We start from the raw sequence: 144179 nt of genomic DNA, 5'->3' as shown, positions 1-144179 counted from the left end.
AATGGACCTTTTCCCAGGCCTGGGAAGCCTGTGTTGTTTCGTATGATTTATTTGTATTATGGAAGTGCCTGGAGTGCTCAGTCAGGGATCAGGGTTCTATTACACCAGGCGCTGTACACATATATATTAAAAAAGACAGTCCCTGCCTCATATAACTTCACATCTGAACTTATGATGAGAGACACACAAGTGGAGATAATCAGACATTGGGGAGAGACAAAGTAACTAGTTCCTGCCCGATCGTCAGCCAGATTTTATTATTCGTATCAGAGTAGGGCCTAGAAGCCCCAACCCAGATAAGGGCCCTATTGTGCTAGGTGCTGTACAAACAGAGAGCAAGAGAAAATCCTGCCCCAAGAATTTATAATCCAAATGTGAAGTGAGTTTCCCAAAGCCACAAAGCAGTGCAGAGAGAGGGTGAGAATCCAGATCTCTAGTGGCCAGTGATTGAGGAAATATCTGAGCACATAACAACTCTCTCAATAAGGACTTCAATGAACTCGGTGCTTCCTCTTAAACTTTTAGCTGTCCGTTGGCTGGACCTGCCATTCTGTCTGCGTTGCGAGCGGTGGGGTTTTTTGTCTCAGTCATCATTTCCATTGTTATCGGCACCCTATCTGATCCTCTCCCCAGCCAGACCAGGAAATGTACTTCTGTCTCTGTCTTCGACGGCTTTCCATCCTCTTCCTCCTTCAGGAAGACAAAACCAAAGCAAACTCTTAACAAATCGGATGTTTCCCTTTCCCCTTTGCCTCTCATTTCCCCCTCTCATTTTTTATTTGGACTAATTTTCTCTTTTCCTTCTTGTTTATTGAGAACAGGTCCACAGAAGCCTGAACTGGCCTCCTTAATTCAGCAGTCAGTGGACCCATCCCTGCTTTGTCACCTTGTACTAGATCCTCAGTTGCTAGAAATTGGCATAACTCCAGTGGCTTCAACAGATCTTCACCATTTTGCACTTGCTAAAGATCCGGCCCCCTGCAACTTTAATGGGGAGCAGAATCAAGCCCAATATTTCGCTCTCCAAGATCTTAGTTTTTGTATGTCAAGCAGAGCTGTGCTAAAGGTTCTCTGGGGAACCCATCACTTGGGAAAACTCACCTGCTTTGTGGCTACATTACAAGGCTTGTCCGAAACAGAACGAGTAATTAACCATTGGAACAATCTGTCAGGCGTCACAGTGGATTCTCCATCACCGGCAATTTTAAAATCAAGATTGGATGTTTTTCTAGAAGATCTGCGCTGGGAATTATTGTGGGGGAAGTTCCTTGGCCTCTGCTATCCGGGAGGTCAGACTAGATAATCACAATATTCCTTTCCGGACTTGGAATCTATAGTTTGTTGACTGATGGGATCCAGTTTTGAATGAACCTGCGGGCTTTGCACCACTTTCGGCCTTATATGCCCTGTAATTCGAGCAAAATACACCTCCAGTTTTGCCTTGGTCTGAACACTGCTTGGAAGTTCCATCATTCCACTGCAGCACGGAAGCGAAAGCCAGCCACAGCAGTGAAAGGGTTAAAGGTCTTTTCTGCTGATGGATTATATTGCTTGGGGAAGCAGGCAGACCTCAGTGCTGCCTTGGACAGACAAAGATGGCGGATGCTTGCATGACGCCCTGACCCCCAGTTGATGGGATAACAGGAAAAAGAAACAGACACTGCTGTGGATAGGGAATACATGATCTTACCAGCTATATGTGATTTGGTGGTAAAAGGAAACTTTTAAAACTCATCACTGTCCTTCCCTCTAAGAATTTTTTTTTTTAAGTACGGAAATGCAGCTCATTTGTCATCTGTTTGACTGAAGTGCGAGATTCCACCAGAGAACAACATGGTCATGATCTTGTGAAATCCAGTTATCTGACTCACTAAAGGACAAATGGTTTATCTTGATGGGGCTGAACAGGACAGAGAGAAACTGTTTCAGCAATAAACAAAACAAAAAATAACCACTTGGATGGGGGTTGGTGTGGCCAGTGATGCTGAAGATCTCGCTGTGCTGTGTGAGGGATGGTGAGCGGCAGCTAGAGATGAACCGGCAGGGTCCAGACCTGGATCGTTATACACATTTTACAAAGATCAGGTCTGTTTGGATGCAGGGATTCAGAGCCTACTCCAGAGCCCGATAACATCAATGGAAAAACTCACCTGTGGGTGTTAGATCAGATCCATAGCTCGGTCCATACCACAGAGAGTTTGGGAATCCTGGGTCCCACGACAGCATTTTAGGTTCTGCTCTTGGAGGGTGCCATGTATGGACCAGGCCAGCGTTTTGCATTTGAAAATATTTTTGATGAAAAATGGCTTTTTACTTAAATGGAATTTTTTTGTGGAAAATGTTCATTTCTTTTGAATTTTTCCACAATAAAACAAAAAGCGAGGACCCTTCCCCTCCTCCCTCCCCCCCCCCCAAAAAAAAAGAGTTCTGTTTTCAAAAACAACTAAAAACAGATTTTTTTGAGGAGAGAGAGGGGGAAGGTTTTTTTAAAAAAAAAACAAAATTTGTCCTGCTTTTGATTTTGCGAGGAAAAAAAAACAGGGAAAAATATAGGGAAAAAAACCCTGACAAAATTTCATATCTTTAGAAACTTTTCATGGAAAAATACTATTTTCCGACCAACTCTCACTATGTAGAATGGGAACGTGGGAGTTCTAGACTCTCTAGTTCCTCAGCTAGTGAACCAGGTTTCTGTAAAGCATGTCAACTACAAATGTTTTCGTAAACTTTAATGGTGAGTAGGAAGGGCATAGTTTGAGTAGGGAGATGATGTTACTGCTGTATATGGCAGTGGGGAGCCCAATACTGGAATACTGAGTACAGTTCTGGGTCCACATTTTAAAAAGGATGTTAAAAAATTGGAGAAGGTGGGGGAAAGAGCCACAAACATGATTATAGGCTTGAGAAAATGCCTTACGGTGTCAAGAGCTCAGTCAGTTTAGTTTATCAAAAAGATTGAGAGGTGACTTAATTACAGTGGATAAATATCTTCATAGGGAGAAAATACCAGGTACTAAAGGGCTCTTTAATATAGTGGAGAAAGGCAGAACAAGGGCCAATGGCTGGAAGCTGAAGTCAGTCAAATTTAAAACAGAAATAAGGCACCAATTTTAACAGTGACAGTGATTAGCCATTGGAACAAACGACTCAAGGATGTGGTGGATTCACCATCTCTTGGTGTCTTCAGCTGAATGTGAATTCCCAGTGTGACACTGTGGCCAAAAGAGCTAATGTGATCCTGGGATGCATAAACGGGATTCTCGAGTAAGAGTAGAGAGCTTCTTTCGCCTCCTTATTTGGCACTGGTGCGACTGCTGCTGCAACACCGTGTCCAGTGCTGGTGCCCACCGTTCAAGGCTCTCGATAAATTGGAGAGGGTCCAAAGAAGCACTGTGAGAATGATTAAAGGACTAGAAAACAGGCCTTAGAGAGATAGATTCAAAGAGTTCAATCAATTTAGCTTAACAAAACAAAAAAATTAAAGGGTGACTTGATTACTGTCTCTAGGTATTTACATGGAGAATAAATATTTATTAACAGGGTCTTCAATCTAGTAGAGAAAGGTACAACATGATCCCAAGACTTGACTTTGAAGCTGGACAAATTCAGATTAGAAAGAAGGTGCACATTTTTAACAGTGAGAGTAATTAACCATTGGAGCAACTTACCGAGGGTCATGGTGAATTCTCCATCACTGACCATTTTAAAATCAAGATTGGATGTTTTTTCTAAAAGATCTGCTCTAGGAATTGTTTTGGAGAAGTTCTCTAGCCTGTGTTATACAGGAGGTCAGACTAGATGATGTCCATAGTTTCTTTCGGCCTTGCAAACTATGAATCTATGAAGTCAAGTTTCCTTCTGGAAGATTTGCCTTAGTCAAACGCAAGTTATGCTACTGGGCTCATTACAGGGGTAATTGGGTGACATTTAATAGCCGGTGAGACACAGGAGATCAGACTAACTGGTTTAATTATCCCTTCTGGCCTTAAATTATATGAATCTATGAAAAATGGGTGTGGTATGGCAAGGGAGAGGTTATGGGCAGGCCAAGACCTTTTATTTTTGCCTACCTGAAAAATGGGGACTTTAGATGGCTTTCCCTCAGCAAGAAAGGATGGATGGAAGACATTCCTTAAATAGCAGAGTTAACAGAAACATTGGAGATTGTACGCTGAGCAGAATTCTAGCCTCTTGCAATTTCAGAACATTGATCATATGAGATATGCCCACTTGATTTGAAGAGGAGGTTGCCTATTCATTGCTCTGGAGGAAGGTGAACAGGTTTGTTTTACACTTTAGAGAAACTTTAACAACTTAGAAAATCAGGGAGATGAAGACACACAAGAGGGATTTTTTTACCAGAAGCAAAGAGAAGCATTCTGAGCCAGATGTATCATTGCAATTTTATTACTAAAGCCAGACTTTCAATATCATTGGTCTCATTAACTGTAACTCACAATCACATTGAAGGCAGCTCATCAGTGCAGATTCTTCCTTTTATTTTCCTTGCTGGAAGCTGGAAAGGATAATGATTTAAAACCCACAGGACGACAGGATTCTGTCCTCCATGAGCAATAAGTGATGTGGCAGGCAGAGTTGTAGACAAGAGATCTTTACTGATCTTCATTTATGCATAGAGGCCAGTGTTACGTGCCGAGAAGCCTGTCTTTGTCTAGTGGCACCCTGGCCATCAGTGTACATCTCTAAGTAGGTCCCTGGTGCCACACCGAAGTATGTGCCTCCTGAAACCTGAGCCTCTTTCTTTAGTCCCACTTACCATACTGTACTTTGGACCGCGTCTTTCAATCACAGAAAGAATCTGCTGCAAAAAATGAAATCGTGTCCCGGGACACTATTTATAAGACAGGGAGTGCTCTGTTCTCCTGCAGCAGGACACTCCCAATGGGCGTCTCTCCTAGCCTTCAGCATGAGACTCGAGTCCTGTATTTACACAGCCAGATGTGAGTGATTTGGAATCCGCTTTCTGCGCTCCTAAGGAGGTGGTGTGCTCCAGACCCTGATCCTGCACCATAAAAGTCTGTGGAAGCTTTGCCACTAACTTTTATGAGCATAGGGTCAAGTCTCTCTGGGTTATATCAGGGGGCTAAAAGTCAGAATTAGTGGGTCCTTTTCCCAGCTCATGTGTGCACTTGCAATGTAACTGTAAGTCACTTCGCCTTCTGGTGTCTTTTGTTCTTTACAGTAGGATCCAAATAACTGTGTTGACTGAATATACACAGCATACAAGGCCTAACTCCATATACAGACTGCTGCCCTGGTTGGGTTCTGGAGACTTCGAAAACACAGTACCATGCAAGGGTTCACAAATTATTTAAAGGGATACATCTCAATTCCTATACACAACACTTCTGTAAATGGACCTCTGTTTCCATTCTGTAAAATGGGCATAATGCATTCTCCCTCACCGAGGCATGGTTGGTATTTGAGATCCTTGAATGACTGGTGCACTTGTTATAAGCGGAAGGGCCGTCTTGTGAAGGAGGTGCTAAACTAGAGGTCAGGCACTTGGACTCAGTGCCTAGCACTGCCACAGATGACTTTGGGCAAGTTGAGTCTGGTCCCATGTTCAGAAAGTTGTGCACCCGAGAAGCCTTCTGTAATGCCAACAGCCACCTGTCGACAGCAGGGTGGGGATCAAAGGTGGGACTTCTAAAGCTCAGTATGGGAGTTGCTGCTGCATGAGCTAAAGGCCACATGCCTTTTAGCTAAGGATGCAGCAGACTCATCGATCTCTGGCTGGGCGAGGTACCGGTCCAGGGAGACAGCACACCACACCAAGCACGCCTGGGTTACATTTGCACACCAGGCCATTGTTCTCTCTGCATCTTACTTCCCTATTGGTGAAATAGGGATAAACAACGCGTCCTTTGTCTGTCTTGTCTATTTAGACTGTTGCTCTTTGCACAGAAAGGGTCTCTTATTCTGTGTCTGCAGAGCACCTGCCAATCTGAGTCGGGGTCTCTAGACACTACGGTAAAGTAAATAATATTAATAATCCCTATCATAACGACCCCGAGTACCAAATGATTTACAAAAGAAAGTCCCACCATTCAGCCCTTCTGAATGCATTTTCCAGCCCCTCCTGCCTTGACCCCAGTCAGCTGGGATATGTTTATCCCTCATCTTTCCCTCTCCCCCCTTCTCTTTTCTTTCTTCTTCCCTGCTTTCTCTCGCCCTGTTTCTTTTGCCTGGACCAGCCCACATACACTCCCTGTCTCCAAGGCCGGGGCTCGACGTGCAGAGGAGTCACAGGAGTGGAATTTCAGACTAAACTTTCCTTTTGAACACCACAGTTTCAAGGGCATGAGACTTTCTTGGCGGTTGTTGTGCTGCACAATAGAACTAGAAGGTTCTGGTTTCTGCCACTGTCGATTCAGGCAGAACCAATGCAGATACAGGACTCTCTACCCCCCGGGGAATTTAATAAAGAAGGGGCTCCCTTGACAGCGCTAGCAGACTCCGAAAGAAGGCTACAGCATGCCTGAGACACTGTAGAATTCTACAGGGCCTGGCAGAGGTGTTACATCGCTGTAACATGGCGCTCAGGGGAGCGGCCCCTGGTTTATACAGGCATGAGGGGAGAATCAGGCCCTACTGAGCAATTTCTAGAGAACCGTACTGGTTTCCGTAGGGCTTTCCCATAAAGGTATATTCACAGCTCTGCTTTAGGTGGATATGCCCTGCTCTTGTCTGCATTCTTCACCAGTCTCAGAACCCACACAAAGACTCTTACCACGGAGGACTGGATAGCCCAGGAGTTGTTTCTGTACTACCGCTATTCAGTGGCTCCTGTGAAATAGTAATAATAATACGCAGCTCTTTTCACAGGAGATCAGTGTCTCTATTTTACAGAAGGGGTCTATACCCAGGAGCCTTGTAGAGTGTGTGTGTGTGTGTGTGTGTGTGGGAGGGGGGCAGACTCCCCTTTTTCCAGGCAGTGCAGACAGGAGTTTGGGGTTATTAGACCCATCTGGGAAGGATTAAGGCTGACTGGGCAGATGACTCAAAAGGTCCATCAGGAAAAGAAGGCCACCAGTGTCCTAGCCCCAGGAAGGAGGGCTATGGAACCCCTCAACTTGGGGGGTGAGTTATAGACTGGGAAGCCACAGTCCCAGGAGGGAGGAGGTGAAGTTGAGGGGTGAGCTACAGGCTGGGGTGACCAGGACTGGAAGCAGAAGGTGCAGTCCCAGGAGGGAAGGCTCTGAAACCCCTGAACCTAGGGTGGGCTGAATCTACCGGCCAGAGAGGCCCAGACTAGGAGCACACAGGCCCCAAGAAGGAGGGTCGCGCAATCCTTGAACTTAAGGCGAGAATAGTTTGCAAGCCAGGGAAGTCGGGATTTGAAGCACAGCCCCTAGAAGGAGGGCTGTGAGACCCTGAACCTAAGGTAGGCTGTGCAAAATGGGCTCTTTAGGGAGCTGGATGGTGTTTAATAAGCTAGACCCCAGAAGAGGGGAATATTATTTTAAAGAATCTGGGCCTGGAGTTATTTTAGAATCTCAGGGAAAGTGAGGCCTGGTGGGACAGTGCCTGTCTACACCATGGCAGTGTCACTGGAGTCCAGAGGTAAACACTGGGATTCGGGCCTCTTGGGATGTGTTTCTAGCTTATTTGCACTGTTTGTTTTATAAACGCAAGCAAGTCACTTAACTCTTCTGTGGTTGAAAGGTGCTGCATAAATTCAAGGTATTGCAACCTGAACCAAAACCCCAGAGCCCCAAATATTCTGGGGTCTTGAGAGTCAAAATCTGCCTCCGAAATTTTGCTGCTTGTGATTCTCACTATTCCTCTTGCCTAGAGAATCCCCATGCAGAAATGCCTGTGAATGCCTCATCTTATTGGGCCCAGGACAGTGCGGTATCTTTAATAAGCCCGAACTTCCTGAAAATAGACTGGTTGCCGTAGACCCTTCTTTCTGTGTCCTGCCATGTATTCAAACTCCTCTTGGTGCAGCGATGGAACTCCGGTTTGCAACACACGGGAAATGTAGCAACTGACAGCTGTGAAAAACAGACAGGAAAATACTTGAGCGACTTTTGCTCTGATTGTTTCACACTGTCGTGTAGGAGGCTACAAAGATCGCAGGGTTGCGGGGAGTTGTTCGTTCGTATAACTATATCGCCTTGATTTTTACATGAAAGGGCTTTTTCCCCTTCCCCCGCATTTCGACTCCCCGGGGCTGTCGGAAGCGTAATGGACGCGAGAGAGCCTCCATCCATCACAGACCTTGAAGAGTTCAGCGAGGTGCAGCAATCCAAGAGGAGAAACATTCCTCCGAGAACTGTCTCTCGGGTGGGAAGGGGGGAGGAGGAGGAAAAGATAAGGCTGCCCTAATTTGTCTTTTTTAATTGGCTCAGAATAGTTGAACGAAAGCTGGTTTGTTATCCTTGGCTCTGCTCTGGCAAGCGTCCAAGATCCAGGGCAGCGACGCAGGCTTCTGAAGAGTAAACCTCTTATGAATAGCCTATTAAGATGCACTCCAGTTCTTGAGAGGAAGATGTACGGGGGAACGGAGGTGAGGACTTCTTTAAAGCTGGGCATAAAGGACACCCAGGGCCGTGCTTTCGTTTTCGTAGCCTCTGCCCCCCGGTTGGCTGAGTTTCTCAGATGCTGAAACATGCCCTGGCATTTCGCTGGTTCCTTAGTTTCCCGCTGCAGCCAAGGGGCCCTATCCTGCCAACTTGACTCCTGGATGGTAATACCCTGCTCCAGAAAGAGGCCCATTTGTTTTAAAGGGCCAGTTCATGGCCTGCCCTATGCCGCCACACAGAGGGAGGAGGGGAACTAAGACACCCCCCACCTCTATACCTCGTATCCTACTGCACAACCTCTCAGAATATCTGCTGCAGGCCTGGTGGGGTGCAGCACGTCTTGAACTCCTCCCCTGTACAGGTGGGTGAAACTTTGGCTGGAAGACTGTAAGCTCCTTCAGGCAGGGACCAGCTCTTCATCCATGTCTGGAAAGCACCAAGCACACTTTTGACACTCATAATAGTACGAGGCCTGGCTCCTGTAGCCTGTCCTTGTAATCGGAGCATGTATGTTGGTTAAAAAAGGCCAGTCCAGTGGCTAGGCACCAGCCTGGAACTCCACAGACCTAGATTCAGTTCTCTGCTCTGCTACACCATTTCTTGTGGGGTCTTTAGCACGTCACTTAGTATCCTGGGCCTTTGTCCCCCATCTGTAAACTGGAGATAATAGCACTTCCCTCCATCAAAGAGGTATTGCAAGATGCTCAGATATTAGAGTAACAGGGACCAGCTAGATACCATAGACTGTGCCTATTACTGTCTGATCCGTCCATGCTTGCATCCAGAGGTTTCTTCCGTCTTTGGCTCTACCAGGGAAGCCATTTAAGTCTGTGAATATCCGAGTCTTTAGATGTCCCTTGGATCTACTGGCCAATCTAAAACATGAAGGATGAAGGAGCATAAATATCTATCAGATTATTTGGCTCACCTACTATTTCACCTGGTAAAAAACTGTCTTTCTCTCTGAAGGATCTGGATAGTCCGGGGAGAGGGAAGAAAAATCTTCACATGAAATTAAATTATAAAGGAAGCTGGGGCAGTGTGTACTGGTAATGGGATATAGTCTCTCTGTGTTGTGGGATAAACTAGAGCCATTGCCTTCCAATTACTAGGCCATTGCCTTCCAGTAACTATATAAGGATTCTACTTGAAATTATTGGTGATCAGACGCGATGATCACAAGTTCCCTTCTGCTTTAAAATCAATGGAATGAGTTTAAAGGTCTTACTGGAGAATTGACCACAGCACAAACACGCCCCATTCCCCATCCAACTGGCATCTTTGCGGGCAGTCAGAGCAGAGGTCAAGCGAGGAGACTGAACCATGGCTGAGACAACGCGGTGGCTGGGATCTTGCACTGCCGCTGTCCATGCTCTTTTGGAGATAAGTGGAAGCCTTCATTCTCCAGGGTTACCAGCCTCACGCCTCTGAGAGGCACCTGGTTTACATGAGCAATTCAACAATGATTTGAAGCTAGCCGTCATGAGAATGTTGTCACAGATTATAAAGGACCATACGCCCCTGCCCCCATCCCTGCCCCAGTGCACCACTCAGAGCGCTTGTGCTAAGTTTCTGGAGGGCGGGAGGGTCTTTCAATGCTCAGTTTTAGGATGTACAGAACTCTTCCAATCCAAGCAAAAACGAAACCCTTGAAACCTGCAGGCGTTCCAGAATGCCAGCCTCAGGACATAGGCCTGGGTCAGCCCCCAGGTCCGTCTGGACAGGGACCCACCTCTGACAATGGGCAGCACCAGATGCTTCAGAGGAAGGTGTAAGAACCCCACAGTTAGCGGCTGTGGGATAATCTGCCCCCACGCATTAGGTCTTCTCCTGATCTCTGGTGGTTAGAGACTGGTTTACACCATGAGGCTCAGTGTCCCTTCCCAAATGTTGATCATTAATTATGCCGACTCCAGAAATTCTGGTTAGCCATAGAAGTGGCCCGTCCCTTTTTTTTTTTATCTCGTTTTTTTTCTGTTGGATCTCACTGAGCACAGCATCTAGCTGTTGTTTCTCTTTTAGAAAAGGGTTGTCTTCAAACAGCTTGGGGCGTTTCCTGAAGTCCTGAGGCCTGCAAACTGCGAGTGACACGTACAGAGCTAGAAAGGGAAAAGATCTCAGACAAACACTGTGAACATCCGGATGTGACATCACAGCTCACCCGCTGTGGGCCCCATCCAAAGGCCATTGAGGTCCACAGAAAGACTCCCCTTGATTGGGCTTTGGAGTATGCCCTGGCCCCCCGCCTCAAACTGAGCAATTGGATAGCTTTACAGCTTTCTTTTAAAGATGCGGAAGTGAAGTCTTATGGCTAAGCACCAGCCTGGGAATTGGGAGACCTGGGTCCAGTTCCCAGCTGTGCCACAGAGTTCCTGAGAAACCTTGGGCAAGTTCCTTAATCTCACCGTGCCTCAGTTTCCCGCTGTGCAAAATGGGGACAATGTGACGTATCTGCTCATCGGGGGTTTTGTAAGAAAGGAATGAGATCCTCAGATGGAAGCTGCTAGGTGCAAGAAAAGGTTTGCTGCACAAAAGCTGCCAGAATCCTAGCCAGCCAGAGATGGCTTCAAAGACCTGCCTCTGGCTGAAATTTTCCAAGCTCCCTATGGAATTCAGATGCCCCAGTCCCACTAGAAATAAATGGGAATGGAGAGTCCAACTCTTCGAGGCAGCTCCGCAGGTTTCCCTCCCACTAGTCCTCTTTCCAATGTAGCCTTTCCGCTTCCCTGTGAGCACAAGACTGAGGCCCCGATCCTGCAAACTCCAGCCGCTGTGCTTCACTTTACTCAGCTGAGCTGTGCCATTGAGGGCATCAAGCTAATATGAGACTGTAGAATAGATCTGCCTCGGGTGCTGATGCGACAGCCCCCATCACCGTAACTGCCGAGCACCTCCCAGCCTTCGACATATTTACGCTCCCAACACCCCTGGGAGGCTGGGAAGTGTTGTTATTCCCATTTTGCAGATGGGGAATTTGAGCCACAGAGAGCCCCTCCAAGATATGCAGGCACCTCACTTCCACTTGTTTGACATACCTTTGGGGATCTGGGCCTAAGTGACTTGCCTGAGGTCACACAGGAAGTCTGTGGCAGATCAAGGGAACCACACATCCCCTGACTCCTGAGTCCCTAGCCAGATCCCTAACCACTAGACATCCTTCCCTTATGACCTAAGTACCTGTGTACCTATTTGCAGAATCAAGCCCTGAGCGAGCTCCTTTTGTGAAGGCCAGAGAGCCATGTGGCCACCTCAGCTAAAAATACCACCCCCCCTCCCCCTCACGTGCCCCTGACAGTAACCATGCCACGACATGCTGTCAGTCAAAGCAAACTTGGCCAATGTCAGCCACAGTTCGCCGTAATCTCCATGGGGGTACGGCGGTGCCAGAAGTGACAGCTACCTTTATCCACATCTCTGGGATGTAAACAATATCGTGAAATACTGACAGGGGAAAGCATTAGCATCCAATATCCGTTAGCCACTTCACTCCAAGTTACTGCAAAGTCTAGTTTCTTAATACCCAGGGTTTCTGCACTTATTACCCTTATCTGTTGTAGCAACGTACCTCAGTGAAAGACATTTTTTGCTGTTGGTTTTGGAATGTTTTTGTAATCCTCGCATTTATAGGCAAAGACAAGGAGATCAAAGCTCCCTGGGGTTTATAAAGCATGTCAGGCTGAAAGTTTGACATCAATTACAGTGATATAACCGTTGTCCAGATTTATGAGCACACTAATATCCTCCCCCCCCCCCAAAAAAAATTAGTGAGTCTTTCAGATGAATTACTTTTCAAGGCATGCTGGGGATGGGAGAGATGGGGACCAGAGAACAGGGTAGGAATCAGGGGGTCTGATCATCCTTCCGTTTGAGTCCCTGCACTGCATGAGCTGAGTGTGAAGGGCTCAGCTACATCTACCCTGGATGACTGCTTCCACACAGGCCATTCTGTATGTCAGTCAAAGCTGAAATGAGGGCTGGCTGAAAATTTTAATGCTTTTGGACAGAAAATGGAAGTTTCCACTAAACACTTATTTTTCGCTGGAAATTTTTTCTGCAGAAAATTTTGATTTTTTTGTCATTGAAAACTGAAGAATTTTCAGCTTTTGACTGAAAACCAAAGGTGTAGGCTGAAAATGGCAATACTTTGCTTCTGAAATAGTGCCTTATGGGACTAGTGTTAGGGTGCCTCATGTCCCCACTGTCTATGAACTGAACGCTTCAGCTGGACTACATCTCCCATTATGGACGGGGGCCAATGATTCCTATGACATACCACCTCCTCTCATCAAGGAGGAGACTAAGGTGCATCATGGGACATGTAGTCAGGCTTACAGTGGAGAATGGGAGCAAAAGGCAGGGAAGCAGGATTTCCCAATCAAACTGCTTCCCTTCTTGGCTGAATTATTTTGTGGGGTTTTTTTTGTTTTGTTTTTGTTGTTTCCAAAAAGTCAAAAATTTCCAAGGTCCCTGTTTTCAGGGTCTGGTCTGCAACCACGAGGTCTGGAAACTTATTTCTTCTTGAGATTCTTGTGTGATCGCATGACTCTAGAACCCTTGCAGAAAAACACCAAATATTGGGAGAATCAATAAACCAATGAGAGTTGGCACTACCCTCACAGCGGTGATAGCAGGTGTGTTTGCATGTGTAGTAATTAAAGTGCTCTCAGTCGTCACCGTTGTTCATGCACCGCCGGGGGCATTTCTGGAGCTGAATGGAAAGTGGATTTTTTGTCCGGTGGGGAATGCCACAAGTTCAGAAGAAAAAGGTCTTCCATAACAGAATGATTCAACCAAAACCCCAAAACCGACCCCAACCTTCCCTCAAAATTAAATTAAAAAAAAAAAAAGTTAAACAAGCCCAAAACGCAATTTGTTTCAGGTAATTTGCAACATTTCGTTTCAATAAAATAGGACTGTTTCATTCGGTTTTTTTACTTTTAAAAATGTTGTATTCTGAAATTTAAAAAGTGTAATGAAAAGTTGTTAGTTGTTTTGAACTAGAAAAGCAGAATGCTTTTTTCCACACCCTCCTCCCCCCATGGACTTTCATCAAAATCAACATGTTTATAGGAAATGTTTCTGTTTCATTGCATTGGAATTTTCCAATGGAAAAATGTTCTGGCTGAAAATTTCTGATCAGCTTTAGTAATGTCTACATGTAGTAATCTAGCCCCTGTTGATACTGCAATCATCCCTGAAGTATCCGCGTGCCCGGCTGTGCAATTTGTCCAGACACCCACAGTAGCTAAATCACCAACTGTGTGTCTCACTTGTAGGCGAAACTTAACTTATTGAGCCCAATTTTCTTGGGATAAAGGAATTTAATTTCTGTGCCATTGCCTCCCAAAATGATTGGTTAAACCCCACTCCCTTTGTCACACACTGTGCTATCTCTGTGGTGCCACTCTCCCCCAAACCTGTTCATTTCACAGTCCTATCAAAGCAAACTCCAGTCAAGTAATGCAAACTGTGACCTGCTGTGTGAACCTCCTTCTAGTATCAGGAAGCAGTGGGTGTTTTTCTTTAATTTGATGCAGCTGCCATATGTTATACCACATGCCTAGTGCATATAAACATATGATATAGTCTCATCCATGGGGATCCCTTCTGGCATCAGTTGTTTTATCCATTGGGTGTTCGTTAATTCCAACATCCAGTCAAAGCAGCTCTGTTCACACAGAGTTCAAGCAGTAATGCTGAGCATGAAAATCTTACTACACCATTATGTAAATGCTAAAAATGTAGTGGTAGCTTTACTTGCAGCCATTGGATGTCCCTGAGTGTTGTACAGACAGTTCTAGATAGCATGTGTTCCACGGTAAACAGCAGAGACAATGCTGGAACTCAAGCTATGTAGAAGCCTGTTGGTTTGTGTCTGTATTATGTAGTTATTTTCTTTAACAAAGACCTCCCATTTAAGGACTCTAATTCCATCTATCATGCAAAGGTATCAGAAATAGAGCGGGGGAAAACATTTTCAGCAAATGAACTATTAGCCAAAAAAATGACGTTTCAGCCAACTTTTCACAAATTCATGTCTCGTTCACGAATAGTTTCAGTCAAATTGAAACTTTTTCACTTTTTCAGAGTTGCCAGCGAACTGAAAAATCCATTATTTGCCCAGCTCTAGTCCGAAGAGAACCTGAGAGAAACTGAGTGTCCTTGACTGCAAATGAAATGCCGCCATGTCGCTCCATAGCATTTCAACTATAACTGGTTAGAAAACATTTTTCCCTCATGGAAAATTTTGACACATATCCATGGAGGTTGAAGCCTGGGCCGGGCCCCCCAGGGCCTCCGGGCCCCGGTAAAGTGTACCCTCCCCCCATGTGGGGCCCTGGTCGTAAGCAGAGTTGGTGTCTTTAGAATCACACCAGTGTCCTTTACCCCTGGAGCTCACAGAGGGAGGGGTAGCTGCAGAAGTCTGTTATCTTCTGTGTGATTCTGCCACTAGAGACAAACACTTTGCTAGTGGATTTCACGGCTATTTTATAGACAGCAGAGGCATGATGAGATTCAGGAATAATGCTCTGGAGAGTTCACAGACCCTTCTGCCCCCACCTCCCCAGCCTCTCTTTGTCCCCTTCTGCTCCTATCTCCACCTTCCCAGCTCCTGGTCCTTTCCCTCACCTGCTGGGATCTTTCCCCCACCTGAATCCTGCCCATGCCCTCTGTCCCGGCACCATAGGAGACCCGTGATGGACCCGTGATGGATGGAGCATACTCAGTCACTCTGTGTGGATGGTGTCTGTGCGGTCCTAGTAGTACAAAGCCGCTGTGCGGGGCTCTGTTGGGCCAGTGCTCAGTGCAGATGGACTCCTCGGATAATTTCGCTGCTACTCTCACGCGATCTCTCCTGAGCACGTGCGAACGGAGATCTTTCAGAGGCTTCTAACTTGGCCAAATGTGAGCAGATTTACACCGACATTGCAAAAGGTACATTCCCTGACACTAGAGTGACCCCACTGCCAAATTTTGTGGCCCCCCCCTCCAAAACACAGCCGGACCAGAGCTTCTCAGTGAAACAATGGTAAGAATTTTTTTTTTTGTGCAGAACAATGTGTTTTTCCTGAACCTGCTTGTTGGAAACGGCTGAAGTATTTTAAAGGAAACTTCCTAGAAAAATTCAGCCTGAGGCAAACACGCGGCGTGGAAAATTTAAGCCCCAAAAGTTAGAATTTGGCAAAACAGCTGAAGCCAAGGTCTTACAATGGGAAACATCAGGCAACCTTAATTACAGGCTACCCTTTGCCAATGAGACTATATTTCTAAACCCATTGTACTGCTGGGAATACAGATACTCCACTTAAACCTCAGGGCACCAGAAAGTGTAATTATATTGCAGTAAATGAACTGCAGAGCCCTTAGGTAGACAATGTGCCATAATCTATTAGTGCCACAGGCACAGTGGGTGAGGATTTACCAAAGGAAAAAGTCCCTTTTTTAACGACGTCCACCAAGCCGGCCTATATTCCCTCCCAACCTTCCCTTCCTACTCTGTCTCGGATGGCCAGATTTCCAAAGGGATTTAAATACCTAGTGGGATTTTCAAAAGCACCTAAATCCCCTTGATTTCAATGGAAGCTGGGTGCCTAACCTGCTTACTCATTTTTGAAAATCCCGCCAAGCACCTCGCTGCATTTTTAGGCACCTAAATGCCTTTGAAAAACTGGTCCAAAGTGATGATTTCAATGGCAGCTGCAACTAAAAAAACCAGGCTCGAAACTGCCTGGAGAACCAGTTTTCTCCCAGGTTTCTGAGATCTAACTGTCTAAGCACAGCACCGGGAGCCAGAACTCCACGCTCAGCGCTAGCACCAGCTCCCCGGAGCCTCGGGCAAGTCCCAGCCGATTCATTTGTGAGCTACGCAGCTGCTTCACAGGGATTTTGCGTGGCTCATTTATTCGAAGCACTGCATAAGTGCTAACTGTTGTTGTCATCATTTAATGCTCCGCTGGGTCCTGGCAGGGCTGTAAATTCCCTGAGATCCTTTTCCCTCTTGGTGTTCGGACTAAATATAAAACAACCCTAAAGATGTGAGAACCTAAAAAAAGGTCCCAGGTCTAAAAACAGACAGAGGTTCACTGGGAATGCAAGGGCAATGATAATGTATCCCAGCCTTAACATAGGGCCTGATTTCATCTTATGTCCCCCTCTGGGACTAGGTCAGATACCCCCAGCCGGTTTATTGGCATCCCCTCTGCATTTCTGCCTTCATCATTCTATTCAGTGACTCCAGAGTTCAGTGCTCTTCCTGTGCCTGACTGTGGACTGGAGTGTAAATTAGTCTGCCAGGATCTAAATGGGAGCCAAGAGCTTCTTTCACCCTCCGGAGCCAATCGCATCTGAAAAAAAAAATGCCCAAAAATGTCCCCATCAGAGGCACCTGAGTTCAGTAGGGCTGGAGATGCTGGTCACTACAAGGTACAATCAGGAAAGGACCGGGAATGGGTTTGTTAAATGGTACCTTACTCCAGAAAGGCTTCCACTGAAGTCATTGGGGCCAGGTGTAGAGTTAAGGTGCTACCCAGCAGAGACTCATAGGGATGTATGGCTGGAAGAGATTTCAAGAGGTCACCCAGTCTGCTTTTTGAGATGAACCAGGGATATCAGAATCTGGCCCTTTGTGAAGACATGGTCTTGTGACCCCACCTCTGCTTGCATTCACCAGCGGACAGCACCCTCTCCCATTGGCAATTATCTAACGTCCCAGTGGCAACCTGAGCCTGTGCTTGGTTGCCAATGCTCATGATTTTATCTCACAGTTTGGGGTATTTTTGTTAAAGCCCCAATGCCTGGAGTGATATGATTGCTCGAAAGGCTCCGATTGCAGTACAAAATAAAAGTTTCTACCCCCCATTGATTGTGGAGAATCATGAATTCTAAACACGCAAATCCCAAAAGGAAATTAAACAGAACCCCCAAATATTTCATTTTAAAATGTCCTGATTTTTAAGACAATTGTAATTTTGGGGTGGGGTGAAGGGAGTTTTCTGATGATTTTTGAAAGCTGGGGGTTGGTTATGGTGCACATATAAGTGACCATATGGCCTACCTTTACCTGGACACTCTGAGATTTTTTTTCTATGATGTCCCAGGAACTTCTCAGGATATCTGAAATTTCCCTTTTTTTTTTCATTTTTTTCAATTAAAAAAATAGAATAAAAACAGTCTGTCTTTTCAGGATGTATTGCTATACCAAGCAGAAGTTGCTTGTGTCCCGCAGAACTGCATTTGGAGCTAAAAAAAAACCATCATGTGGGTGTATTATTTGTATTATCATAGAATCTAGAAGCCTCACTCATGGACCAGGATCCAGCTGTGACACAGAACGAAAAAACAGTCCCTGCCCCAAAGAGCTTACAATAGACACTATCAAAGCTGTTCTTTTGCTCAAAATGAATGTTCATGACAGTGGATCAGTATTTCACCAGAAAAATCATTCCAACATTAAGTTACTAGATAAAATCCTCTGCTCTGAGCAATATGCATGCATTGCTGTTAAATAGCGAGCTGGCAGTACTGAGATCAGCAAGCACGATAAAATGTGCACTTTTCCCTTTTGTGGCCCATTTTGCATCCCTAAGAAATGTTCCCACAAAAGTCCCAGGTTTTTATTTTGAAAATATGATCCCCTTTCTTTACCTGGAGACGTAACTTTGGGAAAGAACACAGATTTTGCCTATGCCACGGACTGTCTTTGTGACCTGGGGCAAGTCTCTTCATCGCTCTGTGCCTCAGTTTCCTACCCCTACCGTGGGATAGGAAATACTTCCTCACCTCCCCAGGAGGTTATGGGAACAGATGCACTCCTGTATGTGTGCTGTGGGGGTTGGCAGGAATGGCAGAATGGATGGGCTCAGTGCCAAAGGGTGGTGGCATCTATTCTACAGTGTGGATGCCTAGCCTAATCTTCAGATTACGTCCACTGGGCTGCAGATAGCCTGATGAATTTCCCACCACCGCTGAAGTAGCCTACCCTACTTGAGCCAACCGGAGAGGTCAAATCTGCACCTATCAGTGGTAGGAGCACGAAACTTTGCTGCACGTTAGCCAAAGACTTAAATCCCCCACCTGGCAGTTGTAGCAGGTTTAATCTGCTGGGAGCAGACAGTAGAGGGAGCCAAAGACACACGCTTTCCCAGCGGGGAGGACATATGCGCCGCTCGGCTGGTGGACATACCAATGTAGACAAGCTCCAGGCATTTGGACGGTGGACGGTGACCTTCCTGTGGATGGCACGCCCCAGTTAACGTGTATTTCTGCTCCTCTGGGAAGCGACACTTTGAGACCCATGCTACGTGAGGTGCAATATATTGCTATACGTTTTAAACAGCAGATTATTTAAACAGCCGGATTATTCAGCCTCTAGAATGATTCACTTTCCCTGGGGTTTTTGTTTTGCTTAATTTAGGGCATAGGGGAAGGACTCTTTCGGCTCCGCCTTTATTCCCCCCATGCATTAATTCTAGGACAGCTGGATTCAGCTCAAGCGGGACCATGTCAGTGCCCAAGAGTGATCGGAGGAAGAAGCCAACAGGGGAGAAAATGGGGAGGCAGGTGCCCCCCAAAAGTATATTTCAGCATTGCCTAAACTGAACAGAGCAACTTAATTCCATGGTGGGATTTTGTGTACTCCCTGATGGATTGGTCTCTGCCAGCAGGCCAGGGAGCCAGGAGTTCCTGTGTTCCAAGCCCACTTCTAACACTAGTTCCCTTGTCACCTAAGCCAAGTCACATAGCAGCCAGATTTTCAGAATTTGTTTTGGGGTGCCCAACCTGGAACACCGGGGGCGTGATTTTTCAGAAGTGTTGAGCACCCACAGGTCCCAGAGATTTCGGTGGGGAGCAGATGGTCCAGGCAGCCTCTTTCAATTGCAACCATCTCAGGAGTATCCTCAGGGGATTTTGGGGAGGACAGGGAACTAGCCCTTTAAGGCAGGACCCCCGCGACTTTAATGAGAGCTGAGGACTCTGCGTCTCAGAAGGATCTCAGCAGTTGAGAGGATTGAGCCTTCAGGCTGAAATAGTTGTGTTTTCTTTTCATCATCTTACAGTGCAGGACAGAACAACTCTGTGTTACATTCATAGACTGGCAATGGAAAAGACAGGCCTGGTCCTACTCTCTTGTACTTCATTGTAAATCAGAACCAGTTCAGGTGGGATCAATGAAATTCCTGTGGGAGTAAGTAAAAGAAAATACTATTTTCACACCATGCACTATTAGCCAATGGAACTCATTGCCACAGGATATCATGGAGTCTGGATCTTCGAGGGTTTTTAAAAAAAGACTGGACATTGATATGGATAACAAGACTATCCAGAGTTATAACAATAAGGATTAAAAATAATGGGTCAAAGCGTTGAAAGGGATATTAACCCTCATGCTCCAAGGCATGCACCAACCTCTAACTAATGGTGGTCAGAAAGAAACAGGGGCATTTATTCCAGAACTGCCCAGTAGGGGGAGTCTGAAGCAGCTGGTTCTAGTTACGGCTGGATACAGGGTGCCAGACCTGACCCAGTATGGCAATTGCTGCATGTCTCAGAATTACAGCAGCATGTAGCAAGAGGAGAATCAGGTCAGAGCGTTTTGTGTCTGAATGTTGTTGTTTGTGACTCATATATTAGCTTTAACGCACTGCCGCCGCCTGTCCTTCTCACTCCCGCAGAAGTCAAGGCCCCTCAGCCGGTGCCGTCTGACGCAGGTTGTATCCCTCCTGGCATTCCTGCCGGCCGGGTACAGAACATTCTCGCCAGAGGGGAGGGGAGGGCAGAGACTGGAACCCAGCACAGCTGCTCTCCGCTGTTACCTTGAGCTCTCGGAAACTTTAAAAAAAAATTGTTTTGGATGGAGTCAGCTTGTTTTGTGTCGGAGACACACAGGAGTGTTCCAAGAGCAGGAGGGGGAGGAGAGCCCCGGGGCGGGATCGGTTGGGAGAATTCTTTGGTAACGCCATGCACAGATGCCTCCATCCCATGACCTTCCCCTTGCACATGTGCTAGGGGAAGAGCCTTCAGATTTCTTCTGCGTTCATTTCCCGGTCTCGGCCCAGGTGAAACTGAACCAGCTTCTGAACCAAAGCACAAGGAGAGTCTCACACCTGTCTAAGCCCTGATTCTGCCCTCACGTTGGTGGAAACTAGGAGTTACTCCAGCAATAGGATCACACCAACATACAGGAAAGGAGAGCCAGGCCATTAGCCTCCACTCAGGAGCCTTATGTTATCAATAGTACTGCAGTAGCACTTAAACGTCCCAAGCAAAAGCAGGGCCCTGTTGAGTTGGTTATAGCACTTGACCTACGTCATAAAGCAGAGTTCACAATAGATCCCAGGCTACCTGCGTCCCACGCCAGTGCCTAACCCACTAACCGCCCTGCCTCTCTCGTGGCTAATCACCGCCATGGGCAGGTAAGTCAGCGGCGTTTGTTAGCTCTGTCTCCGCAGCGAGCCAAAGGCAGCTAAGGATGCTCAGGGCTGCAGAGAATCAGGCCGCGAGTTGTTGCATCAAAAGGAGACGGTGCCACGGGCAGCGCACCATCCTGGTCCTGAGCAGTCAAACATCGTCCAGCGTGGCGCTTTTGTTTCCTTCGCTCGTCTCTGGGGAGCCGAGGCTGGGAACGGGAGCAGTCACTGCCCGTTAGCCCGACAAGTTGCTATGTTACATGTGGCGCCACTGCTTTGCGCCGCACTCTGGCGGTGAACGTAATGTGGCCGATTTTTCTGCGAGGGGCTTGCCATCGTAGCCCCAGGGCTGGCAGGAGGGACCAATGACAGGCTGCCCATAGAGAAAGCGTGTGAGGACAGAGGTGAACACACGGCCCTGCCTTCTTCAGGGGCCGTTCCAAAGCTCACTGAAGCCCTGGGAATGGTCCCATTGACTGCAGTGGGCTCAGGCTGAGAGACAGTCTCGGGCAGCGAAGGAAGCCGCATTCTACTCCCCGAAGCAACCGGAGCGACGAGCTGCCTCCTTCACTGAACGCGGTCCAGGCGCTCACTAACGGGGCTGGGGTCAGAAGAGGGACCATCTGCGATCACCTATTGCAGAGCTCCACTTTGCAGCTGTCATGTTCTTTTTTGGGTCGTTCTTTTTCATCTGTGCGTGTGTAAAACGCGTGATTTAAAATAAAGCTCTTGTCCCGCGCACACGCGTGTGCATGCATGCCTGGGCGCAGGGGATCTTTTAATTCTTTCAGGCCGTCCTGACTACCCCATTTTAACCCCCCCACCCACCTGAGCTCACTCCTCTGCCACAGATCAGTGGGTACCTCTGGAAATCTGTGTCCATATCGCCACCGTGCAGCTTCTTCTTAGGAACCTGATCTCATGGGGATGCTAATGGGGGGGTCATAAATTATGCTCCGAAGACGCTATCTCATCAAGCCCAGTGTTTACAAGCCACTGCCAGGTTATTGAAGATCAGAGCGTAACTACCGCTAAACATAGCTACTCCTGGAGCGGAGCATGTCTAGGCTGGGTGATACATACTCAGCCGCTGATCTGAAGCTGACCTTTAAGACCCTGGAGTTATCAGGGGGAAGCGGCCATGTGGTGGGTCTGAGGACCACCTTGAGTGCAACCTGAAGGGCACAATGATTGAATGCCACTTGGCGAAGGAGATATATATGCTGGGGTAGGGACCTAGCTATAGATCCTCAGCTGGTGTCAGTCAACATAGGTCCACAGACTGCAACAGAGTTTTGTCAATATCTATGGAGCTCTGCCGCTTGACATCAGTGGAGGCTCTAGCCTATAAAATGTTGCGGGCCAGATTCTGCTCTGCTGTAAGAGAGCACAAATGCCATTGGTTTTAGGCGGAGTTGTGCCCAGCTAAGCCAGGGCAGAATCTGGCCCAACATGCCCATAAATATTCACTTGCAAAGCCGGCTGCGATTTCAGGTCGTTCTTTCAGCTTTGCCATGGCTCATCAGGAAGTGTTAGGGCTGCTGAGATCCTCAGAGTCCCAGGTCAATAGGCAGGCGTTCGTCTAGCTGCAGGCGGCTGAAAAATGGGCTTTTGACGGAGAAAACTCTGGCTGCAGGTTGGAAGTCCTAGACTCATGGCAGAGAGCGTCAGGACCATCTGGACTGACCTCCTGCAAAACACAGCTCGGAGAATCCACCCAGCACCCTCTGGCCACAGCTGCTGTTTGGGGCCGATTAGTGTGGTGGGCAAACTCGTGCCTAGCAGTTCCTGGGCGAGGGGGGCCGTTATCCTCATGCGGAGACGGGGATACAGCCACCTCGTCTCTCTTCTCTAATAAAAGTGGGTCTGCTGAGCAATCTGTATTAAAATGTGACACCCGGGATCTAGGCCAGGACGTAGAAAGTTACAGGCTAGGGCTTTGCTCTGAACAGTGCCTGGTAGAGCCGGATAATGGCATAGCTGGGGCCGTCGAGTTGGCCGGCCAGTGCAGGGCCGGGGCATTAAGGACAGTGCTCCAAAAAGCGTCAGCTGATGGCAGCATCCTTGCCGGCGTGGGAGGGAGGGCTCTGGTCACCTGCCCATCCCAGCCGTTTGCTGGGGCTGCGGAGAACAGCCAGCTGCGTGTTTCCTGTCTCGGGCGAGGAATGGCTGCTGTCGATTCCCCTGCGTGTCGAATCTCTGGCCAAAGCACCCAACATCGGCGCTTCCTTGTACGTCGACGTTATCAATCTACCCTGGTGAGCGCAGCCAAGCCAAGCATGCTGGGGCGTGTGAAGCTGGGTACCTGTGCGGGTGGGGAATGGGCCGGCTTGTGGCGGGACAGGCCCTTGCACCGTTTCCTCTGTCCAGCGATCCCGCCCTGGACTGATGCCACCCAATGGCACATCAGCACCGCCAGCTGCAGCGTTTGGGGTTTGCCTGGGGGGGCTCCCTGTTAGGTCTGAGCAGGCCTGTCCCTGCTGTGATTGGGGCGTGATGATGGGCATTGAACAAACACACACGGACAGCACCAGCCATTCGCACAGCTGGACTCACATTCCTCCCTCCCTCACACTGCCCCACATGCCCAGTTGCCCCGTTGCTCCCAGTGTGGATGTCGCTGGTGTACGTAAGGGGACAGACTGGCCCGTAGGGCCTGGGCCTCAGAAGTTCTGAGCATCGTGGTGAGTGGGGAGGCGCGATCAACACGCCTTGCTGAGAAGCACCCTGATGAGCCACGCTCCCACCTGCGATAGGATTGCAGCCTGGGGATGTGTGGCTGCAGGATTTAGAGCTGTGCATACGTAGGCCAGGCACGGTGAAATGATGGGTGGACTTAGTGTCAGCAAAGGGCTCTGAGGGTCAATCTACACTGCAATCACGGCTGGCCCCGGCCAGCTGACTCGGGGCTGCTTAATTGCAGTGAAGACACTCAGGCTTGGGCTGGAGCCTGGGCTCTAGGACCCTGCGAGGTGGGAAAGTCTCAGGGCTCCGGCTGCAGCCCACCTGAACATCTACCCACAGTTAAACAGCCCCTTAAACGAGTCAGCTGGCCTGGGCCAGCCACAGGTGTCTAACTGCAGTGCAGACATACCCTCAGAAGAAATCCTTTGGCTCAGGTTACTAGCATCACCAGGGTGATTTTTGGTGATGTTCTCTAGTGTAGACACAGCTACAGAAGTCACCCTGTCATAAAGCCGAGGACCAAATCCTCAGCTGATGTAAATCAGCACAGCTCTGCTGACTGTGCTGATTTACACCAGCCTCGGGCCTTGTCTGCACTTGGCAATTCGCCGACAAAGCTATGCTGGAATAATTACTCCAGAATAGTCATTTCGGCGTAAGCTCCTGTGTGGACACCATTATTCTGGAGTAGGAGTATTAGGAGTTGGAGTAGGAATTATTCCGGAGTTGCTATTTTGGTGAATTTCCGAGAGCTGACACGCTCGAACGCTGTAGAGTCTTATAGTGGAACGTTTCCAGGTCATTTTGCATGCATCTTTTCCCACCGTGAAAGTCTGCAGTTCCATCGGCTCTGTTGATGCTCCAGCACTGGCAACAATGATGGGGTGGGCGTGAAAGGACTCAACCGTTAATTGTATGAAATAGAGCCAAACACTCTACCGTCACTCACAGACTTCTGTGTCCATGTTCTGCTATCTCTAATCTCAGTACAAGCAGGACCAGGCGATTGGCCTTTACACCTGTAGACAAAGTGCCACACCCACAGACACACCGGAAGAGCGTAAGTGTCCCATGCTAAATTTACTGCTGGCCTACGAGGTAGAAGACACTGGGCCCTCTGCCTGCAAAGACTTTACCCCAAGGAGGCGACATTGTTCATAGATCATTGTAGACTGTGGCCCAGCAGTAAATTTGACATGCGAGATTCCCCCTTTTGGATACCTCCATTGTGGGTCTAATCTGGAAGCCTTTAGTCAAGTGAACAGCGACTCTATGAAGTAATGAAGGGGCAGGGCAGCAGGATCCAGCCTCGCATGGACGTAAGGACTGCTGCCCTCACAATGGCTTAAGTGAACAATTAGTACGAGGCATTGCATCTGTAATCCAGTGTGGCTTATTGTCTCCCTCCACTTTGGGCTCCCAGTGCGGAAGCTGGTGTATCATGCTGTCATATGTGTGGTTGTGACATTCATGTTTCACAAACACCTCGGGGAGCAAAAAAATCAGGTCACACAAGTGTTTGTGTAAAGTAAATAAAAAGGCTGCCAATCCCAGTGCAGGGAATTTATGAGTTTTATTCCAAAGGATACTCACAGCTCCTTTTGAATGGCATTCACCAGCTCTAGAAATGTTCTTATTGATCATAAAATTATCCACTTTCTTTCTAAGTCTAGCTAGGATAGTTGACTCCTATTTGTTCCAGCATAAAGGATTCACATTTTTCTGTTCAATAAAATTTTAACAGTGTAGAATTAATGCATCATGAGCAGCTCTATCACAGCCATATTTATGTGTAGTACATTATCCAGCCATCAGATGTCTCTGTGTGCTGTATAGAGTTCCAGATACTGTCCAGTTCCTGGTAAACAAAAGAGACAGAGCTGGAGCTCGAGCTGCGGGGAAGATTTTCTGCTAAAACAGCTCTTAATCTTCCCGCCCAAGTCCTCCCCACTACCTCCTTCCTTGATCACTGTAAGGAACACCACCATTCTCCCTGTCACTTAGGCCCATAAGCTGAGTGTCATCTTCAACTCAGACCTCTTTCTCGGGCCTCACATCCAGGCTGTGTCTAAGCCTTGCTGATTCTTTCTATATAACATCTCTACGATATGGCCTTTCCTATCCACCCACACAGCTAAAATTCTCTCATTTTCTTGCGTCTTGATTACTGCCACATCTATCTCACTGGCCTTGATAAATACAGTCTTGTCCCGCTTATCTCCATGCAGAATGCCACTGCAAAGATCGTTTTCCTAGCCTGTCACTTTGACCATGTCATCCTTCTCTTTGCATCCCTCTACTGGTTTCCTCTTTTCTGTGTCAATAAACATAAGGTACGTGTCTTCGCTTTCAAGGCCCCTTACAATCTGTCTTCACCCTACCTACCATCTCTCATTCAGTATCGAGACGCCGACTCTCGTCTCTGACCAGCCCATGATGCCAGCCTCCATCAACCACTTATTAAATTTGCAGACAAACTCTTTCCAGTTTTCTCTCCAGCTGCCTGTGAGGTGAAAGGAGCTCTCTATAAACAGCTTCAAAGCTGCCATCGACCTTCCAAGCCTTCTTAAAAAATGTCCTTTGTCGTGAGGCCTACACATTTTTTTACCAGAGCGTGTGTGCTAGTGTACTGCCAATATTGTCTCACTGGTTCTATGTGCTTCCCATGTGTCTGTCTGTTTCTGGATGTTGTCTCGTTGTATAGTTAGAGCACAGTTATAGTTAGAGTATATGCTTTTGGAGGCAGGGATGGTCTTTTTGTTGGGTATTTTTCCAGTGCCTAGCACAGTGGGGTCTTACTCCATGACCGGGGTTCCTAAGTGCTACAATAATAATAGATTGCAGCTGTTTTGTTTGATGAACATCTCCTATTTAAGATGGACTCAGCTTCCATGGACTATGACACCATCAATAACAAACAAGCGTGCTCAGTCCAGCACTCGCAACACAATGGGACAGTAACACATTAGTGTTGACTTTACTTTAAACTAGTCAATGATAACTGGGCCGGTTGAGCACGAGCAGTTCGCTATGAGTATCTTATACTCATTGTGAACGCTTTGTGCGGTAGTTCTGATGGGTTAGAGAAGTTTCAGGAAAGGAAAATGCCTCTTCCTAGGCAAAAGAACAATGTGTGGGGCCTCCTAAAAGGGAAGGGGGAGGAGCCTAGGAGGGCAGGGGGAGGAGCTCAGTGAAGTATCCCTCATAAAGCTTTCTCCACATGGTTTACTTGTTTAGGAAGTGGGGTTTGCCCTCAACCTGAAAAATGAGGAGGCAGATGCTGCAGGCATCACATAGATGTCTAGGGATCTTTGGAACTCCCCGAGGTGTCAATACAGAGGCTCTGTGACTCCAAAGCAGAGCTGGGCTACCCATTTCCGACATCAGTGGCGCGGAAAGCCCAAAGCCTTCCCATTGGCGGCTGCCCCTGAAGCCCCCTCACTGGATTATTTCATTGTGAAAGCCAGGAAGCAGCGGGAGCTGGCCTCACAAAGGTTAACACAACCACAGGTATCATCTGTGCCGGTTGCTGGCATTAAGAGCTGCTCGGCTCAGCAGTCATGTTGTAGTGTAACACCACCGACAACTGCAGTGAGTCTACAGCTGTGGAGACAACATCCCCTGGCCTCGCTTTATCTGCCGGTCGAGCGTCTTGACATTTTTTTGCCATTTGATTTTTGGCGTGTCCCAGCGAAAATTTGAAATTTGACCAAAACAAAAACAGACAAAAAAAAAAATCCCAGAATATTACAGCGCCGAGGTAATATCTTTTATTGACCCAACTTGTGTTGGTGAAAGAGACACGCTTTCATGCCAGGCACAGCTCCCCGTCAGGCCCAGACTCACCTTGTTTCTCTAACGAACATTTTTGTCCTTTGGGTGTTTTTTTTCTTTACCACCTCTACCTGCCAGAAGGTGGCGCTCTGTCTACGTGCTAGCAACACACACGCTTCGGCTGTGTACGCCTACGGTTGCATGCAGTGTGCAGACACATGCAGTGTGCGGACACTGAGCCCGGGTGTAAACAGCAGTGCAGCCGGCGATGCACTGCGTAGGTGAGTAGAGTACAGCCACGCCAGAACCTGAACGTATGTACCGCACGCAGCCCTCCCCGCGCCTCGCCGTCCAGTCTTAGCCGCGTAGCGTCCTGCTGCCTCCCTCCTGCCCGAGCCTTTCACTGCCACGGGTAGCTACACACCGCTGCGTGGACACGGCCTGCTTTACACGGCGGCATGTGGCTGCATGTACCCTACGCCCCGCCGGCGGTGTGGACAAAGCCTCCTATGCGGACACTGCTTTGTACCGGGAGCTCTCCTAACAGCTGCAGGGTGACCTACACCGGCCAGTGTTGTGCTGAATGGGCAGGGTGGGCTCTGATTGGGCACATGCCGATGGCAGCTAGCGTTAGTGTAGTTATCCTCACGTCACCCCTGTGAGATAGGTAAGCGCTATTATCCCTATGGTACAGGGAGAAACCAACGGGAGTCAGGCACTGAAATATCGCTGAGGATTTGCTCCTAAGTGACACGCCCAAGGTCACGCAGGAAACCTGTGGCAAAGCCGGGACACACATCCCAAGTCCTAGATGAGTGCCCGAACCATTGGCTCATCCTTCCTTGCAGAGCCCTTTGTCTGGCCGTCAACTGGCAGGCGGTAAAACAACATGGGACAACTCTGAATACGAGAGGCTGGCGTTTATTTTAGCCAGGTCCCTGCCACAGTCAGGCCTGTGGGACCCGCAGGGGGGTGGCAGGGCATCAGCCCCTCAGAGGGACAAGACTTTATTTTTGAGTCTGCATTCAGGAGCTGCAGGGCCAGTACATCCAGCCCAGAGACATGATGTTTTGCACAGGTCATCTGGGTCATTCATTGCCATCCTAGTGGGTCACGAAAGCAAACCAGCGCCACCTAGGGGACTAAAATAATAGCTGGGTCGGTACCAATGGCCCGTGGTTGTTACATCAGACACTGGTCATTTTTTTCTTTGCCGCTCTTTTTAGTGCCTAACGATTACTGTGCACGAATTGAACCAGAGAATCCGCTTCAAGCTCTCGCATCTTCTGACCGGCCTCACACTGACTGAGCGTCTGAATCGCGACTCCACCTGCTAGCTTTTTTTCATTATTTATTATTTGTATTGCTGGAACACCTGGTAGTCCCAGTCACGGACCAGGACCAGGATGTGCTAGGCCCTGTACAAACACAGAACAAAAAGACAGTGCCTGCCCAAAGAGTTTACAGTCTAACTAAGTGGATCTGACAGTCTGATTAGTAAGTGGATTTTCCTTACTGGGTGGGCAGCCCCGGAGACGGAAGGGTATTATCTGTCCCCAGCAGCAACGCAAACTTCTCTGCTCCCAATCGTCGAACAACCCTGAGCTGGCGGCACCGTCTCTAAGCAGAAAGGAGGGCGTTGTTATCGTTGATGATTTGCCCAGCACCTCACAGGATATGAGGATGAGTTTAGAAGTTCTGGGCTACGTTCAGAAATTACGGGTCAAAATTTTCTGGCCTGTTCTCGGCAGGAGATCTGACAAGATGATCGTAACTGGCCTGTCTGACCTTCATCTCTAGGACGCTCTGAGCACAGTCCCCGCCCCTCCAGACTGCACAGCCTAAGACAGGCAGAGGCTGTGGGGATGGCAGAGACTGGCGGGGCTAGATCCTCAGGTGGTGTAAGTCAGCACAGCACCTTTGGTTTTCAAAGGGCTGCATGGATTTACATCAGGTGTAAAAGCTGCCTGAGGTAACGTTAGGCACACAGGGCCTTTAAGATAAGCCACCATCCTCGCTGTCCTGGAGCCCCAGCCTGTTCGCTCCCCCTGGTTAAATATAGCACCATCTCTTTCCACCCCACCCAGCCTCCCTCAGGGATTTGGGGCTGAGCGTGGGAGACCAAAAAGATGAGCAGAAGAGACGGTCAGAAGGTGCCATTTGAGTTCAGAGACGGGGGTGAGGAGCGGCCCTGTGGTCTGGACTAGGTCCTGCAGGGCTTTCTCCCTGTCCCCATGGAAGGAGCAAGGCTGGACGCTGGGCTGTGGGGTCTCCTGGGGCCGGGAGATAAGACGATTGGCCCCACCTCTGCAGTCTGGGCCAGTTCCCGGCTTCCCTCTCCAACTCCATCCTTCTGTCTCCATGGCCCATTCAAGCCTTGGTGTCTCAGCCACCCACAGGGAACGGGACTGAGACCACCGGCCAATGGCTGGCAGGTGCTCACACCAGGAGTCTCGGGCCTCACTGGAGACAAATTTGACTCAGTAACACAAAAATGGAAGTTCCTTGGGGATTTCCCTGACCAAGCATCGGTGGAGGAGGAACACCTGCCTCAGGGCAGAGCAGCAAGGCACAGCATAGCTAGCCATTGGGGCTGCTGGCCCATTTGGAACACACTACCTGCATCACGACGTCCTTGGAATTATGCACGAGCAGGCCCAGGGAGAAGTTTCTTCCTGACCGGGGGCAGTTAGGGATTGGCTCCTGCCCTGAAGCAGGCGGGTTAGAACTGAATGTAACGGTGGACGTTCCCGTTATTTATAGATAATCTAAACTTTCACTGAATCCGTCTGAGCTCTTTGCCGCAAGAATATATTGTCCTATTTGTAACCTAGGCAGTGGGCGGGAGCAAGCCCACCCACTGCTAATGGTCCCTCCCCCAGCCTAAGGGGAGGAGTCACTGGACCCGGGATACAACTAATGTCGGGGGACAACTAATGAAAAAAAGCAGGGAGGGACATGGGGGTCACAGGGTCAAACAAAGGAAACCGGAACGGGGACACCGAGCAGAGAACCCCGGACAGCGCTCACTGCTCACGGAAGGTGTCAAGGGAGCCAGCGGACGCTGCCCAGAGGAACTCTGCCCAGATGCGAGAACACACAAGGGAACGGAAGTAGGCCCCACAGTCGCAGAGCGCCGCTCCCCCAGCCAACCTCCTCTCCCTGGTCTTGTAGATGGCCAGTTTGGCCAGGGCCAGGAGGAGGTTGACCAGGAGGTCCCGCGACTTTGTGGGGCCACGGATAGGGTGCGCATAAAGGAACTGGTGCGGGGAGAAGTGCAGCCAGAACCTCAGCAGGAGGTTCTGGAGGAGCCGGAAGAGGGGCTGCAGCCTGGCGCACTCAAGATAAATGTGCGCCAGCGTCTCCCTCACGCCGCAATAGGGGCAGGTGTCGGAGCGGGGGAGGAACCGCGCCAAGTACACGCCCGTGCTCACGGCTCCGTGAAGGTGCCGCCAACTAATATCCCCGGTGAGCCGCAGGGTCAGAGTAAAATATAGACTGGCCCACCGGGGGTCCTCACGCTCCACAGGTGGCAGCAGGTCCCGCTGCAAGAATATATTGTGGTGGGGAGTTCCGTTGATTAATGCTGCATATATATGTGTATGAAAGTGTGTCCTTTTGTCAGCTTTACATTGATTGCCTTACCTCTATGATCACTGAATGTTTCCTTGTTCATGTACAAAGAGAAAAGGCCCCTCAGGTGCTCCTATTCGCCTTCTCTGTACCACCGATTCATAGAATCATAGAAGACTGAGGTTGGAAGGGACCTCAGGAGGTCATCTAGTCCAACCCCCTGCTCAAAGCAGGACCAACCCCAACTACATCATCCCAGCCAGGGCTTTGTCGAGTCGCACCTTAAAAACCTCTAAGGATGGAGATTCCACCACTTCCTAGGTAACCCTAACCCCCTTTCAGTTAGTTAAAGGCTGCTATCAAATCCCCCCTCATTCTTGTGTTCTGCAGACTAAACAAGCCTAGTTCCTTCAGCCTCTCCTCATAAGTCAGGTACTCCAGCCCCCTAATCATTTTTGTTGCCTTCCACTGGATTCTCTCCAATTTATCCACATCCTTTCATTAGTGGGGGGCCCAAAACTGGACACAATACTCCAAATGTGGCCTCACCAGTCCCAAATAGAGGAGAATAATCATTTCCCGCGATCTGCTGGCAATGCCCCTCCTAATGCAGCCCAATATGCCATTAGCCTTCTTGGCAACCAGGGCACACTGCTGACTCATATCCAGCTTTTTATCCACTGTTACTCCCAGGTCCTTTTCTGCAGAACTGCTGCCTAGCCCGTCGGTCCCCAGTCTGTAGCTGTGCATGGGATTCTTCCATCCTAAGTGAGGACTCTGCACTTGTCTTGTTGAACCTCATCAGATTTCTTTTGGCCCAATCCTCCAATTTGTTTAGGTCACTCTGTATCCTATCCCTACCTTCCAGGGTATCTACCACTCCCCCCAGCTTAGTGTCATCTGCAAACTTGCTAAGGGTGCAATCTACCCCATCCTCCAGATCATTAATGAAGATGTTGAACAAAACCGGCCCCCGGCCCGACCCTTGGGGCACTCCACTTGTGACCGGCTGCCAGCTAGACATGGAGCCATTGATCACTACCCGTTGAGCCTGATGATCTAGCCAGCTTTCTATCCACCTTATAGTCCATTCATCCAACCCGTATTTCTTTAACCTGCTGATTGTTCTACACCTCTCAGTCATGGGGCCTCTCATTTAACTGGAAGCAGAATCTGGCCCATAAAGTGATAAGGCAGCAGCTTGGCTTCCTACAGTCATGTCCTATTGGCCAAATAGCACATGGAAGCCACATTTATCTCTGATGTAACTCCAATGAGAAGAATGTAATAGCACCAGGGCTGAATTTGGCATGAGAAGGATTTTCTGACCTTGCCCTTTTTTCTAGCAATGGCGTTTATCTGAACCCCTTTACCTGAGTATCTGAGCACCCCAGACTCCTGTGTGTATTTAGCCTCACCACCCTCCCCGTGAGATAGGACAGTGCTATCACCCCACTGTACAGAGGGGGAACCGAGGCACAGAGAGGCTAAGTGACATCACTAGGAAATCATTGGAGGAGCAAGGGCCTGGATCCCCACCTCCCAAGTCCTAACCTAGCACTCTACCCCTGAACCTCCTTTTTCAAAGTACACTCAGGGTCTTGCTTCGTCAAAGCACTCTGCTCCGGCAGTAGTAACGGTTTGCGTCCTGCGAAGTGCGCAGGTCGGCCTGATGAGCCGTGCGGGAAGGGAAGCATTGAAATGGAGCGACGTGCCTAAACTTACCCGGGGAATCATGCACTCAGCAGAGCTGTGATCACAATCTTGCTAGCTCTCAGTCATGGGCACCCTGGCGCCCCTTGGAATAGAATGGCTGCAATGTTTTTTAACCCTCTGTTTCTCCTTCAGTGGGAACCCTTTATTTACAGAGGCTGTTTTCTTGCTCTGTGCACACGCGTCCGCTGTGTTTGTGAGTAACAGTTAACGGCTTATGTCAACGGCAAAAGTAAGGTTTTAACCCTCTCTGCACTGCAGGGCTAGAGCAGCTTTGGGAAAGCCTAATGAACCCCCCCTGCCACGCTGCAGGGCTGAAGATGTACGCTGAAGGCGGAAAGAGAACAGCGTGGTTTGCAGATGCCAGGTGGGGTTCGCAGCCATTGCAGCTGGGGAAATCTCTTGCTGTGTGAACTCGGCAACCTGGAGCTGAAAGCCATTCAGAAAAAGTAAGTATGCAATGGCCTTTTCTAGGGTACCACTCAGAGCCGGCCCCTAAGAGGTGGCTCCTCAGCCTGGATTTGTGAGGAGGGAGCGACATCTGGTGGGAACACCGAACAACAGCACCTTTGGCACAGCCTGTCTTTGAATGGGTGTCTGCTTTACAGCTTAATAAGGATCATTGACATCATCTCCACAGTCCTTTGTGCTTCTTTCAGCACAGCTCTTTGCAAACCACAGAGTCTGCGCACAAGAATTGCTTCACTTCCCAGCTACAATGCAGCCACCTCTGGGGTGGAACACGACAGGCATTTAACAGCACACAACACTCCTGCACAACCATGTAGGGCCACAGTTTAGCAAAGCACTTGCTTAAAGGTAAGCATGCGCATATGTGCTCTGCTGAATAGGGATGCTATCTTGGTAAGAGAAAAAACTAAGAAGATTGAAATGTCAGGGACTATTTGAGCAGGCTGAATATAATGACCCATCTGAAATTTGGCCTGGACAGACTCCAAATCTGGTGAAAAATACCATGGGATCTTCAATTAAAGTAAGTGGTCAAGATCTTGGTTTATCAAAACATTTAAATCAGAGGGAAGAGCACCCTCCTCCGCATCTCCAGCACATATGACTGCATCATCACTAGCGCCAGGTGGAAGGTTTTGGATGAGTCAGCCCAAAACTAGTAATAATAATGACAGTGATGCATTAGTTACATTGAATAAGCACACAAATCCAAACCAGGCGAATTGGAACAGTGACTTGTCCTCAGCCTTCCCGGATCTTAAATGGAGATGCGAGTCTTTATTTGCAGAACCATTCGAATCTCCTTAGCGTATTCTGCATTCCTGCTGAGATGAGCTCATCTGAGGAAGTTCACTGCAGTCTGCAGCAGTGATGCTTTTGGCTGCTTTATATATTTATTTGCAGTGCTTTTCTGTTTGCAAAGTCACCTTGCCACGTGCAATCATCCCCCTAAATATGAAGCCAGGGTGAACATGTTCATACTAAAGACTAGGTGGTCATAGTAGATGACCTGGCAGTCCTTTCTGGCCTTAAACTCTATGATCTGGAAACCATCAAGCAGATAATATGCAAAGTAGACAGAATCCAAACAAGCAGAGGGTCAGCCCACATCTGACGATAAAGAATAAAATGTTAATTCTTAGCTTTATTATTCCTTTCTCAGTATTGTTCAGTGTCCTACCTATGAGCTTCCATGACTCATCACCATATTATCTCTGTACAGCACAGTCTTTCATGGATTAATATCATCCCTGTTTTGTAGATGAGGAACTGAGGCACAGTTTAGATGAAACGACTTGCCTGAGGTCACACAGGAAGCTTGTGTCTGAGCTGGCAGCTGACCCTATGTCTTCTGAGTCCCAGTCAAATGCCTTATGCACTAAACCCTCCTTCCTGCACACGTCAGGGCTACCCTGAGTCTGCCTTTAAGACTGTAAACTCTTCAGGACAGGGAGCATCTCATGATGGGTCAGATTTGCCCCTAGGCCGAGGGCCAATACAAGTCCCAGGCACCTTGTTTGACCCACTTAAGAGTGAAAATGGTCCCTTTCCTTTCAAAGATGGCAGAACTGGTAAAAAAAATGCTGAAAATAATTCACGACTTTTAAAAAGTTTTCATGAAAAAAGTCAAAATTTTGACTCTTTGAAAAATGTCAACCTGTTCGAAAAAGGGGTGTGATTTTAGGGCCTGTGCTGGGCGACATGGACACACATGAGCTTTGATTTTTTTGGTTTGGCATTGAAACCAAAAATCAGTATTGCACAGTTCTAATCCCCAGCACCCACTCCTCACAACACCCCCGGGGTGGGAGGTAAGGATGTCCCATCTCTCTGACAGATGGGGAAAGGAAAGATAAGTGAGATGGTCAAATATGAAATTGCAGAATTACTAACTGTGGTGTGTAACTTATTGCTTAAATCAGCCTCTTTACCTGATGGTTGGAGGGTAGCTAATGTAACACCTATATATTTTTTTAAAAGGCTGTAGAGGTGATCCTGGCAATTACAGGCAGATAAACCTAACTTCAGTTCCAGGCAAATTAGTTGAAACTATAGTAAAGAACAAATTAATCAGGCACATCGATGAACTCGATTTGTTGAGGAAGAGTCAACACAGTTTTTGTAAAGGGAAATCATGCCTCACCAATCTATTACAATTCTCTGAAGAGGTCAACAAGCATGTGGACAAGGGTGATCCAGTCGATATGATGTACTTGAATTTTCAGAAAACCTTTGAGGAGGTCCCTCACCGAAGGCTCTTAAGCAAAGAAAGCAGTCACGGGATAAGAGGGAAGGTCCTCTCATGGATCAGTAACTGGTTAAAAGACAGGAAACGAAGGGTAGGAATACATGGTCAGTTTTCTCAATGGAGAGAGATAAATAGCAGGTTCCCCCAAGGAGCTGTGCTGGGATCTGTGCTGTTCAACATATTCATAAATGATCTGGAAAAGGGGGTGAATAGTGAGGTGGCAAATTTCCAGATGATAAAAATTACTCAAGATAGTTAAGTTCAAAACTGACTGTGAAGAGATACAAAGGGATCTCACAAAACTGGGTTGATGGATAACAGAATGGCAGATGAAATTCAAGACTGATAAATGCAAAGTAATGCATATTGGAAAACATGATCCCAACTATCCATACAAAATGATGGGATCTAAATTAGCTGTTACCACTGAAGAAAGAGATCTTGGCGTCATCATGGAAAGTTCTCTGAAAATATCCGTTCAATGTGCAGTCAAAAAAGCCAACAGAATGTTAGGAACCATTAGAAAGGGGTAGAAAATAAGACAGAAAATATCATAATGACACTATATAAATCCATGGTACTCCTACAACTTGAATACTGCATGCAGTTCTGATCCCCATTGCAAAAAAGATACATTAGAACTGGAAAAAGTACAGAGAAGTGCAAGAAAGATGATTAGGGGTATGGAACAGCTTCCATATGAGGAGAGATTAAAAAGAGTGGGACTATTCAGCTTAGCAAAGAATCAACTAAGGAGGGATATGACAGAGATCTATAAAATCATGACTGGTGTGGAGAAAATGAATAAGGAAGTGTTTTTTACCCCTTCACATAACACAAGAACCAGGGGTCACCCAATGAAATGAATGGGCAGCAGGTTAAAAACAAACATAAGGAAGTGCTTAGTCACACAACACGCAGTCAACCTGTGGAACTCATTGCCAGGGGATGTTGTGAAGGCCAAAAGTACAAGTTGGTTCAAAAAAGAATTGGATAATTTCATGGATGATAGGTCCATCAATGGCTATTAGCCAAGCTGGTCTGGGTCGCAACCCCATGGCTCTGGGTGTCCCTGAACCTCTGACTGCCAGAAACGAGGAGTGGACGACAGGAGAGGGATTACTTGATATTTGCCCTGTTCTGTTCATTCCCTTGGAAGTTTCTGGCACTGGCTGCTGTCTGAAGGCAGGATCCTGGGTGAAATGAACCAATGGTCTGACCCAGTATGGCCGTTCTTGTGTTGCATGATTATCACGATGCCAAATGAGGGTTTAATAATGAAGGCAGAAGAGTGTTTGGATAACCAGGTTCTTTATTTGTTGGCCAGCGATAGTCACAATGTGAGCTGGCAGGCCTGGACTCTGAAGGCACCAGCCAAACCAGTGCAGCACTGACAGACACAGGGCCAGCTTCCCCCTCCATGCCCTGCCAGCCCCTGACAGGAAGGACCAAGCTCTAGGGACAGGGAGTACATCAGTTTCCAGGGCCTGGTCAGCCCTTGTCTTCTCTAACCCCACAAGGGAGTACGACTGTCATGTGGACATGCCCAGTGGGCCGGGACTCCCATGCCAGGGGCTGAGTGAGCTCTGCCCACTTGGAATTACGCTTCTCTTTGCGTCTCCAGAGGTATGGCAGCACCAGCAGAGCTTGCAGAGTCCCGACCCGCTCCCCCACCATACCCACAAGCCCCCAGGTGCACCATTTCCTGACACAAACAGGAGCTGGTCCGTATACGCCAGACCAGGAGGAGGGGAAGGACCTGTCTGAGGTATCCAAGGGGCGACCAAGCAAAGTGTCTGAAGAAGGCTCAGTGGAGGGTCTCGCCCAGCCAGCTCTCCATGACGTGTTCTGTCCCCTCCAGAGCAGCCGCACAGGGGGGTGGCGAGGCTCCCGGCTAGAGCAGAGGCTCTGGCTCGTACTGCTTTTCCGTTGCCGTGTAGAAGTCCTCGAGGACAGACTGCAGGTACTCAAAGGTGGGCCTCTCCTCCGGCCTGTTCCTCCAGCACCGCAGGATGAGGCTGTAGAGTTCCGCCGGGCAAGTGTCCGGGCATGGCATGCGGTAGCCCCGCTCCAGGTTCCGAATGACCTCGGGGTTGGTCATGCCTAGGACAAAACACGACCCCCCCAGCGTTAGTCGTGTGCATCCCTCCTCTTCACAAGACCCCTCCTGCCCACTGCATCCTTCCTCTCCTTCACACTCCACCCCTTCCCCTGCGAGAACCTCCCTGCTCGTCGTGTCCCTCCTCACCCTCCCCCCCCCCGCGAAACCCCGCCCACTCACTGCATCCCTCCAGAGGGGAGGGGCCAGCAAGGAGGGGGCGTGGCCTAGGGTGGAGTGGGCTGGAGTGTGGGCAGGGCCATGGGTTGAAGAGGCAAGACAGGGAATCTTCGCCCCACCTCCCCAGAGCCCCACGGCTGGGTGTCCATGTGAAAGGGCAGCAGAGCGCTGCTGTACATCTGCAGAGTGTCCCCAGGCGAGAACTCACCAGCTGCCTGCAATTCTGTACATGACAGCGGCAGCCCCACCCCAGATCAGGACTCCAGTGTGTTAGGCAGAGGAGCTGCCCTGATCAGCTCACAGTCGAAGGGTACGTCTACACTGCAGTCAGGGGGTCTGACCATAGCTCATGTAGACGCACTTCAATCAAGCTAGCTCGGGGACTGGAGTTGTGACTACAAGGGTGCGTGGGCTTAATAGTGCAAGTAATTCCCCAGGCGTCCAGGCGGGCGTGCACAGCCCATGAGGCTGCAGCTTCGCTGCTCCAGTACCCAAATTAGCTAGATCAAATCTCACCTGGGTGTGTCTACATGAACTGCAATCGCCCCCTGAGATCTCAGTGCAGGCATGCCTTGAGTGTGTGACTGGGAACAAAGGCACCGAGTGCGGAATTAACTTGCTGAAGGTCGCACAGCCAGTCAGTGGCACAGCCAGGTAAAGAATCCAGGTCCCCACACCAGTGACCTGTCCACTAGATCACATTTCCTTTCTAATAGCTCTTCAAGCTCAGGCCCCGATCAGCTGAACTGAAGGAGAATCCCCACTCATTCTTTCCAGTACGGGGCCTATGACACACAGCTGAGCTGTCCTGATCTGATTTGCTGTAGCTGATTTAAAACACTCAAAATGGAGCCATTCTCTGCAGTGCAGCTGGAAGACCAAGCTTAGCAATTCCTGACTTGTTATGAAGGCTGTAGCAGGGGACTATTTGCTATAGTCACAGTCCTTTCTGTCACCACCAGCATTGTCTGTGTATACCCATCATCATCTGGTCCACAGCTGATAATTAAAAGGAAGGCTTTTAAAATAAGCCGGCCCAGCGAAAATGTGCTCATTACACTCAGGGACATCAGGAGGAGGCTCCTGCGAGAAGTGTGAGCTGACAACACAGCTGCAGCGTGTCACGCATTTGGGGCTATGAACCAGCATGCCTGTACCTGCACCGTCCTCCTCTATCACGGGGGCTGCAGCTGGAGACATTAGCAGTTAAGAATGACTTGAAAATGAAGGGCTGTGACAAGTGACAGGCCCCGTTTTCCTTTCCACTGGAGCTAGTTTAATGCTCCTAAAATACCGAGGACCCAGAGCCTGGGTTTGTATAGATTGACCTCCCTTCCTTTGACATCAACCAGCCGAGGACTTGTCTCAATATTTTCCCTAGTAAATCCAAAGCGATCACAATTCTGCCAAACTTTGTTGTTTCACTGGGTGGGGGAGTGGTGTGTAATTTTTGCCAGGTCTGATATCTCTTTGGGTTCACACGCAGATGCACTGACACAGACAGAAACCCATGTGCACACACACAAATATACACATGTGCACACACAGGCACATTTTCGTGCACACACCCCAACATGCATGCACATGCACCCTCCCTTCATTTTGAGTGCTTTGGGTTCCTGACGAATCTTTCTACCCCATCCGGCATCCTCCCCCTGGACTTACCCTAGCCTGTTTAAGCCCTGCCTACAAAGCCAATAAGGACCTTCCCTTAACAGAGGGTGGCATCAAAAGGACCCAAGGATCAGCTGGCTAGCGCAGTACAACGAAATAAACAAAACAGGAAGGGGAGAGTGGTTAAAGGGTGAAAACAAGGGCCCCAGAATGGGACATGGAGCAAAAAACCCTGGACAGCACCTAGCGCTCCACAGAGGTGTCCAAGGAGGTGGAAGTAGCTGCTGAGAGGAACTCTGCCTGGATGCATGAAAGAGCAAAGAAACAAGCCCCACGGTCACAGAGAACCCCATCCAGCTTCCTTCTCTTGGCGCAATGCCAGACAGACACACAGCCTGACAGAATGACATCTAACAAACCCAGCAGGGGCAGGGGCTCAGCAGTTTTCCCTATACATTCCCATCCCTTGGAGCCAGAGAACAGTTTGTGTTCCAGGACCAACCCCAGCCTTTCGTTTCCCTACAGAAATTGCCAAAAAGGACGCCCCCTAGGGCCAACTGTGGGAATGCTGGCTGGTTTTGTGCCATAGATGGTTGCCCAGTGGGAACTGGACTGCAACAGACAAACATGTTCCACGTAGGCCACCAAACAGCCTACCCTTTGTGATGACCTTGTGGCCTTGATTCAGCAAAGCACTCGAGTATATGTGTAGTCGCATGGGGACTTAACTTTAAACGCCTCCTTAAGAGCTTTGCTGACTCGGGGCTTCTGCAGGAGTCAAGCAAGTAACCTACTAGAGAGGTAAAAGGCTCCATATCTCATGGCTGATCTGCTGAGCTAAAGAGTCCTCCTCGTAACGCTTGGAGCAGCCGTTTCACCGGGAATCACAACGCATTCTAGAGTAAATGGGAGGGAAGTCTATGTTCCCAAGGGACCGTACCTGGATAAGGGGTCCTGCCGTAGGTTATAATTTCTGTTAGAAGAATCCCAAATGACCAGACATCAGATTTGATTGTGAAAACACCGAAGTTAATTGCCTCTGGCGCTGTCCATTTAATAGGGAATTTGGCACCTGTCACGAAGAAATGAATTTGAAAAGAACATGAATGTGGAGCATCTTCCTGGATTCATACTTTACACAGGCTGCTCAAGTATGCTGGTCTCCAGTCGGTCTTATCTGGATAATGGTTGCTGCCAGTTGCACACAGGAGCTGTTACAGTCTTTGTTTAATAGAATCAAGATGATACAGTGAATGGTAACTTATGCAACATAGGATGGACCAGTTCCTGCCTTTCTCCTTCATTATAAGGCCTGGGTTGTTTCTTTTTGCTCTCTCTGGTTCTACTGTTCAAAACAATGAATGATCTATAACCTTAAAAAGCAGGTGCAAATTAAGATAAAAAGGTGATCAAATACATCATAAATCACATGTAGCATGCAAACTGCAAATATATGATATGAATGCTACAGAAAATGAGTAATGGCCGACAGAAGAAAAGAACAGCTGTTCTTACTCTAATAAAGTGAAAAGTGAAAAAGATCAAAAGGTGGAGTCCATTTTTTGTATCATCCCCGTATTTAATAGAGATTGGCTTTCAAAATACTTGCCATAGGGAGCACTTCCTATATTCATATTTTAGAGATAGAAGCCTGCATTTTCAGGACCCAAGCACAGACTGCAACGACGTATGCTAAAGCAGTAATGTTACAAATAGACAGCTTTTACTTTATCTGTGACTAGCCGCTAGTGGAGGGCATAATGCATTCAGGCAGGGATTAATACCTGTATAACAACCTCCCTACCATAAGTAATCAGTGGGGCTAGAATCCAAGACCTTTAGCACAAAAACACAAACTTCTGCAACTTAAGGTAAAGGAGTAACTCCCTGAGAAGGATTTTATCTTTTACGCAGATCATCCACTAAAGGGGGACACAGCATTAGGCAGTGTGCTAGCAAAGGTGTGGAGAAATGCAAATATATGTAAATTTTAAAAATATATTTTAAAATCGCTCCCACCTTTATTTACCTGCAAAAACCTGAGGTCAGGTTCTGTGTCTCTTCTAGCATCAGGTCAGCATAAGCCCACAATTTAGGTTTCATTAAGGGCAAACAAGCTTAATATGAACTGAATATTTGAATGATTTTGATGACAACAGCATTTTTATTTAAACACCTCCCTGAAACCCTGGAAACCCAAACACAACGAGCAAAAAGATATGATCACAAATCCAAACCAACACAAAACAGTTCAGTCAAACTGAAACATTTTGGGGAGGGGGGGGATTTTCCTTCCCCGGAGAATTTTGAAATGTTCATGTTTCGTTGCAAATCAAAAAACAGTCATATTTTGAAATCTCAAAACTCTTTGCCAAACAGAATCATCATCCGCCAGCCAGCTCTACGGGAAATCTAATGTAACTATACAAAATTTCTCTCTTGTTTCCCTTAAACTTTATACAGCCTCTTAACCAGTTGAATGAATCTCTCTCATAACCAACAACTAGGGTATCTGAAAAATACTATAGCAGAATAAACTGAATTTTGCTGTGTGTCAGTCGATTGTGGACAGACATAGGAGTGAACTGAACCACTTTCTATTGGTCCTGCATCCTACCATGGCAGATAGCCAAACAGAGAGCTTTGTTGAGGGCAATGGCTGTATCGGCTGATTCAAAATGCAGCTTCATGTGAGCTGAACCAGCTAAATGTTGCCTTTTGCATATCTTTTTATAGATGCATGCCCCCGCTAACAAGAAGCACTAACAGAACCACACCTCAAGCCAGAAATGTCTCTAAACTTGGGGGGGGGGAAAGGAGGGGGTGGTAAATTTAAATTTTGTAAATTGTCCTTGGCTTTTACAGCTGGCTTACACCAAAACACCTGGATCAGAATGGAGGGGAGTGTATAAAATCTGGATCCACATCCAAAGTTTGCAGGTCAAGCCCATTTCTTACTGTTTCATTGTACATTGGGAAGGGGAATGGAGTCTCCCGTCGATGCCGACAGAGGAGTTGTATCAGCAACCTTTTGTAACTAAGTTTATTTATGTATGTGTTTGTGCACAATCAGGCCAATCCTTGATCCACAGGTGCGACCACAGATGCTGCAGGTAAAACCTGCAGTTGATGGAGTTACTGAGATGGCCTCTCTCTCTTTTCCTCCCTTATACTTGCTTGTTTGATTTCGACGTTTTTAATAACTCAATGACAACACTGCCTTCAGCTGGCCCTGTCCAGGGCCAAATCCTCTCAGTTGTTGGTATCGATGTCACAGGCCTTAAGATTTTGTTTCAGGGTGTCCTTATATCTTAGATGTGGCCCTCCCTGTGACCTTTGTCTAATCTTTGCCTATACCTGCATAGAGTAGTGATGCAACAGACAAAGATCATTGTACATTGCCTATATCTGTATATAGTAGTGATGCAAAGCGTTCATTTACCTGCAAACACCTCAGTTTAGGGGGTCAGTATTTCCCCTAGCATCAGTGAAGCTGAGTTTATCCTGTTGCAGGGACAGAGATCTTAGCATGAATCTATTCTACCTCTGCATCTGAGGTGAGCTGAGTCTCCTATAACAAAAATTAAATTTGTTAGTCTTTAAAGTTCTGCTCCAATGTTAAACTGTCCTATAACTCTGTCCAATTGGGCGTTTGGACATGGAATTGCATGGAGAAATGCCAGCTGTAAATATAAGTGGATACCTTCAGCTAAGTTTTTCTCTAACCCACCATGAATGGAACCTACCTTCTTGGGCCAGGTACTCATTTTCTATTATCCTAGCCAGGCCAAAATCAGCAACTTTACAGCAGAGCGTCTCTGAGACAAGGATGTTAGCCGCTCTCAGGTCTCGGTGGATGGAGTTCATTCGCTCGATGTATGCCATTCCTTCTGCAACCTGTAAGAGCAGAAATGGCCACAGCGTTTACCACAGAAATATTCAAATAGCACTTCTAGTCCCTAGACATTAAATATGGAAAAGACCTTGTCCATCCCCTCACTGACACAACACTGTACTGTTATTCCATGGATTATAGGCTCCAGCTGAGATTAGGGTCGTACTGCACTCAGTGTTGTACGTACACATAGTAAGAGACAATCCCTGCCTCAAAGAATTTGGACAAGACAGACAAAGTGTGGCAGAAAGGGAGGATTGCTCTGGCCATTTTACAGATGGGGAAATGAGGCACAGAGAGATCAAAAGACTTGGCCACAGAACATCAGTGGGAGAAGCAGAGACTTAACCCTAGATCTTCTGATTCCAAGACTCAGCCACAAGACCATCTTTGATCCCCTACATCTTGGAGTTTAGTTGAAAATATTGCAGATTAAATAAAAAGCCCTTCCAATTTTTCGGTCACAATCAGAATATTTGAAATATGAGGTGATCAACAGGAAATGATCATTAATAATCTCCTCCATTCTCTTCTCTGTACAGTGCCTGGCACAGTATATGACTCTGGAGGCAATGCAGATCCTACCTGGACAGCCATGCCATTTAGGTAAGCATAAAACCCATAACACCCTGGGAGACCCAATGGAAGTTCTAGCCCAGAGCATGAATATGATGGGAATGGGTTAGCATCCTGAGCAAAACCCCCGGCCACATGCAAGTCCCTCGTAAAAACTCTTTGTGACCTGAGTTGACTTATATATAATTTGTGTATTATTGTTTTTGTCCCCTGGCCTCTGACAGCTGGTTTCTCTGCAGATGCCGAGCTCCTCAGAGCAAGCGACTAGTGTTTGGGAAGCATCGAATGTATCGTAAGCCCTACTGTAAATAAGAGTCATGGCAAGTGTTAATGCCTAGAGGCTTTGCAGAAGAAGGGAGATTTGAAGAGGGATTTGAAAAGCGACACGCTCAGGGTTAGCCCAGACACTAATCAGGATGCTGGGTGGATGAATATAAGCCCTGGCACGAGTGGCTAACATCAGTCTGGGTTTTCACACCCCTGCGGCTAAGGCATTACAATTTTCCACTCACTGAGATTCTCATCAACTTCTTGCTTACATGTGGTTTTAAACAGGATACTAACATGTACTTTCCAAATATGTATTTCACCCTCTATCAACACCCTTCAAGCTCGAGCGCCGCTTGCCTCAGTGGAAAATGGAAGAACTGATGTCACTTCCTGTCCTGATGTTAATGAGATAGCACTAGATGGCTGGTTTCCTTTCAGCATGTGTATGCACCCGAGGGTGTGTGGATGAGACTGACCACAGGATGAATTTGATACACCCAGACCTTTCTAATTTTAACTACAGCTGACGCCATTGGTTGCAAAATGCATCTGAAGCGTCAAGTTACCCTGGGACCTGACGTAGTCAAGACACCATTAGTAAACATGTTGTGAAAGAGTATGAATGGCTTGACATCAGCACCACCCTGGAACAGCTAGTGATTAACTGAAGCCCAGCACCTGGGATTTGGGCAGTTCAAAATCGGCACCCAGCCTGCTGCAATGGCCCAGGAATGCGCAGGGTGAAGATATGCAAAGAATCCCAGTGCAGCCCTGCATTGGCTTGGTGAGCTGACACCTCCTTTAGGTGCACCTGTTAGATTTGCTGCCTTCAGGCCACAAGGTCCCAGCATTTAAAGCCTGTGCTGAAATCCTCTGGCCTGTGCTATGCAGTAGTTCAGACAGATGATCATAATTGTCCCTTCTGCGCTTAAAATCTATGAGCCTGATATTCAGGACACACACAGAGCAAGGCCAACCACTACAATGAGTTTTGTCAGCCCTTGTGCCTGGCAGGTAACATTCTCTGCTCTAAACATGGGCCATAGCAGGAACCAAACTCTAGCGACATTAATGGGGTTTTAAGAGGATAACAGCCCACGCCCCTAATTCCCTCTATTTAGAGATTACATCAAAGATTCAGTTGCTTGAGACAAAGGGATGGAGATTCCTCTGCTTAACAGATAACAGGGCTGTGAATAGAAACAGACAGAGTTGCTCACTTGGGGTGGGATTTTCACAGGTGGTTAAATGAGTTAGGCACAGGAGTCGGATGAAAAGTCAGTGGGATAGAGCTGGGCAGGAGGTGGGTTTTCCCATCCCTCAAAGATTTTTCAAGAGTTTGAATTTTTTTTCCTTCATTTCAAAGCAGGGTGAAAAAAATTCAAAATCTTGAAATATAGTCACAAACCCCAAACCTGGGATTGCCTTCAGCTCAGGTCAATCATAACATTTTGTTTAAAAAAATTTAAACATTTTGTTTTGATTTTGTCCATTTTTTTCCCTTTTTCCTTTTCTAAAATCTAATGAACTTAAATTTCAAGACAAAAAGTTCTTTTGAATTGGAAAACTCCAATTTTTTCATTTTGCCAATGTTGTTCTCTGCCCTGTGTTAGACACGGGGTCGGACTAGAGGATCACAAAGATCCCCTCTGGCTTGGAATCTATGGATCTCTGAAATGAAACTTTTTGACAATTTCAAACATTTTTCCCCTGATATTTTTTCTAGTCTGCAGATTCGTCAAAACTGACCCTGTTTTGCAAAGTTTTGGTTTAGACGAATGGTTGTTTTTCGATCAAAAGCACTGCATTGAAAAATTCCTGACCAGTTATTAGTAGACTTATGCCCCTAACTCATTTAGGTGATTCTGAACATCCCAAATTCAAGTGTAAGACTGCAGGGACTCCAAAATGAAAAAGGTGACTACGTACATTTATTTAAGGTGTGTCCTTCAGAATTATCCCCAAGTGCTTCAGATACACACGCCTGTGTAACGGGGGTGTATCAGCACCATGGCTTTAGGCAGCAAGGAAAGGATTAATGCAGGCCCAGTTGGGTTGAATGCCACTTCCAGGAGTAGGCGGGTACTCAGCATGAATACACTGACTTGCAAGGAATCTGTTTGTTTCTTTGGAGGGGACTGGCTGGAACAAACTACTCACTTTCATATTCCTGTAGGCTGGGCTCCCGAAAGCCCCAATGGTCTCTTGTTAAACTGAGTCTCCTTGCACTAAAGGGCAGTTTTAGATGACTGAGTCTCTTGCTGCTTTGCAAGGGGAGGGACTAAAGATTCCTTCTTTGAACTCCAAGTAAAGGTTGGGTGAGACTCTTAAAAGGGAAGGAACCTGCTGAGGGATGACTCTAGTGGAAGGAGTGCTCCACCGGCTGGCTTTAAATAGCAGCCTACATGTGTGATTTTTGCACCTGCAATTAATTGCATCTAAGGCCTGGTCTACACCAGCTGGGGTGTGTAGGGTATGCGTAGGCTATTCATGGCAATGAAAAGCAGGATGCTCCCATGTCGCATTGTGCTGCCGGAACCTTTCCCTGCTGCCTTGCCCTCCAGACTTGCAGGCTCTGGCAGTGGGGAGGCAGCAAGACCCTACCCTGCTAAAAAATAGCAGTATAGATAGGGGAGGCATTGCTGGGGCGTGTGGAGAGTCGTGCAGAGTGTATGCCCAAAAGTCCTTGTGCATCTTTACTGACGTAAGCAGTGCCCGACCGTCTACACTGCTGTTTATACCCATGCTAGCGGAGCATGCAGTGTACGTGCTCTACACACTGCCATAGGTGTACACAGAGTCTAACTGGGAGTGCAAGTGCTTGGATGGATGTATTGAACGATTATAAACACGAAAGTCAGGAAATTAAGCCATGCAGAACTTGCAGTTCACCTGCAGCCACAGGCAGGGCATGTTAGTGCAGGCCAATCTGGAGGTCATGACGTTTATCTGACCCTCAATGTGTTTTACAAGTGTTCTGCTGAGGTCAAGCGTGAATGGAACAATGCATGGGGTCACTGCAGCCCACACTAGCATTGTGAAGATAACAGTGACGGATGGCTTCACTCTGGAATTCTCCAGCCCCCATTTGACCTGGGGCTGCACTTTGGTCTCTTCAGATTAGAGCTGGCTGAAAAATTTCAGATTACTAGTTTATTAGCAGAAAAATGCAGGATAGGGTCAATCAAAACTATTTGTGAATTCAGGTCAGATTTGGGGGGGGGGGGGGGGTCATTATGTCGGATATTTTTTTTTTTTCCCCCTGAAAAAGCTGGCATGTTTAGACATTTTCTAAAGGAAGCATTTCAACTTTTCATTTTCAAACATTTCCTTTAGACATTTAGCTAGCTTTATTTGTAAAAAATCAAAGAAAACAAACAAAAGGGTAAAAAAACCACCCAAAAAAGAAACAAAACAAAATGAAAAAACAAGTTTCCGGTTGAACAAAACATTTTGTTCAACCTGAAACAAATTTTTTTCATTTTTTTGTTTCAGTAAGAAAAACCAAAAATTTTCCAGTTTGGGTCTACCAGCAATCATTTTTTCCCCTGGATATTTTGGTTCAGTGCCTGAACTGAAAAAATCAATTATTTGTTCAGCTCTGCCCTGATATGGCATTTTCCTTCTTCCATACAAACTCAATTGGGCCAAATTCCCTGTTGTAGCCCCCCAAGTAAAGTGAGTGGAGCTACCCCAGAGATAAATCTGGCCCCTTGTGTTTCTTTTCAGGAATTTAAAACTAACCACAGATTAGTTCCTTCAAGTTACAAAAAACAGAAATAACTTCTAACCACTGAGTCGACAACTGCTCCCCCTAATCTATCATGGATATCAAAGGTAAAGCTGCAGACTGGATTTTATCATTAGTGAAGAGGAAGAAAACGGTTACACCATTCCCCAGAGGGATAAAAATAGCTAATGGGGCTGCTTCTTAAAAATATTTTGGTATTTTTAATTCTGGGTAAAATGAGAAGCAAACTGTTCTGCCTTGTCAGATAGCACCTCCCCAGAAATACACATTTCCAGGTATTTTATTCATTTAAAAAGAAATTGGAATCCAGCTACAATTCATAAGTACCTTGGAAAAGAGTCTTGTTAAATAGAAGATAACTGAATATTAATGTGCAGTTAACCTATCACCACCAAAGAGAGGAAGTGTGGCCATGTGGCTAAGATATTGTATTGCGTGTCACGAACACCGGGTGCTAATCTCAGCTCTGACCTGGGTTAGATGCTGAGTGAGACTTTCCAAAATACTCAATACCAGCCTTACTCTTTGCCTGTTGAAATCAATGATAAAGTGCCTGTTGATTCCAACAGAAGCAGTGTAGGCCAATGTTGAGTGCGTCTGCTAATTCCAACCTTTGCGTGTAAGCATGGGCAAGACCCTGCAGCTCCCTGCCTCAGTTTCCCCATCTGTAAAAAGTGAATAATATGTTTATGTTCCTCAAAAGAGGTTGTGAAGCCATGTTTGTTAATGTTTGCAAAACAACTTGAGCTCCTGTAATGGAGAACTCTGTAGAAAAGCCAAGGTAATATTACAACAGAAGCAAAATTTGCAAATGTGGCTGTCTAACAGTAGGCATCTGAATGCATATTAATTCCCCTAACTACGCTGCCTCATTTCAGAGGAGCTGAGCATCCATTACTCCAAATCAAGTCAACCAGAATTGGATGTGCTCAGCATCTCTGAAAATCAGATTCTCTTCTTGCCTGTCTCTACACGTGGTAGATCACCGTAGCTCCAGAGCAGGGTCTTCTCTTACTATGGCCATCTGGAGAAAAGAGACACAAGACTTTTCTGCTTGCTAAGCCAGGAAGAACCTGTCTTCAGCATTACACTGAATGCTAAGAAAGGGTCCCCATGTGAGGTGTCAGATGAAGCTGATGATGGGCTGGCATTCCTGTCAGTACAGCAGGTGAAGGCTATTGCATCTGGAAGTTCACAGAGTCATAGATCATAAGGCCAGAAGGGACCATTTTGATCATCTAGTCTGACCTCCTGTATAATACAGGCCATGGTACATTTCTGAACAAATTCCTGCTTCAAGCACAATAGCTGTAACAAGACTTTAAGAAACCATTCAATCCCGATTTAAAAATTACCAGTCATGGAGAATCCACCCCACCCCAACCCTTGGTAAATTGCTCCAATGGGTAATTACCCTCCATATTAAAAATGCACATTATTTCTAGTCTGAATTTGTCTAACCTCAACTTCCAGCCATTGGTGGTTGTTCTACCTTTATCGGATAGATCGAAGAGCGCTCTATTATCAAATTTCAGTTCTCAATATAAATACGCATAGACTGTGATCAAATCACCCCTCAACCTTCTCTTTCATAAGCTAAATAGATTGAGCTCCTTGAGTCCATCATTATAAGGAATATTTTCCAATCCTCTAATCATTTTCATGGCTTTTCTCTGAACCCTTTCCAATAATATGTATCGCGTTTGTGTCTGCAAACATTTCATCTTGGATAACATTGCACCATCTTTCAAACACTCATCCTGGTGTCTCTATCCACAAACCTGGGCTGACATGTCAATGAGTTTCAGCAGACCCAGTTGCCTTCCATCCTCTGTCTTCAAGAAATCCAATAAGCACCCTGTAAAAGAGGAGAAGCACAGTGTTCTCTAGATGACGTGATCCAGGTGAAAGCTACACATTAGGTCCATGTCCTTCTTATGCTGCTCTTTCTCTTGCCATTGCTAGAGAAGCATTTTTACTTTTGGGACGATCTTAGGAACTTCACACCCTCTAACAAGTGTACCACTGGCAGAGTGAGAACACACAAAAGGTAACCTACTCCCCTTCATATTTTGAACAGATCTCTTTGCAAAGCCCATGGCATTCTTTACTCAAAGAGTTATAGACACTGGAGAGAGAAAAGACCTTCTAGGTCATCTCCTCCACCCCCTGCTGATGTAGGATTCTCCCCTGTGTTACCTGCTGAAGACATGGGATTTTCACAAAATCTAAGCACTTGCCTAGCCTTTTATAGACTGAAACTCAGTCAAAAATGTCTAAAGAATAGGGAGAGACTCTTTACCATTGGCCATGTACTCGGTCACAATGTAGATTGGCTGTTTGGTGACTACTGCATGCAGCCGGACCAGCTTGTCATGTTGCAGCATCTTCATCAAGTTTGCCTCTGCCAGGAAGGCATCGGGAGCCATGGAGCCCTCTTTTAGGGTCTTCACAGCCACCTTCACATTGTTCTTGTAATAGCCTGCAGCAAAAGAGACAGGATGGCGCGGAGGTTAAGTTACCAGCAAGACACAGGTTCAATTCTTCGCTCTGCCCCAGACCTTCCTGTGTGAGGAGCAAGCCAAGGGAAGTTAGGAGCCTCACTACCGCTGAAGCTCAGTCCCTCAGTTCCCCATCTGTACAATGGGATAAGAGGCCTCCCCTACCTCACAGGAGTATTAGGAGGGTAAATGTGTTAAAGATTATGAAATGCTCAGTTACTACAGTGGGGGAGAGGGATTCATCTACCTTAGATAGAAAACTACAAGCCAGAAGCTCGTGGAGGTGGTGGTCTGGGTTTTCCTGTGACCATGTGAAATAACTGAAGAGAACACTCAGTGCGCTAAGCCCAGGGGCATCTACCACAGGAACAATCCTGCCTGAGGGGGACACTGAACTCAATGGGACTAGCAGATGGGCTCCTTCCAAGATGGCGGCAGCCTCAGAGGGAAGTGGAGAGGGCCCGTCTCCTCCAGGAGGGTCTCTGGGTAGAGGTTCCAGGAAGGTGAGTGGAGACAGCTGAGTACACACTAGAAACTGGTGGTGGGTTGGGAAGCAGACTGGGGGGTGCTGGCGCGGAGGTGGAGATGGCCCATCCAAGCACTGTTTTTAGCCGGTCTGCAAGAGCGCTTGGGCCTGGGAGTAGGTCTCCTTGGAAGGGGTTTGGAGGCTGTTCTAGAGGGCGGTGTCCTCAGACTGGAAGCGGCAGGGTTAGAGAACAAGATCCCAGGCAATGCTTCCATGGCTACCTTTTCCATGCTGGCGATGGGGTGGGAAGAGATCTGGCCCTGGAGGAGTTGAGTGGGTGGTATGAGGTTATTGAGTTCCCGGTGAGGGGAACAAGAAGTGGTAAAGTGGAGGGCAAATGGCCATCAGATTCCTGACCCTACACAGGGCCCTGAAGGCTGTTCTATGGCTGAGAAGGGATGGAGGGGATGCCACCACCATCCTGGATAAACCTGGTGTATTATAGAATCATAAATGTTCCCGGTGAAGGACACTGACCAGAGCCTCCAGTCCAAGTCCCTCCCCCGGCAATGCGGGATCATCCCCTGTGGCATTCTCTCAGGCTCGTCCTCCAGTCTGGTTTTAAGTCACTTGAATAATGTGGCTTCCCCCACTTCCCTTGGGAGACTGCTCCCCGGCTTATCAGACCCTCCCTGCTAGGAAATGTTCTCCTCGTATCTGGCCTTCGTTTCCTTTGCCATTTCATCCCATTTCTCAGCTAGCTGGACGTGCCCATCACCACGGTAGCGGATTCCCTGGTTAAAGAAGCTGGGATTCTGCACATGCAGTCAAGTCTTCTGCACGGTGCTGGCCCAAACTGCGATGCCTGCACTCTCCTGGGAGCAAAGCACCACAAAGGGGTGGGAGAGGAGGTGGAGTTAGGCCCCAGCCCCTCCTCTTGCTGTGGCCTCTGCAGGGGGATGCCTGGCCCCTGTGTCTTAGGCAGGTATGGTGTCTCTGAAGACGCACAGACTCCTGCTGTTCGTGCACCTCAAGCAGGGCTGTGACAGACAGCCATTTCCTGCAAGATCCTGAATGAACTTTGCTGCATTAGGGTTAGCCTTTCTGAGTTTGGTTTGACACTTTTGGAGTCCATTGCGTCAGAAATGCAGTTGTTTGCGTGTTACTGTAGGATTGTCTGTAGCTTCTCTAGGGACGTGACTAATGTGAATTTTAGGGACTTCAGATAACGGTCTGGGACAATACGTGTGTTAGTGGGTTTCCTAGGAGCTACTTGGGGAGCCTTTTGAAGCTGCACCCTGCAGAGAAAAACGACCTGCTCCTGGAAATTCCAGATCAAAGACCCCATAGCTGTTCCAAGGGCAGACTAAACTTTTCAGGAGGGTGCTAGATCTGAGCTGAGGCTGTTATGAACTTGTGTTCGGGGGTGGAGGGGGTGTTAAGGATTCTCCTACCCATACCCCTGTTGGAGATAGTTGGGGCAGAAGGGAGGGATCTCTGGTAACCTTATTAGCAGGCACGTAGGTTCGTTTATTGTTTTAATTTGTTTTCCCTGTAATGATTTTACCTTAAGAATCAAATAGGCTTGCATAGCAAGTGCTGTGCGGTAACTTACAACTGTTGACAATCACTCTGTTATTAGTCCCTGGAAAGGAAGCAAGCAGGCCTGTGTAGGCAGCCTGCCTTTTGCTGCAAACAACAGAGGGAAGGCAGGGAACTCTTCAGGGCGGACATTTCCCAGGCAGGAGGGGCAGAGATGTGGGTCTCCACCCAGGAAAGGCTACGGCTAGGGAGCCAGAAACATGAGAATGGGTGCCCTTGCTGAAATACTAAACACAGGGACAGTTGTCTTAAACTGTGGCAAGAGCTGTTCTTTAAAGCCCCAGTGCATCCCTGCAGACGCACAGCCGGATGGGCTGCGTATAATTCCCACCTCTACCACGAGCAATGGGCTGGGTCCTAGCCAGGAGCCCCACTCGTGACAATTCTGAGAAAACAAGGTTTTCCTTCTCCTGTGGGCCCCGTGTAGCGACCGGGGCTGACCCAGCTGGGCATGGAGAGCACTGTACTTACCCATCCACACTTCCCCAAACTGTCCTGCACCAAGTTTCTTCACAAGTTTCAGAGACTCCCGCGGGATTTCCCATTCATCCTGCGCCCACGGCCTCTGGGGAATCAGGGAGGTGCACGGAGCTGTCAGCCTTTGGCACAGACCATCTCCTTTGTCTGTATATTGAGAGAAAACCCTTCAGGTTTCATGGTCAGGGCCGAAACCTCCCACCCAGCCTCCAGCTTGCGTTGCCGGGCTGCAGATACGTACACAGAGAAATTCTCCTCCTTCTCAGCTTGTGGAACAGCCCCTCCGCACAGGCTGCTTCAGCCCCAGAGCTCTGAGTGCCCCAGGAGAAAGGCCTGGAGGACCCATGCAATGGCAGATTCTCTAGCCCAGCCCTTTCTCCCGTTTGCTCATACCCCAGCCCCTGAGGAAAGAGTTTCCATGCATCCCAGTGGTTGCACCCTCCCTTGCATGCCTCTCTCTGGAAAGCAGTCCCTTCCCTGCTGCAGCATCTCTCTGACCCGGGGAACCGCCATGGCCCCTGCTGTTGCCTCCCGGAGCTCGCTGTGCCCCTGGAAGGGGGCAGTTTTGCTCCTACACACGGCCAATTTGGGATGTTCATGTTGCTTACGGCTGTGTGTGGAGTGACCAGCAGGTGCTGCCTGAATCACTCCGTATACCTGCATTTCACTGTCTGCTCCTCCTCCGGGTGCTAGCTAGCACAGGGGTTCCATGCCCTCCCTGCATCCACCTCCCCATTGCCTCCACTGCCCACGTATGACAGGTATTGCTCCACGTGCAGTCTGGCCAGTGAGCACGCAACTGATTCATAACCCCAGTCTAGCCACAGGCAGCAGATCATGCGGCCTCCTGCTGCCAGCAAGCTGTACATCTCAATCGCTACAACAGACGATCCTGTGCGGGGACCCGGGCAACTTACTGCAGTAATGCTGGACTAGCTTGTCCAGTGAGGGAAAGGTGATCCTGGGGGAGATGTAATATCCCCCCCCATCTAAGGAGCGGATCCTGTAGTGTTTGATGATGTCACCCTGAGCAGAGCTGCTGTCTCTCACGGACAGTGAAAAGGCATCTGGAGAACAAGCAGAAGAAGAAACCACGGTCACTGGCATGGGTGGCACTGTCGGAGACAGACCTGCCGGCTTTCGCTAGCCCCGGCTCTGCAGTGGCCTACAGCCCATCTCGCAGACAGGGGAGTCTAGGCTGAAACTATTCAGGGGCAAGGCACACTCCGCCACCGTCCATCTTGGTGACACTTGGGCGCGTGTCCTTTCAGCCCTGCCACACTTCATAGGGACATAGGATTTACCAGCTTGGCTCCAGCTATTATTCTACGCGTTCCAGCAACCCCGTGGACGACACTAGACGCTTCCGAGTGTGTGCGTGGAGGGGCAACAAATATCACGGAGCTCTATTCGGTCCCCTACGAGTGACCGGCCTAGACTCAGAAGCGGGACGTTTCACGACCATTAGGAGCTGAAGCTTGCATTGCCCTGAATGCAAAAGGCCCAGCTCCCTTTGAAATCCAGCCCTGAAGATTAGTTTTGTGATTAAGGCTCTAGAATGATGCTCAGGAGAATGGGTTTCCGCTGCCGGCTTTATCACATGCTCCCTTTGTGCTCTTGGACAAGTCACTTAGTCTCTCTCTGTGCCTCAGTTCTCCATCTGTAAAATGGATCTTATACTTCCTTTCTCCCACCTTTTGCCTGTCTGTGTAGCTTGCATGCTCCTGGAGTATGTCTACACTGCAATCCGAGGTGTGACTGCAACCTGGGTAGATGCACTCGACCTAGTTTTGATCTAGCTAGCTCAAATAACAGTAGCAATGAAGCTGCAGCAGCACGGGCTGAACAAGCCCGCCCCTGCCCCTGCGTATGTACCGGAGCAGCTAGCCTGTGCTGCCTTCACACCTCTGACTGCAGTGTTGACGCACCCTTTGGAGCTGGGACATTTCTAGCTGACACATCATAATGAGGATGCAACATGATCCCACCAAGACGTTGCACAATTAAACATTGCCAAGGCGAAGTGTCAGGATGTGTTATCACCGAGGTGAAGACTACCTCAGTATCTGACAAAGCACTTCACTCTCGACATGCAACACTGCTTATTATTCAAATCCTGGGGTTTCACGCAGCTCTGAAAATACACCTCTATTCTGATCTGCTCGACTCCCTGCTAGTGCACTCCTATATGAGGTAGCCAACAACCAGTACCTTTGTGGAGTGATAGTTTAAAACGCACCTCAGTAAACATTGCAAGAGAGTGTAGAAACATTATTTCCTTTGTCTGGGGTATATTTCCGGACTAGGAGCACGCCAGCTTAATCCGGATTTATGTGATTTTTTTTTTGTTTGAAATACTGGATTCCATAAAAGAAAATATGTCATATATGATCATAAACAGAAGTCGTGTGCATCCAAAATTGCTTTGAAATCACCCTATTCCAGACATAAGACTTTAAAAATTGTGTAATACTGACCTATTGGCCTTTTTTTATTTCATATTGTGTCAGTGAAAAAGGTGGAGGGCCAATACGAACTTGGTTAGGAAGTGTTAGTTGTCTTTATCAGTATTCCTGGTCCACTCCAGCCAGCCCTGCAATGTTCTTTGCTATGCCAGTCTTGAGTCCCCATACCTCTGACATTGCATTTCAGTCCTAGTCTGCAATACCCCCCTGCTAATCTGGTCTTGGATTGCAATGCAGCCCTCAGCCCGGACCTGCAGCGCTCCCTGCCGTTCCAGTCCCGAGCCTCTTTACTGCTCCGGCAACTCACCTTGTTCCCGTCCTGCAGCAACATGCATTCCTGCTGCAGCCCTGCGTCTCTCCTAACCGGTGACTGGCAGTCATGACCAATTGTGCTTGTCTTTTAAGTAAAATTCTTCTGGAGATATTCACCCGGAATACAGACTCAGCTCATGGGGAGTCAGGATTTGGGAGGTCTCTGGGCCAATGTTTTCAAAAGTGGCCAGTAATTTTGGGATGCCTCTGTTTTTGGGCTGCCAACCTGAGACAACTTGGGCCTGATTTTCAGAATGTGCCAAACCACCAGACTTTTAACGGAAAGCCACCGGCCCTGCAGCGATTGGAACAAACTGTCAAAGGCAGCGGTGGATTTTCCACCTTCTGCAATCTTCAGATCAAGCCTGGATGCCTTTCTGGAAGAGAGGCTTGAGCTCCGATGAAAGTCCCCATGTCACTTCTTTTTTCCTACCCAGCTACAGATTATTTCAGGGGAACGGAAGAGAAGATTTTTAGCTGTGGTTTCCTTAGCTGTCCATCTGAAACTTGAGACCGCCAGGGTCTGGTTCATTTCAAAGTCATTTACCCATTCATGGTTGATTACAACACAGAGCCTTGGGTCTGCTGCTAGTGGAAAGGGAAAGTGTCAAGGTTGAACGGCTTCAGTTCTCTCTTCTCTTCACAGCAACGACGACTAAAGATTCAAACAAAATCAACTCCGTGACTCGCAGTCCCCTCCACAATAATAAAGCCGCATGCACAGCTTCGTACTAATAAGGAACACTGTAACAGTAAACCCATGTGCACAGCCAGCTATCCCAACTGGCCCTACAATAATAATGCAGTGTGCACATCCCGGCATGCAGATGCAGCCCTGCAGTGAGAATTTGGTGGGCTGCTAACCTGACAATCCCTACGGGCGTGAGATCTGTGGGCAGAAGAAAGGGGTGAATTTTACTCATCCAAGGGCTAATTATTATTTCTCTGCTGAGACTGCTGCTCGTTAGACTAACCACCATCATCTCGCTATTATTTTGTCCCCCTTCTCCTCCTGCCATTTTGTTGCACCCACCTGTTGCCGCCCATCATGGGATTAGATTGTGAACTCTTGGGGTCCACACAGTCTTCATCCCAGCGGGCCTTTGTCTCTCCCCTGCTTAGACAGGGTCTCTCCACGGCCTCCCTGCCTGGAAATCCTTTCTCCCACTCTCTCCTGTTTCTTCAGCTTGTTCCCTTTAGACTCAGGGTCTGCTGGAACTTCCCTGCTCCTTGCAGGACCTACAGACATAGCTGCAATCTCCTGGGCTTTCCCCCCTTCAATGCACTTTCCAGCTTTTTTTTATCCTGGGATCACCTGTCTTATCCTGTAATCAGGGCTGTCTTAGCCCAGGGGGCAAGCCACCCTGGTACACCCCCATTCCTGTAGTGTCTGAGCACCTGACACACCCCTGTTTGAGGCAGCATCCCCACTTTATAGATGGGGAACTGAGCCGAGGAAGATTAAATGACTTGCCCAAGGGCACACAGTGAGTCTGTGGTAGAAATTAGAACTTGAACCCAGATTTCCCAAATTTTACACCAGTGCCTTGCCCACAAGTCAAGCCTTCCTCTCTGTGGAGTTACACCAGGATAACAGAGACCAGAATTTGGCCCACTGAGTCTGTAAAATTAGACTGGAAATTTCTGATTCTCTTATGGGATTTTTACTCTGTTGTACCTCGAATGATCATGCTACGAAAACAGCCCTTTTCACAGTAGTTTGACCCCACAGCACTGGTTTGCCCATCCTTAGCAAAAGTTACAAGTGGTGCCTTAAAAAGGGGGCGTTTAGTGAGGAGAATCCAAGACTGGGGATCAGGACAACTGGTTTCTGCCACTCATTCACTGTAGAGCAAGTCATTTCACCACTCTGTGCCTCAGTTTCCACATATGTAAAAGGAGTAAATTAACCCTTCCCCACCTTGCATGGGTCTCGTGAAGCTTAACTCGTTCTTGTTTGTGAAATGCTCTGATAAAAGGGGCTACAGAGGGCAAAAAGTATTGCCATTCTGCTAAAAGCTGGTTTAAGGAAAATCTCCTCCCCTGTGTCCTCCCCTGTGTCCCTCCTCCCCTGTGTCTGCAAGAAAGAGAACATGTTCCTTCTGGGCCTGATCCAAAGCCCAGAAAGACCCCCATCGGATTCAGTGGGATAAGTAACCACATGGGTAAATATTTTCTTAGCCTTTCCAACATTCATAATCTCAGTGATCTGGAGGAAAAAAGTTAGATGTGGGCAAACTCTTCCTCTTCATTTTCTGTTAGTCTGAGGCTAGTGACAGCGCAGCTGTTTCCAGAAGTTTCAGAACAATTATTATTTTTTGGAAGGTTGGTTTATTTCCTCCATCTCAGACAGATTTGCTCTCTGGTATCTGTTTCATCAGTGACATGCTTATCAGGACATCTTGACTCATACCTCACCTTACTATGCTGTTGAACGTACCCCTAGCATCTTCTATAAAATTTCAATTTAAAGGGAAATTGCCAGTATTACAATACTTTAGAAAATTAATTATGGACAAAATTAGACTACTGGAACTATAAATACCTGCATCACTACACTGGTAAGGATGAATTCTGAATGTGTAATACACTAGCAAAGTGTGCTGTGTCCCCTTCTAGTGGCTGCTCCAATCGTGGATAACAGCCTACTAGTGTTACCAGCTAAGGGAGTTACTCCTTTAGCTCAAAAGGTGCAGTGCTTTCCAGTGCTGAAAGTCGGGAGTATAAACTTGGTACACAATGGAAGGTTGATGTAAATATTCAACATGAAAAACAAAAAACCTTTAGGGTTCAAAGTGCAACATACATTCAACCATGCTGCACATAGTGTGTATTCATTTATGGCTTTCACAATAATACTTTGCACTTCTGTCTCTGGATCCCAAGGTGCTGTACATTGGTGAATTCAGCCTCCCAACACCCTTTGAAGGACAACTTTTCTCATTTTACAGATGGGGAAACCCAGATTGAGAGAGATTAAGTGGTTTGACCAAGGTGATTCAGGAAGCCTGTGTCAGAGTCAGCAGTCAAACAGAAGTCAAGAATTTAGTAAGATTAAAAGTGGGACTGACTGCTTATCTGACAAAGAACAGCCAGAGGTAGTATAGTAAATACCAAAATAATGGAGACTGTCAGAAGGAAGATAAAACCTCATGTTTTCAGGCATAAGATAATCACTGACTATTGAGGGTTAGGAGGAAACTGTCAGGGGGCAAATTATTCCACCTCTACCTACTGCAGGATGTCTCACACTTTCTTCTGCAACCTCTTCTGACCACTGTCAGAGACATGACACTGGACACGATGGACCTCAGATCTGATCCAGCCTTGCCATGTTCATATGTTTGATGTTTCCTGAGTGCCAGTCATATATTTTATTCACAAGATCCTACTTCCACCCCTTGTATCAGTCTAATCAGGGATAGAAAATACGATGTGGGGGTTGATTCACCCATTCTCCACAGCACTGAAAAAATGTAGAGTTTCTTTCTGATTATTATTTATTAGCCACAGGCCCCAATCAAGATCAGACCCTCACTGTTCCAGAGACTGTACAAATGTGTGGAAGGAAATGTCCCTGCCACCAAGTCTTTACAATCTAAGCCATAGATGACATAGAGACTAGGAACATGTGTGGGTAAACGACCTCACTCTTTCCAGCCATTCAGGTGACAGCACATGGGTGGACTGCTGGGCCTGCATGGATCCCCACTGAAGGTGACTGTTGCAGTCACTCTAAAGCCCCATTGAAGTCAGCTGGGCACCTGGACTTTGTCAGCAACACAGTCAGGGCCCATCTGAAATCAAGGCGTAATCATGGGTGTAAAAACCAAAAGGAAAGAGTGGGCAAAGCAGGACGGAAGTAACTGCGATCGAGGCATGTGGCTACATAACTAGTCTATTCCTGGCTTGCTTAAAGGGACCACATCCTGCTAGCCGCAGAATCAATACTAATATTACTGAGTGGCTCTGTGAGGTGAAACTCTTCAGCGCTTTTTTTCAGGTTTTCCTGTCCCAGAACTTGCCCTAGATAAACCTGAAGCTCTGGATGCCAAAGATCTATGCAAAAAGAAACCACCTCGCTACAGCCAGCTCAGTAAGTCCCCACTAGGTGGGGAAAGGTGTGGTTTTATGTTTAGGAAAGAAAGTTTGACACTTTGCTTAGAACACAGAGGCTCTGGCCTACCTGTTGGAGATAGGATCATAGAAATGGAAAGGACCTCAAGAGGTCATCTAGTTCAGCCTCGGCAAGGCAGGACAAAGTAAACCTACACCAATGGTTTTCAACCATGGTCCGCGGACCCCCGGGGGGTGGGGGCTGCAGACTATGTCTAAGGGGTCTGTGAAAGGTTGTCATTACACAGAAAAGTGGTTTTCTAGCTGTGTTCCACAGACCCCTTGCGGGCCACAGACTAGGTCTAAAGGGTCTGCGAAAGGTTGTCATTACCACAGAACTATGGTTTTCAATTATGGTCCATGGACCCCTGGGGGTCCGCAGACTATGTCTCAGATTTCCAAAGGGGCCCACACCTCCAACTGACTTTTTTTAGGGTTCCACAAATGAAAAAAAGTTGAAAACCACAGACCTAGACCATCCCTGACAGGTGTTTGTTCAAGCTGTTCTTAAAAACCTCCAGTGATGGGGTTTCCACAGCCTCCCTTGGAAGCCTGTTCCAGAGCTTAACAACCCTTATGAGTCGGACGTTTTTCCTCATCTCTATCCTAAATCCTCCTTGCTGCAAATTAAGCCTGTTACTTCTTGTCCTACCTTCAGTGAACGTGGAGAAGAAATGATCCTCTTTATAACAGCCCTTAACATATTTGAAAACTGTTATCAGGTGCCCCATCGGTTTTCTTTTCTCATGTAACTTGCTCTCCCCGCTTATCAAGGCAAGATCTTTTTTGCTTGAGAATGGCACCTCTAGTCAATTAAACCCCCTCTCACGTTGTGAGCTGGAGAGAGAACTTGTCACCAAAATGATTGCTAGGTAGTGGTAGGGCCCACAATATGTCTAGGGGTTGGCCACGCAGAAAAAAGGGACAGTCCCTGTTTTGAAGAACTTCCTTGCTAAAGGGACAAGAGAAAAACATGAAAGTTAGGGAAAGGGGCTACCACAAACAAGCCCTTTTAAAAAAAAATTAAGCACATAGGCCAGCTGCACCTCCACTTAGCTGTTATTAGTCAGCTCAAAAAAAGAGTTAGGTAAGTTCATGGATGATAGATCCATCAGTGGCTATGAGCCGGAATGGTCAGGGATGAAATCGCATACACTGAATGCACCTAAGCCTCTGTCTGCCAGAAGCTGGGACTGGACAACAGGGGGTGAGTCACTAAATCCCTGTTCTGTCCTCTGAAGCATCTGGCATTGGCCACTGCCAGAGACAGGATACTGGGCTGGATGGACCAATGGTCTGACCCAGTGTGGCCGCTTTATGGTTAATGCAATGTGGAAGTGGGCATTCATAAGGGATTTCAACAAGGAGAGGTTAGTAGCTTTTCACACCACTTCAGGGGATGCTCCAAATCTCTGTGTGTCTATCTAAGATATTTATATGGTTCCCATTACTGTACTATCTGAGTGCCTCACAATCTTTAATGAATTTATCCTTACAACACCTCTGTGAGCTAGGGAAATGGTTTTACAGAGGGGGAACTGAGGCACAAAGAGAAACTAAATTACTTGTCTAAAGTTACACCGGCAGTCTGTGGTGGAGCAAGGACTTGAATCACCTCTCCCAAGTCCTAGGTTACAGCCTAAACCACCCTTCCTCTATGATCAAGTATAATCCCATCTTCTATGTTGATACAAGAAAACAAGAAAGAACAAAAGTAAAGTCCCCTTTGGAGAACACAGTCTGCAACTTCCTGGTAATCCTCTGCCCTGAAATGAACACAAAATGGCTCCCAGACTTTACAGACAGCACACTTCCTAAAAGTGTCAAGGCGTATGTGGTGGAGCAGATACTCCTTACCCCACCAGTCAAGAAGAGGTGAAAGAACTCTGTTGACACAATCAGCCCAACCCGCTGCACCTGCGTGGCGTGTCAGGCCCAGGGGTAGGCCCTTAAAGAGGAGGTGCTCAGGCCAGTCGGGGTGGCACTCTGAAACAAGCAGAGCTAGAGCTCCCAGACTAGGGCTACGTCTACACTACATCATTCACGCCCCTGAGCAACGTAAGTTATACCAAAGTAATTTGTAGTGTAGACAAGGGCTAGGGCATGGGGTTTTTTGCCGAGGAACATCTTGGGAGCAACACCAGCCTGCACCCTCTCAGAAAAGAAGACAGGCTGGTTCGTTTCTTTTATTGACATCCCCACAACTAATTGTTGGACTGTAGCCATGAGGCTTCCTGCAGAGCCGCAGAGCCTGCTTCCCCTCGTCTGTGAGGGAGGGGCCTGGCTCCTTGCCTTTTTACTTGGACCCTTTCATACCCCCCTGGAAGGGGGTGGACTTGCTAAGAGGCACAGCTGGAGGGCCGTACCCCAGGATTGGCCCACAGGGATGCTGTCACCCAGGAAATGTTGTAGGAATGCCTGCCTTCACCCCAAAGGGGCAATCTTGAGACATAACCTTTGATCGTGCAGCACAAAGAAATGGGGTCTTAGCAGTTACATGTGACAGCTACAGACACACAAACGATTGTGATTCACCCCTTCAGTGATTCACCCCTTCCTTCTACGTCTGACTCTGTCCTCAACACCGGAGTGTGTTGCGGGGTATGTGGAAATGAACAACTAGGGGTGGGCGAATCCGTTCAGAAAGCACATGCATTACCCTGCCCAAATGTATGCCACTCACAGAATCAAGCCTGTCAGAGGCTCTGAAACATTTGGATCGATTCCCCCTGTATTAAAGGTAGTTGGGAAATGATTTTTTTTCCCGCTGTGAAAAATTTCCACAAAAATAAAAATATTTATATCAAAATATTCCTCAAAAATGTGTCCAGGTTTTGTTGCAAACCCAAATACTCTTCTGTGGAAAATGTTGACAAAAAAAGTGTCCATTTAATCAAAAAAGCCATTTTCCGTCAGAGAAAAACGATTCAATGGCAATTTTTTGACTATCGCTACCCCTTAAACTTCCCACGTCTTTGTCACAAAATGTGGTGACGGGCTGTTTAGTGGGTAGCCATCATTTCCACACCAGGCATCAGAACTGGAGATGCAACAAATCTTGTGAGAAAATCTGATCTCGTGAAATTAGGTCCCAGTTTTGCAGATGAGATGCATCTAACTTAATCTGTCTAGCTTGGAACAGCTCCAGTAGGTTCAGAGAGTGTAGAGCCATAGGAGACGCAGCCAAATTTGCAGAGGTTCTACTCTGACATCTTCTGAGATTTGTCCAGCAACGGCGATAATCAGCAGTAACCCCTGCCTCTCAGATCTTACCTTTGTTTGTTTCACTCTCCCTCACAAGGAAAGACCCGACTTTGTTGCCAGGAGCCATCAGCATGCGTTCGGCATCTTTTCTACTGAGACTTTTGAAAAACCATCTGAGGAAGTAAAATTGTGAAACGGTTTATAAAGAGCTCCAAGAGGAGGTAAATCCTACCCAGTGGTTCCCTTTTGTGCCATTAACATGCGGAGTGGCGTGTTTATCCTAGCAAAATGAAGGCTGCCGGGGGATAGAATTGCTCTTTAGAAAGACATCAGGGGAGTCAGAAGAGCTATTTAAGTTAAAGGACAACAGGGATAAACTGGCTATGAATAAATTCAGGCGGGAAGTTAAAAGAAGGTCTCTAGCAATCAGAGGAAGGAGGTTCTGGAACCAGCCTTTCTATAGGAGTTGTAGGGCCACACAACCTCACTAGTTTTAAGATGGAGCAGCTAAGATGGTGAACAGAATTATGTGATGTGGCTGTCTGTGAGAGCAGGGGACTGGCCTCAACCCAGTCCCTTTCAGTCCTAGATTGGATGGTCCAATATCTAACACTGACTACATTTCAGGATGGTTTTAGGTTGTGAGGAGACCCTTAACATAACATTTTCAGTAGATTAGGATCAGAGTTCTGTTTCACATTGAGTCCAAATATCAAGGTAAATCTATATCCCAGGGATAACCCTGTAGAGATTCTTTTTGCATGTTCAGCTGGATACGTCGTCACTTCTCTAGCTTACTAAGAAACGCTGCGTTGGGCTGTTAAAGACCTGTCCAGTTCTGTCCCAGGAACGGCTGTTTCAGTGGTGAGCAAAGTGACAGCTGTATATGCAAATGCTCTTGCACAGTGGAGACATTTAAAAAGTTCATTTTAGTTCTAGAGATATTGCTGGTTCTCATTGCATTCCCTGTTTTACAAGTATATGGCATATCGCTGGAATCAGAAATCTCTCTGAAACTAGAATGGGGTGACCAGATGTCCTGATTTTATAGGGACAGTCCCGATAATCGGAGCTTTGTCTTATATAGGTGCGTATTACCCACGACCCCCATCCCGATTTTTCACACTTGCTATCTGGTCACCCTAAACTGGCATGACTTTTTCATAACTGTTCGCATTGTAGTCTCCTTTGAAATTCTTTGGGACCAAAGCTGCTATATAATCATATGATATTATATTACAGTGTTTCTCTTTTAAACTCTTCCTGATTGCAGATATGTTAAGGGACTGAATTCCTCCCAAATTGAAATCGAATGCTGCCTTTTACCTTTGTACCACGCTAAAAACTCCCTTTGCACCTTCTCTGGGCCCTTTAATAACTCACTAGTATTTAACGGATATGAAGATATTAGGAATTCAGTCCTCCCATTAGAAAGACAGGGAACACTATCAGTGTTTGTTCTAGTCTTCTGGCCAAATTACTATTGGAAATTGCATTCGTCCTGCCCCTAAAACACTTTCCACCCCTTCTGTCCTAAATTGGTGTGTAGTGTTACTGTGCGCAGTGAAACAGTTGTCGCCTTCCAGCCCAGCAGTGGCTGCCTTTTAGTGATGGTTGAAGCGATTCCTACTGTTTGTCAGCCCTTCATGCTCCTTCAGGATGGGAGGGGCTATTATAAATATGAGACACTGATATTAGTGTAAATGTTGCATATAAGCTCATGCACCTACTTTTCCACTTCCAAGGTATCCACTTGTGCGACGAAGTTACTGGGGACATAACCTTTCCTTCCAGTGGTGAGACACTTTGCCAGCCACCAATCCCCATCTCTACAAACCAAATGGGAAAAAAAGCATGAACGCCAGAAGGAGCTTCTGCATTGAGCCAGCCTAAGACGACTCATGGATTTGGAAGCTTGATGGGTACATCCTGAAGCCCTCTCTCATTTAGGTAGCACCACAGGATAAGTCTACACCACAGCTGGAATGTGATCAGGCTAGCGTGCTAAAACCAGCAGTGCGTCTGCAGCAGCGCAGGCAGTGGCTCGGGCTAGCTGACCAAGTACAACCCTGTCTGAGATCGGCGGTACATGCCGCCGTGGCCACACTACTATTTTTAGCATGCTGGTTTGATCAGAACTGGTACACGTATGTCTGCCCGAGCTGGGAATTACACCTTCCAGTTGCAGTGTGGTCAGATCCACAGACATTCATTTCTGTAGGCCACCACCAGCCTGAAGGCAATCTAAGAAGGCAACCCTTAAAGTCACTGGTTTATTCAACCCTGAACAAATGGATGTTTTTCACTTCCCACCTTCAGTCCCTAGCTCCCAGACAGCGACCCGGACACTGTCTTCAATTTCCCACCTGTTCCTCACTGCTGCTTCCTTTATCACGTTAGGCAGGTCTCTGCTTCATCACTCTGAGAGCCTTCAGAAACCACAGCACTGCCACGCTGGTAACTGAAAGCTGTTGTCATCCGCTGGATGTTAAGTAACCCACATGTAACCAAGTGAATGGTCTCAGCCCAAGGTGCAGGTGTCTGAAGCAGAAATATCCCCCAGCATCACTAACCCCTTTGGTGACAACCTCATGGAGAGGTCATGGACTAGCACATACTGAACAGCTCTCTCTCCCCAAAAGTTGATCCCTGAAGGGGAGAATGGAAGTTCACATGGCAGGGCAACGTGAGACAAGCCTGCACTGTGGCTCTCCTCTGGATTAACATGTGGTGTCGGTCTCAGGGCTGTCAGCCTATCCCTTTTCACCAGGACGATGGTCACTCAAAAGTTTTTAAAACAAAGTCAACAAAATCCACCCCAAACTGATCTTCCTTCAGATTAAACCAAACCCACATCCTTTTGAAGGCAAAAATCCGCATATGGCGTGCCTGTATACACAGCTGACAAGCCATTATTTATACTACTTTAGCACCCATGAGAATCAACTGAAAGTAGGGCCACATCGCTGGGTGCTGTACATACACATGTGAAAAACGGCCCCTATCTGAAAGAGCTTTTAAACTCAATAGGCTAAAGGTGTGTTAGCATCCCTCTTCTACAGAGAGGGAAGCAAGTGACTTCCCAAGATCACAGAGCTGGTCTGTGGTGGAGCCAAGCACTGGGCCCAGATCTCAGGAGTCCGATGCTGTTGTCTTAACTACAAAGCCACCCTGCCTCTCTTACTAGGACCACACTCTTTTGCATGTAAAGGCTGCTCCAGCAGGGGCTGGCAAGTGCTGTGACTGGAGCTCACTTACCTAGACAGGATTTGAAGCTTCTGTCCCTTGGTCAGCTCCAAGTCGCGGTCACTTGTGGCAGCAAAATCATACAGCGCAATCACAAAGCGTTCATCTGCAGCAAGAGAAAGTGACACCACTGGGTTTAGACAGTTCTTCATCGAATTAAACATGGGTGAATTAAACATGTGGTGCATGGATATTAGAGAACCCCATGCCCTCCCTTTTTCCTGGGTCATTGGGGACAACACCACCATATTCTCAAGCCGTATCCTGGGCCTTCCCTTTAATTCAATGCTCTCTCTAGACCCACATGACGAGGCCATGTTTAAATCATGCCAATACTTTCTACACGACATCTCGGAAGCCTTGTCTGATATTTATATCTGTGCTAGGGGAGCATGCTGTGTATGTACCCTGCATGCCACCATGAAGTGTAGACATGGCTTAGAACCCAGCCTGTCCTCTCAGTCCACTCAGCTAAACTTCTCCTCCAGGCCCTACTCCTCTCACATCTTGACTACTGCAGCTTCCTCCTTGCTGGCCTTTCCCCACTCAAGGCCATTCAAAGTACTGGTGCTGCAGTCACCTTCCTGGTGCCCATCGACTTCCATCGGCTTTGGATCAGGTCTTTAGATTGTAAACGCTTCAGGACCGAGGCCGGGGGCCTGATTCTCCGCCCCAACACACCAGCTTCACTCCAGCAGAGTTGCATCAGCGTAAACATGGTGCAATGAAATGTAGACGTGGGCCCTGCATTTTACGGTAAAGGCAGGTCATACCTAGCACATGTGGGCACCGTCAGTGTATGAATAACATTAGGATCCACCATGGAGTGGATTGTAGGTCACTGAAATACTTGGTGATGTTGCAAGTCTCTCTGAACAAGTGTGTAACTATTCACGTGTGCTTTGTGTGGCTACAGCTGCTGAAGCAGAAAAGACCTCTGCTTTCCTGACATTTTGCGGCATATCGAAACCTACTCGGAGCGTCAGTAAAAAGCCCATGCTATGTGGAAAGATTTTGTGTGCGTGAAACCTAATTAATGCAGCACGGGTGATAAACATTCTATATATAGCATGTCTCAAGACAGTCAAGTCACGTTCTCTCTTTGACCTTTTCAAATAATGCCACCAGCAAGCAGCCCAGACTACCCCTTTTCTCGGAAAGATAATACGCCTCCAGAACAACGCAAGTTTTGTGCGTGGAGGGCCTGGCTATATGTTCGGGATTTACTGGAGATGTCGCACAGCCCAAGGGGGAAATTATGAGGATCTGTAAACCAAAACTTCCTCTAGCTTGTGGGGAGGAACTTGAAGGTCGACTGGCAGATTCAAGCATGTCACGGTTTGGGGCTTCCCGGGATGAGGTAGGAGCAGCTCCGGTGAGAGAGAAAGCTTGGAAGCATAATAACGTTTTGCATTACTGTAGTGCCTTCCATCTGCGGATCTCAGAGCACGTCACACAGGTTACTGTGTTAACCCCCACATCATCCCTTTGAGGCAGTTCCTATTAATCCCTGTTTTACAGATAATGACATTGGGAGAAGAGAGGTAAAACGCCCACTGGAGTTAATGGCAGGGGGGATTGATTTAAATCAAGGTGGTTTACACTATCATTATATACATTTATTTAAGAAATTACATAGCTTAATATTTGCAGATTCATATTAATTGTACATTTTTAGTACGTCAGAAAACGGTGAATGACATAGTGCTTTTTTACTAGATAATTCACTTTTTGCTCGTGATTTGGGTCAAGCTGCATTACGACGGTAACTGGAATTTAATTAAACACACAAAACGACACATTATTTTTTATCTAAATGTTTTAAGAGATTATGTCTGCAGTGTTGTAGCCATGTCAGCCCCAGGTTATTAGTGACAAGGTGGGTGAGGTAATATCGTTTGTGGTACCAACTTCTGTTGGGGAGGGAGACAAGCTTTTGAACGTACACAGAGCTCTTCTTCTTCTGTATAAGCTCTAAAGCTGATCTCTCTCACCGCAGAAATTGGTTCAATAAAAAAAATATTACCTCACCCACCTCATGTTTTAAGAGATTACGATAAGTTTAGGCCTTAACATATATTGTATTAAATTCAGATTTCATTTTAAACGGAAAAGAAACATTTAAGAAGAAAAGCTGTTTATAATTTAAACAACAAAATCAACAAAATCCAATTTAAATTAAAAGAAACCCACCATCAATTTTTATCCATCCTGGTTAATAGGAATTTCTCCACTGACTACAATGGCCTTTAGATCAGGCCCTACGGGCACATCTGCACTGCAATAAAAGACCCGTGACACCGAGTCTCGGAATTGGATCAGTTGACTCAGGCAAGTGGAGCTTGGGCTATGGGGCTAAAAACAGCAGCGTAGACGTTCCCTCTCGAGTTGGAGCCTGGGCTCTGAGACCCTCCCCTTTTGCCGGGTTTCAGACCCAGGGCTCCAATCCGAGCGAGAATACCTGCCCTGCTATTTTAGCCCTGCGTGAGCCTGAGTCAATTGACCCAAGCTTCGAGACTCAGCGCCGCTGGCCTTTCTTTGCAGTGTAGATGTACCCTAAGTGACTGACCCCGAAGGTCACATAAGTACCCGGTGGTACAAACAGAACCCACACCTCCTTGCTCCCGGTCCGGGCTTTAGCCACAAAAGTACTGAGGAAGTGGGGCTTGCCCCATACTGGCTGTTTTGGTCAACTGGGACAGACTGCCTATTGTACAGTGGATTTCCCCTCTGTAAAATAAGAATAATACTGCTTTCTTTATGAGCTCTTCTGTACAGCACCTAGCACAATGAGGCCCTGACCTCAGCGAGGGCCACTAGGTGCGGCTGAAGTATAAAAACAACAACCTGCATACTTTAATTACAGGCCAATGGCTGCTTGCGTCAGCCTTTTTTGAAGAAGGGCTAAACACCAGCTGAGTCTGGACAGGTTTAGGGCCCGTCTGGATAGCCTCCTAGTGCAGACCGTTCTCCCATCATGCACTGGTGGATGTTACAGAGGTCTCAGAACCCATTGGTTCAGGGACCTGGGCTGGGTCCTGAGGGAGAGTTCCTCAGAGGGTGCTGTGGCCCCCATGATTTACGACAGCGCTAGCATGGTTTACGACCGTGCTTTCTCTGGCCCTGTGCTCCCACGTCAGCTAGGAATGGCCCAGTTCTCTAGAGCTGATGGCCATAAGCAGCTCAGAGCAGGGTTAGATGACACTTTGATAAAACCACCAGAGCACCATGTACGCAACAGCTTCCATTGCTGCTAGCACTGGGGGAGCAGAAGACATCCAGTGTCTGGTAGCGCAGACAAACCCACAGGCCTCAGTACCGTCAGCTCTCCGTCCCTCCAGAAAGCAGGAGCAGTAGCCTGGGTGTAACACGGTGCCAGAGGCCCCTCAGCAGGTCATGCTGCTCAAACACTTTCCATCAAAACTTTTTTTCTGTCGATACTTGGGTGGAAATTTTCATGGGATGTGTCAAAATTTGTGAGTGGGGGTTGGGGTTTATGTGTTTGATTTCTGTCAGAAAAATGAACATTTCTGGTCACAATTTTGTTTTGGGGGGAAAGTTTTTCAGTTTTTGGCCAACATTTTTCTCTTTTCATTTTTTCAACGTTTCCGAAATGGGGACACAACTTCTCTCTGCACCCATAAATCCCTAGTCCATGTGTCCGGTGGGATAAGCACTGGGGCAAAGATTTTGAAAAGTGACTAATGGTTTAGGCGCCCCAATATGAGACACCTGATTTTCAGAAGGCGTTGAGCACCTGCTCTGTGAAAAACCAGCCACCTTTAAAGTGTCCCAGGTTGGGCACCCAAAATGGAAGCACTCAAAAAATCACTGGTGTTCTCTGAAAATCAAAGCTGTGATGTGAGCAGCAGGAAAGAGGAGAAGGGAATTTCCTTTACCAAACACCTTTACAAAACCACTACACCTTTCCCCAACTAAGTGCAGGACCAGACTCCATTGTGCCAGGTGCTGTACAAACAGAAGAAAAACACCATCCATTCCCTGAAGAGTTCAGGGAAGATGTAGGCATTTTGTGGAACGCCAACTTTAAAATCCTCATGGTCACCACTGGGGACTTAACCCCTGAGGCATGAAATGAGCAAAGATCCACAAGAAGACAAGAGTTTTTCTTCTTTTAAAATTCCCTAACTCTTACTGAAATATACAGCAGCAGTGCTGCCAATTCTTGTGATTTTATCCAGAATCTAGTAACATTCAGTATTTTTCTTAAAGCCCCAGCTCCTGGAGTCAAGTGCCTATCTAAGAATCTCAGCTCTCATTAAAAAAATAAGTCAGTTTGTAACTGCCATGGGTGCAGAGAAATGGTTGAAAGTATGAAGCAAGTGCACCCTAAAATTTCCAAAACCAGAAGGCAGAGAAAAAGAACCCAATGTTTATTCTTTCAAAAAAAAAAAATCTCGTGATTTTTAAAGCAATTCTCACAATCTTTTGGGGCCTTGAATCATGATTTTTGAATGTGTGCGGTTGGCAATCCAATTCAGAGGACATGTCTCACATCTTTTATTTCTTAGGCTTTTTTTAATGGCTGAACTGTCTAGATTTTGAACTTCTCAGCCAATTCACATTAATTGTCTTGTCTTAATGGATTACATGAATGATTCCAAAACTATTTATTAAACTGCATTGGAGCAAAAAACAGAGGCAGCCAAAAAGCATTTTTGAACATCCTTATTCAGTCTGGAAAAAATAAGAAGCTCCCCACTCTGTTCCTTTGAATCTTCCCCGAAAACTAGAACTGAACCCAGCCCCAAACTGAGCCTTTTTTTTTTTTTTTGGGGGGGGGGGAGGGGGAGGGGGGGCAGTGAGGGTGGAATGGAAAAAGTCCCTGTAATATGTCTTTGAAGTATTTTTCATTTTCACTGAGCACCTTTGCACTTCTGCCTTCTGGCCGGAAGCAGAAGTGAAAGCTCCAGTTCTGAGGGAAACTGTTCTCATTGTGTTTCTGGCTAGCCTGGAAACAGAAGATGACAGAAATCTCCACAAAAACCTGCATTTGAGACTGATTTTGAAAACTTGAGAGTAGCGCTGTTTGGGAATTTTCTGCCAAAATGATGGGGGAAGTTTTTTTCCCCCGCTGGAAAGTGCAATTTCTGCAAAATCAAAACTTTCCACTGGCAAACACTCTGACTCCCGAGGCAGGTACAGTACAGCTCCCATGAGGCGCCACAGGAGTTCCAGGGGACACTGATTAAAGTCAACCCAGCCTGAAACAAAACCTTTCAAGACGTCTCGGTGGATATTTTTAGCAACTTTCTCGTCAAATTTTGACATTTCAATTTTTCATCCTAATTTGGGACAAAAACATATTGCAAAATATCGGGATTTCCCACGGGGATGGAAATTCTGATTTTCAACCAGCTCCACTGAAGAGGTTTTAATAAACTTTAGTTTAAGCATTAAAATGCCCGGATCCTTCTCTGAGCAGACCTTTTGTTCCATACCTTGAGGTTCTTCAGTCAGTAGTAAGTCAGGAAGGAAGAATTTGATGCTTATTTCGTATGGGGTTCTATGGAAAATTACTGCATTTTACACCATTTTTATTGGCTTAATTTTTTGCACAAATGGGAAATAAAAATAAAATAAACCCCATTTTCTGAATAACTGTTATTTAATCAATATATAATGACGGTAGGCATAGAGGTATAGGATTGTGAAGGGCCAGGACTTCCAGCCGTCTGCTTTTTCAGGCAACCTCATCATGAAACAGATTCTATTATAACAGCACCATCATCCTTAATATTAATTGTAAAATTTTCCCTTTAATTGCCAAAAAAACATCCGGGGACAGTAAATTATTAGCACTGATGTGACCCTCCCCAACCTAAATTGGGGTCCCAATGTGCTAGGCCCTGTACATAGATTGTGAGATCTCCAGGCCAGGGACTTTTTCTTACTATGTTTGTACAGTGCCTGACACAATGAGGTCCTCAGTCTTGGTTGGGGCCACTCAGTGCTACAATAGTATGAATATTCAAGAATGCTAATAAGACACAATCCTTGGCATGAAGAGTTTATGATCTACATAGGCAGGACAGGCAAAGGATGGGCTCAAGGAAGAATTATTATCCCCATTTTTCAGATGTGGAACTGAGGCACATAGACATGAAATGGCTTGCAGAAGGTCACCCAGAAAATCTGTAGCAGAGCCAGGGAACGAACCCAGCTTGTCTGCATCAGGCTTTGCTCACACACAAAAGTTGTGCCAATTTAATTTACAATCAACGCAACACCTCTGTGTGGACACTCTTAAATGGGTTGAAGAGTGCCTAACGGTGATTTAGTTTTTTCCTTACTGAATGTGAGCACTCAATACACTGCACTCTTAAACCAGTTTCGGAAGGGGCTGCGTTAAATTAACTAAACTGATTTAGTGAAATGAGTGCAGTTGCTGTGTGCATGTAACTCACTGCTGAATGCATGTTACCTTGCCTACTCACTGCCCCCTCCACAGAGGAGATGAGTGTGTTACAGCCACTACTTATCCAGGTTAACTCTTTCACTCAATCTATCCCACCTCTTGAGTTGAGTTTTGGAGGTCCCTGGTTCAATCCTTGTGTATAGACCTTGTTCCACTTGACCAATTAACAGAGAACATTTTTTTCCCTTATGGTTATTGACCAGAGAGAGAAATTGACGATTACCAACATTTACTGATTTACATCAAATCCTTCTAACGACGTGTCTATTTCACACCCCTGAGCCATGCAGCTAAGCCGACCCAAGCTTTAGAAGTAGGCCAGGCCTAGATGTACTAATAAGCACCTAAAGGTGCATCTGCATGAAAACTGTAAGAAAAAAACCTTGTAAAAAAGTGAATTGATGATAGTAGAACTGGTTCACCTATCCCCAGTCACAGCACATTACCTTGCACGAACGCCAGAGGAGGAGAAGGAAACAGTAAAATGATTAAATTTCAGAATCTTACCTTGAGCGGATGGTTGGTTTAGAGGTGGGGTATTAACATGTTGTCCGACCTTTGGGAGAAACAAAAGAAGTCCATTTGTTACTTTGTTGGACTAGTGGAAGGACCTGCTTTGTGGTACAAAAATCACTCAGGGCCTGGTGCTAAGATCATTGAATTCAGTGGGAATCTTCCTATTGCTTAAAATGTGCTTTGGATCATGCTCTTAATGTATTTTCATGGTGTTAGCATATTTTACTGCGACGCGTGCATAGCTTACTGGCTCGTGTCCTTAAATACCCGCTGGTCTCTTCTCAATTGATCTGGAACATCACAGTGCAGTTACCTGCTTCACTAGATTCCAAACATCGCCATGCTCTGTAATGCAGTTCAGTGTTGCACGACCTCTGTGAAATGATGCTTGATGCAATGAATGAACGCACTGAAAAAACTATAAAGCAATATCTCTCTAGGCAGGAAACCAGGAAACGCAGCCATAATTGTCTCCACGTTTGTGGAATGTCCTTGCTCATGAATATCAGGGTTAATTATTTGCACCTAAATACATAGATTTGACATTAGATGCCAAACTTCAGTCTCCAATTTTTAACATTTGGGGCTTAATCCTTCTGCACCTCCGTTTTCCGTTTGATAAAATTTATGCTGTAGCGTGTAATTTAGAATCTCCCAAGCTTTTCTCAGCCAGATGACGGAAAACAGCAAAGCCTGGGCGGTTATTCACCTAGCTAGCTGTATTCTTCCCAGACCCTGTCCCTTCTCCACCTCGATATAAAGCACAGTATCAGCAAATGATTGTGCCAGACATCCCATCTGGTCTCAAACCCTCTTGTGTCTATAGACTCTACCCATCTACATACACCGTAGTAGTGTGTGAGCATCTCACAGTCCTTAAAGGGTTTTATCCTCACACCACTGCTGTGCGGGAGGGGGAACATTAACCTCATTTTAGATAGGATCAGAGGCACAGAGTAGATGCAAAGATTTACTGAACATAAGAAAGTCCGTGGCTCAGTCAGGAACAGAATCAAAGTCCCCAGAGGCCCAATGCAGCATGCTAGCTACTGGACTTGCCCTTTGCAGAGCAGGTGGCTTGTGTTTAAGGGAATTAAAGTTAGTGCTGCCATAGCCACTGATTTCAAAACTGTCTGTGCTGCCAAAGCTACACTACCACAGGATAGAGAAAGGAAGTCACAAGCTGCAGACTTACCGGGGGCGGTGGTGGGGGAGGTTTCTTCCTGGAGAATACCTGGTGTTTTTGCCTATTCACAGACTCACACTGCTTTTGTGCCGTAGGCTGGCGTTTGCTCCCATACAATCCCATCCTGTGAAAGAGAGCACAGAAGAACATGGGATGGGGCTACTCACAGAATCAGGTGCTATTCAGTGCAAGTCAGGGTCATGCGATCAGGTCCCAAACTAAGATCAGAACAAACAGTCGGAGATGGGAACACAGGGAGGAATGAGAAAAGCAAAAGATGAACTAGAGGACAATACTATCTGGCATGGGTACTTATAACACCCCCCCCCATCCCTTACTATAATATCTGAGTGCCTCGCAACAGGTCGGCAGGGTTGGGAAGCACTGTTATCTGCATCTTACAGATGCAGAACCGAGTGACTTGGCCAAGGCTACACAGGAAGTCTGTGGCAGAGCAGGAAATTGAGTGTGCATCCCTGAGGCTAACGCCCTAACCCCTGGACCGCCCTTGCTTTCCCATGCCCCAAGCTTATACACTGGACACTAGTGTCTGGAAGGTAGCAGAGGTTTGGAATAGAGCTGGTTGAAATGTTTGTGCTCAAACAGCTTTGACAAAAAAACAGCTTTCTGACCACAACTTGCTATTTTGCTTCGGTTGAAATTTTCTGCTTTATCAGTGGGATGTGGGGGGGTGGGAATCAGGTTTAGAAAACCCAAACCTTTCTACTGAGAAGTGAATTGTTTCACTTTTCAAAACACACCAAAGATATTTCAGTTTCACGTTTCTTAAACACCCTTCTTATATATATTTTGCAGGACATTAAACTGAAAAAAAACAAAGTTGGCAAAAATTGGCATTTTTGATTGGCTCTAATTTTTAATTTAATGCAAAAATCATCTCTTGCCCTACATGCCTATGCAGGAAAAAAAATCAGCGTAAGACCTAGATGTCTTTACACCCATGCATGGGCTATGCACCCTGACCAGGGTGGGAGAATAGCTTCCACAGGACTGATGCTCCCCTTCCCATACAGCTGGGCAGGCAGGGGTGGAAAACAGTGACCACCCGAACTTTGCTTGATCCCTTACTTGCTGAGTCTGCATGGAAGAGGAAGTGTTCTGCTATTCGTATAAATCAATAGCAGATTGAGTCCTTACCCTGGATCAAAGAGGATGATCTTGGAAATGAACTGTGACTTTCAGAGTCTGTTCCAATGGCAGTGCAGCAACTGCTGCCGCTAATTCCGGGTAGATTATCAAGTCACACACACTCAGCAGGACCACTTGTGGACAGGGCTTAATTTGTGACAGGGCAGAATCTCGGCACCTCTAGGTTTGGCAGTTCAGAGCCCCGGCACCTCCAGGTTTGCTGCATCAGTTATGAAAGTAAAAAAATGTGCTTGAGTCCCGGCACCTCTTTCATTACAAATTAAAATTCTGTCACTGGTATTTGTAGTAAAAGTCAGGGACGGGTCATGGGCAATAAACAAAAATTCACGGAAACCCGTGACCCGTCCCTGACTTTTACTAAAAATATCCTGTGAGGGGGGGTAAAAAAACAGAGCTGCCGGGACTTGCAACTGCTCCAGCCCGCTGCTGTGGTGGGCTGGCCGTCGGTCAGCCATTGGACAGCTGCTGCTCCGTGGCCCAGGGGCTGGCTGCCGATCAGCTGTTGGGTGACAATCCCAGGACCAACAGCTGCTCCAGCCCTGCCCCGGAGGTCCTGGAAAAGTCCTGGAATCCGTGACCTCTGTGACTAAATCATATCCTTACAAATTAAGCACTGCTTGTGGAGTAACGTATTACCCAGCATGAGACAAGGAGGACGCGCCAGGCTTTTAGTTGTAAGAGATTTAGCTCAGGCCATCCATCTTTATTTTCATCAGGGAGCATTATATATGGTGCTGCTGTGATGACTGACCTCCCAGCTGACACACCAGGGACTGAACTGCTCATACCGTGAGATGCACCTTGCGTTAAAGCTCCCTCGCTGGAAGCTATAACAGTTCATAACCTCTGTGGAGTGGCACACAGGGGGGCCCGAAACACACACTCCTCAGTGGTTACACTCGGCAGGGTAAAAGAGCTGTAAATTACAAGCCGATTTCGATTTTCCCATTGGCAACTGCTAATCAGTTCTTTAATGGAAACCACAGGCAGAGGGTAAAAAAAGCCAAGTAGTCTGATTAACAAGAAGATGAAAGCTTCTCTATGGGAAATTGTAAAAGGAGCTCAATAAACTTGAAATCCAGGGTGCACAGAAAACTTGCAGCATTTCTAGTTGCATGACGGTCATTGACTTGTTCTTACGGGGTCAGAATCTGGTACACTTGAGTAAATGATGCTCTCTGTGAGTAAGGATATCAGAGGCTGACCCCTTTTTATATACATGGTTCCCAAAGGGCTCCACCAATTTTAGGCCAGAGTCGGATACCCTGACTCTAATTTAGTAGCACATTAGCCATGAATCACCCCAGCACTACCAACCCCCAAAGTTCAAAAAATCACGTGCCAGACCTTGGAAAAAAATCACTAGACTGACCCAAAAATCATGATTAAAACAAGAAAAAAAGCCATCTCCTGTGTTTTTGGTCTCTCTTCTGATTTTCGACCTCCCCTCATCCCCACAGCGGCTGCGGATGCCGACTCTCCCACAATGCAGAGGGGATGGTGATTCAGGAGCTGCTCCTGGAGTATGGCTGGAAGACGCCACTGAGAACAAATGACACAGATTTGCCTAAAATGCTGCCTGACTCTGCAGAGCTTCCAGCTTCTCCCCCCCCCCCCACCTCCAAAACTCTAACAAACCCTGCCCGTCCCAGCAGTAATTACGCACTCCCAACCCGATATCGATACTGCCCACAGCTTCCCCTTGCTCGTCAGCACACCTCTGTTCCAGGGGTTTTTCACCCCCTTCTCCCAGATCTGGGGGTGCCACTGCATCAAATCCCTGTTCTGCAGTCTAGTGTTGCAGGGATGGGGGCAGGGAGGAGGAGAGAGCAGACTGACCCATTCATCACGGGAGGAAACGGGGGAGCAAAGCAACCTGAGCTGCTGGGCTCATTTGTCTTCTCTCCCCCCTCTGTATTATGGAAATGGTGCTGGCTAATTTCCCTCCCCTACCAATAATTCCTCCAGGGTGCCCCCGGGGAGTGGGGAGAGTTCTACCCACCTTCTCCTGCAGCCCTGATTGGCTGCTTTCCCCAAGGAGGAGGGGAAGCAGAAGGCAGCCAATGAGATGGGTGTTCCCTCTGGTGGAACAGGAATGCCCAAGAAGGCAGGAGCTTCTCCCATCAACCTCAGAGAAAGATGCAATGGGCGTTACTTGCAATGAACTCGCACGAGCTGGCAACACCGAATTCCCGTGGACTTCACTGGGGCTGCTGTGAGGAAGGGCTCACCAACTTGAATCAGAGTGGCACAGCCTAGCTGTGTGTATATAGAAATCACTTTGCCACTGAAATGCAGCTGTCTCTGGGGTGGAATCTGGTGGCTATTTAACGGTGCACAGTGGAAACACTCAGCAACTGAGAGCAGGAAGGGGAAGCCTCAGCATACAGAATGGAGACTTTTAGGTACACCACATGTAAAAGACAGCATTTGACTGATGGTGCAGAGCTTCCAGCTTCCCCCCTTTGGCAAGATGCCTTGCTCTTGCAAAAAGCAACTTTGAATCTTTCAATGCACTCAAGTAGTCAAGACGTGAATTTTTGGATGGCCCATAGGACAGTGCAAAGTCCCCTAACACCACAGAGGACACTGGTTCAATAGTGACTCAGAGGAGAAAGCCTCACTTACTCAGCCACCCACACAACTTCAGTTTGGGTTTTCTTTGGCAGTCTCTCATCCAAGTATTGTTTGGGTCTGACTGTACTTAACAGAGCTCGGTGATTATAGGAGCAAATGTGATCTATTTCTTGAACTTGACACATTCTTTCCATGTATGAAATGTCCCTCAACAGATGATGAATTTAATAAATCTGCTCATTATCTGAAGTTGTTGAATGCTGTATGCAAATATATTTCAGCCTGTGTGTTGAACTGCTTGCCACATGTGTTCATTTGAGTATTTGATATTCAGAATTTGTTGTTCAAGTCACATTATTTGTCCAGTAAGCCACAAGATATTGCTTCTGATCCTGGGTTGGATCATAGCCAAGTTGTATTATAGTTGTATATATATCCCTGGTTGGATCATAGACAAGTACCAAGCAAATTGGTTGAAATTACACTAAAGAATAGAATTATCGGACACATAGATGAACACAATTTGGTGGGGAACAGTCAACATGGTTTTTGTAAAGGGAAATCATGCCTCACTAATCTACTAGAATTCTTTGAGGTGGGGGGGTCAACAAACATGTGGACCAGTGTGATCCTGTGGATATAGTGTACTTAGATTTTCAGAAAGCCTTTGACAAGGTCTCTTACCAAAGGCTCTTAAACAAAGTAAGCTGTCATGAGATAAGAGGGAAGGTCCTCTCCAGGATCAGTAACTGGTTACAAGATAGGAAACTAAAGGCAGGAATAAATGGTCAGTTTTCAGAATGGAGAGTGGAAAACAGTGGTGTCCCCCAGGTGTATGAACTGGAACCAGCACTGTTCAACATATTCATAAATGATCTGGGAAAAGAGGTAAACAGTGAAGTGGCAAAATTTGCAGATGATACAAAATTACTCAAGATAGTTAAGTCCAAAACAGATTGTGAAGAGTTACAAATGGATCTCACAAAACTGGGTAACTGGGCACCAAAATGGCAGATGAAATTCAGTGTAGATAAATGCAAAGTAATGCACATATACATATAAAATGATGGGGCCTAAATTAGCTGTTACCACTCAAGAAAGATCTGGGAGTCATTGTGAATAGTTCTCTGAAAACATCCACTCAATCTGCAACGATTGTAAAAAAGCGAACCCAATGTTGAGAATTGTTCGGAAAGGGATAGATAATATGAAAGAAAATATCACATTGACTCTTTATAAATCCATGGTATGCTCAGTGCTGTACTGGGGGGGCAGGCCCCCGGGCGCCGGCCTGGGGAGGGATGCTGGGCTGGCTCATTATGATATACAGGGGGCTCAGAAGGCTCTGGGGGTGGCTGGATGCCTCGCCGCTACATCCTGGCCGATGGGTGAGGCCGCCCTGCTGGAGCCGGCGCCAGGCTGTGGGGCTGGAGCAGAAGAGGCGGGTGCCACATGATGAGTAAGTGTGGGGTAGTGGGAGGTGCCAAAAAGTCCCCTGCGCAGAAGGAGGTAAGCAGCGTGTCCCCCCCCAACACCTTTGTGAGGAAGGGCAAGTGCTATTACCCCAATCTACAGATGGGGAACTGAGACACAGAAAGACTCTGTGTGATGTTGGACGAGTCACTTAAAGTCTGTGACAAAGCACAGAATTAAAGCCAGGTCTCCCACGGCCTAGCTTAGGGTCCTAGACCATCCTTCCACTCAATGTGGAGGATATTCAGGCCAGAGTAAGTGGAATTTCAGGCAAAGAGGTGCATTTGCACAAAAATAAGCACCTCCCCAAACATTTGTGCCAACAGAAATGGCTACCTTGAATACTACTCAGAGGGAAAGCTTGTAGGTCTTAACAACACAGAGGACATGCACAGAGCACCCCAGGAGAAACAGAGATGGCGGCGCCTGGTTCGTGTGCTAAGCAACGTCTGATGGCACAGGAAGGTTGCACACTCAAGAAATGGCTCTCACAAAACTAACCGAAAAGTGAACAATGTGGCCCAGCCAAGATGGGAATTGGAATGTGTGAAATATCTGCAAATTATTTCCCCCACTCAGCATCCTACCCAACTTTTTAAAGAGATAGAAGAAGATGTAGGGCTTCAGGCATTTACAATACACACTAGATCCTTTCCTACCTGATTCACACATTCTGGGAACACTCTATAGCCTTAACTTGCAGATATGCCAGTCCTGCATGCAGACGGCTGGTGTGCAAAACCTTCCGATAGATAGATAAGATTCTGCCAGGCCTCCTGTGAGGCACTGAGCCATGTCACCTCCAGAGATGGTCAAAATAATTTTTTTTTTCCTTACAAAAAAGTTTTTTTTTTCTGTCAACAAATAGAGCTGAGTTGAATTTTTTTCCACAAAAAAAAAAAGCGTTTTTTGGCAAAATCAAGTTTTTTAATTTAGAACAAAGAAAAACAAACATTTTGTGAGGGTTTTTTTAGATATTTTGTTTCTAAACAGCAGGAAAATGCCCACTTCTCCATTTTTTTCATCTCTCGCCCCTTTATTTTCCATTGAAAAAGGGGGGAGGGAGGTAAAAAACAGAGAGAAACTGTGTGTGTTTGGAGGGGTGGGGGGAATACTCTCTCATTTATTTATCTTTTCCCAATAGAAAAAGTTGGAAAAATAAATTTAAAAAAGTGAGAGAAATGGCAGGGAGGAGACCCACCTTCTCTTATTTTTTAATTTTTTTTCCACTGGAAGGAGAAAATAAAAGTTATATATATATATAGGCAGCAAAAAATGTTACTCCCCCACTCCCATTATAATATGAAATAAATAAGTTTTCCTACTTCCTTTCCCCTTTCTGCTTATTTTCCCCTGCTCCCACCCCATTTCACCTGAGAAAATAAACAAGTGAAAAAAACCAGTTAAAAATAAAACTTTTTTTTTTTTTAAAAAACCAACCTGCTTTTGGTGATTGGAAACAAAAAATGGAATACAAAATGCCAATCCAAAATGAAACGTTTCATCTAGTTTGGAAGCTTTCTGCAAAAGAATCAAAATTCAGCCTCAGACAGTTCTGAGTGAAAACGTTTCGTTTGACATTGTTCACAGGGATAACAACGGATTTTTTTTACCCTCTCTATCCACTACGGCCAGTGGGAGCTGAGATCAGCACCACGGAGGATTGTTATGTTCATGGCATACTCACAGAGCTGTTAGATAGCAACATAGATACTCTTGCTGGAAGGTTGCAGCATAACACAACTTTATTTTTTTAAGAATTCAGAAGACACAAAACCCCCACCACAAAGAGAGAGAAAACAGGCTGCTCCCATAGAGAGGCACAACTCACCCCCACTTTACGTTAGGCCGGCTTGCTGCTGACTGACTGCTGCTAGTGGGGCCCAACTTACACACTTCACTATATACCCCCCCCCCCCCAGCCAAAAATCCCTGAAATTTAAAGTGACAGTCTACAATTTTAACACAGTTTTCAACATGCCCCAAGGATCAGGCTCGTTTTGTATGTCAGAAAAAACCCACAAAGGCTACAGGCACGCTGATTATTTATACAGCGCCCCCCAAAAATGCCAGGTGCTTCACAGAGTAACAAAGGATACATCTACACTGCAATAAAAGACACACGGCCTTGCTGCTGCGGCTGGCCAGGGTCCGCTGACTCGGGTTCACGGGCTACAGGGCTAAAAAACTGCAGCATAGATGTCTGAGGTTGGGCTGGAGTCTGGGGCTCTGAGATCCCATGTGGGAGGAGCGTCTCAGAGCCCGGGCTCCAGCCATAGCCATAATGTCTACACTGCAATTGAATAGCCCTGCGGCCTGCTTCCCGAAAGCCTGAGTCAGCCGAGCCGGGCTGTGAGACTTGTTGCTACGGGTTTTTTATCGCCGTGTAGAAGTACTCAAAAAGACATAGGCCCACTGCAAGAGCGTACACATTTTGGTGCCTTGACCGGCAGGGCAGATGCAGCCCTCGAATCCCACCTTCTTCCCAGCCCAAATGAAGTGAAATGTCTCACTGCAAAAAGGATGCGCTCCCCTGCAGCTTCTGAGGGCCATTTTACAGCACACATAGGTAGTGTGAGGTCAGAAGGAGAGGCGGATCTCGTGAAGCTCCGCGCAGTGTAATTCTGCGCTCGGCAAGAAAGCCTGTGTTTACTTTTAGAGACACAAAAGACTATTTCAGTTTGCCCTCAAATATGTGTTCGCGCCGCCGGTGCATTTAAGTCTCATCTCTGCTGGGCATTCAAGCATCATTGGAAAGCCCCGTAGGTGTAGACAGGCCCACTGATGGGAGGGAGGGGGGCAATTGCACAGGGACCCAGCGATTTAAAGAGCCCAGGCGGATGGGAGGATAGATACATATCCACCTCAACCCCCCCTTCCCCCAAGCCCTCGCTGCTTGCGCTCTCCGCCCTTCCCCTGAACCGAGCTTATTTCTTATGCGCCATGCAGGTTCCCAAGTGGCCGAGGAGGCGGCATCTTCTGCTCAGCTTCCCGGGTTCATCAGTAATCTCACCGCCTCCTCCGCCGCCCGGGGAACCAACCTGCATGGCACATAGCAAATCAGTAAAAACACCCGGTAGAAGCCCACTCGGACCTGAGCCATTCCTTTCCAGGCGGGCTATGGACTGTTCTGCCCTGGGGCCTGGAATTGCTGTCTGTGGGCCTGGGTGTAGACAGGATGGCTTCCCCTGGGGTGAGCTGCACTAGCGCCGATCATGCTGCGCTGATGTAAAATGGTGCCGACACAAAGGGCTTGCACGGATATGGCTAATACTCAGGGTCAGATCACATCGATTCTAGATTCCAAACCGCAACGGACCATTATGATCCGTTCATCTGGTTCCGGTGTAACAAAGTCCCCTAAAATAAATCCTACACCCAACGTCCACCAGCAATCACTCGGAATTAGGAACCTAACTCTGCAAGACACTTTTGTCCTTACTCAGTTTTTATTCAGGCAAAGCTCCCATTGAGTCAACGGAATCAGGACGGAGGAATTCATCCCATTGCATTTCTGGGTGTCCATCATTGTAATATGGAGCTGACCTTAGACGTCAAAACCGAGGCCATGACTTCCACGCCCTAAAGAAACCTAGCAGCCGTCCACATCTCAGGCCAATAGTGGCTTTTTCAGCTCACTGGCAATTCCAAAAAATAAAAACAAAATTAGTTTCGGGTTGAACTGAAAACAAAATTTCTGGTAAACCAAAGTCGGAAAAAACGTGTTTCGGGTCGAACACAACCGTTCCGGTTTTGTATAAATGTTGAGCTTTTTAAGACAGAGTTTGTAAATATAAAATAAAAGGAATTTTTTAAAGGAAATGTTGTTTCAAACCGAAAATCAAAACGTTTTGACTTTTTCTGAATTTTTTTAGCTTTTTTTTTTTTTTGGACTGAAACAATTTGGCAAAACCAACACGAATTTGCGATAGGTTTCGGTGTCGATGATGTGCATATTTTGCCCCCAAAAAGTTTTATGCAAAAAGTAGGTCTATTTAAAATGGGTCAGCATTGGTTCACCACTCAGACAGGCACACACGCATCTGCCCGCAACCAGAGGCATATTCCTGTGGTCCCCGCTCACCCGAGTGACTGTTGCTCGTGGGACTGCCTCCAATGACTTTTGCACCATCTTGTTTGTCAGCACGTGGTTTTCGAGACGGCTGGTGTTTTGATACAAAAACGTCTAGTGGGAAGTTGAAAGGAAGTGGCTAAATCACCTGACTCGTTTAAAATGAGACAGGATAACATACTGTCTTGCAGTGGTTTTCAATCTGTGGTCTGTAGACCCCTGGGGGTCCACAGACTATGTCTAAGATTTCCAAAGGGGTCTGCATCTCCATTCGAAATTTTGTAGGGGTCCGCAAATGAAAAGAGGTTGAAACCTCTGCTGTAGAAGAACAAACATCCTCATTCTGCTCCCGCTGAAGGGCACTGAAGTTTTTGCCCATTGACTTCAACGTGAACCAGATCAGCCTCCAGCAGAACGGGGAGGGTGGCCGGAAAGGATAACCTAAGAGCTCTTCTCCATCTCTGATTTCTGTGTGCGAGATTCATGAGTCCACGCCAGCTGCTTTGAGTCTCCAGAGCAGCGTCAAGCAACTGGGACGACCAGTCTCTGGAACGACACACTGGGGACTGAAACGGGGCCAGTCAGAGATAAAAGCGTAAGCGCTTTGAGTGACAGAGCTGAGCCTCTGTATCTAGGAACGGCACCAATTTATATCCTCATGGACTGGCACAGAGGGAACCTGTGACACACACTCACCAGTGGATTATACAACCAGAGTGCAGTGGTGAATCTGAGCCTATGATTCAATTATATTGTTTCTGTCTCAATAGTGCTCTGAACCATGGCCAAGGATGGGGTTCCCCTTGCACAATGCACCGCATAGATCAGTGACAAAGGAGATGATCCTCGCCCCTCAGAGCTTACAGTCCAGGTGTCAACCCGGACAAAACATGTGGATAAAAGAGACAAAGGGGGATTTCCTGGGAGGACAAGGTAGCCATAAAACCACCGAAAAGCCGAAAAGCAGCCGTCTCAGCTCCCCCGTCTACCTCTCTCCCATGAGGTTGTGCTGTGGCAAATCAAATGCATTAAACACACCAAAGTCTGTTTTGACGTTTGCAGAATCGTCGGCCTGGTTGCATCGGATGGGCCAGATTCACTGGTCCTCTCCAGTTGTTTTGCCTGAGTAGGACGACACAAAGCAGCTGAAAAACCTGGCTGAGCCAGCCAATTAAACCGGGCGCTGTGTTGCATCACAAGAAGTAGCTGCAGCACATGGGGAATCTGGCCCTACATTTTTATTTTCTGCCTCTGAAAAAGAAAAACCTACTTATTCACATATAACCAACCTGGCTTCCATCCCCCTATGGTTTTTGAGTCTCTAAATGATTAGTTATCTAGGTTAAGGCAAGAAAGAGATGAAAGATAACGCAACCGTACTGTAAACAGCCCCCATCAGATACAAGGGCTGTCTCAGGCAGAGAAGGTGGAGGGTGTGACCATCTTCCTGTATCAGGATGCAGCAGCTGAGGGAAGGTGAGGGTCTAATGGAAACTTCCTCACCTCACAGGCATCTGCACCTGCTTTGCTTTCCTCATGCTGCGGTACTGGCCAGCAATGCTCTGGGGAGTAGCCTGGGGGGATCCTTTCTGGCCAGGCCTTGAAAAATCCATCCCCGGTTTTCTGAGAGTCCTTAGGATGTTTGGGAACAGCGAGTTAGCAGGTTCTTCCCTGTTCAGGGTGGCTCTTCAAGCCAATCGCTGCCCCTACTTGTAGGAGCCAGGCTGGGTGTGGAGCCAATGGAGCGATGCCATCCTGCCGGTGCACTTCAGGATAGCTCAGAGCAGAAAGCTGCTGTGCTTGTCCTTTGTGAAGGAGCAGGGTGGGCCCCTGGCTAGCAAGTGCTGCAGATGGGAACATACATGCTAGCCCGTTTTGGAACTGGTCATGTCCTATTAGCAATGCTCTGATCCTACCCAATCTCCCCATCGCTATATAAAAACATTAGGCCTGATTTGCAGTTTCATTTAGGCCCCTTTATGCCATTCTGGCAGTGTAAGGGCTCTTAAAGTATGTGTCTACACTGCAAACTGTGCCCAGGCTCTGACTCAGCTTTGGGTCAAAGCCCCACTTCCATCAACACACAAATCAGTCTGATTTGGGGCAGCAAGCTCTCAGGACCCGGATCCCGTGACCCTGCTAGGTGGGTGGGTCAGAGCCTGAATCCTGCCGTGACTCAGGTCCAAGCCTTGTCATTTTGCAGTGCGGATCCAGGTCAAACTGCAGACCTGAATTAGAAGGTCTGTGGAGTGCAGTATGGATGCTTTAGCATGGCTGTGAAACCCAGGTCCAGCAGTTGTAAACCCAACTTTGCAATGCAGTATAGACAATCACGGATGGGCTTGGAAATACCGAGTCCACAATCCCAGGTCCCCCACACCTGCATTTACAATGCAGCATAACTGTACCACCTCTTGGGGGCTGAGTGGTTAAGGAGCTTGGCTACACTCCTAAATATTGTGGGTTTGCGCCGTGCTTGATCTCCTACTGAAAGGCTGCCTCTGGCTCCCCCAGGTGCAGGATGGGTACCTAGTCCAGTGGTGGGGATAGACGTGATGCTGATCACATCACTCCCTTGTGTACTGTTGGCAATAAAACCATGTCCGCCCAATGAGCCTTTGGTTGGGGGGATCTTTGGCTTGGCTCTGTAGCTATACCCTGAGCGGGTAGAACTGATCCCTACTGAGCAGAAGGGTTATGGTAGAGATGGCACCAGGAGGTCTTTTTGGTGCCCCTATTCCCAACTCCAGGGGCAGATCAGGGGTGTGGATGAATTCACTGCACAAGAGCTATTCCCTGCCTCCTGGTGCCCATGAGAAGCCGTGTGTCAGTCAGAACAGCCCAGAGGCTTCTCTAAGTAACACCTGGGGCCAGACAGACTCCTGCATGGTTCCATAGCACAGAGAGAACGAAGGGGCTTTAAAGCCACCTTAACGTGTGCTCCGAGTGCAGGAATGGCGTAACTGCGAGTTGGGCCCGCTGGGTTAAATTGGGAATCTCTCTCTCAAATCCCACCAAGCCAGCCTGTTACTTCCATCCAAACAGGGGCCTGGTCCGCATCTCCCGTTTCCCAGAGTCTTCCTGCTTTCTCACTCCGGTAGGTGAATCCAGTCAGAAAAACAAAACAAAACAGATTCCCTGGTTTTTTAAGGCCTGGCAGAAAAAGTGGTGTCTTCCAGCAGGAAGCTGGCTGGGGTGACAGACTGCAGGGTGTTCCAGGGCTTAGGGGATGCAAAAACTTTATGAGAAAGGAGGGGAAAAATAAACTCTCTCTCTCTCCCCAGAGGAAGAGAATCTCCGTTTGCTGCCGGCGTGGTTGTTTGCTAATCGAAACACCTGTCTGGAGGAGGAACTGATGATTTCACAGAGAACAGAACCCTGCCGGATCCTGCCAGATCATTTGCTGAGCCGTAAGAGGCTTTTCACAGGCAAGCTCAGCTTTTGTTACTCTAATTGTGCCCTTGGGGAAATAGGCTTTATTTTTTTTATCACCTATTTATTACTAATTAGCAGCATCAATTGATTTTGTCCTGGGAATTTACTCTGCGCTTTCCAAACAGAGGGCTAGATTGTACATTTGCCCTGTTCCAACCTGCTGTGTGTGTGTGTGTGTGTGTGTGTGTGTGTGTGTGTGTCTGTGTGTGTGTGTGTAGGGGGGGGGCAAAGTGCCCCGGCAAAGGGCTCAGATACACGCAGAATGCCCTGGGGGCAGTAGTCGCAGCAGTATTCGCATGGCCTGAGGTAAAAGACAGTGTGTGCTCTTTCTTGTCTACGCCTCTCCTTGGAAACCATCAGGCGGGCTGTGTGGTACAGTGCCTCGGCCACGCCCCCTATTGTCTGGCCACACCCCTTCTGGACAAGGATGACTCCCAGGTGTGGTGCAGTGAGTCGGAATTCTGGCTGCCTCTTTTATGGGGGTGCTGGGATGGGAGAAAAGCACCCAGCTATTCTGGCATGTCCACTCAGGGGCAGTCACACTGTTTCCCTCCCCACCCCTCCCCGGTGCGTGACACCACCTCCCCAGACAAGGCAAACAAAGACATGGAAGGATCCGACGGCTCAGAGGAGTTCTCTTTAGGTGTGGAAGGTGCCCACCAGGCATGAGGAGCCCAGGGACTGGAGATGCCATTTGCCGTCTCCCCAGAGCGGTAATAAAAGTAAAGGCTGGAAAGCATCTAGAAGTTCAAGCCTGGAAAAGAGCCATGTCCTGCCAGGCTGCTTGGGGCCAAACTCTCAGCAGGCGTAAATCACCATCCATGGAGCTACACCAGTTTACATCTGTGAAGGACCTGGCCCTTTGTGGTGGGCAGAAATCCCCCATCCTGGGCGCAAGGCCCCTTTGACAAATCCTCTGCGACACAATCAGCCCCAAACACCTCCACGCCTACCGAGCTAACAGTTCCCTGACAGGTGCTATCCACACTCCCCAAACAAACCACCCTTCTCCTGGTGCCCCTAAGACCTCAGCCAAGAGCTGGGGCCCTGAAGGACTGAGTTATCTCTAACCTAGGGAAGGACGGGAATGCCTAGATGAACGCCTTCCGGCAGCCCCCTCTCTCTTCTGTACATATCATCAATCAGGAGGGGAAAGAAGATGGTTTGGGAGGGAGCTCTGCAAACTCTTCCCTCTTCCCAGGTTTTGCTGTCTGCTGAGATAATAAAAACCAAGTGCCCAGTTATCCAGGGACTAAAGACCTCGGAAAAATTGTGCAGCAAGCCTGAGTGGCTGGGCTTGGTGCAGGGGGATTCTGCAGGTTGGGGGGAGGGGTGAATCAATGGGGGTAAAGACTGTTGGACTCCACCCTCTGCCCTCTCACCCTGTCCCCCAAAGACAGCCATGGGAGGTGGATTTGCAGAGCAGATAACCCTGGCTCCTACCCTCTGCCCACTGAGCCAACCCTTGAAGTCCTTATTCAGACCTAAGTTTCAGTGAAGTCAGCAGAGACTCCAGATTTGGCAGTGTATGTTTTTTGTTTTGTGGGGGTTTTTTGGAGCATCTGACGCTTACTGTACCTACTTTAGATAATCTTCCTCTTTGTCATGGAGAGTTGAGTAACTGCGTTTCCATTGCTGTCACTTGCCTAACCACAGGACCTGCTCCTGGCTATTATCTGTAGCATGTGTGCTCACTTTTGCGCTGCATACGAATTACTATAGCAGGTTGGACCATTGGGTTATCCAATCTGGGGCCCTGTCTCCAGCAGCGGCCAATTGCTGATGCTTCAGAGGAAGGTGCAAGAAACACTCAAAGCAACTAGCCCAACGTGAAATGCTGTGCATGGAGGGGCAGCTTCTTCCCAGACTCCTGCAGAATATCACATTAACAGCTTGATCCTGCAAGGTGCTGAAGAGGTGCCAGCCACCCTTACGTCCTGCTGGTTTTGATGAGAGCTGAGGGTGCTGAGCATCTGTCAGGATTAAGCCCTAAGCCGTCAGGCATGAGATCAGATGATCACTAATTTGCACAGCTACAAGGTGATGATGGAAATTCACAAAAATACCCTTCTTCTGGCCTTCAAACAACCCCCAACCCTCACCAAGCTCATCATTGGAAGTAAACTCCCCAGAGACCAGGGGACACCAACTCAAAATAGCACCAAACGCTGCCGGAACAACAGATGCAAAACCTGTAAACATATCTCCACTGCTCTGATGATCAACAGCCCCCACATCACACCTTTCAAGATCCATCAGTCCTACACGTGCCTGTTACACCGTGTGGTGTACCTCATCCAGTGTGCTCACTGCCCCAACAGCTATCAGGTGGGTGAAACCAGACAATCGCCTCGCTCTCGAATGAACTCGCAGAGAGAAACGGTAAGAGACGAAAACACCTGGTCACCTGCGAGTGATCACTCTCCACAGAACAATCACTCAACAGCTGACCTAGCAATCCTGCTCCTCGCAGGAAGCCTGTGCAACTCCTCTGAAAGACAAGCCTGGAAGCTTAAATTCATAACTCTGCCAGACACTAAATCAGGCACTGAACAAAGATGCTGGATTGATCGCTTATTACAACAATAGGTAACTCACTAACCGTCCCCCAATTGGCTTTCCCCCTGCACCCCTTCTCCTTTCCCCTTATGATTGGAGCGGTGTTAACTGCAGAGGTGTTATTTAGTTGAGGTTAGTCCTGCTTTGAGCAGGGGGTTGGACCAGACGACCTCCTGAGGTCCCTTCCAACTCTAATCTTCTATGATTCTATGAACTGGCCACGTCACCTTGAATGGTCCCTTGAAATATGAGTTAACTACTTGCGCTAACCAATCTGTTCGCCCTTGTAGTTCGCTGTGCCACTCTGAGCATGTCTACACTGCAATTAAAAACCACAGCTGGCCTGTGCCGGCTGACTTGTGCTCGCAAGGCTGGGATTCTTTAATTGTCGTGTAGGCATCCGGGGTCAGGGTAGCGCCCGGGCTCTAGGACCCTGTGAGGCTGGAGGTTGCTCAGGCTGCAGCTGGAAGATCTACACCACAATTAAACACCCTTGCAGCCCAAGCCCCATGTGCCTGAGTCAGCTGGCAAGGGCTAGACACGGCTGTCTAACTGCAGAGTAGACATATTCTAAGAGTACATTTCCCGGATGAGTTCTGTATAAGCTCAAAAGATTGTCTCTCTCGCCAATAGAAGCTGGTCCAGTAAAAGCTACTACCTCCCCCACCCGGTCTCTAAAAACACCCGAAGCATTTTTGTTTCATTGGTTTTGGGACCAGGCTGATTTTTCATTGTGTTGAAATTTTCTGTGGAATTTTTATGAAAACGTGGTCTCAAAATTGTCAGGTTCCACCCCTCCGCCCTCTTCCTTTCCCCCCCCCCCCCCCCCCCCCCCAAAAAAAAAAAAAAAGAGAATGTTCCTTGATCAAAATTGAGAGTATTCCATTTTGATTTTTTTTTTAAAAAAAGTCCCACTATGTGACCAACTTGGTCCATCAAATTACCAACACAAAGGAAACCCAAACCCGAAAGCTGACAAAAGATGCATGAAACTTCCCACACAACTAAACGAAAATCCATTTGGAACTACAACGAAAAGGCTAATACTTTTCATCAAAAGTTTCCATAGAAAAATGTTGAACAACAAAACATTTTTGGGGAAAAATTTAACTTGGCTACATTTAATTGGTTTTGCAATAATTCTTACTTTTTGATAAAAAGGTCACTTTTCGATGAAAATTTGTTCCAAAAATTTCAGCCAGGTCTAATTGGCAATAAACTAATTGAGCTACAGTATTTGGGAAGGCAGTGCGTCCTAGTGGATAACACATTAGACTAGCTCTCAGAAGACTTCTGTTCTATTCCTGGCTCTGCCATTGGCCAGTTTGGACAAGTCACTTCCCCTCTTTGTACCTCAGTTTTCCCTCCTGTTAAATGGGACAATGAAATTTACCACTTTGAGGTCTACTGATGAAAAGCACTCTGTATGATGTAGGTGTCATTATTATTTAATAAAACCTGCTGAGGCTTTGCCTATAGGCTGCATAAAGACCTGTTTCCTGTTAACTGAGTGACCTTGGTTCCTGTATTATGGGACAATACAAAAGGAGGGAGGTGTCAGTTTTCGTTAGACCCTTCATGAAAATTCAATCTATGCAAGCCACTAAGGCATTGATCCTGCAATGAGCTCTGTGTGGGTGGATCCCTTCCCGTGGGGAAACCCGCTGAAGTCAATGGGACTCTGCATGGACACAAAGGTCTGCTCTCTGGGTGCAGCTGCAGGATGGGGCCTCGGTGGGCTAATCTCCCCATGCATGTGCTATTCTTACTAACACTCATGGAAGATACGGCCCTGTTTCTGCAACTGACCACAGGTGGGTGGAGGCCTGGGAGCTGCATGGGGCCTCACTGACCCCGACATAGGGGGTTTCCCCAAGTGCAGCCAGTTGCAGGCTCGCGCCCTATATTTCATAGATTCCCAGGCCAGAAGGGACCATGGTCATCATCTAGTCCGACCTCCTGCATGTTTGCATGCCAAGGAGACAACTCAGTGAGGAAGCCCTGCAGGGAGGGGGTTGGCTGAACTTCTCCCTCCTGAACTTTCATGTCCTCGGTTCCACTTAGCTTGCGCAGGAAATGCAGTTTCAGGAGAAACAAACAAACGGTGCTTCACTGGAGCACAGACAGGATTCGCTCCTCGGGGCGCTCCTCCAGCACCAGAGAAAGCGCCTGAGCTCTCCGCCTCCTCTCTGCTCTCACCACAGCTTCACTTCCTATTCCTTCAAAAAGGGAAGTTGCTTATTCAGAATACTGCTCACTCGCTGCTGCTTAGGTAGGACGGAGCTGCCGAGAGGTATAAATAGTCTAGTATCAACCAAGTCATCTCAGTAGGTCTGGCCGATGAGCAGAGGGTCCACTCAAAAACTTTCTTCCGTTTTGAGACGCGCTCTCTGTGCTTCAAATGGGGAAACTCAGTGGAACTGGCAATACCTCTCAAGCTAGTAGAAATATTTTAAAAGCTCCCACTGGTAGAAGCCTGTGAGAACAGGGGGGCATTAGAGAACGCCTTTCTCTGTAGCCTGGGGCCCGGGTCATTTGCTGGTGGATTCTCTGTACCTTGAAGTCTTTAAACCATGATCCGAGGACTTCAATAACTCAGTCATCGGTCAGGGGTCTATCACAGGAGTGGGTGGGTGAGGTTTTGTGCTGTGCCCTGTGCATCAGACTAGATCATCATATCGGTCCCTTCTGACCTTAACGTCTCTGAGTCTATAACAGCGGCTGTAAATGCAGCATGGTCTAGTGGCAAAGACCACTCACGTAGGAGTCAGGAGTGCTGGGTTCTCTACCTAACTGCCACTGAGCTTCTGGGTTATCTTGGACAAGTCACTTATTTTCAACACCTCCCACCCTTGGTCAGTTTAGAGGGAGTGCCACTTCTGATGCCTGTACCAGGCGGAGCACAATGAACACTTCCTCCCCAAAACCCCAATAAGCTAGACTGAGACTATTTCAGGCCAGGTAAGAGGGAGTTTCAAAGTCAAAAGGCCATCACAGAAAATGACCTTCTGCGGCTCCCTCTCTTATAACCAGGAGAACTCCAGCTTGGGGTCCTCTACTGGTCCCATCTATGGGGCAATCTCTCAAGGTGTCTCTCTTATTATGGTCCAGGTTATTTAGTGCTTTAAGGGGAGGTACCAACATCTTAAACTCCACCCAAGTCCCACCGGTGGGCCAGTGCATTCATGAAGCACCCAGCTCATGGCAAGACATCCTGTTTAGCAAGCAGGCTGTCTCATTCTGCCCCAACGCCAGCTTCCAAATGGAGGGAGGGCCGTAGTCCCAAGCAGAGCACATGGCAGTCATCTTTGGTGGTGACACAGGCATGAATCATAGCAATGAAGTCTGTGTTGGAAAGAAAAGGTTGCGACATCCTTGCCTGTTGTGATGGGCAGACAGTTCAACAAAGAGGCAGGAGGTAGGGGTGTAGGATGATGATGCATAGAGTTAAAGGCGAGAAAAGTCAGCTAGTCTGACCTTCTGCCATTAAATATCACCCAGTTACTGATGTATTGAGGGTTACATTTTGAAGCTGGACCATAAATTAAATAATTGTTGGAGCAGGGACTTGGGACTCTCGTATCTCTGGCCCAGTGACTAGTCAAGTATTTTATACAAAGTGAAACAGCTTCAACAGGAGAAACTGAAAGAACCCCACATCAGAGCACCCTATAGCAAGGCTTGGAAGGATGAGATTTGTATCGCTAACCGTTGATATCATCGTACATACACCACCGGATGAAAAAATACGTCATCGATAATCAGAATGTACAGATAGGCATAATAAGAAAAAAGCTGCTTGAAAACTTATCAGAGATTGATTGGAGGATATTTACCTTGACATGCGATGTTGACAATTTGTGTTTTAATGATTACAAGGCTGCAGCTGTTTGAAACTCAGTATCTATCATGATTAAACAATTATGGTCTAAAGTTCCCAGAGGGGTAGCTGTGTTAGTCTGTATACAGCAAAAACAACGAGTCCTGTAGCACCTTAAAGACTAACAATCTGCCAGTAGAAATGTGTTAGTCTTTAAGGTGCTACAGGACGCTCGTTAATTATGGTCTGACATCCACCATTTTCTGACCTCCCCTAATTTCCTGCAACTGTGAAAATTTTAATAGCTCAAAGTAGAAAAAATGCTTAAAAATAAACCCCGACATACATCAAAATTATAAAAGAATAAAATAGAATTCTGTCAACTCTTGTTAGCCTGTTGTTAGGGAACGCCACCACCTTTGCGTGTGGTGCCCTGGCTTCAAGTACCCCACATGCCAGATGAGTACCCTAACCACTGGGCTACTGGGTGTAAAAGGGGGCAATCATGGCACCACCTCCCCCTCCAGCTGTTTTGTGAATCTAGCACTTCACTTCCTTTGCTTTTATTAAAAAAAAAAAAAGGTGCAGAAATTCAATGAAACGTTTCATTTCAAGGTAATGAAACGTTTCTGTTGATCCAAAATGAAATGTTAATTGACTTTTCTGAAAATTCTGGAAAATTTCAGTTTCATGTCCTGTCAAGCCAAAACATTTCTTTCCCCCCGGAATGGCCAGCAAACCAAACCATCAGTGATTTACCCAGCTTTCCTTGCTACTTCCCTGTTTATACAGCAAAGGATCACATTAGCCTGCTTTTCCACAGCATTGCACTGTGAGCTCCTGTTCAATTGTTTGTCCACTGTGACCTCTAACTCCTTTTCAGAGTCTCTGCTTTCCAAGATGCTGTCCCCCATTCTGTAGGTTTAGCCTTTGTTCCTACTTGTATAACTGCGCATTTGTCCGTATTAAAACTCATTTTGTTTGAATAGAGCCAGTTTACCAAGCCATCCATATTGCAACGATGACTGCCCTATTCTCATCATTATTCACCACTCCGTCAATTTTTGTGTCAGCATCTGCAGGTCTATGGAAAGACAGTTACAGGATTGTTCCATTTGGGCACGCGCACTTCTAGATGGGCCGACAAAGTATTTTTTTAAATGACTTCTTATGATGATTTCTTATCGACTCACTTCTTGTGAGTTGCGAAAGAAAGGAGCTATGAATGAAGATAGGTTAGTGGCTTGTCCAGTGATAACTGGGAGGGAGTTTTCAATATATGGGAAGTATAGACAATTATAGAAACAATATATGGAAATTTTGTTCATATACAGAGTGGGAAAGGGGAGAGGGGCTGCTTTTTGTGGAGAAGATGACTTCTCATCTTTTCTGTGAAAATGAAGTGAGGGGGTTTTTTTTTTGAGAAAAAGTCACCTTTTTTCTGACCTCACAAAAATTGCAGCGAGGTTTGCAGCTGATGTAAGTTGGCGTAATCAAGCAAGCAATGCCACTTTCCACCAGCTGAGCCTCTGGCCAGGTAGATCCAGCTGAGGACCTAAGTCATGCTTTTTCCCTCACTGGCATTGCTGGAATAGAGCTATTTTCCCTTCCGCAGCTCTAGGGAGATCGCAAAACTCAGATCTCAGAACTCAGATTGCAAAACCTCCAACTGAATCCAAACTTCCCCAAAGTGTAGGGGCGTTTAGTTCAGGGGTTTGGGGCTAGACTTATCTGTGGTTCCCAGAAGCTGAAGGTAAGCCTGAATATGCAGGAGGGCCAGATGCATAACTGGTGTAGATCAGCCCAGCTCCACTGAAGTTAATGCTGATTTAGACCAGCTGAGCAACTGACTCATAAAGTGCTAAGGACTGGCCTTACAGCCATAGTATTTTTGCTATACTTGAGGGATGGGCAGCCGAGACAGGACTGAGGGAAACTATGAGTTAGGCAATTATGCACACACGAAAAGACCAATCAGGAATTTGTTTTTCCTGTTCACATCTCCATTTCACTGATCTTCCCACACAAGATGATAATTTAAATGGAATCTGATCTCACTTCCAAAAATTAACTTGTCTCCTGAACAGTTTTAATGGGGTCAAGCCATATAGCACAGTCCTGATTATACTAAGATTTCCCTCCCAACTATGATCAGTGAGTTGGAAGGCTCTGAGTAAGGGAATTTCTAAAGTCCTTGGCATGCTTTTCTCTGTCTGATTCCTTAAGTCACCACCTCTTTCTAATTCTCACCTAAATATATTTTTCTCCCTTGCCCATAGCTCTTCGTTTCTCTTTCCCTCTGCTATTATTCCTTATCTAAATACCATTTCATTATTTCATTTATGTCGGGATACAGTTTACAAGAAATACACCAAACCAAGTTAGGGGCGGACCAGCAAGTCCCTACTGAAATTGATGTGGAGTTTGGGTGTACAAGGAATGAGAGACCAGGGCCAAAGGTTGTGTTGAATTATAGAAATCCATTTGTATTGAAATTCATGTATTTGCAACATAGTAATGCAGACTATAAGCCTGATTCACCACAGGGCTACTCCAGCTTTATGGTGGTGTAAATTTATCTTATTTATCATGGAAACATCTTTTAGGTCTTGATCCGACTGCCTTTGAGGACAATGACAAAACTCCCATTAACTTCAATTGTGCAGTATCAATGGATTTACCCTGGCACAAAATTGTAGTAAAGCGCAGGTTAAATGAGGCCACGAATTTTCAGCATCTAGCTCTGCCTATCTTAAACTTGTCTTGTAAATGCAGGACACTCTGACTATTACTATTCTCTTCTATTATTTAGGTCGGCTTACAAAAAAAAAATCTATCATTTAAAAAAAAATTGTTTTTTTTGATGAAAGTAAAAATTTTGTGAAAAATGTCCATTTCTACAGAATTTTTTCTGGTTTTCACTCAAGAAACAAAATGTTTTCAATGTTTCCCAAGAACTGAATTTTTTTCCCCAATGAGAACCCCAATAATTTAAAATAAAAATATCCACAAAAATGGACAATAGTGTTTGTTGAAAATAGAGTTTTTTCAAAATGTTTCAAAGGAAGAAATAATGTCCCAATCAGTTTTATTTGTTTGATGATGTCCTATTTGAAGATGGAAAAATGCCTCCCGCATTTCTCTTTCAATACTTCTCGTTCACTGAAAGTGAAATATATGAGAGAAAATAGAGAAGAGACAGAAACCAAGATATATCTTTCACTCAAGTTTCTCACTTAATTCTAGCCTGGCTTTATTCTCAGTCCTTCCAGCTATACATATCTCATCTCTTTGGTTTTCCTGTCCATCTCATCTAGCTCTTACTATATTGCCCATGGCCATTTCTTAATCATCCCTTTCCTAAGTACCCCATTTTGCGGGATGTCATTCCTCTTGTCCCAAGGTTACCTCCAAATTTCCACACAAATCAGATATCCCTTACATTTATCGTTGAGAATGATTTGTGTCAGACACGCATAATCATTGCACTGAGGTTGCAGAGAGAGCTATACGCACTTGTGAAAGGAATCCCACTGCATTTGAACTTTCCTGCAGGAATAATTTTGTTGTCCCCCATTATTCCACACTGAGTCCCACATTCGGATCTCGGCAGTTGGAGAGGTATTTTCTCAAGGCTTGTAGGGCTGCCTCTTGTGTGCTGAGAGACCCGTAACCATGTGCTCAATGTGTTAGTGCTGCAAAAACATGGTAGCGGGGAGCCGCCGGGACCCTTAACCCGAATAGTGCAGCGGGATGAAGAATATAAACAGATTAGTCCATGAACCTTCCTAATCAATTAGCAAATACATTATTCATTAATAAAGCTTTTAATTCTTCAACCAGCCACATAGATGGCCTGGTCATGTTGGACAAATCAATTATTCACTATTCTTTTTTTATTCACTATTCTTTTCCCCAATCATTCAGCAAATAAATCATTCACAAACCATTTCTCTTTGTTCTTTGGTCAGCTCTCCTGTGTCTTTTACATTCTATGCCTAAGGGATTCTGAAGCCTGCTGGGAAGTTGAGGGCTGTTTCCAGCGCAGCACTTGTTTGCAGAGAATGAAATGTACAAGGTTTGGTTTATCTTCCTGTTTAGATGTTTACTGTGTTGCTGTTCATTTAAAAATAATGACGGTGTGGCCAACTAACCTCATTTAGGGACAGTCATTAATCCATGGCTCAGAGTAGCATGTCGAGGGATGGTAGCTATCTCTTGCATGCTTAATAGTGATAATCAGAGACCGTAAGCCTTTGTCAAGGGCAGTGGGAGTTACATGTACATCTCTTTAGATGCTCATCACATCTCACTTTAACTAGTACTAATTTTTAGGGCTCCTATGGCAGGATGCAGATTTGAGACATTGTCGAGAAATTCTGGGAACGTTAAATAAACTGACGTCCATGAATGGGAGTTTAGCCATTGACATCAGCTGGAGCAGGATTGAGTTCTAGAACCCTTGCTCTTGCCCATTCACACTAGCCAGCAGACACCGATGGCTGCCCAGAGCCTTCTTGGTGTCAATGGGGAATGGGATCCACCCATGCGGAGTCGTTTGCAGGATCAAGGCCTATGTGTTGCCTGAGCAATAAATGTGCCTTTCTTCTGTGTCTTGCGAGAGGTAAAAAAAGAAAGAGAGAGTGTCCTCCTGGGGTGTCTTTTCATTTTGAGAGGGAAATGGAGCAAGAGAAAGACAAGGAAGTTTTGATAAACAAGATGCAAATAATGGTGCAGCAATATAGTATCGATGCATTTCTACTTTGCTCATCACTATACTACTTGGGCTTCTGTTAACTCCATGATGATTTTTAACAGTAGTTCTACACCTTTCAAACGCCATCACAGAGTACCGGGCTGGGGGAGGGAACCCCCTTCATTACACTATTCTTTATTAAATACAAACCCAGGAATTCTGTGGTCCTAGCGACAGGAAAATTTTTGTGGGCATCACGGGGGACTTAAAAAGCTCACAGATGAAGGGAGAGATCTACAGAAGAAAAAACGGGAGCCCGTAGCCCTGTCTGAAATGGACAGCATGGCCCATGTTTTCAAAAGCTGCCTGTGATTTTGGATGATCAGCCGGAGACACCTTGGACCTGATTTGCAGAGAGGCTGAGCAGCTCCCAGTCCAGCAGAACTCAATGGGAGCTGCAGATTAAAAAAGAAAAAAACCCAAACAAATAGACTAGGGATCTCTCAAGTTGAGAATTCTGGCCCAAGTATTTTAGTATGTTTTCCCACCTGGAGTCTCTAGGCTATTATGACATCAGATATGGAGCTTCCTCAACTCATGCACCACAGGAGTCTTGTTTTTGCAGAATAAAACTAGGACTGACACCATTCAAAAGCCATTTTGCAAACTGGGTTGTGGCAATGAAATAATCACATCAAGAGCCTATTAAAAATATGTGATTACTACAATCACATATCCTCCAGCTGGGGTCTGCAGCCCTCAAAGGGTCATGCAAAACTTCGGTTAAAGTCATCTTATACTCTGACATAACTATTTCAGTTGGTAACAGAGCATTTGCAAATGTAGATCCAGTATTAACCAGGATGCTTTTACTTCTGTGCAGCTATCCATTTTTTCTGATTTATTGCAACATACTCTTGTCCAATATACACAGTAGCTATGACAGTTCAGTGCAGTGAATGTTGTGTAGGCAATAGGAATTCATGCAGATAATGATAACACTTTTCTCTGCAAAAAATTGCCCTTAGTTTGTAAGTCTTAAGGCACACAGCCCCAATCTTCAAAGACACTGAGGTGACTGACTCTCCTAGCTGCTCTGTATTTTGGACTGGGGTATGTTGATTTCCGTGGGAGTTAGGACCCTATATATCTCTGAGGATCTGGGCCAAAGCCTGTGACAAGCAGGGCTGAGATGCAAACACAGGACTCAATACGGTGACCACGCTATGCACGCATGGCACAGAATCCTACCGAAATCAAACAGGCCCATAAGGTAAAGGGCCTGCAAGTTAGAGAACCTGGAGACTTGGGGTACACACAACTGGGAGCTAGAGAGGTTTAGGCAGAAGGTTCCAGGTGTCTGGGTGAGGAAGTTTTCTGTGAAAGAAGCATCTACACCCCAGCTAGCTCTGCTGGAGATTGCCAGCGCTCCAAAAGTTCCAGCCACAATTACATTTAACCCATTGCCTGCCCTACCCAGATTAAAAAGGGGCTAAGAACTTCAGAGTTTAAAAAAAAAGAGAAAGTGGGAAATATCTCCCAAGAGGAGAGAAATGTCACTGAATCACATAACCGGCTGGGGGGCAAAGCGGAGAAAAGTCACTTTAGAAATGTCCTCTTTTTACAGTCTTTTCTCTGCCCGTCACACCATGCTGGCGGTATAAGGCCCTGGTTTAAACCACATACAGTCCTTCAGGAGGTCAATACAACAAGAACCTACTAAGCACCCAATCCTGCAACTCCCCTAACTCCAGGATTGGACCCTGATTTCACAAAAACACACGGGGAAACAGCTAATCATGCATTTATTTTTAAATGGATTTAATTCTTTCAGGGAAAAGAAGGTGACCAATGCCCAAGAGAGAATTGCCGGAGCGGATTTTGACATTTAATTACAAGAGCACCATGATAAATAAATCAGATTGCCTTTAGCCACCTGGCAAATTTCCACCTCACCATCAATTCATGAGCAACTTTGTTCAAATCAACGGGACTGAAGTGTCTAACTCCCTTAGGCACTTTGGAAAGCGCCACTGGTTGCCTATCTGCATCTTCAGGCACCTAAATACCTTTATAGCCTGGCGCATAGCCTGTCCAGATCTTCAAGGGGTGTGAATTAGTTCGACTAAAGTCCACATCAGCTGAGACCGGACCCCAAAGCACAGAATCACAGACACATAGGGACGGAAGGAGATCATTCAAGCCATACAATATTTTTTTGAATAAGGCAGGTAGTTGGGGTGCTATGCAACCAATTAAAGTATGATGCTAACGATAAGCAGCACTCATTCAACACGGGGGGCTAATGGAAAAGTGCAGGCACTTACCTTGGTGTTTCTCGTGTCTGGACTACAGCATAGCTCTTTAACTTCTAGGCATCCTCCACAGTGAAAAAGTCCTTTGCAGGGTGTGTGTTTAAGAACATAAGCCCTTCTCAATAAGCTTTAATCCTTAAAACACACACAGAGAGAGCAGCCCTAAGTTTTGTTGGTTCTGGCAGTTGAGTGCTGTTAGTGGTTTCCTGCCGACAACAGCTGAATGACAAATCTAGCCGGTTTGTTACACTTATAGTAATTAGGGGCTGATAGCACAGCCACACGGCACATTGAGAGCTAATGTTAGAACAGTGGCCAGCTCATTAGCGCTCTTCCCCGCAAAGACTCAACAGGCTCTGACAAGCACTGCCCGTGTGCAGACGGTGTCCAATCCCCCTCGAACTCACCCTGTTGCAGTTCAAAAGTCATGTCGCCAAAGGGTGTAAAATAGGGATGTAAATGAGAGGAGAATCAAGCCCTGATTTTTTTCAGCGAGGTCCCTTGATTCTACATAATGGCTCTCAAATAAGTGCCCTCCAGCCAGTCGGGGGACCCGAGCTATGTACTGGGTAAATTGAACATTAGAGAGGATTTACCTCTGGCCAGATTCCAATGTGAATGGTTATACATCCCGCCGAACTCCAATTCCCCCTGTGTACTCATCTAGATGATTGCACTGGATTCTTGCTCGCTTTCTGTCTGGGATTGTGATTCAGCACAGCTGATGTGCAAGTTTCAGTAGTTGTCCTGTTCCCTCCCAGAGCTGGCTGCGTTTCAGAGGCTAGGTAAGGATTAGACTGACAGACCGGAGAGCAGCCGGGGATGAAAGGTGCGGAAGGTGCTAATTCATGCTGCCTAGTCTCTCCCTATTGCTGGTGAGTGTGCGGCTTTACATTTGTCAAGTGAGTTTTCCTACCTTTTGTGCGATTAGGCCCTGATGTTGCATTCAGCTTGGCACGGGCAGAGCCTTGTGCGCGCCTGGAGCTCTGTTGAAGTCAACAACGTTCTGTGCTGGGACAAGAGTGCGTCCACACGGAGCTCAGGGCAGCACTCAGGCCCTTAGCTTGCTGTACTTCTGTGGGGGTTACTCCTATGAAAGCAGCTGTGTGGACACTGAGCTGAAATTCCCAGACCGTTGTATATCCACTTCAACCCACCCACCTTCACTGGAGTTTCAAACCCATGAGCCCATCGCTAATAACAAGAGCTGGGCAAATAAAAGATCTTTCGGTCCACTGGCAATGCTGAAAAATTGAGGCGGGGGGAGAAATTCATCTCTGGTCAAACAAAACGTCTCATTTTGATTTTGAGCAATTTAACTTTTTCTAAGTTTTTAAAAAATAAAATCAGTATCGAAATCGAGTCATTTGGACCAGAAAAATTGAAACGTTTTGTGGAGAAAATGTCAAAATGCAACATTTCAATCTTTTTAAACCTTGAATTTGTTGTTGGCTTTTACGGACCTAAACAAGTCGCCAGAATTGACATGAATTGGTGAACCAGTTCAGCTGTCCCAAATATGCATTTCTAACAGCAAAAATCTTCAGCTGAAAAATTTCACTCAGTTTTACAGCTGATCTCTCTTTTCATCCGATCCCAACGGTGCCTTTTCCCCCTCTCACCTGGGGTCGCCTGAAGCCCCACAAAGCCAGAGAATCTTCCCACTGATTATAAAGGATTTGCATTGGGCCTCGTCTGAGATGGGGCGTGGATGCAGACAGGCTGGCTGGAGCTTCATCAGCCGAGACAGAGGTGCTGCTGGTGGAGGTATTGATGAATTTTGTCAGCTTCCTCTATAGAAACATGTGGTAACCTTTGGTCAAAGGGGTTTGCAATCTAGGAGTGTCGCCTGGACCTCTTCCTGCGCCTGCAGTCCCAGGTAGCAATGCTAGCTGTCTCCTGGCTAAACACAGATGGGAGAATCTCTTTGTCTTGGAAGGAGATCACTGGAGTTAATGAATGTTGACCCCTGCCATGTGACAGGGGCGCAACCTTTTATAACCCTGACCCATATCAGCGGACTGGGGCCAGGACATCAAGGTCAGTCTCTTAGGTGCACTTCTGCGTGTCACACGACATCCTGACTACACTCTCCTTTGGTCACCTCTAGGCTGGATCATTGTATTATACACTAGTTTGGGCTCCCCTTGGAGAACCCCCAGGACACGGCAGCCCTGCCTCTGTACTGGTACAACCAAAGGAACCTGTTGCACTTGTGCTCCTCTGCTGGATTGTAATTCAGAGGACTGGTATTAATCCAGAGAGCCGTATACACCCTGACAGCTGGATCCTGTGGGGTATACAGCCATGAAAACGTGGCAGAGATGTTCTGTTGTCTTTGAACTGTTCCTTTAAACGCAAGAGGGGCTCCCCGCTCTTCTGGAGCTAGGGGTATAGGGCACTCTTGGTGGAGGGCCTCGGGTCCCCAGATAATTGCTGTATTGGAAGTGGTTTGTCAGCGGCCGAGTGTGCTGACATTTAAGCACAGGGCCCGTCTGTTCAGGTTTTTGCTTAGGAGGGCTGGATGGAATGGGAGTTACCTAATGGACCGACTGGGCCACTGCTTAAGACTTTGAGCTTGATTTTTCCTTCCACATCCACCACGGTAACTCCCTCGGCTTTGGATTTCTGAGATGTAAGTGAGAGGGGAATCAGGCCTTCGGCTTTTGAGTCTTTGCGCTTTCCAGTGCCTTGGTGCCAGCTGCACTTTCGGGGAACATGCCCTCTGCTGACCCAGCTGGGATACTGTGCGTGCTAAAAAAACCAACTGGACATCCACGCAACTCGCCAAACGCCACCCTCTGTGAGCATTAGTTACCCACACCAAGGGAAGAGGGGGAGCCGAATGAAGTGGGGGAAGGGCTGGGGGACAGGAAACAAAAAGTTGGGTCCAACCACGGTGAAACTGTAACAGCCCTCGACAAACAGTAACTGAGCGTCCCAGTGTCCGCACATTCCTTCCCCTCCCCACGTCACAGAGCAGGAAGCCACACGCAGAGAGGTTGGGCCTGACTCTCCTCGGAGAGCGCTCCCGCCCGTTTTACACGGACACAGCTCCTTCGGTTGCACTGAGCCACTCCTGATTCACCCCCGCTGAAGCGCTATCAGAGGGACTTGCCCATGAGTCAATCTCAGGGCTGGGACTGACGCCAAGCAGTGTAAGACACCCACCCCAACTTTAATGGAGCCCAGATTCGGGGTTCTTTCCTGGGCATACATCCGGCAGCTGCAGAGCCTCAAACCTGCTGACAAATCCAGTCTGAGAGGCTGTTCAGCAACTCCCACGCCACTGATAAAATATCAGACACATGCTGAAGAGGATCGAGATAAAAGAACTCAGCAAGATACACTCTAGCCCTGCCCTAAAGTAAATGGACGAAATTCAGCGGGTAAGTAAGCCCACTGAGCTCAGTGAAGTTATACCAGGGCCATGATCCTGCATAGCACAATCATGGAACATCACACAACCTCCTATTTTGGATTGTGCTGGCAATTTATTAACCCTATCTCAATGGAGAAACTGAGGCATGGGGGGGCTAAGTGACTTGCCCATAGCCACGCGACTAGTCAGTGGCAGGCATGGGACACAGAACTCCTAACTCCCTGCTCTGTGTTCTAATCTTTAAACTATTCTCCCTCTCTTATGAATCATATGATCCTTTTTGCTCTGGAATCAGATTGGCCACCCTTTCTTTTAACTTCCAAAGCCTAAACACTTGCATCTCTGCCCACCATCCTTCCGTATCCTGAAACAAAGACGGGCTGAAATTATTTTTCCATACCTCTTTCTTCTCATTTTCACAAGGGAGCTGATGGAAGCCCCCTTGCTGGAGTCGATAACTAGGGAAGCTATTAAATATTGCTCTGAGCGAGATGAAACCTGGTTGTGGGTTGGGCTAAAGGCTGAGTATTGTTTTGGGTGAGCGTGTGAAAGAACACACAGATACTAGTCAGAGAAAGAACAGAGAGAGAGGACGAGGAAGGCCAGGTCTACAATATAAACTTACATTGGTCTATCTACATCATTCGGGGGTGTGACAAATCCACACTTGTGAGCAATGCAGTTACACTTACCTAACCCCAGGTGTAGACAGCGTGATGTTGATGGGAGAGCTTCTCCTATCAACACAGCTACTGCCTTTCACGGAGCTGGATTAACTAAGATGATGGCAGAAGCTCTCCCGTCGGTATGGTAGCATCTTCACTGAAGTGCTACAGCAGTGCAGCTGCACCAGTGCAGTGTTTGAAGTGTAGACCTGCCCAAAAAGAGGTAAGCTAAGTCAAGCAGGAGACTGTAACCACAGGGGGATGACCCTGGAAGAAAAAGCGAGAGCGCTTTTGGATTTGTTGCTTGCTAATAGGATTTGAGTGGCTGGTAAGCTAAGAAACGGTTCCTTTTTGTTCTTGGTTCCTTCTGGGTTCAGAGGCACAGGACTTCATAAATAAAACAAGATTGCATGAAAGAAATACCTGACTACGACCAATTTCTGCTCCCACCTGGGACACCCACACAGCCCCAAACACTGAGTAGCCACTCGGGTCAAATAGAGGCAACATCGGTGTTAGCTATGGAATTGAGTTTCAAAGGAGAGAGCATGTGAGCGGGGATTCCTGTTGGACCAAGAAGGAACAAACAAGGAAGGTGCTTGAAGAAACCAAAAGTAGCCAGCAGAATTAAAAGCAGGAGCTAGAGACTTTGCAAAAGGATTTAAGACAAAACCTAGAACAAGAGCTGGAGGTTTCCATGAAAGACCTCAGGGACTTGCAGGCTGAGATGAGATCCCTGTTGAAGCAACAACTACAAAATGCCCGGACAGATTGGGAAACCTGAGTGCAACACAGCCAGGCTGGAATGGTAAAATGGACTAATAAACTGACCAGCAATCTGACTGCCATACCCCACAGTTTTTCCACCAAATAATGGAGACCAAGCAAATTTTAGCCAGTCTGGAGCTTGCCAACCGAGATGAGTTGCAGAAAGGAATTATGATGCTAAAAACTCAGCTGCAAAAGGAAATCAAAGGGTCACTGAGCACAGTGGAAGGCAGCCACCTGGATAAGGAATTGAGAGAGTCAAAGAAGTTGGGTAAAAAGGGACACTTAAAACAGTTTTCTAGGGGCCCAGTAGGGGTTAGGTCAGTTTATCTGCATCGCTCAGGGGTGTGGTTTTTTCATGCCCCTGCATGACATAGTTATAGCAACTTGATTTCCTAGGGTAGACCAGGACTGGCAAACTGGAGCTCGAACTACTCTGGCTCATCTGTGTATTCGTATCGTTAAACTAGATACAGTAGAAGCTCAGCATTATGAATATCAGAGTTACCAACTGACCGGTCAACCACACATCTCATTTGGAACCGGAAGTATGCAATCAAGCAGCAGCAGAGACGGAAAAAATAAAAAGAACAATAAAAAAAAGAAAGCACATACAGTACAGTGCTGCGTTAAACTTAAAGGGAAAGCAGCTGTTTTATGCTTCCCACCTAATTTCCACAGAAACAATAGGCATTCCTCAGGGGCTGATTGAAAAGGGCTCTTCTCTGGCAGATAAAAGGAAATGGCAGAGACAAGGCGCAAAGAAATTTGGGTGGGAATATAATTCTTTTGGGTTGGGATTTTTTTTTTTAAAGTCAATAAATGGAATTGTATTTAAAATTGGGGAGTAGTTACAAAAGTCACCAGCGACTGCACCATCTAGTGACCTGTTTCACAACTAACAATAGGAGTGTGTTAGTAAAAAGCTCTCCAGTTAAAATCGTAGACCTTTGGCCATCCTACAGCACAGAAACACAGCTCTGTTTTAAAAAAAATATTACCTGTAAAAAATTGAACTGCTCTGAATCTCTACCCCAATCTTACTCCAGGAGCTTGTTGGAATTAAGTATACAGAGTGGAGGTGGATGGGGAAGACAATAGTTTTTAAAACAATGAACAACCATGTATAAAGATCTGTGCATTTTTCCTTCCTCCATGTTCTATTTTCTCCCCAACTTGTAACCATTTTTGGGGTGTATACAATACATCACCCCAAAACATGGGGTCCTTTGCAGAATTACAATCCTGCTCAGCATCTCAAGTCGTCAGTCTGTGAAAAACATTGTCAAGGTCAGCTTTGTGCTTTCATAAAGTCCTTATTTTCCATGCAAGTTTATTTGAAGACTAAAACTATAGTTTTAATCTGTATTGTTTGTCTTGCAAAGCCCTGCTTACCGGTTCGACTCTTTCTTTTAGTAAGCTTGCTTCTCTGGCGCTTTTGCATGCTTGTAACATTCTTCAGGAAAAAGTGGGAAAGGAAAAGCTTCAAACCTTCACGCCACGGTCTAATATTGAGTCGTCATTTAACCTTCCAAAAATAATGGTAAATTCTTCCAAGTCTGTTTTTATTAATAGCATGTCCAACACTTGCCACAAGAGGTGGACTTTGGATTTATCTAATTCATTGAATTCAACTACTGTTGTGGCATCTGGGACCTTGAAGACCGACAGGAAGAGTGATTTTGTCTTTAACGAGTGGGCCAAAAGAGAAACCAGGTTGGAGAAAGTGGTAGCTGACAAGGTTTCCCAAATCTTGGATTTTGTCCTATACACTGAACTGGAATGTCATCTGAAATCTTCTATCATATTCACAAAACTTGCTAGCCTAATAAGCATAGAAGGGTTGTCTATCTTCTCCTGTAGGCAGCAGTCAATGAGAACATGAACCATCCCTCTCTCACTTGCTGATCTTTAAGTACAAATGCACCCAAGAAGTCCTCACTACTCATAAAGACACAAAAAATTATTTCTTCTGATGTCCATATTCATTCTCTGCTTTTGAGCAAGCTCCGATATCTTTGAACTCATCTTTCCTACAGGCAATTTGTGCTGAATCTCTCTGTCAGTCATTGCGACTCCCCTCCAAGATGATCCTACTATCCACCAGCGGCCAACCTGGTCAGGACTGAGGGGAGAGTCCAATGACACACAAAGCTGAGTTTCTCATCCAGAGCCACTGTTGTGAACCAGTGTTCTCTGGAGCTTACACAGCTTCTCAACTGGCTCAGGGTCAGAACCTGTTTTCTGCCTATCGTTGTTTTTTTAGTACCAGCATAGTCATAGACCCTAGACTGCTCCTGAAATTTCTTCCTCTCAGCATGTGCTTTGTGCTGGGCCTCACTGACCAGCTCCTTTGGGACCAAATCATGCTCTTTTCTCAAGGAAAAATTCACATTTTTCAGGAGTAGCAGAATCAGTTCAATGCCCTTTTCCGTAAAACTGCAAACGAGCGTCTTCAGAATATCAAAGTTCGGCAGCAAATGCACCGCATGCAAGTTCCACAGATGGACATTCGAGGCAAACAGGTTGCCGTGTTCTTTCCCTTCAGCATCACTTTTATAGAATTCATCCAATTGCCTCACCACAGCTTCCAAAAAGTGAACATCAACCTCCGGTCCCTCCATATGATGAAGAATACTGTCCAAAATGCTTCCTCCTCCTCCTCCCCTTGGGATCTCAACCCTCCTCCTCACTGCTCTCCTCACAGAGGCCGGAGAAGGTGGCCTCAGGCCCCAGGGAGCCCAGCGCGCAGCCATCCCATCCCGGGTGAAGCTCTCCATCATGGAGGAGGTGCCCCGCTTCCTGTGCTTGCTGAGTCCCGGGTGCCACTCCAGTTGCCAGATCTTCTCCTCCTCCTCGCTGGCTGCCAGCCAGGCCTGTTTCCAGGCAGAGGCCGTGGCAGCAGTGCTGCATCTCTGCTGGAGGAGCTGCTTTGCTTTTTCCTGAGGGAGCTGCCGGTGCTGGTCTCCAGAGGATGGCCAGGCCAGGACCATGGTGAAGCAGGGATATTTCCCTGGGCCCCATCCAGCTGCTCACCCTGGCTTGCCCCGCTCCTTGCCGGCTCCCAGCTCCTAGTGGTACAGGTGGCAGCTCCACGTCAGCCTGCACTTCTCCTTCCTCAGCTCACGGTGGCGCTTCGTGCCCCAGCTGCCTGTGGGCAGAAAGACATTGTACACCGGTCACTAGTGACCCTCGCATCCTTTGTCATCCGTAAAGTTATTTTCTTTCTTTTGGGGCGAGGTTATCAAATGTCACCATTTTTCAGGCCTCCTCGGGACAGTGCATGAAGCTGAGGTGTGGGGAGAGTTGTTTTTATGAGCTGAGTGAAGCCTTGTTATGAGCTGGGTTAAAACCCCGTTGAGGTGCATAGGGGAGAAATGGCCCCGTGGTTAACATGACGGTAAACATTAGCCCCACCTAAAACAAAAGGTGTGCATGCACTCGCCCAGGAACGGCGTAATGTTTTGGGTGCTGGCTGTGGGAGCAGGAGAGAGAGAACACACACCTACTGAGGTGACAGAGAAGAACAGAGAGAAGCAGAGGAAAAGAGGCAAGAAAAAGCGGAGCAGGAGCCTGTCGACATAGAGAGTATGGCCAGGTCATGGTGTATGCTACACACTTCTTTCGGTATAACTGCGTCGCTCAGGGGTGTGAGAAATCCACACTGCTGGGAGACACAGATATACTGACCTTAAGCCAGTCCACCACCCCATGTAGACAGTGCTGGGAGAGCGTCTCTTGCCGACATAGCTACTGCTTCTTGCAGAGACAGCGTAACGAAGCAGAGGAGAGAGCTCTCCCCGGTCGGCTGAGCGCGGCTCCGTCAAAACACTACAGCGGTGGGGCTGCATTGGTGCAGCTGTGTCAATGCAGCATTTGTCGTGTAGACATGCCCTATGTCTACGCTGCTGTGGCTGGCCCATGGCAGCTGATGAGAGCTCACAGGTTTCAGGCTGCGGGGCTATAAAATTACAGTGTAGATGTCTGGGCTGGAGCTGGAGCCTGAGCTGCGGGACCCCGTAAAGGAGCCCAGGCATGTACACTGAAGTTTTATAGACCCGCAGTCTGACCCCTGTGAGCCCCGGTCAGTAGACTCAGGCCAGCTACGGGTGTTTTATTGCAGTGTAGCCACACCCTGTATGGCCCCGGAAAAGGCTAGCAAGAGCTTTTGGGGCTGGTGTTGACTAAAGGGGCTTGTGGGGCTGATACGTTGGTTCCTTCTGTGATCTGTTGCTAGAGTTGCTCATCAACGTGGGGTGTGCTCATTGATTAGGGTTACATTCCTGGGGGGGAGAAGGGGCAGGGCTCTGTAATCCTATCAGTGTCCTGCTTGTGTTACCATAGGGAAGCCGAGAACACGCAACAGTAGATGAAGTTCAGAGAAAGTCTGGCAACCAGCTTGATTGTAAAAGTCATTTTATTGCCACGTCTATAAAACATCTGATACTAGTAGTAATCGCCATACAAGGGGAGACAAACAAACCAAACAGTTACAAAATTGCACGCTTTCAATGGGGGCCCTGGGGAAATCTAGCTCAAATTTGATCACAAAAGTCAGGTTTAGAGCTACACCTGGAGTAAAAAAAAGAGAGCGAGAGAGAGAGAGCTGGGGTCTCACCACTCCGTGACGCTTGAACCGGTCGAGGTTCCCAGGTGGTGGTTGTAGCTGCGGGTCCGGCGTGCTGGAGACAGGCAGAGCCCCCAAGACGATCAGTCAGGAAAAGGTGAAGTCCCAGTGGAACTGATGCAGCTTTTGGATCCAGGCATCAGAACAGAGGTTTGAGCTTGAGTCGGGGTTTTTGTAGGGAAACAACAATGATTGAAGGGAGAACACTAGGTTTGTTTATGGGTAAACGATGACTCAAGGGAGTAACCCAGAGCCGTCTTGTTTAGGCTGAACAATAGAACCTGCTCATTCCTGGCTATGGGCAGTGTTCCTTCGAGGGAGCTCACAGTGCAATCAGGCAGATTCAGCACGTTCACCCCGGATTAGACATCATTTGGCTCATGGTACCTTGCTCTGAGATGCATTCTGTAAGTTGAGTGCTCTATAAAAGCAATGACTGATGGATAAATAAGCATCAGGATTGTGCCATCATTGATTCTTTTTGTACTAACGTGATTTAGCTACTGATGTTGGACCTGATCCCACCCTAATGAAGTCCTACTGATGACTTTGAATGGGTGTAGGAACAGGCTGCAGTGCTGTGTATTTCTGCCAACTTTGTATTTGCTGAGTTGAAATCAGTTCTACAAATATTAATAGAATATGAACTGAGGTCAGTGCAGGCTCCATTATAGCGGTAATGCAGTTCTCCAGCCTTCGTTTGCATGTGCATTGATTTTACTGGGCAAGCAAATGTCGAGCCACTTATTTGTTGGTCAGAACAGAATCTCTGATTGATGTTTAAACTCAGCTAGAACGTCGTTCAAATATGCAGGGGCCTGGCTGCTTTTCTTATGTAACATCCAGGTCTTCACTCCTGGGTCCCCCTGTGTGGAGCTCAGTGCAGGATGGATGCCTACACATGCATTTTGCAATGATTATTTTAGGCAACCCCCCCGGTGGAAGAGTAGGAATGATTATACTTTACACTGGATGAAGGGATCTCAAAGCACTTTGCAAACAGAACTGAATTTATCCTCACAGGCCCCCTGTGCAGCAAAGTATTAGCAGCCTCCTTTCACGGAGGAGGAAACTGAGGCACAGAGAATGAGAGGGGGCAATCTTTAGACAATCTTGTGCCTATATGAGGGGGGTAATTCATACCAGGCCCTTTATCCTGGCTCATTACCAACAGTATAACACATATCTCTCCATGCCTTTCCACAGGCTGTGATCGTATATGTAATGAAGGGTCCTGGAGCTGCAGCTTCCCAGCTCACACCTCCTTTACTACAGTAAAGTATAGCAGAGTGTTCCTTATAGGGCATGTTTTTTATCTCAAGTTAATTGATTGCCAAATGACTGAGCTAACGTGTTTGTCAATACGGCCCGGCCCCTCCCCAGTTCTTTAGTCCAGGCCACAGGTGTTTGGGAAACCAAAAATCTGGAAGAAGTTGGTGAAAGTCCAGACTAACGGGTACGAAGGTGTTAGCTAAATGGAATTAACCAGCATCCAATTCTGCTGGGTTAAGAGAAAGTTTAGTGTTGACAAAGCCATAGAAAGAGTTGCCTTGCTTTGCATGACTCCACCTCCCCTCTTCACTCTCATTTTGCCCTGCCTACACCTCTGCTTGCTTGTTACAACCCCTCTCCCTGTTACAGCACCCTTTGTCTTCCTTCCCCACACCTGCCTTTGTGCCTTGTTGAATGCTACCCTAGGCTTGGAGCAGTATGCAGAGGGGAGACAGTGTGGCTTAGTGGGCTGGGACCGTGAAAACCTGGATTCAATTCCCAGGTCTTACCGGTTTGCTAGGTAATCATGGGCAAATCCTGGCCTTTGCCTCAGTTTCCCATCTCTAAAAGGACGATAATGGTACTGATCCTCCTTTGTAAAGTGTGTTGAGATCTACAAGGCCTAGATATTATCATGTATACCAAGCGCTCTCCATTTCCTTCCAATCCCTCCTTAAAGCGTATTTTTCCATGAAGCCCCCCCAGTGATGATCTGCTGCTAGCTGGCATGCTCGCAAAGCACTAGCCTTTGAACTTTTGAAACTCTACCCCATGTATCGGATCTTCCTGAATTAGATTTTGCGGTGTGCATCACGTCTCTTTGTATTTTATGTGCTTGTAAAAAGCCAGGGACATTTATGGTGCTCTCTACACAACAACATACAATAATAATAGCACATTAACAAAGAGAAGAATGGCATTAGAAGACCTGGGTTGAAATCCCAGCCCTATTGAAGTCAATGGGAATTTTGCGATTGGGGCCAGGATTTCACCCCTGGGATCTAATTCTGGTTCAGATACTTACTTGCTGTGTGATGTTGGATCAATCACTTAATCCCTCTGTGTCTCGGTTTGCCCGTCTGCCAAGTGGAGGTCTTAAGTATTTCACAGCAATGTCAGGAGACTAATTTAATTTGTGTTTGCAAAGTGTTTGGAGATCCTCAGATGGGAAGCGTCACAGAAGTGCAAGGAGTTATGATGTTAATAAAAAACCAGCAGTCCATGGCTCCCATAAACATAGAGCCTGTTGCATTTATCCTCACAACGTGTTTGTGAGGGAGGAAAGCACTATTATCTCTATTTTACACGTGGCAAACAGAGACTTGCCAGAGATCATACGGAGAGTCTTCAGCCAAGCAGGACAGTGAATGCACCTCTTAGGGGTCCTGGCTAGCACCCTAACCATTGGACCATCCTTCCTCTTCATGTCAAACACCAAAATGCCTTCCTGGTGAAGAACCAAAAAAACAACCCTGCCATCCTTCATAAGAAATGTTGTCCCAATAAATTAAGACTGAGATTTTCAAAAGGAGGTTTAGACCCATTGACATTCACGGGAGCTGTGCATTCAAATCTCCTCTACAGCTCTGAAAATCTCCACCTAAAAATTGTACTTCAAAATGCAGACGGCAAACGCCTGTCGACACCCTATGTTCAGTCAACTTGGGTTCCATGCGGCCAATTGATCTAGGGCGCTTGGTCTGAGAAACAGCAGAAAGCAATTCTGCACAATTGCATTTCACTTCATATTGATTGGCAATACCACCGTAAGCGAGTCCACTACCTTGGACCTAGCAACGAAGTTTTCTGTGTTGGCTTGAGAAAGCCATTGATAAGTACTAAGCAATGATGCAATGACAGGGATTGTGCTGGAAGAAGAATCCCACCATTGGCAACACACAGGAACCTGGGACAGAGAAATCTAATACGATGAAGGAAAGTCAAGCAGATCGGGTCAAATGAGTGGTGTGATTACTGAGCAGTGGGTTGGGAAAAACACCCAGATTATTTATTTTCAAACACAAACTCCAGATCACATATTTTTCGTACATCCACACTGAATATTTTTAAAGCTACAACCAACCTGTGATTTTTTTTTTTTTTGCATTAGTTAATATAAACAATAATCTAAAACCCTCACCCAACTATACATAGAAACATGGCTGTAATTCATTTCCGGGGCTCATAAACCTGAATGAAGTCTTAAATCACTAGAACCTTAAACTCAAATTGGATAGACCCCAGGGGAGGAGCCGTCTTTAAGTCGGTAATGGACTGGCAGGGGAATTTGCACCACTGCCCTCTACTGGATGGAGTCAGAATTTCTCAATAGGCACAGTAGGGCAAACTACTTATAGCCAATAATTAACTTGACAAATTTTGCCCTCGCACACCCCCTTTTATTTGTGAATGAAATGGACTTTGATTTTTTTCCAGACTTGTTTGTTATCTGGAATAACAATTGTTTTATGTGAAAATATTTCTACCCTGTGGGCTGCTTGTGAGATGTTAGTTTCATCTATGCCTCGGACATTTATGGGGTATGAATAGTCAGACACACATTCTTATGTATGACAATTATTGTTATTGTGGTAGTCCAAGAGCCCCAGTCATGAAGCAGGACCCCATTGTGCTAGGTGCTGTACAAATACAGAACAAGGAGATATTCCCTAAATCGCCTAGGCACTTTTGACAATCCCACATGCAGGCTGCGATTTTCAACGGAGGTTTCCCGCTCCCTTCAGTTCCTTTCAAAATCCCAGCCAGAATCCAGTGATTGTAAAGAACTGGCTAGTGCGTTGAATGCCACAGCTTTTTCTTGATTGGGATCAGCACTGCTCAGCTGTGTGTCATAGGCCATGTTCTGCTAACAGCTACGGGAGATTCTCCTCTTGCACAGGGGCCTGTGCTGCGGGAGCAGGAGGCGCTGAGTTCTCGCTGCGGTGTGTGTGACATGTGAACGGCCCCGGTGTGAGGCAAGGAGGCCTAGCGTGGATGACATTTTTCCCCCTGACACACACAAAGGAGGAGGTCATGCATTTCTCTCACAAAAGCTTAAGAGCAGTATGTGACAGCGGGGAAAGGAAACGAAAGGGTTTAACCCTTCGGAGCACTAGCAACTCCCAAACTTCCAGCCAAAGAAATGCTGAATGCTCAAAGTGTTTTAAAGAGACAAGATGGGGGAGGTGACATCTAAAGCTTGTCTCTATCACCAAGAGAAGTTGGTCCAACAAAGATATGGCCTCACCCACCTTGTCTCTCTAATGTCCCGGGACGGCTACGGCAACACTACATACAGCAAAGTGTTTAAAGTCAGACACAGCACTTAGATTCTAAGGGGAAAGGTTCTTTACAAGTGCAGGTAAATGCATATCTTCAGTTTCCAAGGGGTTAAACTTTACCATTGCCATAAAGGGATGAAATTCAGCCTGAGACCTGGCATCCACTGCTCGTTACTCCCCTGGTTCAGCAAAGCACTTAAGCATGTGTTTCAACCCAGCCCAAGGCACAGGGCTTTGGTGCAGCTGGGCTTAGATGGCTTCTGGCGAGCCTGGTTCTCCTTTCAGGCTCTGAGACTATGTCTGCATTTAAAATGCTACAAGTGGTAGCGCGGCAGCTGCCCTGCTGCAGCGCTTCAGTGTAGACACACTACAGGAAGGGGCAAGGTTGTCCCATCAGCACAGTTAATCCACCTCCCCCAGAGGTGGGAAGAATTATTCCGTCGATCTAGTGCTATCTACACTGAGGTTAGGTTGGCATAGCTACGTCTCCCAGATGATGTGGATTTTTCACGCCCTTGAGAGATGTAGATATGCTGATGTAAATTTCCATTGTAGACCAGCCCTGAGATGTGAAACCATCTTAGCACTTTTCCAATAAGAAATGTTTAAACACAGGAGTTTTGGTTTTGTTTTGTTTTTTTCTAGAAAACACTGTTTCACTGGCTAGTGTAAGCAGGGCCAGACTGTGTCATAAGGCTGATAACAGAAACATGTTTTCGCCCAGGTGCGTCTCTACTTCTCTACCTAGTAGCTGAGAGCTTCCAGCCCTACTCAAGAGATGCTCAGCAGCTCTCAGGATCTATGTCTGAGCTAAGGATTTTTAAAACGCATCCCATGGGCCTCTGTGGCTATTCTGTGGTCGCTATGCAATAAGCGAAAGCTGTGCTTGTCCAACCACTGATATCAATTGTCCTGAAGAGGAATATCCTAGGATGACACAGGGATTGCTTCATGCCAAGGAGCCTTCATACAAGAACCACTGCCACCTTCTGAAATACCCTGGACTCCTGTTGTTTTTATTACATCTCAGGCAAACAAACAATCGGTTTGCCAGGGTAAGTGCCCTCAACCCACATGCTTTGTCAGTTACACTGCCTTCACTTCTCATGCACCCAGCCTTCCTTTGCTCTCTACACAAGCCAGCTGAACCTGGGGGTGTTTAGGACCCAGCCCAGCTGTTGCTCCCTTTCAGAGCTCTTCATGGTTACTACTTGGTGGGAGGTAGAATCCAAGGCTCCGTGGTGTGAATGAGCGGGAGACAGAAAATCTGGACTGAAAAGCTCCAACTGGAATAGCTCAGCTGTATCCAGGCAACAGGCCTGACGCAACCACCAAAAAAAAAAAAAAAATCCTTTAAAACACACACACACACACAGAGCTTTCAGCAGCAAGACAGAGACAAGCGCGAGACAGCAACCTGAAGGCATCACTGCCAGAGCTTTGCAAACCCCAAGTTGCAAACCAGAGGCAGAAGGAGAAAGCGAGCGAGAAAACCTGTCCCTGGCATCCTAATTGCGACTTGACCCCTGGTAAGTTTGATTCTTTCATTTACTTCCTACGGTGGGTTGGACTAAACCATAGGTTCACTCAGACAATGGATTACTTTAGTGAATTTAGTGAATTACTAAATCAAATTACTAAATCAAAGATACAGTAGCAGAAGGATCGACTCGATGGCCTAATAGGTCTTTTTTGTCACTGGTACTATTGGCCAGGGTAAGATATTGGTATCTGAGGCTGGGAACTGGGTGAAGGGAGAGTGAAAAGCCCATTGGCGGGAGCCGTCCATACTAACCCCAGCATAGTTCGGGAAAGGGCGTGATCAGGTCTGCTCCTGTGCTCCAGAGGTGGCCTCCTGCATCCCCCACCCCCCAAAACATACACTTGCAAAATCCATGCAGGGACTACACCCTGTGCCAGGCTGTCGATTTGAATGGGCTTGTGACAAGGTGTCAATCAAAGCAGAATGTGGCCCCAAGTGGTTGCTTTATCCTCCTCCACCCCCCCCAAAAAACCTATCAAGGATATTCAGAGTTAGAGTCCCAGCTAGCCAGTATGGGAATGGATTCCATTCTTGGTTACATAGCTGTAAATGGGGGGGGGGGAGGGGGTAACTTGGCCAACGTCAATAGAAAAAGCCTCAGTCTGACCCTGGTGGAACGGAGAGCACAATCTTGTCCATGGAAGGGAAAAACCAGCTGATGCTCAAAGCCCGGCTGAAGCGAGCGCAGCAGCAACCGTGAATGTTGGGGGGCTCTGGGGGCTTGTGTCTTCAGCTGTAGCTATTGTCATTCAGTCTTTTGAGTCAGACGCTCTGTGCTAGAGCCTCAAGGGGAGCAAATCAGCTACACCACAACTCTAGTGCTTTACATCAGCCGTGGGGAAAAAAATCCAGAAGTCCTGCGAAGCCTTTTACACTGGCTTCGGGTTTCTTTAATCATAGCACAGCAGAACAGCAGCAGTCCACACGCCGTCTAATTGATACACACACAAATTGCTAAGGGGATCTCTCCCCACTTTTCAGCAAAGGTTTCAGAGCAGCGCACTCTCGTATTATTAAGACTTCCCTGCCCTTATGAAATAAACAACAGCATATTTGCAATGCTGGTGTGCTGTGATTACAACATAAATTCAACATTATCATCATGAATACACCTGAACTGCTCCTTTCCCGGAAATAAACCCTGGTCCATGTGGCAATGCATTATCTTTGCTTTGTTTGCTCGTGTATTTGCTAATTTACAAAGTTCAGTGGAGCTCCCAGCTGTCCATACAAATTCACGAGATTCGGCTGTAAGTAGATTCTGGTGATTTGTTTCTTTAAGTGCCTTGGTTTAAAAACGGATTGTTGGTTGGAGTGCGAAGTAACATTTCTCATCTCCCTGCTAAAGCAGGGCTGCCTGCTCGTGCACATTTAAATGTTACCTCTTGTCCTCTGACCATCACAAGCCCGTTTCGCATATGCTTTCTGCTCATAATAAATTCTCAGCCACCTGAGTTTTTAAAACGTAGCAGAGCAACTGAGTCCAGGAAAGAGGTGCCTGGCCTTGTGGCAGTTACGAGAGCTGGAATCTTCTGGGGGCAATTAGCAATCAATTCATCTTTAAAACAGTCATCGAGGCTGGACTGGCAATGCCAGTGAATGCCTGGTAAAGAAATGAATCAGGCGTGTGTTTGCATGATTAGCACTTGGCTCAGACACTAAGGCAGGTCACTGGATGGGACAGAGAGCATGGAAAAATAACTAGGCCGGGCAGTGGATACGGACCCCTGTACCTCGACTGTTTTAAAGGAACTTGGAGCCCAGCACTGCAAGCTGCAGGGAGCTGCTTCCACTCTTAGACATTGCAGTGGATGTGGAGGGTGCTCAGAGGCCCACAGGATCCAGCCCTGAAAGTTCCTACAAGAAACCCTCCACCATGCTAAATTCCCTCCCGCGTGTAAAGGATTAACGTGCTCCCCCCCAGCTCACCGGGGAGAGAGGTCCTTTTCCATGCACCCCTAGTTAGTAGGAAGGAATCACTTACACAGGCCAGCTTTCGTGCAGAAGGATCCCCTCAATGCTTTATTGCCCCTGTTCAGACAGCCCCAGTGAAATGCAGCTGCTTCTGGAGTGAAGGGGCAGCCGCCCGCTGAGGGGCAGGGAAGGAAACACCTTCTGCAAGAGCACCAACCCAAGTGCCTTTGGCTCTTCGGCAACAGGCTGCGTCTGGCCTATGTGCAGCTGGGCACAAGAATCTTGTGCCCTCCTCCTCTTCTTCCTCCCCATTTGTGTCCTCAGGCAAAGATCACCATCCCCTCGGTAGCTCAGGGGCTGCTCCCCCCTGGCTCTTGCAGGGCACAAACCATGCTAAAGTGGGCCGGTGGGGAGCGGTGCAGAGCCGGGCATACATCCACACTGCCCCTGTGCAGTGAGGTGCTCCGGCAGGGATTCAGAGCGTCCTTGATTCGAAAGGCCAGAAGGGCCCCTTGTGATTGTCGAGTCTGCCCTCCTGGAGAATCCCGCCCGGTAAATCCTGCACCAAGCCCCGCACTTGCGGCCTGGCTGGGGCACATCTCTGAGCCCACCATCCAATCTGCATTCAACGACCTCCAGGGCCCTGTCCCTGGGCCAGCTGTTGCAGCGGCGAATTACACTCCCTTGTGGGGGGTGGCGGGTTGAGACTCCCGCCGTACAGTCCTGCCGAGAACCCCCACTGCAAAGGCCACAGCAGAGCCCTTGGGACCCGAAAGCTCAAAAGACCCAGGGCCAGGCCTTCCGGTGCTCTGCACTCACCCTGGGCCAGAGTTTCAAGAGAGCTCCACTTCTATCTAGACAGCTAAATCAGGGCAGATCCGCACCCTACAGGCTGGGCTCCCTTGGCTGCCTAGTCTGCTGCCAAATGAGACCTGAGCTCTTCTGAAAATCCAGCCTTCAGGGCCACAGCGGGCAGATACAGAACTCGTTTCTCTTTCCCACACGGCTCCTGGTCAGACTCTAGCTGGGTTTGTGCATACCAGCTGCCATTGGCTCTCACGGCGGTATGCAAAGAGCTGGGAACTGGAAGGACTGTGAAGAAAGAGTAATAATTAAATGCTAGGGGGTGAAATCCGGGCTCCATCAAAATGAATAGCAAAACCTCAGTGGGGCCACGATTTCTCCCTTTAACTCGGATTATAGGCACCTGGGAAGTGGGGGAGGAGGGGAATTATTTGATGTTGACACGGCAGGCTAGCGTCTTAGATGCGGCAGGGTCCCCACAAGCGGTGTTTCTGCAGTGGGGCCCTGCTCCTGATCACCGAGACTTGAAATCAGCCTGGAAAAAGGTCCTATAAACATGTAGGGAACAAATCCTTCATTGCTCCCACCCCAAGCGGGAGGTTAAGGGGAGTCACAGATGCTCAGGACCAGGCCCAGCATGGATTCTGTGACCCTGGGTGTAATATATGCTGGGAGGGATGCTCGGTAAAATACTAGTTTTTAATCTTTAGGGCCTTCCCTCCCCACCCCCTCTTTCCCAGAGAAAAGAAGAAGAGATGCACGAGGACATTGGCAAGGCAATACTAGGTCAGTTGTACTGAATTCTCTCGGTCAGGGATGACCAGGGGATGCAGCGCTGCTGGCTGGGTGGCTTTGACAGGACTGGTTCCTTCCTTTTTCCCTGTATCCCTTTTCCATCACCATTTTGCTCTTTTTCTGAAGTCTGGTGAATTGGTTTCATTTCCCTTGCAAGCCCAGTACGCCCAGTACACCCCTCCTGCTCCCCCCCCCCCCCCGCCCGTCTCCCCTCTCTGGCTCTTCCTGATCGTTATTTGAGAGAAGCAACAAAGGAAAGGGCCAGGACCCGTCACCTAATTAGAGTTAACAGAAGATGGAAAAAAACCTCAGCTCGTCCCCCTCGCCCTGCAGAATCTGGGAACTAGACTTTGCACCTGATCCAAAGTCTGGTGAAATCAATGGGAATCTTTTGTCAGGCCCTCATCCCTTCACTGGAGCCTAGAGGGGGACTGGTCCCCGCCCCCCAGTGCTACCCTAGGAAAGACAATATGTTTATGTGGTGGGAGGAGCCCAGAGCAACCGAGTTATATGCCGCCAGTGACGGGGGCTGAAAAACAGGATTGCAGGATCAGGTTTTATTACCGTGCAGAATGAACAATGGTGACAATTCATTGACCATCATTAACTGTTTCACTGCTGTTCCGGTTGGCCTCAGCCACCCAGCTAATGTGTATGTCATTTTACTAGCGGCAGTGATAGTGGTATTACAACCGTACCTCCAGGTTCAAATCCAGATCAGGATCCCTTGTGCCAGGTGCTGTACAAACACATCATAAGAAACGGTCCTGAGCTGACGAGCTGGCAGAGAAAGACTAAGGACAAAGACAATGATCTCCATTGTAGAGACTTTTGGAGAAAAAGGATTTTAAAAAATTGTGACATTGGGGGGCTTCAGAAAAGTTATTTTAGGCCAGATGTGGGGCCTTGCATACCTCCTCTGTGCCAGGTGCAGTTGCTGTCATAGGGGAGCGAGGCCAGTCTGCACCAGCGAAGGCGATGCCCTCTGGGGACTAAGTCAGTACAGGTAGAAATGGTCCCAGTAAAAAACTTCAAATTCTCTACAACATTCCCAAAGTGTTTTTCCTTTAACATTTTTTTTTCTGTAACAAAACATGTTCGGAACCAGTCAGTCCGCGTGTCTGTAGCCTTGTCTACACTGGCAGTGGTGTGTAGTGCACCTATAGCTACCCACCATGGGGAAAAGCAAGCTGTGTTGTCCACGCTGTGATGTGTAGCTATGCATGGCAGTGAAAAGCCTGGCAGGGGGAGGCCGGGGGGAAAGGCTCTGGCAGTGGGGAGACAGCAAGGCACTATGATGCTAGAGAGAGCAACGTAGATAGAGGAAAGGTTGGGGGCGTAGAAGTCCACACCCTCAGGTCCTAGCATGTCTGTACTCACCTGGGCAGGGCCTCACATATACACTGCTGTTCATACCCGTGCTAGGGGAGCGTGCAGTGTCTGTACTCGACACTGCCATAGGTGTAGACATAGCCTGAGAGAGGGAATCCATGGTGGTGGGTAGTGGTATTACAGCAGAAAGGTTTGATCCGCAGTGAGCTGCAGACTGCACTCCTGGCTTCACTACCCATGAGAAATGACACCAACAAAACTCATTCCAATCAGTCCTTTATCCTGGATGGCTGTATAGGTTGGTGCTGTATTTCCCACTCACCTACGCACCAAGGGCCCTATCTGATATGTACCCAAGTCAATGGGAAAACTCCCCGTGACCTTGATGGACTCTGGCCCAGCGAGACTTGTCGTGAACACATTTTGTTCCTCGACTCATGAGATTGCAGCTTTTGCCAGGATGTTGAAGGGTATTAGGGAAATGGAGATGGGTGGCAGGGACATATTGCAGCTGATACAGTAATAGATCAGGCATTCAAATGCTGTAATGTAATGTAATGCAGGGAGAGCAATCCTCCCCAGAGCCCTGGGGGTGGACAGATGACCCAATAGGTCATTTCAGTCTCTAACTTCCATTATGCAAGGACTATTATTTATTCACCCTCTCTCTGTCCTGCCAGTGCTGTGTATAAGTGCACTGAGACACATCCGTGCAATCCAGTTCCCAAACCGTGCGCCTACTGCTAACCCAAAGCGACCAACTCCTAACACCCCTTCTTCATGCGGAGTGAAATCTTCCTCCGCAAGTAGCCCCACTGATTGACCACTTGTGGAGCAAAGCACTATCCAGAATAAGAGTCTTGGAATCCCGTTCCCGACTGGAAACCACCGGCCAGAAGAGCGAGCCATTGTTCCCAGCATCAGCACCATCAACACCTTCCCCACCACACCCCCATGCTGTAGTTCCACTAAGAACTGGCTGGAAATATGAATGCAGGGGAAAAGCCGCTTGTTAATAGTCACAGGGAGAATGGAGCCTGCCTCCTGCCCTAATCTGATCTCTATGGCAACCTTTGCCATCTCATCTCCACCAGCCCCACAGCAAACTCACCGCAGATTGCGCAGCGAAACTAGCCACTGCTTCCCGGCTCCCATAGGTGCAGATTGGACGGTGATGGCAGCAATCAAGAGCTCCCCTCACCCTCCCCAAATGTTCCCAGGAAGTCAGTCAGCCCTAGAGAGGGTGAAGCAATTTTCCTCTTTCCTTTGGCAGTATTTTGTTCAATGCAAACCTAAGGTTCAGAAGGGATAGGAAACTGCTCCCTTTAGGGCTCGATTCTGCCAGGTGCAGAGCATCTGGAGCTCTGAGCATCTTCAGTGAGACTTGAGAAGTCAACATTCGAGCGGGGTGGAAAATTCTCAGCCACACAGTTTTCCCTGGGAAAATGCAGCACCGCTTTGATGACACTGAATCCCACCCCCCCATGAGTTTCTCTATGAAATTTCATCTTGGGGGAAAAAAGGGGAAATAAGTTCTGAAAATGCCTAAACGTCCCACTTCGACATTTGGAGAACAAAAAGTTTCGATGCTTTGCATCAGAACAATATCTGGTTTAGAAACTGACTTTATTTTATATATCAAAAATTAGAAAGGATCAAAATCAAAATGAAACATTTCAGATTTATTGGAAATAAACCGTTTGATTGACCCAACAGGAATTTTTGTGCAGACTTTTGTTTCATGAACAAAATGGATATTTAGGCTGTTTGTCTCAATTTGGGATGCTTTGTTATTATTTTTTTTTAATATCAATTTTTTTGCTGGACAGAAAAATCTGTTTTCCAGCCAGCTCTGCTCAACACCTCGCAAGAGACTGTAACAAAGGGATGGTCTCTGCCCTGAAATGCTTACCATCTTCCGCTTAGACTGTCTTCTACTTCGATTGTAAATTCTTTGAGTCAGGGACCATCTCTTCGTTGTGTGTGTAACCCTTCTGCCGCTGGGTTCAATACCTTTCAACACCACAACACAAAACTGGCTGGCGCCCCCACCTAGTCACCTGGGACAATTATGCACCACCCCTTGGGCACCTCTACTGGCAATGCGTTCCCTCTTACAAGCACAGAGACTGAGTATAGGGAAAAGACTTAATAAAAAGGGCAAAAGTAACCCAGCATTAATTTGGGAAACCAGCCCAAGCAGGATTTACACACACCACCCTGAGCAAAACACCCACCCCAGAGTACATGGGACAGTTTCCTTTTGCTTCAGGTTCTTAAGTCCAGCACCAGGAAGTTCCTTTAATCAGCCCCTCCCGTCACAGCACCCCACTCCTAGGCGTCGTCCTTAGTCAGGGCAGACCCAGAGTCTAGAGGTGCAGCTGCACTTCCCATTCTGGTTGGGGAAGGAGGAAAGAAGTCACCTTGCTCGCTCTGCCATCTGGGTGCTGCGTTCCAGCTGCCCTGCCAGCCTCTCCGCCAGCTTCGCTTGTTGCTCTGCCGGCTACTCTGCCAGTCACACGCTAGCTGTCCTGCCAGCCAATCTGCTGTACACCCTCATCTTCTGCTACCACCTGCTTCTCTGCTAGGATCTCGGGAGGGGGGACTGGATTTCTTGAGATGCCTCCAGCTCTTAGTGATTGCCAGCTTTTAGCGGGTGAGGCGGCTGAATCTGGGCAGGAGCGGATGATTTCAGCAGACGACTTTAAACAGACAACTTCTACTGGAATCTTAGCCAGCTCTATCGTTGAAGAGGGTGAGGGGATGGTTGAACCCACACTCCCAGGCAGGAATGCCTGTTACCCTCTCCTAGCCCCCCCCCTCCTTCACAGGGCTGTGGCTTCAGAGCCTCTTGCTTAGCCAGCTCGGTTCAGCTGAGAGTGACCCTTCAATCAGGACAGGCTGGGCACAGTCCTGCTGCCCTTTGCTCATGCAATAAGGGGAACAACATTGTGTTACCCCTGCAGTAAAAGGCTAAAGTGACCAGTAACCCAACACCAGCCAAAAGGGATCATTCGGACAAAGCAGGCCCACCATGCTGCACGCCTAAGCAGGGTGCATGCACTCATACAAATACCAGCTCGGCAGGGGAGAGTCCATTCAGACCCGGCTTACGTCTGTTCGTACAGCGCCAAGCACAACGGGGGTCCTGCTCCACGACTGGTGCCCCCTGATCATCATGAGCGCTCAAACTTGCTCACTCGAGTAGTCTTACTGACGTCAATGGGATGGCGCCACTCCAAAGGAGAGAAGGGCTGCACTCCGGGATCTTAGTAACCAATTGTCTTGTGGTTAAAGTAGAACAGAGCACAAAAACCCAGGAGATCTGGGCTCAGTTTCCCATCTGCCCCTGTGTGACCTTGGCCAAGAGACTTGCTCTCTCGTTCCTCATCTGCAAAATGGAACGAATCAGTCCTTTGTCTCTCTTGCCAGTTTAGATTCTGGGTTCTTTGGGGCAGTGATTGTCTGCCCAGTATCTAGCATGACGGGCTCTGATCTCAGTTCATGCCTCCAGGTGCTGCTACTACAATGCACATAATTAATAGTGCTGCTGGTAGTGTGTCTAATGACCCCACTTGCCTGCATGCTGCTGGGGAGAAACGCCCACACCCCATTTCCCCACTCTCTCTCTGCTGTAATTGGAAGCTCCTCTGCCTGACTCCCCCCCCCCCCCCCCCAATCTGTACAATTAAACCAAATAACTGCACCCTGTTCTATAGGTAACCCTCACCCTCCCTTCCCATCTACCCCCTGCATCCAGTAGCAGGGACCATGTCTTTTCTCCCATCTATACACTGTTCTTTGGGCACAGTGTGAACCTGCAGAGGGCAGGGCATCACCAGGCACGGCAGCACCCAGCTGGCTCCTCCACTGATCTTACGTCTAACCCTGACACCCCTGGGTGGAGTTGTTAGCAGCACGGATCAAAACTGGCACCTCTGGATTTTAATGCATGAGCTTCTACTGTCTAAGCTAAAGGCTGTAGCAGGCTCATCAATCTCCAGTTGGCCTCGCCACCACTAGAGGGGGACAGAGAGCCACGCGCAGCAAGCATGGCTTACCCACGGAGAGGTAGGAATTCAGCATCTACTGGACAGGGTGATGGGGGAACAGGTGGGCCCTCTTACATGGATGTCCCTTGCTACAGGCCGTGAGAGCTGTTAGCATGCAACTCCCAGGTGTCTGGGGCCTCAAGTGCTGGGCACCATCGGCTCCCATGGGAAGGCAAGACCATCAGCACCAGTTATTGCCCAAGTTTCATCCCTCCATTTGGGAGGCCAGGGTTCCCCATTCGTTGTAAGCCATGCGGCAGAGATCCAAGTCCATTGGATGGGCGTCCGCTCCGCGAGGGAAATCCCCTTAAAATTCACACCGAAATGTCCACGTCTCAAACACCGGTAACTGTCACACTGGAGGCTGAGTCGTGATTATTCACCCCTCCATTCATAGATTCCTAGCTTCTAAGGCCAGAAAGGGACCATTGTGGTCCTCTAATCTGACCAGCTGCATAGCACAGGCCAGACAACCTCCCTGCATTCATTCCCGTTTGGACGGGCATGTCTCTTTTAGAAAAACATCCAGTCTTGATTTAAAGATTTCCACGGATGGAGAATGCACCCTAACCCTTGAAAAGTTGCTCCAATGGCTAATTGCCCTCAACCATTTAAAATTTACACCTTATTTTCAGTCTGAATTTGTCTAGCATCGACTTCCAGCCGTCAGATCTCGTTCTATCAGCCACTGGATTGTGCCTTAATCGGCTAGATTGAAGAGCCCATTATCAAACTTCTGTTTCCCGGGTAGGTACTTAAAAAGCCTGTGATCAAGTCACCCCTCAAGCCTTCGCTTTGTGAACCTGAATTGATTGAGCTCTGTGCATCTATTACGCTCAGGCATGTTTTCTAATCATTCTTGTATCTCTTCTCCTGTGTCCTCTCCACTTTATCAACATCAGTCTTGAATTGTGGACAGCAGAACAGGACACAGGATTCCGGCAGCAGTTGCACCAGTGCCAGAGAGCTGCCTCGGGGATGCTTTTCCTTTGAAATTTATTTGCACGGTGCTTTTGTGGAGAGAACGTATCCTTCCTCATGCGTCCAAAGGCCTGGCTGGATCACGGCCAGCTGTTGACCTCCCCACCCAGAGGAGATGGAAGCTCTGGCTGAATCATCAGAGCCTGTTTGTGAGCAATGCCTCCCAACCTTAACCTCACGTGTTCGACTGTGAATCTAATCCAAACAAAAAGAAGCTCCAGTCTGGATAGATCTTAGACCCCAGCCTTGGCATGTTCGGCCTTTATGCATGTGGAGCAGTGGTTAGAGCAGTGGTCACAAAGCGAGACTCTTTCCTATACCCTGACTGGCTGCGTGATGACCCTCTCTGTCCTCAGTTACCCCATCCGTACCAGGGAGGAGGGGGATGCTGGTGGGCTTACCTGGCCACTGCTCTGCTGCCATAGCGACGACTGCTGTGGAAATGCTGATCCATTTATCAGCTAGGGCCAAACTTTGCGGTGCCCCATGCATGTGGAGATGGCCCCCGGACAGCTGAAAAGCTGCTGGTCCAGTGTGCAGGGGGAGGGAAATAGCAGCAAAGCAGTCTATGGTGATGGTCTGGCACAGTCCTCCAGAGTTTCCTGGGGAGAGAGGCCCGGAGGTGGGACAGGGACATGGGTAGTGATGTTGTGTGGATCCACTGGGCCAAAAACCTGCATTGGATTGGACAAGCCTGGGTCATGTTGCAGCTCCGGCTATTGACTGTATTAGTGGCCACAGCATGATTGCCCGGGTAACGCAGCCAGTGGGGGCTAAGATTTCCATCCTCAATGTTCATGTGGAGGAAGGCCCTTTAAGCTTGTAAAATTCTTCAGGGTATGGAGCATTTTTTTGTTCTGTGTTTGTACAGAGCCTAGCACAGTGGAATCCTGGTCCCAGACTGGAGGCTCCTAGGAGCTACCACGATACAAATAATTGATATTTTTTAAGATGGACTTTGCTTCTCACCAGGATCAGGCCCAGAAGTCTGGTCTACACACAGACTTGCAGCAGTTTAACTCAGTTTCCTAAAACCTATTTAGTTACTTTACAGCAAATCAGGCGGGGTGGGGGAGGGCATGGGGTGTGCGTGTGTCACTTATTTTGGAATAAAAGTAGCTAAAACCGGTTTATCTGATGTTGGTTAGGAAAAAAATGACTGCAGCCTCTTGGATCTGAAAGAGGATCCCCACACAGCATCACACTAAAATCAGTTTAAATTCACGTCTTTTGCTATCTGAGATCTCTCCTATTTTTTATGCTAATGATACAAGCTGTACTATATAGCACATCACAGCAGTGAGTAACACTATTCAAAGGCTAAATGTGTCACAGTTTTCCACAGTGACCAATGCCAGATGTTTCAGAGGAAGGTATAACCCACCCACAGTGTGTCTCATCATACAGCACAGAGCCATGGATGGGGCCGGGAATATCTTCCTGTTCCCAGAGGGCAATTAGCTTACACCTTGTGACATGAAAATTTAAAGCACTTGAATATTGTTACCCTAGCTGCCTTCACCACCATTGCTATTGGTTTCATGAATGTCCAAGTCTGTTTCACAGTTTACTATTGTCTCAATAATATCATGTGGTGGTGGGTTCCACATGCTAAATCATGCATCGCATGAACGTGATTTTTCCCCTTTTCATCCATTCTAAAAATCATGCAAGTGAATCTCATTCATATTTCATGAAATGTCCTTTCTTCAGTCCATTGCAGAAACAAAACCAGACTATTATCTGTTCCCTGCAAAGCCCCATTGATTTCAGTGAGTGCACAAGGAATGCTGGCTAAGGCCCATACTCACTTAGGGAGCAGGGAGACCAATCACCTGGCAGCAGTAACCAAGCAAACCAAGTCATTCTGTCCAGAGCCTTTTCAATAATTTGCCATAAATAATGTGTACTAGTTACAGTTTGTTCTTACATATATGCCATGTCACATTGCTACGGCTATTGGCTATATATTATGCATGAGCTGTGTTATATACACACCATATTGCACAGATAAAGTGGCATATGCTTATAGGGCAAAATTCACTCCTGTGCAGAAGACAGTACGAAGGACTGGATGTCACTTGGGTCCCAGATTTTGGATCTAATGGATCTGTTTATTTTAGCAAGAGGCTGGTAGCACCCAGATTAGCAAATTCAGGTTAGGGTTATGTCATTTGTTCCCTTATAACTCCCCAAACACATCATCATGTGCTTATATCTTTCAAAAAACATTTCCACAACAGCTCTGACCTAGCTCAGGGGCTCGGGACTCCTCAAAGGGTTGCAAGATTATTATGGGGGGAGTGTCACAAGCTCCCAGTTCCCAGGCATGCTGTGACTGCAGCTGTCAACCCCATGCATGGCTGACAGCCAGAGCCCTTCAGATATGGGCAGCTGGAGAGCAGCGGCTGCTGGCCAGGTGCTCTGAAGGCAGCGCTGCCCCCAGCAGTGCAGGAGTAAGGGTACTATGGCAGAGGGGTGTGGGTGGCATGGTCTGGGGAGGGGTATTCCAGCCTGAAATCTCTTCAAAGGGGGTCCCAGAAAAAAGAAGTTGGAGAATCCCTGCCCTACCTGAATACACCTAGGGGAAGTTGGAACAAATCCCTTTTGTTGGTGTTGAATGTGGAAAGGGTGGGAGGGATAACACACTCTTCTGTTGAAGGGAAAAACCTATTCACACATTGAGACAGGGCAGCCCGGGAGGTTTCACAATGAAAATTGCCTATTTTCACCTGGGGCAAGAGCGGCGAGTGGTTCAAGGGTCAGAAAGCCATGTGTTTGTCTTTCAATGCAGCAAAAAAAAAAATCAAATCCTCTGAGCCAGCGAGCTTGTGAGAATGACAGAGACAAGGTGTCATTTCCCACAGGGGAATATCAGTGAAGGGACCGCTGAGAATTTGTCTGGCATCAAGGGCCTGATCCTGTGTCAGTAATTTCAGGGTCCTATTGTACCACACATGTACACAGCGTGAGACAAACCCTGCCCTGAAGAGTTTATACAATCTAAATAGACAAGACAGACAAAAGAGTCTGTACACTACCTACCCAAGGGGCGGGGTTCTAGGCACTACTAATCTGAACAGTAATAATATTTATATCCTCATTTCATAGAAAAGGGAACTACATCAGAGGCCCACACTCTTAAAGGTACAAAAGCACCCAAGTCTGAGTGATTTCAATGGGCGTTAAGTGCTTCGATACCTTTGAAGATCTGGACCAGGGAGAGCAAGGGAGGTAACTAAGGTCACACAGACTCTGGAAGAGCTGGCAAGTGACCCCAGCTCACCCAACGCCCTGCTTTAACCATTAGCTCATCCTTCCTCAGCACTGTGTGTGGATCCTGATAGACACCTTCTGCTGCTTCCCCCGGACGTCCAGCTTAGCAGCAGTGAGACCTGCTAGCGTGAATTTACGCTAGCGTTGCACCCATCCTACTCCCAATAAAACTCCTATTAATTTAAATGGGAGCAGGAACAAGGCTGTCACTTGACTAACTCCCCACCCACAGACTGTCTGTGTGTATGTTATCAACTTCCCATTCGGTTTCTCTGCCTACACACAATGGTGGGGTAAATCGTGGTGCCAGCCGGTGTTTATTTTAAATTGAATCTTTGCTGAAGAGATTTGAGAGGCATAATTATGGTCTTAATTTCAAAATTACAGGGGCCCTCGTGGGTGTGAATAGCAGGCAGAATTACTGAATCACTCGGCTTACCGTTAATGTATTCAGCTAGAAGGCTGGATATCCAGCGGCAGTTCTTTCTGGGCACGCTACCAAGCGAGCAATAAGTATTTTTGTTTTATTCCTAGACAAGAGCTTTGGACCTATTCCTAGCTCAGCAACAGACATAGTACATGACCTTGAAAAAGTAGCCGTTTATCTGGGCCTCTCACCACCCCGCTCCCAAATGAATGCAACAATCGTAATGCTTAGATCTCACATGGGGTGTCATTTATCTCCATTTTACAGATGGGTAAGCTGAGGCACAGAGCAGGGCAGTGACATGGCCATGGTCACACAGGGAATCAGTGAGACTAGAACCCACATGCTTAGTGTCCTGTTATCTCCGCTGACTAAAGCTTGCCTACTTCAGCTCAATGATGTCTATAAAACGCAGCTATCCTCACGTGAAAGGTGCTGGCAATGCAAGGTTAGGCTCAGCCCTGAGGTAAGAAGAGGTGGGTGAGCAGAACGGAAGGACATGAAATTTCAGCGTTTAAAGGTTTGGTGCCAATACTGTTCTGTTCTACAGGGGCTCTTATACCACACCTGTCACTGTAGGATCCGAGCGCCTTCCGGTCACGTATTAAGTGACATGACTTACATCTGTTTGATCTCTCCGCCTCTCCCCAGGGGGAGAAAAGGTTGCAGTGGAGTGCCTTGTTTTGGTAGGGTTTTAGGTCTTGTTTTGTTTTTAACTATACATGTTGCTCTGTATTTATGTCAGAGAAGGCAAGGAGCTCACACCAAAACCCCAGGTCCCAACACCCTGAACTTATTCCAGTCTAGATGTTTGTCAGTCACCCCTTTTATCTAGAACAGACCAAACCGTCCCACCTGATCTTTAGAGGGTTTGAAATTAGGAGCTAGATTGTAAGATTACAGTTTGGGACTAAAAGGTTGGATGCTTTAAGAGACCTAATCCTTTGTATCCGAATAGCTTAGGTCTGAAAAATTGGGCTGGAACAAAAAAAAACAAAAACAAAAACTAACCAAACTTTTCCCAGCCCCCTTTGGCTTGAATTCTGACTAGAAATGTGAATTCTTACTTCAGCTGAGTCTGTTTGATCAAGAGCCTCACTTCACCAATGGCTAATGCTGGATGCTTCAGAGGAAAATGTAAGACCTCCAGAAGGCATCAAGTTATGCAGCACTCTGCTATCACTAGTGGAGGGGTGGGGACTAGGCTTTCTTCCTTACCTCATTATGGCCAGAAGCCTAAGGATTGATAGATCCTTGTGACAAAGTTCTCTGAAAGTTAGAGCGTGTTAGTTCTTGCCCAAGAACAGTCAGAAATCTGCAGTGAAGTAACATAACCCAGGAAGAACTTTGCACGGTGGTTTATAAAGTGCTTTCACACGCTGCACACCAGCCAGGTTTTAGGAAGCGCTGTCCCTCAGCTGTCATTTCTCCCCTCCTCCCCTTACACTTGAAACAAATGTTCTTTATTTTTAGGTGTTTTCCTGTAATTAAAGTGACGCCCGAAGGGAGAAGCAGCTGATGTGGCTGGCTGTCTCATGAGAGCTTGCTTGTGTGCACCAAGCCAGTCGATGGATGCTTTTCTCAGAAGAAGGATTCCCTGCGCTTTGTTGTTGCCCTGAACTTTACAACCAACCGCTGACATTTTACTACAGAAGGGGATGTCTTTGCCCAGAATCCAAATAGAAGAGGTGGTGGACAGAGCAGATGCCACCTCTGAGAGTGGCGCACCCCCAGATGACCACCTGAGAAGCCTGAAGGCTTTGACTGAGAAACTGAGGCTGGAGACCAGGCGCCCTTCCTACTTGGAGTGGAAGGCCAAACTGGAGGCCCAGACATGGAAAAGTCCCAAGCCCTCTGGGGAGGAAGAGGTTAAAGAACACAAAAAGGTTGCAGAGGAAGCCGTCCCTTTGAGGAAGGTGCAAGTACATCTCCAAGGGCATACTTCCCAGGAGAAGGTGACTCTGACTGCAGGGAAACTCAGTGGCTTTGAAAGCATTGAAGAAGCTTTGAATTGGCTCAGGAAGGAACTGGTAAGTGGTTTCCTTTCCAAACACAAATAATGCTCGTAAAAGGGAAAATAAGTGACTGGCTAGGCCAGTGGTTCCTAAAGTGGGGTCTGCTGTGGGTTATGCAGGGATCCGCCCCTTGAGTTGGAATACTGCACTGGGGCTGGAACGCGCTGGAACGGTGTTTCGGTACTTCTGCTGCGTAGAGGATGCCATTTTGTTCTCAAAACGGCGGCCTCGGCACAGGGTGACCTCACCATGCGTGCGAGGGCACCATCTCCTGGCGAGGGGTCTCGCTGTGGGGAGGAGGCCATTTTGAGAAGAAAACAGCGTCCTCAGCACACCGTGACCTCGCACTCATGGTGAACGATCGATCATGCTGCTGGGGGTGTTCCAACAGTACCGGGACCTGCCCATCTAAGACTACCCCACAAATGTCATTTTAGTTAAAGTGAAAGTAAGGGCGACGGGACAAACAGGGATCAGGGGTTAAAATGTGGACGCTGTGAGAAAAAGATCTACAATTGTAACAGAACACGAAATCAGCAAAGATCAAATAAGTAATGAACTAACCTAACTACTAGAATAAGAAGATGAAACTTATGTATAAAAAAATGAAAAGGATCTGGGAAATTTAGTCAGATGCCAAAGGGATCTGTGAGTTTGGGAACCACTGGTCTGGTGCATCGTGTCTTGGAGGTCACTAGTTACAGCAATGAACAAGCTTTTTTGGTTTTTCTTTCTCCGGCAGGAGCCGGGGGTGGTTTGGGGGAAGGGAAGGTTGTATGATAGCATTATTCGGGAGGTCATAGCTGCAGTTGAATCCCGCCTTCAGGGTAGTTGCTGGGTTCTATTAAGGTGGGAAAACTGCACAATAAATAAATAACCTTTGATAAGCTGTAGCCTTTTTTACTTTTGTTTTCCCTGTTTGCAAATTAGGTGTGATCAGGTCATGATTCTTACACATGCATTGGTTATTTCCAGCATTGGTTATTTCCAATAATTCAAACAAACTGGTTGTGAGAAAAGATGTTAGCCTCATAAGATACTGTCTTAGGATTTTCTATGATCCCCCCTTACTCTTGTATCTGAGAGAGTGACAATCTTCAGCATATTTATCCTCACAACACCCCTGAGAGATGGGGAAAACACTGCTCTATCTGTAAAATGGGGATCTGAAGCACACAGGCGCTAAATGACTTTCCCAAGGTCACATGGGAACAGGGCCCAAGCATAATTTTTTCAGGCCCAGTACAAACATGTAACACGGGCCCCGTCCTACACACACCACAATCCCTCATCCTATACAAACAAACAATCTCATGAGCCATGAAAAAACTTTTTCCTCTTGGTACTGGGGGTTGCAGCCTGGGCTGGGCCCCCCAGGGCCTCTGGGCCCCAGTGAAGTGTACTCTTCCCCTCACACCCCCATGTGGGGCGCTGCCTGGGAAGTCTGTGGCAGAGGTGGGATTTCACCCCAGGTCTACCAAGTCCCCAGGGCTCTAATCACTGGACAATCTATTTCTTGAACTCACAACGAGTATTTATTCTTTATTATTCATGCCCTGTGACTGTTCACCCAAGTCGCATGGTTTTATTCCTGTCGCCTGATTGGACAAGCTAGGCATTACAAAAAGAAAATGGTCCTTATTTGCTTGAACGCTGTGCCAACATCGTTTGGCAGATCTGCAGTAATTATAATGGCTCTTCTAAATGGCTGAGAGAGCACTTTGGGTGTGAATACGCTTGTGAACATTTATTTGCACCAGTGCTCGGCTTTCCACAAGAAAAAAAAAATCTTGTGAGTAACATTTTCTCCACCCAAATATTGGCAAATAAAATAAACATGACTCAATGGGTTTCATTCACAAGAATATTCACGTATGCATTTGACTGTATTTGCCCAGCTCTGGTTTACCTGTATAGAAATTTGCAAAAGTGACTTGTGATTTCGCTTGCCTCGGTTTTTGGGTGTCCAGCTTAACATACTTTCCAGGGGCCTGATTTTCAGAGGGCAGGTGCTTGGCACTGTTCTGAAAATCAGCCTCTTTAAGGTGTCTCAAGTTGGGCCCCCAACATCGCTAGTGGCTTAAGAAAATTTTGGCTCAGCCTCAGATTAGGATCCATGTCTGAATTGGGGTTTATGATTCAAACCACACTCCACAATGGCCTTTGTCTGAAAACCAGATCCGAACAAGCCTAGTGATGGCAAGGTGCAGATTTTGTTTTCAAAGCTCCAAGTTCAAGAGGATTTGGATCGGGACTTTGGATTTGGTCCTTTGCACAGGTATAGATTTGTTCTGAGACCACCTGCACTGCTCCTATCCTGGGTTCGGGTTTGGGGGTGTAGACACATACCATGTGACAAAGGAGACGTTTTAAATAAAGTGAGAAAAAAAGAAAGAAAGAGACCTATCCAAACATTCATCTCAATTAGATCAATGTGCACGTACAACACACGCATCGCTTGATCTGGCTACATCTTACATAATTTAGAAGAATTTCCCTAAAACAGAAAGCATGTTTTTGATTCACCCTGCCACTTAATCACGACCTAGAATGGGCCAAAGATGGGAAAGACCTGCCAGCAGATTGCTAAAGAATATCAGGGCTTGAAGTGATAAAATGCCCAAACAAAGATCTATCTTACTATGCTCTAAGGTGAAATCTCAGCCCCCTTGATATCAATGGCAAATCAACCACTGCCTTCAGTGGGGCTAGGATTTCATCTTAAAGAAGAAACTCTGCCTCAGTTGCACCCCTGCACCCGCAGTGAACTTACGCTTGCAATCCTCAGGGCAGAATGCTACGCTTGGGCTTATATGTACTTCTAGCAGGAAGAAATGGCAGAAAAGAGGAGCTGCCACTGACAACATCCTGCCCTGAGGAGTTCAGCATGCCACTAAACACGCCACCCTGTGGCCTGCTACCAAATGAGTGATTAATATTTCTGGTCCAGGTCATATGCATAGAGAAAGGGAATTGGGGATTCCATGAGCTCCGTTCTGGGACAGCCACTCCAGCCGAGAGCAGGTGTAGCAACAGGGCAGTGCAGAAGAGGCAACCTCAGGACACAGACAATTTAGGGCGTAACCAGCACCCTAACTACCATCCAGAGCAGCCAGCGCAGAGTACAGAGCAGCAGTCTAATCGGCTTTCGTCAGTCTGCCCTGCACAAGGAGGTTGGCATCTGCATTCTGCGCTAGCCTGAGTGGCCTTCCCTGGGGAAACATGAAAGCAGATTGAGCTCATCTAATGCTGGAGGTGAGAAAGGCACACGCGTGTGGGGACACCCGGCCAAGAAAATGGGTCAATTACAAGTGCCCAGATAGAAAACTAAAGTTGAGACCTTGCTGCAAATCCAGAGGCTATGATTTCTTACTAGTGACATAAGGCACAGCTTTCAGCGCCTCAAAAGAAGCAAGTTTGACTCCTCAGTCCTCTGACTGGACTCCAGAGAGGCCAAAAGACAAATCCAAGACCTTATTGAAAATTTCTCCTAGATTCACGTGATCTTCACTCCTAAGGGCCCAGGAGGAGATAGCATCTGACCACTCCCTCACCCAGAATCCCGTTATAACACATTAGGGCCAGACCCTCAACCAGTGTCATTAGTCGTCAGTGGAGCTGCACCAAGTGACCCCAGCTGACCATCTAGCCTTTAAAGCCTGCTAGATTCTGGCATGCAGATCCCCACGCTTGTTTTCCCACCCAAGGCGCTCTTCGCAGCAATCACTGCCCAATGCACAGCTCAGCAGGTTACAACCTTCTCAAGGGGTTAAACAACTTTCAGTCCCAACACGCTCGGTCTTCTCGAGCCGTGGAAGTTATTCCCACATTTGATTTTTGTGCTCGGTTCGGACCAGCTCTGTGTTTTCACATCAGGTTAAAGATCCTTTTACATCATAGGCTAAATCCTAAACTCCTGGCTCAATCAAAACCACAAGTCAAGTCAAAGGGTAAAGGGCAAGTCAAGTAAAGGCTTAAGGAGCGGGCCCAGAAAAAATAAGTCCTGGTCTACAATCTAGAGTTACGCCAATGCAAGGCAGCTTACGTCGACCTAACTATGGAAGTGTCTACACTTAACATCACTCCCACCGACATACTGCCCAGATACACCGACTTAATAACTTTACCTCCATGAGCAGTATAGTCAAGGTCAACGTAGTTGGTTGATGCAGTGTCAGTGTAGACACTGCATTGCTTATGGCAACTGTTACTGGCTTTCAGGAGTCGTCCCACAATGCCCCGCACTGACAATACACTCAAAACAAGTGCTTGTGTTAGTGCGCATCCTTACCAGAAGGAGCAAAGTGCAGACATGCACCAGGGATGTAATTACTGTGGCAGCTGTAGGTAGGTCGACTTAATTTTGTAGTGTAGACATGGCCTAAGCAACATGGCAACATTAGCTCTTTGTATTTTGTTGTTTTAATTACTACAAAGCAGAGTAAAATAAACAGTGTCCTGAAGACAGAAGGCCCAACGTCAGTCCTCACCACAGATCCAAGTTCTGCTCTCAGATGTGGGTAGCTCCGATTGAATAAATAGAATTTGGCCCTTGATATTTAGTAGTTAGCAGGGATAAGCCAACAAGTTCAGATAGATGAAGGCATCCAGGTCCTGCCCTGCAGTAAGGCCGGTTGCCATTGAGGGTGTGGCAGTGTGGGGAAAAAAATCCAAAAAATTGAACATTTTTCACTTGGATTAAATTATTTTGGTTTTTTGTTTTTTTTTTTAAAAGGAAACATTTCCCTCCCTTTTTTTGTTGAGTTTTCATGGTGAATATTTACCAGCCCTAAAAACAAGCCTCAGTTCTCAAATGGCCCAGCTTCTGGGTGTAAGGAAGCACAACTTTCTTATGCCTCTTACGATGGGTCTGTATTTAGCTCAGTGCTCAGCCCTGATGGAGAAAATACTCTCTCATCAGAGACCCCTACATCGGATACTTTCTTCTGGGTGGTAAAATAGAATCGGTCCAGCTAGTCAGTAGAAGAAGACACTTACCCAAATGTTAGAGCTGAGCAAATAACCGATTGTTCAGTTGGGTGGCTGTAACAGGGTCCACCTCACCATCTTGGTGCCTCCTGCTGGCTATTGGGGGGTGGAATCAGCTCTTAGCCAGGTAGACACTCCCTCTTTGTGGAGTCTCCTACTCAGTCCTGTCACTGCTGGACCCCCCTTCTCTTGAGTCAGCCCTCCGGTCAAGTCCCAATCCATGCACCCCCCCTTCTGGGGGATTCTGCAGTCCATTCTAGCCACCTCCCACTGTGGCCTCTGCAATCCTGCCACCAGTTGTATGGCAGTCAGAAGTGTAGAGGGGACCCAGGGCCACCCAGTACTCTAGGTCCCAGCCCAGGGACCCTCTGTGTGTTGCAACCTTCTATGGCCACCTTCTGCTACATCTCCCTCATAACTCCCCTGTAGATTTCCCTGGGCCACTTTCCCACAGCCCCAGTATCTGCTCCACCCTTGCTTCAGGGCCTTTGGCTCTCCTGAGTCCCAACAGCCCGCCACTGCTCTTTCCAGGGGGCTGACACTCCTTCCCCTTTGAGCTCCTGGAAGGCACTGTCATTGCCCTGCTCTGCAGCTCCCTTATATACTGGCCTCCTGGGCCCTGATTGGCTGCCATGAAGCTCCTTCCTATTGGCTACTTCTCATGCAGCCTCTCCAAGGGCCCTCTTAAGCCTGTCCTGGCCAGTGAGGGGCAGGCGCCCCGTCACAGTGGCCAAACCAAAAAAGTAGGAGAAAAATTTTTGTTTTGTGTTGAACAAACTGTTTCAGTCAACCTGAAAAGAAAGAGTTCATTTGTGGGGGTTTTATTTTTTTAACCTTTTTCTAAAACAAAAACAAAAATTAATTAAATTGAAATAATATTTTATACAAATAGGTGTTTTGAATGGAAAAATTGAAATGCTTATTTTGAAAATGTTGAAATGAACTCTTGATTTTATTGGACTTTTTTTTTGTTTGTTTGTTTCTTTTTTCCAGTCAGACCAGGGCAAATTTGAGAAAAATGTGAGACATTTTTCGCTCAACCCAAACCTGCATTTTTCTGCAAAATTAAGCACAGTCCAAAAATTTCCCCCAGCTCTGCTGTGAACAGAGTTGGTGTGAACGATCAGATTTACTAAGGGTACATCTCACTGCTCTTGAAGTCATTGAGAGACTTCCCTTTGACTTCAACAGGCGTCGGCTCAGGTCCTAATTAAAAAGCCAGCCATGGTATATAAACCTTCGTGATTCTCAGTGTTTCCATTTCAGATCAATTTATCACGCGCATCAAGAGCTCTGTTACGCTGCAATAAGTTTCCAAATGGGCTTATTATTATCCCCGCCTCTGCTCCTGAAATTAGCTAAAGGGCACAGCACTGAATTCAACAGAAGACAGAGCAGGGACGCTGTTGACATGCAGCATGCATCTGATCCCAGATCGCGCTGGTGTTGTGGGGGGATGGGGAGGAGCCCTTCCATCTCTCTAAGGTTGGATTTAGTGAGAGATGTCAGATTGGCAGCCCCGGAGAGTGAAGCTCTCTGCTTATGACAGGTACAACATGGGCAGCAGCCGTGCAAGCGTCCATATGCTGCCCCACCAGCTTACCTCAACTCTAACCTGCTAGCCACGGCCTGATTGGCCCTGACCATTCTACTCCCAATGCCCTGCTCTGCAGTGCTTCAGGGAGAGATGTATGGAAATGTCACCCTTGGCACAGAGGAGTTCCCTGCAGCAGCTTTTCTGTGACTTGCCCTTCGTGCCACAAATGGCTAAACTCCTTGGCTCCACTGAAACTGGGGGCACAGGTTCCCGCATAGAGTCATAGCAGATTAGGACTGGAAGGGACTTGAGGAGGTCATCTGGTCCAACCTCCTGCTCAAAGCAGGACTATCCTCAGCTAAATCATCCCAGCCAGGCCTTTGTCAAACCGGGCCTTAAAAACCTCTAAAGATGGAGATTCCACCATCTCCCTAGGTAACCCAGCCCAGTGCTTCACCACTCTCCGTGTGAAAAGTTTTTCCTAATGTCCAACCTAGACCTCCCCCACTGCAACTTGAGACCATTGTTCCTTGTTCTGTCATCTACTACCACTGAGAACAGCCTAGCTCCATCCTCCCTGGAACCCCCTTTCAGGTAGTTGAAGGCCACTATCAAATCCCCCCTCATTCTTCTCTTCTTCAAACTGAACAAGCCTAGTTCCCTCAGCCTCTCCTCATAAGTCATGTGCTGGAAGGGGAGTTATCTGCATGGATGTGAAAGGAAAGAGAAGTGAGTCCTTGGAACTATCTATTATAATGTGCTCTCCACTGTGAACATCTGATAAAGGGCCTTCTGTGCTGGTGAGTTTGAGCAGGATGTGTCCCTTTGGTTAAGAAGGAGGCAATCAGTTCACTGATGCTCCACATGAAAACGAAGGCGATATATCAATAGCTGGGACACATACCTTCTGTGGTCTCAGAATGGGACAAAACAAATGGTGCATTTCTGAAATGCCCTCCAAGGCATCCCTTGTTGAAAACTCAGCTGGTAGGAAACAGGAAAGCAGATTCTCCTTGAAATGCAAATAAGTCAACAATAAGGAACAAACCTGTGTTGGCAGGGGCAGGAATTCAGGGCTCTGTCTTGCACTGTTGAAGTCAATGGGAGTTTTGGCTTTAATGGAAGTAGGAGCAGGCACTAGTTATGCTAGCAAGTCTTTTCCGCCTCTAATCTCCAGGATTCCAGGGTAAAATAAGATCCACTCCCCTCTGATTATATGACAGGATTTCATTTAAGGTGTACTGCTCTCCTACTTTTTAAAATGTAAATGGATCCCATCAAAACGGATCCACATTGAAAGGGATTTCTTACCTGCCACTTCTGAACTGGATTCTGGAATGTCCAATCGACTGTTCACCACTGATGCTGTTGGTTGGTTGTTCCTCATGCAGCTGGGCTGTTTCCTTTTGTGTTTCTGATTCGGTTCATTGTCCAGTTCAGATGAAATTGAGCTATGGGTTACAGCTGGGTTGCTGTTTAAATTGAAAAACAATTGTAGCCACTGACACATCAACAATAGCCTTGTTAACTATCTCTAGTAAGTTGTGTAGAACTCTGTCTACTTGACAGCATCCCTTTATAATGAAGTTCACTCTTAGTTTACGGTGCCTTCTGTCAAATGTAGATTATGTGTTTCCATTACAGTCAACTAGGCACTAGAGTAGCATAGGCAGAGTTACGATTTCTGGCTTCCACCCCAACCTCTGCTAACTCTCTGGCTGATCTTGGACAAGTCACTTCACCTTCCTCTGCAGATCTGGCCCAGGCTACCCTCAGTGACAAGTGACCTGACTAGATGGCTCACAGATCAGCAGTTCCAATGTTGTTGCACAATGGTTTCCCCATCTGTAAAATGGGGCCGACAATAACACCTAGCTACTGAGTCGCATTCATGGGGAGGGAGGAATCAATCCATCTCAAAAAGATGTGAGATCCTCCAGTGAAAGATGCTCCGTAAGTGTGAAGGGCTGGTGGTCTGATTCTCAGACCTGCTGGGCACCCAGGACACCTGCTGAAGTTAGTGGGATCTGTGGGTACTCAGCACCCCTGAAAATCATTCCATCAGGGAAGTGAGCTATAGAGGGGCAGATCTTCACTGCTGTAAATTGTCAGAGCTCCGTTGTGAGGGTTATTTTAGAAAGAACAAGTCATCTGTGTTGCCTGGGTTTCCTTTTTGGATCTCGAGTGGAAGCTTGGATGAAAGAGGGTGCTGTCTGTGGAAAGGTCAACTCCACATGACTGGAACGTGGCTTTGGGGATTCCACCCAGAGCCCGCCCAGTCACCACAAATACATGGTGTGTCTAGACCCCTGAAGGAGTTGTCAGTGCACAAGACATTTGATAGTCATCAAGAAGCAAAACTCTGAATGTCAGATCTCAAGCAGAGAAGGGCAGAGTCTCCAGCTTCGCTGCTCCATTGTGCTGATAATACTTTCGTCACTCATCAAAAAAGCTTTGTTTCTTTTCCCTTTGTGGAAGGAAAAAGGCAGCTCTTCTTAACACAGATCAGCCAAAAGAGAAACAATCTCCCCACCCATTCCCTAACCCCACCCAAGCAAACAAAGCTGGAGGAGCGCTTTATCTCCCTGGGAAAGTTTTGCTTATATCAGTCATTGCATCTCATGTTTCTGATGGGTTGTCACTCTCTTTGGGAGTCCGCCTGGTGGGATGATTATGCCACTTAGCACACTCAGAGCACTTTTCATGCAGAAATCTCAAGATGGTGTTTTCCCCATTTTGCAAAGAGAACGTAAGTGACTTGCCCAGCAGAGCTGAGAACAACATTCGTAGCTTGCCATGTTCAAACCTCAGCTGTCGCCATGGGCTGAGCAAGAAGTTGAGGGAAAGTTTGACATTAGAGATGTGAGAACCATCGTCACAAAGGCCAGAGTGGGCTACAAACAAGCAAAACTAGTTTCAGGAAAAAACTGGAAATGGCCAAGTGGCTTGAATTGCATTTTTTTGTTTAAAAAATAATCATTTTTATTGAAAACGTTAACAGAAAACAGTAGTGAAAACGTAATCGAAACGGTTGTCAACATTCTTGGTAAACAAAAACCATTCCGCTCACCCCTTGGATAACGTTTTCAGTAAAAACGCCTGCAGAAACATCAGAAAACTTCCCTCAGAAATGGAAACATTTCAACAAGGTGAATTATTTTTCAGGCCGTATTTTGTTCTGGGGGATGGGCGGGTTGGTGTGGGGAAGAGACAGGAATTACAACAAAAATGCTGACGATGCTCCAAGTAAATTGCCTCTGAGCCTGGTGTAACTGCGTAACCATGACTCAGTCGTCCACGGCAACTAATCCAGGGTTTTCACCACATTCCTAAGGGATTTGGGCACATTCTGCCAGGGCCTGGCGGGCTCCGCCTTCCATTCATCATCACCGCAGCAAGAGAAAACTGTCCATGATGAATGATAATTGTGCTTACCTCGGCTCTGAGCCCAGGGTCTGAACACACCCAACGGGCACGAGGCCTCACAGCACCCCAGGGAGGCAGAAAACTGACAGGAGGGGAAACTGAGGCCCAGAGTCACTCAGCGACTTACCCAACAGCCCACAAAATGGCAGGGATAGGACCACGCCTCACTCCCAGGCCCTGGTCCTGCAAGGCCGTGGTTCCACCTCAGGCCTCCACGGAGACTATCCCTAGGCAGGGCACCAGGGTCTTTCCTTTGCAGCGTTTGCCAGTGCGGAGACAGAGGGGAAGCAGCCTGTGCTTCTCCTACTAAGGGCCTGCCAGGGGCTAGTTCGGCCCCTGATACAAGCTAGGGCAACCCCCTAATTTGCGCTCCTGTTGCAATGGTCCCTATAAGCCTTTTCAGGAGTACAGAATTGCTGGGACACTGGACCATCCTGGCCACCCCTAGTGCCCCTTCTCCCTGTGGGTGGGAGGAATGCACTGAGCTGCTCGATCGGTGTGTGAGGGTGGCTGAACGTGCTCTCGCTTGGCCAGAAGACCACCCAGGGCCTGATCCGAAGCCTACTGAGATCAATGGCAGTCTTTCTGCTAACTCCAGTGGGCATGGGAGCAGGCCCCAGGTTGGGAAATGAAAAGTATCTACTAGTGTCTGAAGAGGGCAAGCCCCAGAGAGAGAGAGGGCTTGGTCAGGAGGTACCAGGTAGGAGAGACAGGGTGAAATTGATGAAAGCAAAATTTAGGAACATTGGAATGGCCAGACTTGATCAGATGCAGGGTCCAGTATCCTGCCACCAGCGGTGGCCTGTACAAGATGTTTCCAAGGAAGGTGTGAGAACCCCACAGCTGGCAGGTGCACAGTAATCTGCTCCCCACATTGGATCTCCACCTGGTCTGTAGTAGTCACAGGGTGGCTTAAGCACCAAAGCATGAGGTTTTTATCTCCCTTCCAAAACTCTTTATTTTGTTGGTATTTCCTAACCTAACTGGCTATTCTTATTAGCCACATAATGTCCAATCCCTCTTTGAATCTGGCTAATATTTTGGCCCATGATATCCAGTGGCAATGAGTTCCACAGTCTAATTAATTATGTGTTGGGTGAAAGGGCATTTCCTTTTATGCCTTTTGAATCTGCCACCTTCCAAGGCTAGATGCCAGGCAACAACCTCTAAGCAGCGAGCTATATTACAAGGCAGAACAGCGTCTCCCATGGGAAGGCCCATCTCAGAAGCCATTTAAAACTGGATGGGACAAACCATGGTGAACGTAGTGCACCGGATCCTGCGCTGACGTAAATCAAGTTATGCTGATTTACACCAGCAGGGGATCTGACCCAGGGTGGTGGGAACAATTCCCAGGAAATTTTTCCCCCTCTCTAATTGCTGTTTCTCTTACATGCTGCTCACGTAGAGATAAACGGCACTCAATTAAAGTGAGATGGAGGCAGGGGTGAATGCCGAGTGTCCCGGTGACTGATCTACCGGGTCGTCCCCGTCTCTTGTGTTTCAGACAGAAATGCGCCTGCAGGACCAGCAGCTGGCGAGGCAGCTCATGCGCCTGCGCAGCGACATCAACAAGCTGAAGATCGAGCAGACCTGCCACCTGCACCGGCGCATGCTCAACGATGCCACCTATGAGCTGGAGGAGAGGGACGAGCTCGCCGACCTCTTCTGCGACTTCCCGCTCATGAGCTCCTTCAGCCTCTCCGCACCCCTCAAGCTCATCGGCGTCACCAAGATGAACATCAACTCCCGCAGGTTCTCGCTGTGCTAGGGGAGCCAAGGAGGGAGCGTTCGCTGGGGAGGGCTGGGGGGGTGAGGAGGTGCAGACGGAGGGATCCCTCCACGGAACTGCCGGATGCGAAGACTCAAGAGGAAGCAGAGGGGAAGAGGTAAAATGGGGCAGATCTCACAGCTGCACTCGGATCCGGGCAGTGCCACCAGCGCTCGGCTCGGAGATAGTCTAGAGACGCCTACAGACAAGCTGCGGTATTCGACCCAGCAGGAACCAGGAAGAATATCTGAGTCTAACACACGCAGTTCATCTGCTCCTTTGCAAGTGAAATCCCACCTCCTCCTACTCAACAGTAAGTCATTGTCAAAGACAGCAGCAGCAGCAGAACGCTAGGAAGACAGCGGGAGGCCATTTGACCTCCCAAGTGCCTGGAAATCAAGGGAAATGTTAGAAGTACAGCCATGCACCAAAGCAAAATCCCCTTTCATCTGCCTGGGGCCAGAAACCGCGGCTCCTCCTCTAAAAATAAATGATACACCCCTGTAGGGGCCTGAGGTTGCTATCTTGATTAGAAAGCTGATTTCCAATGGCGGCAGCAGCCCATCCATGGCATGAGGGATAGGGGATTTATGTTGTGCACAATCCCAAAAGAAAGGCAGAGAAACTGGGCTTGTTCTGACTATATGGCTAATTGTCTTCACCCACTCCAGTCTAGTCCAGCTAATGTTCGCCTTCGCTGTGAATTTATACAGCGATTCAGGCTGGTCTGCGCACCCTGGAGGATATGATCAATGCAGCAAATGTTCTGGATCTCATTCTTGACTTGCTTCCTCACCAACAGCTGTACAAGGTTGTTCAGTTTCCCCCTGAACCGAATAAGAAAAATAGGGCAATATACCGGCCCCCA

The 144179-nt window shown here is 47.3% G+C and overlaps 2 protein-coding genes and 1 pseudogene across 2 annotated transcripts; 1 reads left to right on the top strand and 2 right to left on the bottom strand.

Moving 5' to 3' along the window:
• Positions 1–36732: 36732 nt before the first annotated feature.
• BLK (BLK proto-oncogene, Src family tyrosine kinase) lies at positions 36733–100622 on the bottom strand. Its single transcript, XM_067556187.1, has 13 exons — positions 100467–100622; positions 74347–74461; positions 73143–73191; positions 66209–66302; positions 64681–64779; positions 63020–63123; positions 53771–53920; positions 52848–53000; positions 50110–50289; positions 49589–49665; positions 43062–43212; positions 40256–40387; positions 36733–37526 (listed from the first exon to the last, which is right to left on the bottom strand). The coding sequence occupies exons 2-13, from the start codon at positions 74458–74460 to the stop codon at positions 37318–37320; spliced, it is 1512 nt and encodes a 503-aa protein (XP_067412288.1). The 5' UTR covers position 74461; positions 100467–100622; the 3' UTR covers positions 36733–37317.
• Positions 100623–106619: 5997 nt separating this feature from the next.
• On the bottom strand, positions 106620–108262 carry LOC137158430 (nucleolar MIF4G domain-containing protein 1 pseudogene; annotated as a pseudogene).
• A 7500-nt stretch (positions 108263–115762) lies between these two features.
• Positions 115763–143311, top strand: FAM167A (family with sequence similarity 167 member A). Its single transcript, XM_067556186.1, has 3 exons — positions 115763–115978; positions 131047–131603; positions 143048–143311. Exons 2-3 carry the CDS (start codon positions 131232–131234, stop codon positions 143309–143311), a joined length of 636 nt encoding a protein of 211 aa, XP_067412287.1. The 5' UTR covers positions 115763–115978; positions 131047–131231.
• The last annotated feature ends 868 nt before the right edge of the window (positions 143312–144179 follow it).

Source organism: Emydura macquarii, unplaced genomic scaffold (genome assembly GCF_026122565.2).
Source record: "Emydura macquarii macquarii isolate MOO-44397 ecotype Brisbane River unplaced genomic scaffold, CSIRO-AGI_Emac_v2 contig_1676, whole genome shotgun sequence".
NCBI classification, from domain to species: Eukaryota; Metazoa; Chordata; order Testudines; family Chelidae; genus Emydura; species Emydura macquarii.
Note: the sequence above shows the minus strand (reverse complement) of the source record. Positions and strands in the feature narration are given on the sequence as shown.

Excerpts from the sequence above, each read along its gene's own strand:
- BLK (XM_067556187.1), bottom strand. The coding sequence starts at position 74,460 with ATGGGATTGTATGGGAGCAAACGCCAGCCTACGGCACAAAAGCAGTGT. Across the intron at positions 66,303-73,142 it reads AAACCAACCATCCGCTCAAG|ATGAACGCTTTGTGATTGCG; the intron begins GTAAGATTCTGA and ends CTCTTGCTGCAG. Across the intron at positions 50,290-52,847 it reads GTTTGGGGAAGTGTGGATGG|GCTATTACAAGAACAATGTG; the intron begins GTAAGTACAGTG and ends CTTTTGCTGCAG.
- FAM167A (XM_067556186.1), top strand. The coding sequence starts at position 131,232 with ATGTCTTTGCCCAGAATCCAAATAGAAGAGGTGGTGGACAGAGCAGAT. Across the intron at positions 131,604-143,047 it reads ATTGGCTCAGGAAGGAACTG|ACAGAAATGCGCCTGCAGGA; the intron begins GTAAGTGGTTTC and ends CTTGTGTTTCAG.